Source organism: Schistocerca serialis, chromosome 3 (genome assembly GCF_023864345.2).
Source record: "Schistocerca serialis cubense isolate TAMUIC-IGC-003099 chromosome 3, iqSchSeri2.2, whole genome shotgun sequence".
In the NCBI taxonomy this organism is placed as follows: domain Eukaryota; kingdom Metazoa; phylum Arthropoda; class Insecta; order Orthoptera; family Acrididae; genus Schistocerca; species Schistocerca serialis.
Window position 1 is genome coordinate 15,775,638 of NC_064640.1, and position 144,179 is coordinate 15,919,816.

Sequence of the window (144,179 nt, forward strand, 5' to 3'; positions counted from 1 at the left end):
TTAAACCTAACGAACCTAAGGACATCACACACATCCATCTCCGAAGCAGGATTCGCAAATGCGACCGTAGCAGTCGCGCGGTTCCGGACTGAAGCGCCTAGAACCGCTCGGCTACAGCGGCCGGCTTCACATGTATCCTCAATTTACAATATTTTGTAACACTGAACATACCAAATATGCGGTTAGACAAATAAGAAATAGGCAGTTGAAACATATGACCTATCATAGGACAGAAAAACTACAAAAACGATATCAATTTCGAGATGATTAAAATGACACCACAGTACAATAACACATCTACTTGTCATTTATACAACATGTAACATGAGCGCTCAGATGTCGCACATTAGCAACCAGTGACAGAAATAATGTCCATGACCGCATGAACTTCACAACAGAATACGCTGTCCTCAGAGCAACAGATGCTCAAAGCGACATTCCTACACGTCCAAACACTGCACAACCCGCTGGATCATACAGCTCTGGACCATTCGCAGCAAAGCTGCGTCCACAGTAACAAGAGCAGCATGAACATGTGCTACCAATTCTTCCGCATTCGTCGGCAGAGGAGAGTACACATGCCTCTTCATGTGTCCCCACAAGGAGAAATCCAGGGGATTTAGGTCATGTGAACGTGCTGGCCATACAACTGGGCCTCCACATCCGAGCCATTTCTCTGAAAATGTTCTGTCCAAATACTGTCACACATCAATTTCAAAGTGTGGAGGTGCACCATCATGTTGGAACCATACGCTCTGCCAAACATGTAGCGGAACATCTTCCAGTGCATCAGGCAAATAGTTTGCGAGGAATGCGTGATACGTTCATGCAGTCAGCCAGTCAGGCAACATGTAGGGGCCCAAATACCTGTCGCCCAGTATTCCTGCCAAGACATTGATACCAAACCGAACTTGATGTCCGCGGGTCGCGGATGAATTGCAGGTTAACCTCACACCAAGGGTGGGCATTGTGCATATTGAAGACACCCTCACGAGTGAATGCTGCTTCATCTGAGCATATTATTGTGTTCACGAAGACATCGTTGGCTTCCCGTTGTTGCATGGAATTGCATCCGCTTATGGCGGTCTGCAGAATGTAGGTGTTGAGAGAAAGCGTAATAATAGGGGGGCAGCCCACGTTCGTGCAGCACCTTAACGACCGTGCGTTGCGAGACACGCAGCTGCCTTGCTACGCTATGTGTACTTCACTGAGGTTTTTGGTGTATGACCTCCAGAATAGCTTTCTCAGTCACGTGATCGTGGAAGGAGAGAACCCGACTCCCAGAGGCGCAGCTTGAGACAAAGAAACACATTTTTATGTGGGTGGCGTCGGCGAGGATATCTAGCAGCACATTCACGAGCGGCAACACCAGCCCGTTTGTCAGATGCACCAGGGACCAGACACGTATCCACATCGCTTGTGTATACCATATATCCGCCACACTGGTGTAGAGGTTCACAATGAGAAAATTCGATGTGTGTACGCATGTACATTGGAGTCAGTCACGGGCGCGTTAGCCTGCTCGTGACTGGTCCCTGTCTGGTGGACAGCACATGCAGTGTAAACATGCTGTGCTGTTCCACCTAACGCAAATTACCCCTCTGTCGGATATTGTTCTGCATGACTCATCCCGACACTGATAATTGTGAAATATTTGGTTTCGAATTACACTGTTTTCCTAAAGGTAATAGACGTGATGTTTCCTAGTCCCGTCAATCTAATAATAACAATAATAATAATAATACCCGTGGAGGCCCGGGAAAAGAATAGGCCTCCGGCATGTTCTGCCAGTCGTAAAAGGCGACGAAAAGAACAAACCACTAATAGGGCTAACCCCCCTTTTAGTGTGATTAGTTGGTTCAGGACAGAATTAATGAAGCCTCGGACAAGCGCTGTCATGGTCGGGGACGACGCTTGAACCCTATGCCCGTCCACAATGGTAACGACACTGCTAGCCACACGGAAAATGATTTAGATCGAAATAGAGGTGTTTTGCAGGATATGCTTCCTGCAACCACTCTAGAAGGAAAACAGACAGAGGATGAGATGGTCAGATGAAGTTAATCGACACCTCATGTTCTGTTATTACCGAGCAACAAACTTAGGAACCAACACAACTGGATACAGATCACAAGTATACACAACATTTATTACCAGATACCCAGAATTAAAATTTTTAACATAACGACGACTAGCTGATCAGATCCGTGTAATAATCAAAAATAACAGGATAACCCAGTCAGAATTAGAAAACATCAAACAAGTACAACAAATACTGGAACAAAATAATGTGCAATCAGAAGAAGAAGAAAAGACAGTAATGGATTCAAACATCCCAGAGCAAACAAACAAAGAACAACACGCATCAGTTAAACAATCAGAGGTAAACGAAATCTTAAGACAGCCACCAGAACAAGCACAAATAGAACACGGAAGTGACACATGTTAGATATAGAAGAAAAATTTCGGCTGACATATATAGAATACAAAGACACAAATACAGACATTAGACCATTCTTGCATAGACCACCAAATAATCCACAAGTCGAAAAAACAACAACAACAATCAACACAATCATATACAACAAAATAAATGAAAATACAACTATGGAAGAGTTACAACTACTGGTTTATATAGGAGCATTCACTACACTAAATACACACACTAGGCAGAGATCAGAACCAACCAACATACAGAAGAAACCCACAAAACCAGCATGGCAACACAGGCTACAGATCAGAATAGAAAAACTGAGAAAAGACATCGGACAGCTAACACAATTTATAAGAAACGAAATATCAGACAAAAAACGGAAAAGGTTAGGTAAAATCTCACAACAAGAAGCGATAGAGCAATTAGATGAAAAGAAGCAGAAATTACAAGCATTGGCCAAACGTCTTAGAAGACACAAAAAAAAAGTGAAAATAAAAGGAAACAAAACCAAACATTCAACACAAACCAAAAGATATTTTACCAGACAATACATAACCCACACATTAAAATAGACACTGCACCAAACATAACAGACATGGAACACTTCTGGAGCAACATATGGTCAAACCTGGTACAACATAACAGACATTCACGGTGGATACAAGCAGAAACAGACACATACAAGATGATACAACAAATGCCTGAAATGATAATTTTGCAACATGAAGTCACCCGAGCAATTAATTCTACGCACAATTGGAAAGCCCCTCGAAAAGATAAAATAGCAAGTTTCTGGCTAAAGAAGTTCACCTCAATACATTCACATCTAACTAAATTATTTAACAGTTACATTGCAGACCCATACACAGTGCCTGATGCACTTACACAAGGAATAACTTATCTGAAACCTAAAGATCAAGCAGACACAGCAAACCCAGCAAAATATCGCCCCACAAAATGCCTACCAACAATATACAAAATATTAACTTCAGTCATTACACAGAATTTAATGACACACACAACAGAGAACAAAATTATAAATGAAGAACAAAAAGGCTGCTTGCAAAGGAGCACGATGATGTAAACAGCAACTGATAATAGATGCAGAGGTGACATATCAAGCTAAAACCAAACAAAGGTCGCTACACTACGCATACATTGATTACCAAAAAGCTTTTGATAGTGTACCCCACTCATAGTTACTACAAATATTGGAAATATACAAAGTAGATCCTAAATTGATAAAGTTCCTAAACATAGTAATGAAAAATTGAAATACCACACTTAATATCCAAACAAATTCAAATAATATCACATCACAGCCAATACAGATTAAGCGTGGAATATACCAAGGAGACTCATTAAGTCCTTTCTGGTTCTACCTTGCTCTGAACCCACTATCCAACATGCTAAATAATACAAATTATGGATATAATATTACTGGAACATACCAACACAAAATCACACATTTGTTATACATGGGCGATCTAAAACTAGTGGCAGCAACAAATCAACAACTCAACCAATTACTAAAGGTAACAGAAGTATTCAGCAATGATATAAATATGGCTTCTGGACCAGACAAATGTAAGAAAAATAGCATAGTCAAGGGAAAACACACTAAACAAGAAGATTACATATTGGATAACCACAGCGACTGCATAGAAGCGATGGAAAAAACAGATGCCTATAAATATCTAGGATACAGACAAAAAAAAATAGATAATACAAGTATTAAAGAAAAACTAAAAGAAAAATATAGACATAGACTAACAAAAATACCGAAAACAGAATTGACAGCAAGAAACAAGACAAAAGCTATAAATACTTATGCTATACCAATATTGACCTTCTCATTTGGAATAGTGGAATGGAGTAACACAGAGCTAGAAGCACTCAATACACTTACACGATCACAATGCCACAAATATAGAATACATCACATACATTCAGCAAGAGAAAGATTCACATTAAGCAGAAAGGAAGGAGGAAGGGGATTTATCGACATAAAAAACCTACATTATGGACAGGTAGACAATTTAAGAAAATTCTTTATAGAACGAGCAGAAACTAGCAAAATACACAAAGCAATCACTCGTATAAATACATCGGCTACACTATTGCAATTTCATAACCACTTCTACAATAACAGATCACATAACATCAACAGATACGAAGAAAGTAAATTGGAAAAAGAAAACGCTACATGGCAAGCACCTGTATCATCTAACACAGCCGCACATTGATCAAGACGCATCCAACACATGGCTAAGAAAAGGCAATATATACAGTGAGACAGAAGGATTCAGGGGTGCAATACAGGATCAAACAATAAACACCAGGTATTACAGCAAACATATTATTAAAGATCCCAATACCACAACAGATAAATGCTGACTTTGCAAACAACAAATAGAAACAGTAGATCACATCACAAGTGGATGTACAATACTAGCAAATACAGAATAGACCAGAATACATGACAATGTAGCAAAAATAATACATCAACAACTTCCCATATAACATAAACTAATAAAACAACACTTTACCACATACAAGTATGCACCACAAAATGTACTGGAGAATGATGAATACAAATTATACTGGAACAGAACCATTATAACAGATAAAACAACACCACGTAACATACCTGACATCACACTCACCAATAAAAAGAAGAAATTAACACAACTAATCGAAACATCCATACCCAATACAACAAATATACAGAAGAAAACAGGAGAAAAAATTGAAAAATACATCCAACTGGCTGAGGAAGTCAAGGACATGTGGCATCACGATAAAGTTGACATTATACCAATTATACTATCAACTACAGGAGTCATAGCACACAATATCCACCAGTACATCAACGCAATACAGCTACATCCAAACGTATAAATGCAACTACAGAAATCTGTAATTATTGATACATGTTCAATTACCCGAAAGTTCCTAAATGCAATGTAACATATACCGTACAGTCAAAAGGAAGTCACGCTTGATCAAGGTCCGCGTCATTTTCCGTTTTTAACCAGACATAACGTCTGAAAATGGAAAGAAATAATAATAATGCATTGAGATACGAACTAAACAGCATGCTGTTAGCAGGTTCAATGCTGAAAGGCATAATTAGTGGGACTATGGTGATAACACATACAAATAGTAACCGAGTTTGGACATTGTTCACAAAGCACGTTCTTACTCCTACTAGTAACGTAAGGCCCTAAAGAAATGTAATGGATTTGAACGAGGCAAGAATAATAGTTGGTACTAATCTATGTGACCATTAGAGGAGGGTACAAAGAAAACCGGTTTCGCGTCTAGTAGATGTCACTCCCACGATATGGAAAGGGCTCCTTTCCAAGCTGACCAATCTTCCATTTCTATGACTGTAGTATGTAAGTGTAAATGGTTTCTAGAGGACCTGCTGCAATCACTGTTGATGATTAAGATACCAGATACTGTACCACCTGGACTACACTTATCAAATAAAATACATACACCTCAACCGATTATCAAAACATCAACCTCCTGCCTGCTAAGCCAAATCTCTATCCACTGCACCAACTGTACAGGACGACTTATACGTCCTCACAGAGGTAGTTACCGTACATGTGGTTACAGTGTTGCCAGATTGCCACTCTTCAACGTCTTTTTCTGCCGGATGTACTCGCCGGACGAAATTTTGTGATTTACATTTTTTTATCGGCTTGTGAGGACTCGCGCTGAGAAGCTCGAGTGCGCGAATTTCACTTCATCCTGAATATTCTGTCTTTACAGAATATATAAGGAACTAAGTTCCTTATACATTCTATAGTTACAGTGATAATTCCTTCTTTTAATTGGTTTGTGTATCACTCTCCATGTTGTATACCTCCTGAAGTAGCCTTGTCAGATACTAATTTTATTGTTTTTGTTTATTAATGTCAACTATTATGTAGGCTTGCTGTTCCTGTTTTGTGTTAAAATTATTCCTGTTTACTGCGTTTTTATTTACTTACTGTTCAAGTTTTTACTTTTTACATCGCATTACCACCACATTGTCAAAGATGTTATTTACTGTAAGTTTCTGCTTCAATCTAGATGTGCAGCTTCTCATCCAATGTTGTTTACAAACATTTTAACTTCTTCGGTGACTATACTCAGTAAATGTCTGAAGATGGCCTTGTATGCCGAAAACCGGTTAACATAATAGAAGTAATACTGCAGAACAAAAGCAGACAAGAACCGACGGAAGTTACAGTTAACGTGTTGTATGCTTATTTAAAATCAATATAAAACTGATAAGGCAGCCGGTTATATTCATAAAATTGCTCTAACACTTGCCTGAATAAAAATATCTTGTCTACTATGGACCTATTTCTTGTAAATCCAGCCCGATAATCGCCCAATATCTTTATGACGCAAAATTCTAACCGAGAAGCTAAACTGTAACAAACTCCTTACAGATTGTATCCAAGAGAATAGAAGCCTGCGGCATTTGCTGCACTCTGACTTATCGCCTTTCTTATGCAGTGGGCAGGTCATTCCTACACTCCAGTCCTTAGACATTTCTTCCCTTTATTATTTTTTAAGTGTATTTTAATTGCATTCTTCACTTGCTCTGAATGTGATGGCTCGGCTTAGTGCTTCTCCACTTCTAATTTAGCTCCAAATCCTGTCCTCCTCTCCCTCATTGAAAGCTTCCTCACTGTTACCTGTGCCCCCTTTTCATCGAGTAGCTCAGTAAAATACTCTTGCCTTCGTTCCAAAGGTTTGCTTTTGTCTCCAGTTCAGTTTTTGTCTTTATCCTTATAGAAGACTGTTCTCGTTGGAATCCTCTTTTCAGTTCTTTAGATCTTTCTTAGAACTTTCGTATCTCATTATCGTCTCTCGTTTCGCCCACCTGCTCTATCGTCCTCCTTTTAAACAACCTTTTCTTGACGCTCTATAACTAATTCGCTTTTTGTCTCTTCTGTCTGTAGTCTTCGATCGTTAGTCTTATTTTCGTTTGCTGAATTCTTTGCCTCGCTTCATTTTACTCTTGGATTGCCTCTGAACCCTCCTTGTCAAATAATTTGACTGTTCTTTTCTGTTCTACCCTCCTCAGTACTTCCTCCACAGCTACACTGAAGGTTAATTTCAGTGGTTCCAATTTAGTTTCCACATCCCCTTCTTTCCCTATGCTCTTGTTTGTCTCAGAAATCTCATCTAATTTCTTATTGTATTCTTCCTGCTTTCATTTAATTTGGGGACATTCTATATCGTATTTCCCTGTCCCCCACTCATTTGTTTCCTGTCAGATTTGTCTTCTGTTTATATCTGATCCACACTAAGTAATGATCTGTGTCTGCTTCCGCCCCTCCATAGCTACTAAGTTCCATACTGTTTTATGCGTGCTGTTCAACTATAATTACATGGTCTATTTGGTTTTCTGAAACGCCATCTGGCGATGCCCGAGAGCAATTCTTAATAACTACCCTCCATCTTTTCCTTCCTAGCCATTACGGTTCTAACTATCGATTCCGTATGCATGAATTAACGAAATGAGTAATTTTTTAAATCTGAATCACAAATGAAATATACCACTTAATAACCTTTAGTGAAAGGAACACATACATTTGAGAATAGTGTGGTTGGAGTCTTTGCAGCGAGTAAACACAAAAGTGAAACTCGCAGCACCTGAAGAAGACAGGTGGGTCCGTCATTGGAATATTGTGCACAAAAAAAAAAAAAAAAAAAAAAAAAACTCGGCAGAACACCGGAAATCAATCACGCCGATAAAACCTGAGAAATCACAGACACCAATATTTACTTAGAAGGCACAAAAGTGGCATTGCTATATCACCAATGACACAGAGCAGCGGTTCTCAATCATTTTAGTTCTGCGGACCGGCTATTTTGTAAAAAATGCTTAGAGGCCCTGTAACTAAATATACAAGTAAAAAATATAAACACACAGAAATAGATACACTCACATATACACACAAACACGGATACTGGATATCTCTTCTAAGAAGCATCAGGCGCATTTTCTCTGGTGTTTCAGCAGATACGAAATTTGTGCGAAAAGACAATGAAGCAGACAACATTGCGAGCGACCTGGCAACGCTGTGTTGTTATACACTCCTGGAAATTGAAATAAGAACACCGTGAATTCATTGTCCCAGGAAGGGGAAACTTTATTGACACATTCCTGGGGTCAGATACATCACATGATCACACTGACAGAACCACAGGCACATAGACACAGGCAACAGAGCATGCACAATGTCGGCACTAGTACAGTGTATATCCACCTTTCGTAGCAATGCAGGCTGCTATTCTCCCATGGAGACGATCGTAGAGATGCTGGATGTAGTCCTGTGGAACGGCTTGCCATGCCATTTCCACCTGGCGCCTCAGTTGGACCAGCGTTCGTGCTGGACGTGCAGACCGCGGGAGACGACGCTTCATCCAGTCCCAAACATGCTCAATGGGGGACAGATCCGGAGATCTTGCTGGCCAGGGTAGTTGACTTACACCTTCTAGAGCACGTTGGGTGGCACGGGATACATGCGGACGTGCATTGTCCTGTTGGAACAGCAAGTTCCCTTGCCGGTCTAGGAATGGTAGAACGATGGGTTCGATGACGGTTTGGATGTACCGTGCACTATTCAGTGTCTCCTCGACGATCACCAGTGGTGTACGGCCAGTGTAGGAGATCGCTCCCCACACCATGATGCCGGGTGTTGGCCCTGTGTGCCTCGGTCTTATGCAGTACTGATTGTGGCGCTCACCTGCACGGCGCCAAACACGCATACGACCATCATTGGCACCAAGGCAGAAGCGACTCTCATCGCTGAAGACGACACGTCTCCATTCGTCCCTCCATTCACGCCTGTCGCGACACCACTGGAGGCGGGCTGCACGATGTTGGGGCGTGAGCGGAAGACGGCCTAACGGTGTGCGGGACCGTAGCCCAGCTTCATGGAGACGGTTGCGAATGGTCCTCGCCGATACCCCAGGAGCAACAGTGTCCCTAATTTGCTGGGAAGTGGCGGTGCGGTCACCTACGGCACTGCGTAGGATCCTACGGTCTTGGCGTGCATCCGTGCGTCGCTGCGGTCCGGAACCAGGTCGACGGGCACGTGCACCTTCCGCCGACCACTGGCGACAACATCGATGTACTGTGGAGACCTCACGCCCCACGTGTTGAGCAATTCGGCGGTACGCCCACCCGGCCTCCCGCATGCCCACTATACGCCCTCGCTCAAAGTCCGTCAACTGCACATACGGTTCACGTCCACGCTGTCGCGGCATGCTACCAGTGTTAAAGACTGCGATGGAGCTCCGTATGCCACGGCAAACTGGCTGACACTGACGGCGGCGGTGCACAAATGCTGCGCAGCTAGCGCCATTCGACGGCCAACACCGCGGTTCCTGGTGTGTCCGCTGTGCCGTGCGTGTGATCATTGCTTGTACAGCCCTCTCGCAGTGTCCGGAGCGAGTATGGTGGGTCTGACACACCGGTGTCAATGTGTTCTTTTTTCCATTTCCAGGAGTGTACTTCCGTAAACTGGTGTCTTCATTCCTTCCAGATGCTCAGTCTGTGACTGTACCTAAGGGTCACTGCCACTGTAGTTGCTCTTCTTAAACAGCATCCCATATGAGCAAAGTAGTTACATTCTTAGCTGGCCGGAGTGGCCGAGCGGTTCTAGGCGCTACAGTCTGGAACCGCGTGACCGCTACGGTCGCAGGTTCGAATCCTGCCTCGGGCATGGATGTGTGTGATGTCCTTAGGTTAGTTAGGTTTAAGTAGTTCTAAGTTCTAGGGGACTGATGACCTCAGCAGTTAAGTCCCATAGTGCTCAGAGCCATTTGAACCATTTTACATTCTTACTTACGCTTTAGGTGCTTGGGCTGTGCTTGGATCTATTTAAAAAGAATAGCTCGATGTAGTCATAGGGACGGGCTCAGCACATCTGTTTCATGCCCCGCAGCAAATAACAACCCGTAGCTGTGATTCTGCAGTCAAATGGTCTATGGATTGGCCAGAACTGAAAATTAATAAAATCCACTGAAATACAAAATAATACTGAAATGAATAATTTAACAAGAAGCGTTCTATTCTAACATCTGTAACTGATGTATATGGCAGAGAACTATATTGAATAGTGTTTATTCAGAAAAGGTCATCTCAAATAAACGGGAAGTGGCCCTATGGTAGTCAATCAAAGTATAAACATAAAATATCCTTATGAATGTAGTAAAGTTACATTGAGAGCGTTACAACACTGCCACCAAAATCCCCAAACTAAATGGAAATCAAAGACTCGCGAAAACTAAGTCCATTTCATGATCATGATACACGAAATATTCAACAGCTAAAAACAGCTCAGAGTGAAAGATGGTGATTCACAAATTAACATGTGCAATACAAAGAATAGTCACTCATTCTCTACTGATTCTCAGTTCCGTAAATCATGTGGAAATACTCTCCTGGAAATGGAAAAAAGAACACATTGACACCGGTGTGTCAGACCCACCATACTTGCTCCGGACACTGCGAGAGGGCTGTACAAGCAATGATCACACGCACGGCACAGCGGACACACCAGGAACCGCGGTGTTGGCCGTCGAATGGCGCTAGCTGCGCAGCATTTGTGCACCGCCGCCGTCAGTGTCAGCCAGTTTGCCGTGGCATACGGAGCTCCATCGCAGTCTTTAACACTGGTAGCATGCCGCGACAGCGTGGACGTGAACCGTATGTGCAGTTGACGGACTTTGAGCGAGGGCGTATAGTGGGCATGCGGGAGGCCGGGTGGGCGTACCGCCGAATTGCTCAACACGTGGGGCGTGAGGTCTCCACAGTACATCGATGTTGTCGCCAGTGGTCGGCGGAAAGTGCACGTGCCCGTCGACCTGGGACCGGACCGCAGCGACGCACGGATGCACGCCAAGACCGTAGGATCCTACGCAGTGCCGTAGGTGACCGCACCGCCACTTCCCAGCAAATTAGGGACACTGTTGCTCCTGGGGTATCGGCGAGGACCATTCGCAACCGTCTCCATGAAGCTGGGCTACGGTCCCGCACACCGTTAGGCCGTCTTCCGCTCACGCCCCAACATCGTGCAGCCCGCCTCCAGTGGTGTCGCGACAGGCGTGAATGGAGGGACGAATGGAGACGTGTCGTCTTCAGCGATGAGAGTCGCTTCTGCCTTGGTGCCAATGATGGTCGTATGCGTGTTTGGCGCCGTGCAGGTGAGCGCCACAATCAGTACTGCATAAGACCGAGGCACACAGGGCCAACACCCGGCATCATGGTGTGGGGAGCGATCTCCTACACTGGCCGTACACCACTGGTGATCGTCGAGGAGACACTGAATAGTGCACGGTACATCCAAACCGTCATCGAACCCATCGTTCTACCATTCCTAGACCGGCAAGGGAACTTGCTGTTCCAACAGGACAATGCACGTCCGCATGTATCCCGTGCCACCCAACGTGCTCTAGAAGGTGTAAGTCAACTACCCTGGCCAGCAAGATCTCCGGATCTGTCCCCCATTGAGCATGTTTGGGACTGGATGAAGCGTCGTCTCCCGCGGTCTGCACGTCCAGCACGAACGCTGGTCCAACTGAGGCGCCAGGTGGAAATGGCATGGCAAGCCGTTCCACAGGACTACATCCAGCATCTCTACGATCGTCTCCATGGGAGAATAGCAGCCTGCATTGCTGCGAAAGGTGGATATACACTGTACTAGTGCCGACATTGTGCATGCTCTGTTGCCTGTGTCTATGTGCCTGTGGTTCTGTCAGTGTGATCATGTGATGTATCTGACCCCAGGAATGTGTCAATAAAGTTTCCCCTTCCTGGGACAATGAATTCACGGTGTTCTTATTTCAATTTCCAGGAGTGTAGTTAGAGTCCTACATTGGAGCACATTCAGACCTCTCGTGAGTCAGAGTCCCTTCAAAAGTTCGAGAATTGTAACGGCCGCTCACCGTCCAGAATCAGTCACTTATACGACTGAACCACACACTTTACCATAGGCATGTCTGTCTTCTTCCAGCACTCGACTCCCGTAGTGTTCGCTACTGTCTGCTTTTCCATTGGCTGAAGGCCATCCCAACCCAAAATACATAGTTCTTACACGCTACAAACATGATTTGACTCGTCTTGGCCGCTTCCCACACTAAACCAATATATTACAACAATATCTAAATACAAAATATTATAAACATTAAGTCACACTCAAACCATTCACAATAAACATCAATAAAGGTTTGTCCATTAATGAATAAGCCAGTATTCTTGCGTAAGTGACAACAGATTGCCAATAAATATTGTTTAAACAATTATTTATGCCTTCTTAGCAGAAGCGTCTTTCCGTTCTCTTTTCAAATGTTGTGTTTGACTAACACATGCGACTGACCACATTTAAATTAGCACTGTTGTTTAATAGCACTTGCAGTCAACATTTGAATAAAGTTACTGGAAAAGTAGTAAACTGTTCATTAAATAAAAACACACGTATGACAAATTATAAGGCAATTGTGTTTTTGTTACGAGATGGGAACAGCAGAATTTAGAGCTACGTTATACCATCAAGTTGCAGCGGCGCGGGTTAGAAAATGTGTTGCGTTGCGTATATGTCTGTTCACTTATCCTCGGAGTACTGTGCATTACAAAAGTTCCACCTACCTCAGTACGGCGTCTGATCACCAGCCCACTTCTCTGCAAACGTAGATACTGTTCAGACAGCGTTAAAAGCAGCGTTGATGAAAAACACCGTCAATACTTAACGTTTGCAAAGTCCGCTTAAACTCTAGTAGCGAGCTATCCTGTAATATCTAATAACAATTTTCGGGCGGAGGGCGGTTGCTTCATCTCTTTAGAAAAATGGCGAAATTCAGCAACGAGTTCTGTTATTGCCTCAGGCTCAAAATAAACACTTACCATCAGCCCGTATTTAACTAACGAATAATATGACTGTCCTCAGCTCACAGTTCAGACAACTCGATATACACGCAAGGCAGCCAGAGATGTACTTAAGTCCGACCCGAATTATTACGCGATTTACAGTCATAACTCTGCTACAATATACGAGTTTCACATTCGGTCCTTTTCTGTAGATTTCTAATAAATAAACGGCTCGCCAAATATTCCATAGACGAATATGAAACATGCCACACGGAATTTCACAAAGGCCGAAAGTTCACTCACGTTTATCTGTCCAACAGATCACTTCACAAAGCTCAGATCTTCACACTCTATCCGTAAATGGAACTGCTTGCACGGCAATACAATCCGGACGCGAGAAACCAATAACGTCTTCATTTTACTCATACTGTAGACAGACACGTCCAACATGACCTGCACCTCCGATAGCTAGCCAGTGACTCCTGTTTAATCTGCTTCTCTCCCAATGTAACTACTTAGCAGTGCGCGCGAACTGCTTAACTCTGACTGGTTGATCAAAATGACCAGCCAAACAGAACTATCCTTCGAGATTATCCTCGCACCAAAACTGTCCTATGCCAATCACTATTCCCAGTTGCATTTACGTCATTTCAATATGCAAATATTAATATAATGTTTAACAAAACCAAACGAAAGGAAGACTAAACTTGAAATAAATTTAGAAACTTGTTATCCTGCAAACGGCTATTCTAGCTGCCTTCGTACAAAAGCTAATACGCTCGGACATACATCATCAGCAAGGTGGGGAAAACACATTTTTCATTGCAACTTGCATGCTTAACACTTTCCCATGACATAGCTACGTAATGTTTAACATAAAATAATATTGAATTTCTTCGTATGTCCCACATACACACTCTCACTCACTCTCATTTACTCACGGAACAGCATATTAACTAAATAATAATCTTTTCTGAATTTTATATTACGAAAAATGAAAAGTAGTTAACGTTTTTTAATTACGAAAATCTAAATAAATTGTTCTGCCATTTTGTGAAATTCAGTCATGATTCCAAATGATACTAAAAGACAAACTGTGATGAATCCTCACCGACTTTAATCTTACAAGTGTCGGTTTGGGGTGTTTTAGGTAATTTTCCATAACTCTGAAAGTATGCCAGCTAGAAAGCTGAGACTTTTACACAATCTTCTTTTTAATAACAAAGGACAGTATATTGACTTTTAACTAAAGTGCATAATATTTAATATAGTTTATTTAAATTTTTAGGGGCTTGAATATTCTGTCGCTCGAATTGACACGGGTAACGCTTCCCACGGCTAGGCTAGCGATAGTTGCGATTGAGTCACGCTAAGGTACAAGCTGCTGTTTCTATCACCTCCAACGGCTACAAAGCTATGAGCCGTACTGCAATGTAGTGCAATAAATGCTATTGCGTATTGACTCGCGACGTTACAAAGTCTTACATTAAACTTGAAGAATCCGTGAGTGTGACCTTTGAAGCTGTTGAAACAGGCCTTTGGTGAACATTTCTTATCAAGAGCACTCGCTTTTCGCTGACAAGAATCATTCTTGGCCGGCCGAGAACACGTTGAAGATGAACCTCACTCAGGGAGACCTTTATCTTCAAAACTCGACGAAAACGTCGAAAGCGCGCGTCCTCTTGTTATATCAGACCGACGTTTAACAATAAGGATGCTGGGTGATCTGTTAAACTTCCAACAAATTTTGACTGAAAATTTGCATGTGCAAAAGGTTTGTGCCAAACTTGTGCTGGAAAACCTCACATCTGAGCAGAAGGAGAATCGAAGAAACGCATGCGTTGATCTTCTTGAGAAGACTACCAGTGACCTAGAATTGTTCAGTTATGTGATCACATGTGACAAATCCTGGATTTTTGAGAACGATCCTGACAAAAATCAGCAAAGCGAGGATTGGCACACTGAGAATCTCCTCGACTGAAAAAAGCTGGGATGAGCAAATCAAACATCAAAACGATGCTGATTTGGTTTTTTGACAGTAGGGGTATAATGCATAAGAAATTTTATCCTACAGGACAGATTGTGAACCAAATGTTTTACGAGGGTGTCCCTGAAACGCCCAGGAAAAGAGTGAATCGAATGAAACTGGATATTGCAGACAAGTGGACGCTGCACCATGGAAACACCCCATGTCACACGGCCATATTCATCATCTTTCGACCTCAAAAGGCATTCCTGTTTTGCGCAGCCTCCCCGCCCCCACTACTCGCCGTATCTGAGTCCTTGTGACTTTTTTCTTTCCCCAAAATTGAAAGAGCCTTAAAAGAACGTCATTTTTGGATCCTGGAGGACATTCAAAAGAATGTGACCGACATACTAAAGGCCATACCAACTGAAGGCTTTCAACACTGATATCAAGACTGAGAACAACGATTCCACCGGTGTATAGCTGCTGAAGGGAACTGCTTCGAAGGGGATAATGTTGTCGTTTGAAAAAAATAAAAATGAATAAAAGCTTTGGTAGATAAAAGTCAATCTCATTTCTTTTCTCACGCATCTCGCATTTTCAGTTTCGTTTTGGAATGTGTTGCTAGAGTCGGCGCACAAAAATACTACTCATACAATTTTTTATGCCACATCCACTGCTGGGTGCATCACCCTCGGTTAAAAGTTAAACGTGGTAAAGTCGACATTTGACCCTGTTCAACGCAAAATTCTGGTGTATCAACCTCGATCAAAGTTTAACGAGAGAATTGACTGTAATTATATTTGATTGTGACTCACACCCTGTTTTCGAGAGATAAACAAGGATACGGTATTAAGATGACGGCGCGTTTCGATGTATTGAGACAGACTCAAGGTATATTATACTGTACGCTACACGTAAGATGAAGCCAGAAAGTTTATTAATTTATGAATCATTCTAGGAGATGAACTAAATTGTGCCTCCACATGTGACCACACTGTTACTTTCTCTTTAACAAGATTTTTGTAGTTTTTCTTATTTATTGTACTTGAAGTTCAAAACCCAAATAGCCGACCGCTGTGACCGAGCGATTCTAGGCGCTTCAGTCTGGTCGCAGGTTCGAATCCTGCCTCGGGCATGGATGTGTGTGATGTCCTTAGGTTAGTTAGGTTTAAGTAGTTCTAAGTCTAGGGGACTGATGACCTTAGATGTAAGTCCCATAGTGCTTAGAGCCATTTGAACCATCAAAACCCAAATATACCTCTCACAAAGCAGTTCAACGCAATTCTCAAAATTTCTCGAGAAAATCGACTTCTAAATTTTACGGCCATGTTTAATATGCCAAGTAAGAAAACGTTTCCGATGAGCAGCGTGGCTCTATAGTAGTGTGCTTGCTCGCTGTGTGGGGCGCCTGGCTTCGATTCCAGGTGGTTCAAAGGTATACCCAAAGGTGCATGTCCTATAAGCACTCACGTGAAGCGTCAAATACAAAAAGATAGAAAAAATTTAATCTGTAGCTTTCTTAACTATATAATCTTGATTAACATTCTTTTATAAAAGATCGATAACTAACAATTTTTGTTTGCAATGAAAATTCAGCTTTCGTATGTAATATAGAGTTAGAAATAAGAAGACGTGCGTTTTTCAGGAAAATGACAAATAGATGTGTTAATATGTATATATTTGATTAATTTTATATATAAATGGCGTTAAGTATTCGAGCGCGACGGAAAGAAACGAAAACATTATTACCGAAATGAGAGTATAAATTTCGTCTTTCATACTGCAGCACACAGTTCATTTATTTTCAAGAACTGATGCATTCTCTCCGAATAGTTCGTAAAGCACATCCATCTCGTACTTCGAAATTGGTGTTCTTTTGTTTTCCATTTCGCCAAACGTAAACGGAGTATCGCGGTATAAACTCACTTCTGCTTGTTGTCGACAGTGAGAGCATGGGACAGTGACGTCACTCATCGGTGAAAGTATAGAAAACTTACGTATATAGGTGGACATACACAAATTCACATCTCTATTAGCAAATTTGCATCTCCAGGGCGCTTCCCATTGCAGTACACGGAGTTAACTGTTGTCAAATGCACTGTTGGCTGACGACGGTTTGCTGACCGTCAAATAATACTTGGTGCGCTGCAGAGGCTTTTTAAACGCGGTTTACTTTTATCCGTGATCATGAGACCTTGGTTACCTGGTTTCTTTACCTGGATTGGTGCACTCCGCCAAGCAGTGTCGCCGGAAAGCCTCCGTTGGTTTCCTATCACAAACAAAAGTATTATTAAAGCGGAATTTCACGTGCTCAGCAGACAGAGCGGTCCTATATTAGTCTAGTGTGACATTCGTTTCATCGATATGTATTAAAAGGGACAATAAAACAAGAAGAAAAACCAGTATCCCAGCAGCAATTAATGAGCAGCGCTTTTGCTTGGCCATAGCAGTCAGCAGTCGATGCTTTTACTCTTCGTGTTTTAATGTCCCTGTTAATGGATATCGATAAAACGAATATCGCACTTGAATAATTTGGGACCGCTCCATCAATCTGGCACGTAAAAACCCTATTTAAAAATCAGTTTATTTGTGAAAGGAAGCAAACCCACGCTTTCCGTCGACTCTGAGCGCCACATGAAAGACATGATGAGCAATTTTTGTTTGGGCTGGCTCCAGCTACACATTGCAAAAACGAATTTGTGAATATCCGCCGAAACATAAAAGAAAATGCTCCTGATGGCTCTTAGGAGAGACACCCCATATGCACTGACGGAAAAGAAATCGCAACATCAAGAAGGAGTTGTACGACATAAACGAAAGTCGGTAGGCTGGTTTTTACATCTGAAAAATGATGACTATCCATACTTTGCCCCGTCGCATAAGAGTGGCGGCAGTAGCGCAGCCGTGAGGGTGTGAATCAAGTATACTTTAAATACACTACTGGCCATTAAAATTGCTACACCACGAAGACGACGTGCTACAGACGCGAAATTTAACCGACAGGAAGAAGGTGCTGTGATATGCAAATGATTAGCTTTTCAGAGCATTCACACAAGGTTGGCGCCGGTGGCGACACCTACAACGTACTGGCATGAGGAAAGTTTCCAACCGATTTCTCATATACAAACAGCAGCTGTCCTGCGTTGCCTGGTGATACATTGTTGTGATGCCTCGTGTAAGGAGGAGAAATGCGTACCATCACGTTTCCAACTTTAATAAAGGTCGGATTGTAGCCTATCGAGATTGCGGTTTATCGTATCGCGACATTGCTGCTCGCGTTGGTCGAGATCCAATGACTGTTAGCAGAATATGGAATCGATGGATTCAGGAGGGTAATACGGAACGCCGTGCTGGATCCCAACGGCCTCGTATCACTAGCAGTCGAGATGAAAGGCATCTTAGCCGCATGGCTGTAACGGATCGTGCAGCCATGCCTCGATCCATGAGACAGCAGAAGGGGATGTTTGCAAGACAACAAACATTTGCACGAACAGTTCGACAACGTTTGCAGCAGCATGGACTATTAGCTCGGAGACAATGGCTGTGGTTACCCTTGACGCTGCATCACAGACGGGAGCGCCTGCGATGGTGTACTCAACGACGAACCTGGCTGCACGAATGGCAAAACCTCATTTCTTCGGATGAATCCTGGTTCTGTTTACAGCATCAAGGTGGTCGCATCCGTGTTTGGAGACATCGCGGTGAACTCACATTGGAAGCGTGTATTCGTCATCGCCATACTGGCGTATCACCTGGCGTGATGGTATGGGGTGCCATTGGTTACACGTCTCGGTCATCTCATGTTCGCATTGACGGCACTTTGAACAGTGGACATTACATTTCAGATGTGTTACGACCCGTGGCTGTACCCTTCATTCGATCCCTGCGAAACCCTACATTTCAGCAGGATAATGCGCGACCGCATGTTGCAGGTCCTGTACGGACCTTTCTGGATACAGAAAATGTTCGACTGCTGCCCTGGCCAGCACAATCTCCAGATCTCTCACCATCTGAAAACGTCTGGTCAATGGTGGCCGAGCAACTGGCTCGTCACAATACGCCAGTCACTGCTCTTGATGAACTGTGGCATCGTGTTGAAGCTGCATGGGCAGCTCTACCTGTACACGCCATCCAAGCTCTGTCTAACTCAATGCCCAGGCGTATCAAGGCCGTTATTACGGCCGGAGGTGGTTGTTCCGGGTACTGATTTCTCAGGATCTATCCACCCAAATTGCGTGAAATGTAATCACGTGTCAGTTCTAGTATAATATATTTGTCCAATGAATACCCGTTTATCATGCGCATTTCTTCTTGGTGTAGCAATTTTAATGGCCAGTAGTGTATCTTTAGTTACCTTTGAGACTGGGCCATTTGAGTTGATGTTAATCAAGGATACCTTTAATGCGACAAAGGCGCCGTTATCACCACCTCACTGAGTTTGATCGGGGTCGTGTAATAGGGCTACGATAAGTTGGATGTCCCTTCTGCGGAAAGACTTGGAAGATATGTAACCACTCTACATGACTGCCGTCAGCGGTGGTCACGACAAAGTACGGTCACGTGACGACTGGGCTCCGAACGGCCACGTGGCATTGCCGCAAGCAAAGACCATCGTCTTTGGCGTACTGCATCTGCAGCTGCAGTTCGAGCAACAGTTGGCACCACAGTGTCACAATGAACTCTTAGAAACCAGTTACTGCAATGACAGCTCCGATCCAGACGGCCTGTAGCGAGCATTCCACTGCCGTTTGCGACTTCAGTGGCGTCAAGCGAGAACTTATTGGAGGGCAGGTTGAAGTTGTGTTGTGTTTTCTGATGAAAGTTGGTTCTGCCTCGGTGCCACTGATGGCTGTATGTTGGTTAGGAGGAAGCCAGCTGAAGGCCTGCAACCAACCTGTGTGCGTGCTAGACACACCTGACCTACATCTGGAGTTATGGTCCGGGGTGCGATTTCGTATGACAGCAGAAACACTCTCGTGGTTATCCCTCTCACTCTGATTGCAAATTTGTGTGTCAAACTGGTGATTCGACCTGTTGTGCTGCCATTCATGAACAGCAATCCCGGTGGTGTTTTCCATTAGGTTAACGCTCTCCCACATACCGCTGTTGCAACCAAACATGTTCTACAGAGTGTCGTGATATTAACTTGGCCTGCTCTGATCAAACACATATGAGACATTCTCGGACGACTACTCCCTCGTCATCCACAACCAGCATTACCCATCCCTGTACTGACCAACCAAGTATAACAGCCATGGAACTCCATCCCACAAACTGACGTCCGTCGCCTAAATAGCCCAATGCATGCACGTCTGCATGTTTTCATTCCCGGTTATTAATGTACCAGCATTTCACATTTACAATGGCTTACCTCGCGCTTTAATTAACCTGTGATCTTGCAGTGTTAATCACTTAAATATGTTACCTAGACAAATGTATTCGCAGAATTTCATTAGCCTTTATTAATTACTTTTTGGTGCAGCGATTTTTTTATATATTCGCTAAACTGCCACATCTACATAAAAACTTAAAATCGAGTGGTCAGTGCTAAAGAGAACTCAATGGGATCTTTGACACTGTTTGTCATCCACGAGAGAATCAACATTTGGATTACAAGTCGTTAATTTTAGCCTCAAATCACCATTTATTTTCAATCTATTCCTGTACTTATTTTTCAAAAAAAAAAAAAAATAAAGTTGAAAAGGCATGATCACATACACAGTTTGTCGAAAAGCTCATCAGATGTCTCTGTGAATACCAGTTCACCAATGTATCCACGAGAACTGAACGAAGTGGTGTAGTGGCTAACGACCTCAACTCGCATTCGAGAGATCCCGGTTCAGTTCTCGGGTTGGCCATCCAAATATCGATTTTCTGTGGTCATCCAGGCCACTCCATGAAAATGCTGGAATGGTTCTTTAAAAGGACCATGATCGCTTCCTTCCCCCTAGTACAACGGAAACCGAGCAAAGATCTCATATTCTTGTACGTATTATTTTGAGCTGTGGGCAACTGCAGAAAAATGTCCACATTTTTATGAGAATGCAAGCGCTCTGGCTGTAGAAAGCTTTTTATTAAAATTACGACCGGTTCTAACGCCAATTTAGACGAATCCTCATATGATCTAAATAGGGATTAGAAGCGAAGTATTTTACAATTTTTTCTTTGTACGCCGGCAAAGTAAATATTGTTATACGGAGCAAAATAGCCCTGTATATTAGTTACTTACATAAATTTGGGAACAGCTGAGAGTATTGGCGTTACAGACTGACATAAATGTTGCCACTATAAAAATATTGCCAACGTATGACCTGATGCAACACGCTTTGAACACATTGTTCGGTACTGACTGTCAATCACTGTCTCCGTCAGCAGAGACAACACTTTAACATCCTGCAAGCTCCGAATTATCACGGACCTGAGACTGTACAGATAACGAAAACAAGGATAATCTACAATACATACACATGCCTTACCGGAAGCTACTATTCGCTGCATTTACAAAACCTACTACATGTCAAATTTGAAAGCCCACAGCATGACTTATGCTCCCCTCATCAGAAATTGACAACTCATTTACAGAATTACGTTTTAAACACACTGTATTTCGTATCACTTGTTTTCAGGTCACTTTCGGAAACAATTTTCAATATTTTTCCGTACCCTATTTTAGTCACCTCTTTTCCTGACGACGATTCTTCTTTTCCTCGGAGTCAAAATATCGATAGAGTCAACAGAATTTTGCCTTTTATCCTCTAATAATAGATCAACGCATTTCAATGCCTCGGTGAGTGTGTGTGTGTGTGTGTGTGTGTGTGTGTGTGTGTGTGTGTGTGAGAGAGAGAGAGAGAGAGAGAGAGAGAGAGAGAAGCACAGGAAAAAGAAGAAGGTGTGCATGATAACAGGTTCCTCGATCGCCTCGTCTTCACTCCCTTCTTCTACCTACCACACGTGTTTCACTATATCAGCGTCACTTAGCTATTCAAATTACAGTTCATTAGCATTGCTATTTAACCACTTGCGGATGTTCTTGTAATCTACGGCTTCACAATCAGACATTTGTATTCTAAATGAAAATATTAGTTCTTATTATAACAGACTACTTCAGGCTTCATTCTTTTTTTTCCGAACTCGCTAAACTGTGCACGGATAGACAATACCCGGAGAATCGCGAATTAGCTGTACTAGCATGTCGCGTCACTGACACAGCGACAGCCGAGCCACGCGTCAAGAAGAAGTGTGCAAGTGATTACAGTCTGCAGGGAATCGCTGAGAATTTATGCAGAATTTCCTGAAATGGAAGACTGTCCTTGCTTCAGGTTAAGAGTGTTACTTGGCTGGAAGACTGCATCCACAGTTCGGTCCCAGCCCACGTTGCTGGGCTAAGCATAGTATCCACGCCAAAGATAGCTGACGCACGAACGCTTAGCGACCTCCGCCTACAGTTGCTTATCATTGGGAGTGTGGGACGAAATCACTTCAGACCTCGTTAGACGTGAGAAAAGTGGCGATTCCAGAAAGGACGTTCCAGTTACTGCCTTCCGGTCTGGCAACGTTCTCCTTCCTACACTCTCGCTAATTCGGCCGTGTGACCCTTAGACTGTGATGTCTTTTCTGGGTGCGCTCCATGTATTGCCGGCATCGTATCTCAGCGTGTTCGGTCAGAGGGTTAACGGCCCTCTGCAATTAAAAAAACAACTGAGCGAATGGATCAACGATGAACTTAAACGCGTGTCATGGGACGTCCGCCCCGAACAAATGCAACTAACAACAACGAACAAAATGATATCGGAAAAAAGTAGTTAACGTTAAAAAAATGTATTCCGAATCATGAAATAAAAGGGCCAACGTGTTTAACTAATTTATCTGTTCTTCCTTAAAAATTACCTACCCTGGTGCCCACTCCTAAATGCTCCCCACGCCCGCCTGAACATACGTTGTCTCTTAATTCCATTTATATCATACATAATTTTATATGAAGGCCAATTTTCTGCACGGTTCAGTGCATAATAACAGAAATGGGAGTTCCGCACTGATCGCTCGTTCTACATGTATTCCGATTACGGTTGTAATATCTTTGATTGAACCGCATAGATATAGGAACTGAAGTGCTAAAACCATCTTCTTCTTCTTCTTCTTCTTCGTCACTTCATGTATTAGGCAAATTGTCTGTTAAGGTACTCGATATCATTTTGGTGTTTCTACATTTCTCCTTCCAGTGGGTTTGTAATTAGGAGCCCTTACCGGGTGTCCTTCTCCACCCATACTGCCTGCATATTCCTTCCTTTTTCTCCTATTTTCTGTATTTTTTCTTTCAGTTTATATATTCCCAAGGCTTTTTTATATCCTCATTTCTTTCGTGATCTTCCCTTGTACATTCTTCGACTTTACGACACAAATTGCCAAAATAAAAATTCCGTTAAGTATCATTCTTATATACATCAAAAGATAGCACTTCATTACGGGAGAACGAATATGGGATCAGATTTTATCAACACATGCATTTAGAAAGTAATCAGATTATTATCGTTGATGATTTAATTAATATTAATTCAAATACCGCTTTTTGTAAGAAACTAGGGGCTCTGAAGCGACCTATTTTGACCTACTGCTTCGACTGGAAAAGCTCACTTATTTAAAGAAACTGTATTCAAAAAGCGTCAAAAACAAGTTATCCTTTCTGGTGTCACCGCCAGACACCACACTTGCTAGGTGGTAGCCTTTAAATCGGCCGCGGTCAGTTAGTATACGTCGGACCCGCGTGTCGCCACTGTCAGTGATTGCAGACCGAGCGCCGCCACACGGCAGGTCTAGAGAGAAGTCCTAGCACTCGCCCCAGTTGTACAGCCGACTTTGCTAGCGATGGTTCACTGACAAATTACGCTCTCATTTGCCGAGACGATAGTTAGCATAGCCTTCAGCTACGTCATTTGCTACGACCTAGCAAGGCGCCATTATCAATTGCTATTTATCTTGTGACGCATCTACCGTCAGACCGATGTTCACCAATTATGGATAAAAGTTAAGTATTCCAGAAGCTACGTACTATTTTTGCTACTATAAGACCTTGTCCTGTTCCAGACCTCACGCCATCCTGCGTGAGCTTAAACGCGTGCCTTTCGGCCTCCCGTCCTCTTGGATTGGCTGTCTTGCCAGTCCACAAATCCTTCACAAAACTTCTTATCACACTGCGAATGAAACCTAATCTCAACTTTCAATAAATCTTAGTTAAATTTGGCGTACCTTATAACAAGGAGACCAAAAGGAGTACCGGAGTCACACAATTACTACCGATGGAATAAACGTAAGTAAAATAATTAGTATGAAAAAGGCGGATAATATCGAGTAATTTTATTTTATAGCCAGACGTATGTGTTATGTTGTTATATCAGAACCAACTTTTAATATGTGAAACTGTAAGTTAAAGGCGCAAAGGATTTTCATTCGGACGCAATCGATTACATGTCTATCGATCTTCGGCTGTGTATGCAACAGAATGGGGTCACAGCTGGCTCGCTGTGCTGCGCATCTCCTGGCTGCTGCAACTTGTCGATCCCAAAGGGCGTGCAATCTACAGTCACTATCACCTGTACTTCGTATGCTAGCTTCCCTCGCTTGTTTATCAAAACCCTTTACAGCGTGACAAAGTCTTTTTCATCACGTCGGAGCACTGTGAGCGAACAGTGCACGTCATTACAGCATAGGGCTATGTTCAGTCGGGGTCGTCGTAGGCGGGAAAACATTCACCTCCGATCTTCACGGGCGAGAGAGCACAGCGTCAGTACACAAACCAGCCTTTCTAGCACTCTGCAGCGACCGTAAGTGTTCTTTCAAACTAGAGCTAACATGTGGAATAGCTATTACTTCCTACTAAATGATGACATTGTACTCCAAAGAACCACTAGTAAAAACTTTTTGACGGTTTAAGACTCTGTGCCGGACCGGGACTCGAAACCGAGACTCTGCCTTGCGTGGACAATGCTGTTACCAGATGAGTTAGCCAGACATGAACTACGGGCAGCCGGCCGCGGTGGCCGTGCGGTTCTAGGCGCTTTAGTCCGGAACCGCGGGACTGCTACGGTCGCAGGTTCGAATGCTGCTTAGGGCATGGATGTGTGTGATGTCCTTAGTTAGGTTTAAGTAGTTCTAAGTTCTAGGGGACTGATGACCTAAGATGTTAAGTCCTATAGTGCTCAGGGCCATTTGAACCATTTTGAACTACGGGCAACAGGAGAGCTCTTACGAAATTTGTAAAACAACGCAGGGTCACGTAAAACTGAAGCTGTGAAAACAAAATATATAGATGGTAACATTTATAAAAGCGACAAACTGCAGCAATGGGTTCGTGACTGGAAATGGAGAGAAAATGCTGTTATGAACATGTGTCCGGAAATGCATTGTAGCCATGGTAGCTGGCACTGACGAATGAAAGGTCCTCTGACCACGTGCCGTGTGTTCCCTTTGTGTTGCAGGCTGTGTTATTGACGCAGCAGAACGGTCCGGTATTGATGTCGGGAACAAGGCGAGATGGTGTTTGTGTACAGCCAAGCAGCTGGAAACGGTCGAGAGGCACACCCTGATCCTCCAAATCTGATGTACGTTCGTCCGTGTGAAAGGACCCGTGACCACGCAAAAGTCCAAACAGGCCTTGAAATCTTGTGTGATGTGGTTGGTGTCTGTGAAGATAATTGTTTCAGTATAGCTGTACTGCCTTCGACCGTTTTCACCTGCTTGGCCATACACAAACACCACCTCGGACAATTCTGCTGCTTACGGTACGCTGCGTCAATCACACAGCCAGCAACACGGAAGGAACACACGGCAGGTGGTTCGAGGAACTTTAATTCGTCAGAGCCTTCTGCCGCGGAAACGACGCGTTTCCGGACGTATGTTCATAGGATATTTCTTCCTCCGTTTCCAGTAAGGAATCCGTCGTATTTATTAATTTTCACCTTATACAGGAACACGGCAGGAACAATCATTCGAAGAAAAATGTCTAGTCACCACTAGTGCAGTGTGTGACGGAGGGAATATCGTACCAATATTATCGATATTTCTTCCTATCCCTATCACGTGTCGAGCGAGGGAAAACTTGCTATCTATATTCCTCGTTCCAGTCTCCTACTACATTCGCGTTTTGAGTGAGGGATAAACGACTGCCGGCTGCGGGGGCCGAGCGGTTCTAGACGCTTCAGTCCGAAACCGCGTGACTGCTGTGGTCGCAGGTTCGAATCCTGCCTCGGGCATGGATATGTGTGATGTCCTTAGGTTAGTTAGGTTTAAGTAGTTCTAAGTTCTAGGGGACTGATGGCCTCAGATGTTATGTCCCGTAGTACTCAGAGCCATTTGAACCATGTGATAAATGACTGTCTGTATGCCTATGTGCATGGCCTAATCTCTCTTACCTTATTGTAATGATTCCTTCACGAGTTATACGATCATGACAGCAAATTATCGCACAGTCTGCTTCGACTGCCCGTTCTCTGAATGTACCCAGTGGGGATACGCGAGAACTGCGTTGTCTTTTTTCCTTGGATTCCCATTAAAATTGTTCGATTTTATCCTACATTTTAGTATCGGGTATGCCGACCTTTTAAGAACCAGGAGCGCATCTCTAAATTCTTTCGATGCCTGTTGTCATGCCGGCCGGGGTGGCCTGAGGTTCTAGGCGCTACAGTCTGGAACCGCGTGACCGCTACGGTCGCAGGCTCGAATCCTGCCTCGGGCATGGATGTGTGTGATGTCCTTAGGTTAGTTAGGTTTAAGTGGTTCTTAGTTCCAGGGGACTGATGACCTTAGAAATTAAGTCCCATACTGCTCAGAGCCATTTGAACCAACCCGTTGTCATGAAACCTTGATAAGGACTCGCACTAGTATCTTGTATGCGACTTCCTTCACTGATGTATTGCGTTGTCGATGAACCCTTCCACAAATCTGGCTCTTCCATTCATCTTTCCTTATACTGATTTTATATGAAGGGCGATCAAAAAGTTTCTGTTTGAGTGCGTTGCTGCAGCGTCCGTGCGGGCGTCGAAAGCTGGTGACGCCACTGGGAACCCGAATCGAAAGCGCCGGCGACGCATTGCTGTCGTCCATCGTCCCCTCGTCCAAAGACGCTCAGGGGCCAGCCATCCGCGGAAAGGTGATGCTCGCCCCGTTCTTTGACTAGCGGGAGCCTCTGCTTATTAATTTCAATGAAACTGGTGTCTTCATCCCTGGAGAATGGTACTGCGCAACGCTGGAGAAATTACGGGGTACAATTAAGGCGAAACGTCCGGGAAAGCCGTGACAAGTGTGCTGCTGCTTCATGATAACGCACGTCCCTGTATCGCAAATGTCGTAACGTAGAAGTTACGCCAACTCAAGTGGAACACATTTGAGCAACTGCCGTATTATCATGTGGTGTATGTTGTAGTGTCGTTAAATTATATTGGGTTGTCATCAATTACATTTTGTTGGAATTCAGAGAATATATTATTGGTACACATGTGAATTGTTGTGATTGCAGAAAATAAGTTGTTACAGAATGAGATTTTCACTCTGCAGCGGAGTGTGGGCTGATATGAAACTTCCTGGCAGGTTAAATCTGTGTCCCGGATCGAGACTCGAACTCGGGACCTTTGCCTTTCGCGGGCAAGTGCTCTACCATCTGAGTTACCCAAGCACGACGCATGCCCCGTCCTCACAGCTTTACTTCTGCCAGTACCTCGTCTCCTACCTTCCAAATTTTACAGAAATTCTCCTGCGAAACTGCAGAACTAGCACTCCTGAAAGAAAGGATATTGCGGAGACATGGCTTAGCCACAGCCTGGGGGATGTTCCCAGAGTGAGATTTTCACTCTGCAGCGGAGTGTGCTCTGATATGAAACTTCCTGGCAGATTAAAACTGTGTGCCGGATCGAGACTCGAACTCGGGACCTTTGCCTTTCGCGGGCAAGTGCTCTACCATCCTTCTTACGTTGTTACAACTTGCAAGTTTGTTCAGCTGTCAGATAGCGTCTCCTGTGTTGCGTAAGAGAGCGAAATGTTGCAGCAGATAGTTACGAGTGTGTGCAGCAATATACAAATGTTGTAGAAGTTTACTTTACACCAGCTTTGTGTTTAATAATCGACAGTCATTTTAACGAAAGGTAATGGTCATTTGTAACAAGAAACAATAACGTAAAGAGAAGTTCATAGGAGAAGAGAGTACTTAGGTTATTGCTATATGTTTTTCTTTTTCAGATGGAATTTCGAAACCTACATCTAGAAAAAGGAGCGGAAAAATTGACAGCATACTTGTTTCACAGTTTCAGATATAAGTACTGCTTCGGATGAAACCTATGAAGTTGTTCTTCAGGCAGCGGCATGCGACTGTTAGGATGAAGAACAAAGAAGTGGTGGTAGTGATGATGATGACGATGATATAGGTAATAATGCCTCTGGACAAATAAGCAGTGAAATGGAGAACAGATATGTTGCTCCAAATGGTCTGCTATGAAGTAAAAGCCCCCTAGTTCAAAATAAAACGCCTGCACACAATTTGGTGAAATTTATATCAGGATGAGCAAGGGATATATTCAATTAGTTTTTCGCCACAGAAAAACAAATGTGTATTCCACCTGAGTACCATGCATCATAATAACTCTGTAGATGAACAACATCCGTAACGGATGTTATGTCCCCGGTACAAACTAGCAAATGGAAAGTCGGAAATAACTACAACTTAGAAGATTTATTCCGGAATCAAGGTGAAGCATAACTCAGCTTAATCACTCGTGTCCAGGTCCGTAGTCAAATCTGATCTCCCGTAAGCACTGTCACAGTAATAGGGTCGCGACTGAGAGGAGGCCGGCTCCGTACCCTGATTGGCTCCGTCAGCTCCTGCATCCTTTGTGGCGCCCCCACTGTGAGCCGCGCGTTGGCACAGGGTGCTCGAGAAGGCGCTGTATGAAAGCACGACACAACAACGGAAACCTGAGATTGTGAAATTTTCTAACCGAACGAGGGCGACGTGGATATTAGGGATCATGTAGTGCACAGGACGACCTAAACGCTGGCCTATGGCTCTCTGGTGTAACACAGTGTACGTATGAATTCTAAATGCCTTTCTTTTTTTACAACGCATAATCCTACATATCACGAAGAGCTTTTGCACAGGAGGAGACTTCTCATCAAGAAACTTTCAATAGAGCTGATACAACCATTTATGACCAGAAGATCTACTAATCCCTTTCTACAGATATCCATGTACCTGGTGTGCAGAAGTTCATTACTATTCCTCAAACATAACAGCAACAGGGCGGTGGGAGGTGTTCGTTGTGCTCTGCTTCAGAGGACAGAAAGCAAAGACGATGTGCTGTAAGTTCACAAAACATTTGTGCCAGGGCCATAGCAGTGTGCCGTGCAGCAACTGCAAAATGTAATGTGATGGTTGTTTGTTTAATGGTTTGTTCTTTGTCAATACCATAATCACGAGTTCTTAAATAGTTTGTGATGAACAATAGTGGTGGCTTATGTTTCAGTTTTCGTAATGTAATTTATTCAAAGAAAATTATTCAGGATTACAAATATCCTCTTTTTAACTTAAAAGATATTAAAAGTGGTCTCAGCTGTCTTATTTTATACTGATAAGCCTTAAAACAAAATGGTATTAGACATAACGGGTCCAATGGACCCAGGGAATGTAAATCCGCAAACAGTATAGGTCATAGACAGAAGGATTAAAAAGGCCTTGAAGGGTCGATGATTCCTGGCGGATGAGGTTGTGCAGCTGGCAGTTGCGGGCTTCTTCACGCAGTAGGACACAGAGGACACAGTATTTTGCCCAATGGGTATCTTCAACCAGTGCATCGGTGGGATGATTGGTTCAACGCTCACGGCCATTTTTCCTGATTGATATACCGATTCTGGATTGTATGGCCTACGAACGAAGACGTGTTGACCGCCGCTTATATGATCGTCCCATTTTATATAACTTCTTAATACTACATCTAAATATTTATTTACACGATGTGATGAGCTCAACATATTCAACTCTAATCTTGTAATCAGATAACGTCAGGTTCTTTAGCTTTCTTATAGACATTATGCTAAAAAAAATTATAGGACCAGTTACGATTTCTTAGAACACACCTGAAGTTACTTTCTTCTGCGGACTTTTACCGTCCAGAGTACGTACTAGTTTCTGTTGGTCAAATATACGTTGAGTCAATCGCATATCTCAAAGATACTCTTTATTATCGTATCTTATTAAGTAGGCAACGATGTGATACACTGTCGAATACCTTTCGGAAGTCTCTATAACCAAAGTTCCACAGAGTGAAATATTCACTCCGGTAATGATATCCGTTTTACACTGCCTGAAAAAAAAGTGAAGCGCCCAAAAAGGGGTGGGGAAACGAAATGAAACTTTGCGGGTGGAGAGGGTTTGTAATGTTATTGCAACATCAATATGACTTTTCACTCCCTCCGGCCTGGACGCATAGAGTGGCTCGGTTGTAAATGGTGCCATAAAGCCGTGGTATCCTTTTCTGTGTCAAGCTAGCCCACAACAGTTGTGACTAGTTCTTGATATCCTGGATAGTAGCATTGGGACGGAATTGACATCAGAACTGTTGCCACACATGTTCTATCAGGAACCGAGCTGCGGATATTCCTGGCCACGAGAGTACGTCAGTATTATAGAGACATATGCCATGCCAAATAATTCTCGCACGTATGCTATTGATTGTCGTGCAGTGTGTGATGTCGCTCCGTCCTGTTGAAACCAGGCTTGTTGAACGTTTGAAAGGTTGTTCAATGCAGGTGTCACGAAAGTTCGTAACGTCTCACCGTAACGATCGGCAGTGACAGTTATTGTGTTTCCCTGTTCATTTGCGAAAAAATACGGTCCGATAATCCCATGTGATGAAACACCACACTATACTGTTACTTTACTAGCGTGTAAAGGTCGCTCGCGAACCTCATTAGGATTTGTGTTTGCCTAGTAACGGCAGTTCTGTTTATTCAGATAATTTGTGAGATGAAAATGTGCCTCGTCCGACATCCACAACTTGTTTAGAAATTCATTGTCATTGTTTATTTTTGTTACCATTTGTTGACAGAATCCTAATCGTAACCGATATTCGTACCAATATTCGCTGGAGAACGCACACTTCTTGGTCAGCCTGCTGGTTCTTCTTGACGGTGTATCCAGCCTCTTCAAAGTTATCAATGCACGTCCATCTCTGTTCGTCTTTTGGGCCTGGCTAGTACATGAAGTAAAGCTGAATGATGAGGAATTTTTCACTGTTCAAATGGATAATGTCACAAAAAAGTGCACTTGTAAAGTGTACCAATGCCGAAGTTTGCGAAGGAATCGTACAAAATAGGAACGATGCCGGTAAACGTGAGCACGATAGCTGTTCAGTCAGCACAGTTACAGTTACTTATGCTGATTAAGGTTTACGATTTATAAGAATTTACAATTTGCTCTCTGAAGTTCAATCTGATAAAATACGAGATAGTCCGAAGATTTATGGCACTTTCTACGGTGTCAGGGAGAATACGCGATCGGAGGAATGTTGCTTTGGTAAACGAAATGGAATCGCAATGGACAGAGTGGTTCTGCAAAAGCATATCCCGTCTTATCTGTTTATTTGTGGCTACCTAACGTATGTAACATACGAAAGTCGGCCCAGTACTTGATCGGTATGTAACTCAACGGAGCATTTGAGGGATTCTTGTGGTCGAAGAAGGGCTTATAGCTTCCTAGTGATAAGGGCGACCAGCAGATAAGTACGTACGCAACTATTTTGTTCAGGCGAAATGAAATCATTGCTTTGCAGTCTAGTCGTGAGAATCAAGTGGAGCGTGTAGAAGAAACGAATAATGCAGTGAAAACATATGGAATGGAAATAGCGAGCACATCAGAGCCAGCTTTACCACAAAATGACGAACTTAATATCGTCCAACAGTGTCAAGAAAATTCGAATAAGCAGACGGAAAGAAGTGGCATGGGACAAATTGAAGAAATTCGAAAATGAACCCAGGAACGGGACGTGAAAAATGGTTCAAATAGTTCTGAGCACTATGGGACTAAACTCAGAACTACTTAAACCTAACTAACCTAAGGACATCACACACATCCATGCCCGAGGCAGGATTCGAACCTGCGACCGTAGCGGTCTCGCGGTTCTAGACTGTAGTGCCTAGAACCGCTCGGCCACTCCGGCCGGCGGGACATGACAGCTGCCCTTGATGAAGAAGTAAGGGAGTCGTCGATAACTGTGGAAAAGGAGGAGGAAATCGCGAAAAGTACGAGGGAGGAACAAATGATTAGGAGACGAATAAGTTACTGAGAAATTGGAGGAAACGCAGGTGGGGCTGTAAATCAGTCTGCGGGCTGTGAAATGAAGGAGCTTCCTGTGAGTAGCGGCGCAGAAAACAACGTCCTGATACAGCCTAGAAGGTCGACGTTACTGGTCGCTACCAGGAGAAGAGCCAGCAGGCAACAAACAGCGTCATCACAAAAACAAGGAAAGACTGTGAGAAACGATAATGACACTCCAGATGTTAGTAAAAAGAAACATAAGGCCGAAAAAAAGATCGAGTGGACGTATGAGGCAAACTACTGTACTATATTACAGTGGTTGTGTTTTTACGATATACTCTGCAATGTTCTTCAGACACACATGCATGTCTGAAGGAAGAGGCACTGCTGCGATCGACAGCTGTATGAAATACAAGAAATGGACTCGCGATTGCGCATATCATCAGAATCTAGCTGCACAATGCATTGGCGACAATGAAAATCTGTATTAGATCGGGTTTAACTGCTTCAGCGATCCGAGTACGGCTCGTGGACCGAGCCGAACTTCCACACGTCACAGTGTGTCAACGGCGTGCCGGCCGCTGTGGCCGAGCGGTTGTAGGCGCTTCAGTCCGGAACCGCGCTGCTGCTACGGTCGCAGGTTCGAACCCTGCCTCGGGCATGGATATGTTTGATGTCCTTAGGTTAGTTAGGCTTAAGTAGCTGCTGTGATTCCCGCACAAGGAAACACTTATGATTATTGTCGCGGCGTTGTCTCGGCATGCAATAATACACTGAAACGCCAAAGAAACTGGTATAGGCATGCGTATTAAAATACAGAGATATGTAAACAGTTAGAATACGGCGCCGTGGTTGGCAACGCCTGTGTAAGACAACAAGTGTCTGGCGGCGTTGTTTGATGGGCTACTGCTGCTAAAAAGTCAAGTTATCAAGTGTGAGTTTGAACGTGGTGTTATAGTCGGCGCACGAGCGATGGAACACATCATCTCCGAGGTAGTGATGAAGTGGGGATTTTCCCGTACGGCCATTTCAAAAGTGTACCGTGAATATCAGGAATCCGGTAAAACATCAAATCTCAGACATCGTTGCAACCCGAAGAAGATCCTACAACAACGGGACCAACAACGAAAGAAGAGGATCGTTCAAAGTGACAGTGCAACCCTTCCTCAAATTGCTGCAGATTTCAATGCTGGGCCATCAACAAGTGCATGCGTGTGAAACATTCAACGAAACATCATCGATATTGGCTTTCGGAGCCGAAGGCCCACTCGCGTACCCTCGATGACCGCACGACGCAAAGCTTAGCGCCTCTCCCGGGCTCGTCAACACCGACATTGGACTGTTGTTGACTGGAAACATATTGTCTGGTCGGACGAGTTTCGTTTCAAATTGTATAGAGCGGATGGACGTGTACGGGTATGGAGACAACCTCATGAATCCATGGACCCTGCATGTCAGCAGGAGACTCTTCAAGTTGTTGGGGGCTCTGTAAAGGCGTGGGGCTTATGCAGTTGGAGTGATATGGGACCCCTGATACGTCTATATATGACTGACAGGTGACACGTACATAAGCATCCTGTCGGATCACCTGCATTCATTTATGTCTATTGTGCATTCCGACAGACTTGGGCATTTTAAGCAGGACAATGCAACACCCCACAGGTCCAGAATTGCTACAGAGTGGCTCCAGGAACACCATTTTGAGTTTAAACACTTCCACCGACCACCAAACTCCCCAGACATGAACTTTATCGAGTATACCTTCAACGTGCTGTTCAGAAGAGATCTCTACCCCCTCGCACTCTTACGGATTTATGGACAGCCCTGCAGGATTCATGGTGTCAGTTCTCTCCAGCACTACTTCAGTTATTAGTCGAGTCCATGCCACGTCGTGTTGCGGCAGTTCTGTGTGCTCCCGGGGGCCCTACACTATATTAGGCAGTTGTACCAGTTCCTTTGGCTTTTCAGTGTACATTGCAGTGTTTGTGTTTTTACGATGTACTCTGCAATGTCCTTCAAACTTCATTCATGCTTAAGTCTGTCCCTGGGCTGGATCACGGCAACTGTGCAAGCACAGGACGTAGACATGCGGTGACATATGGATGTTTAGGTCGGGCCTGGAGGCGTGCACAGATGGCGGAGGCGTTTAGGGCGATCGCTCGCGTAAAGCTGGAAACCCTGGTCCATGTACCGGTCCGGTACAGATTTTCATTGTCACTAATACGTAGTGCTGCTGGAGACTGATCATATTCGCAACTACGAATACATCTACTATATAAGTGAAAGTTGCCTACGCACACGAGTATGAGGACATGGGACAAATAAGTGGAATTCAGAAAGACGGGTCTTGGGTAGACGAACCTCCCGTCTCAATGGGAGATTTCTAATCCTTCTTTTTCCTATGTATCCCAAACATTCAAGGATTTAATGGAACATACCTATATCATTACCACAATAAGTGTGAATTAACTAACGAGTAAATTTAAAATATCATTACCTGCTGTTAATCTTTACTGTTGTGTTGTGGATACTGCACTCTTGCAAGTAATTTGTACGCAGGAAATCCACGTGATAGGCTACGAATGTGGTTGACTGTCGCCAGGACTGGCTTTCCCCCAACACGTATATTAGTGAGAGAAGAAATTACGTTTCCGGAAATAGATTGATTGGATTCAGGCTATGGATTAACTGGACATCTCTTTGACTTCTTTTTGATACATCTTCTGGGTTAGGTAACAAAACAGAGACAGTAAAATTTTTCAGACGGTTGGTTGGATGGTTTGTGGGAGGGGACCAGTCAGCGAGGTCATCGGTCCCATCGGGTTAGTGAAGGAAGGGGAAGATAATCGGCCGTGCCCCCTTTAAGACCGTAGTAGAATACTTGTTGTGTAAGAATCCGCAGAAAATTGTCTCAGACGGTGATATCAACTGCGTATTAAATGTTATTCATCAACATCCAAACTTCAAAATTTCTGCGGAACTAAACATGCTCGCTGAAAATCTTGGATTCCATGAATCGTGGAATCTACAAAATGCTTCTGTACTGACTTACACCTGGCTGGATAGATCATACACAGATGGAATAAGAATCGCAGCACCAAGAAGGAATTTTGCGAGATAAATGGAAGTTGGTAAGCATGTCTCTACATTTAAAATATGACGTCTATTGAAATTTGGCGCCAGTCAAGAGTGACGATAGTGGCGCCACTATGAGGAGGCTGCAGACTGACTTTAAATACGTGGTGTAGCGGTCAAGTGCGTAGTCAAGAATCCCTGTAAGTCAGCGACGACGCCATTATCAACAGCTGACTGAGTTTGAACGAGATCGTGTAATAAGGCTAAGAGAAACTGGACGTTCCTTCTGCGATATTACAGAAAGCCTTGGCACGAATGTAGGTACTGTGCATAACTGGTGGCAGCCGTGGTCACCGGAAGGTACGATAGCAAGATGACAGGGATCCGGGCGGCCACGTAACGCTATCGTGTTCGGAGTATGGCTGTGCATCGTACTGCGACTGCAGTAGTTGGCACCACAGTGACAAAGAACTGCTACAAATCGGTTACTCCAAGGACTTGGAGCCAGACGCCCTGTAGGACGTCCACTGACCCCAAACCACCGCCGTTTGCGTCGTCAGTGGTGTCATGTGAGAGCTCATCGGAGAGAGGGGTGGACGTCGTCTTTTTTCTGATGAAGGCCGGTTCTGCCTAGTTGTCATCGATGGCCGTGTTTTGGTTAGGAAGAGGCCAGGTGAGCACCTGCAATCGACCTCTCTGCGGCCCAGATACACTGGATGTACACCTGGGGTTATGGTCAGGGGTGCGATTTTGTAACTCTCGTTGTTATCCCACGCACCCCGCCTGCAAATTTGTACGTCAGTCTGGTCATTCAACCTCTTTTTCTGCCATTCATGAACAGCTTTGCAGGGGATGTTTTCCCACAGGATAACGCTAGCCCACATGCCGCTATTCTAACCTAAGATGCTCTACAGCGTGTCGTCATGTTTCCCCAACCTGCTCGATCACCAGATCTGCGTCCAATCGAACACGTATGCGACACCATCGATTGATAACTCCAGCGTCATCCACAATCAGCATTAACAGTCTTTGTACTGACCGACCAAGTGCAACAGGCATGGTACTTCCCAAAAACTGACAACCGTCACACATACAACAGAATGCATGCAAATTTGTATGCTTGAATCCAACATTTTCGCAATTACACTCGTTATTAACATACCAGTGAGACGCCCAGCTTAATCCGCAGGACAGGACAGGTAGTTTAAATGGTGGAAAGGGCCCAAAATAAGGGGTTGTCAGTTACACTCGAACATACAACTTTATTATTTGATCAAACATTACAAGAGCCCCCCCAATTTTTTTTTAAACACACAGTTTTAATCTTTGTGACTTAATTACCGGCTGAAAGCCACTTTAATTTAAAAACAGCTTGAGGCCAATAACTTAAAACGAAAGCATAATCAGAATTTTAAAAGGCAAGCCTTATCTTACAATAGTTTTTTTTTTTTTTTTAGAATGAAGGCCCAAGGAATCTGAGATTTTCAGACCAAACAGTTTGCATTCAAAATCGGCTGAAAGCCCAACACCTAAGGCTAAACATGATTAACTTTTTTTTAAAAGGAAGACCTTACGTAAAACAGTTCTTAATTAGGCAAAACTCAACCAAAACAGAAATTTAAGAGGCAAAGTCGTACCTTAAAACAGTTCTTTAGTTAGGCTGAAGGCTCAAAGAATCACACACTTCAAGAGCAGACAAGTTAAATTCAAATTGGCTGAAGACCTAACGCGCAAAACTCCATAATATTAATTTTTTTAAATACCAAAGGCTTTACGCGAAACAGTTCTTTAATTTAGGCTGAAAGCCATACGACCAAAACAACTCAAACTCAAAATCGGCTGAAGGCCCAACACTTAAAATTCAACAACATTAACAGCTGTAAAATGCGAAAGGTCTTACGTGAAACAGTTTTTTAAATTAGGCTGAAGGCCTAAAGAATATTACGCCGTAAAGGCAAAACAACTTTAATTTAAAAAATCGGCTAGAAGCCTTACAAGTAGAAACAACAAAAACAAATTAAATAAAGGCAGTACACCCAAGGGCACTCAGATGTTCGAGGGTCGGCCTGGAATTCAAACACTAACGTTCGCTTAGGTGAGACAGGCAGTCAGGCCAACCATTTACGATCCGGCGACAACCCAACTGACACAGTCAACGGACCCACCGTCAAAATAACTTCCACTTCACCTGACCAGGGCACAACAGGGAGTTCAACGGAACAACGTAGAAGATACTGGCGCCCACAACCGGTCATACATGGAGCTGTCAAACTACACACCGTGCTGGACAGCAACAACACGATGAGGAAACTACACTGACTGACATTTATGTCAACGGCCAGGGCAGGTAACCGGAACGTCAACGGCCACAAGGCAGTAGATGCCATTGATGCACTTCAATTCAAATAACCAAATACAGTGAAACTCCACCGGAGGGTGGCTAGAATTTTCCAACTTGAAAACCACGTTGTTGCTCGCAGGAATATCCCACAGCTGACAACGAACTCCAAACGACACAATGTTAACAGTCTTGACTTGCTGGTAGATTAAATCAAAACTTAACTTTCGTTACAGGATCGGTGAGCCACGGACCTCGTAGCAATGGGAACAGCCCCACACACACACTCCGACACTGCATAGAGACAGCCAGCGGCCCCGGGCAATCTACGTCCCGCGGAGAATTCCTCACTTTTCCACACCAACTGCCCGACTGGTCGCACATCGGCCAGCCGGAAACTATAAGCGCCTGGTCAAAGATAGTCCAAGGTGCGAATATCGATACACACTGCTGCTGCCACCCGTGGAAGGAGAGGATAACAGCATAATCGCGATAACTGCGGGAGATTGAACACAGAATCGCAACGAAGGTTTAATCCAGCGCATAGCATGAGCCAGCCACGGCTCAACCAGCATTTCATATTTGCAATGGCTAATCTCGTGCTTACATAAACCTGTGATGTTAGAAAGTTTGTCACTTACATAGGTCACCTAGATAAATTTATTCGCTAAATTTCATTACTCTACATTATTTGTTTGTTGACGTTTCGAGTTTTTTCCCGGCAGCGTATGTGACAGGGCCATTAAAAAGAAAAGTAGAAGATTCTGGAGCAGCATCTCTCGCCTTATGTGATCATTGCTGTTATATGACGTATATCACGATGCAACCACAACAAATTAAACGTGAGAAGGTATTTGTAAGCTGAATGTCAATATCCTCTTGGACAGAGGATTAGGACACGAATTTCATGGCGTATGGCGGATTTGTACAGAGCATGTGCAAAAATATCCTAATGCTCTGGACTGGTGACTGGTGGCTGAAACTGGCAAAATCAAGTATTAGGAAGTTTTTAATACCCTTTTCAAGCTGCAAAAGGAGAGAATAAGGAGACATCTTAAACTTCTGCGATTAATGGCTGTGTGCCTTGTCTAGCAGACGTACAGACATAGTGTGTGATAGACGAAGTATTAATAATGGTAAAATTAAAATTGTATGTATCAAATCATAACAGCTGGCTACTGTGAAAGTAAGAGGCAAGGTCATCAACGGCGTCAATCAAGGTCAAACATCTTTTAAGACGCAACAAAAGGAAGAATCAACATATCGTAAAAGAAATGCAGACGGAGGAAGGCAGTATGGTAACAGATAAGAAAGATAATCTACAAGTTCATAAATACTTTCAAAAGTTCTATGGATAGTATGTTACTGGTGATAAAGAGCCTTATGATATTTGGAGATATGTAACAAACAAGTATGATGGAGAATATAATCGGTCGCTATACTGCCCCTTCACGGAGGAAGACATTCTTTAACAAATAAGACAAGCAGCAAAAGGGAAGTCACGAGGCTCAGATGGAATACCCGTTGAGTTTTATACGAAATTTTGGGAGAAGCGAAAACAGAATTTGTCTGATGTTGTGAACTGTATTTGGACACACGACAGTATTCCGAGATTTTAAAGACGGACTAGACGTGAATCATTCCAAAAGAGGCGAAGGATAACATGTATCAATGTTCGGGCTCCTCTCCCTTTTGAACATTGACTATAAGATTTTAAATAGAGCATTGAAGACTAGATCGAAACATCCGATGAAGAAAATCACGTCAGACAATCAGACAATCGCTGTTCCAGGCAGATATTTAGTGCAGGCCGAAACCGATTATAAAAACGTGATAGTGGCAACGTCAGCAACAAAAGCGACTATAGTCAAATTATCAACTGACTTCTCAAAAGCGTTTGACAGAATGTCACAAGCTCCTTTACAGTGCAATGTTCGCAAAAGGATTTAGTCAAGAATTGGTAAACATCATTTAAAGACTATACAGTTCTTCAAGTTTGAGAATTGTGATAAATGGTCAGTTGACCGAATTTTATACACATTAATCGACACATAAAGCAAGCATGTCCCTTATCCATGATAATGTTCGCAAGAGAATGTAGAACACCTAGTTTCACCATTATATGTCTTCCGCGTAAATTTTACATGTAAAGCTTATGCTGACGATATCGGAATAGCAGTAAAGTATGAAGAAGACCTGACGAAAGCTATGAAAGTACTCGATACTTACAGCACAGCATCACGTGCTAAAGTTAGTATCCACAAGGCCGAAGAGTCTTTTGTTAGAAAAGGGTATAAATGTAAATGGCGTGTGACGAGGGCCTCCCGTCAGGTAGACCGCTCGTCTGGTGCAAGTCTTTCGATTTGACGCCACTTCGGCGACTTCCGCGTCGATGGGGATGAAATGATGATGATTAGGACAACACAACACCCAGTTCCTGAGCGAAGAAAATCTCCGACTCAGCCGGGAATCGAACCCGGGCCCTTAGGATTGACAGTCGATCGCGCTGACCACGCAGCTACTGTGGGCACACAAAAAAGGGTATAAGATCAGCCAACAAGCAAGGATTTCGAGAGAGACAGGGCCCTTCAAATACTAGATACAGACATGTACACCAACCATCAAACAATGATTGCAAGTAATTGGAGAAAGATGTTTGGAGTTGTTAGAGGGAAACTGAAAGAAGATGCCCGCAGAGACCTTCCAATGCTCCAAAAAATAAAGGTTGATAGTATACGAAATTTTGGGTGAAGATAAATGTGGTATGTAGCACAGATAATACCAATAGTGAAACTAATCTCAAACTGGCTGAAATTTAGAATAGGATAGTTCCTTTGGTGGTATGAAATCTTAAGGGTTAAAAATCTCAACTTTAGCTTTACCGCAGAGTGAAGGAGGATTGGGACTGTGAGATATGCAAAGGCGATGTGATACATTGCTTTTGTATAGATAGGGGAAGGAAGCAAAAGCATTAACGAATGGTTTAATAACTGAGATTTTGAAACAGAAGCGACCACCAAGAGTGAGGCCACCAGTGAATGTATCTCACATCACTCACATCTTGTTCTGGTTTAGGTTATCTTAGACAGAATACAGTTACTGTGGTGTCCTGTCCTCTCGTCTAATATAGGTTGCCTAGGAAGCTGTTTGTCTCGGATAGCTAGACAACATACAAGCAAATCTTATTAATGGAATTTATTACAGTAAATTGAATTGAGAATACTTAACTTTGATACTGATATCAGATAGATTATACGTATAATGGTAAGACAGAGATTTAGGAACCACGTTTTAAATAGTAAGACATTTCCAGGGGCAGATATGGACTCTGACCACAATCTACTGGTTATGAACTGTAGATTAAAACTGAAGAAACTGCAAAAAGGTGGGAATTTAAGGAGATGGGACCTGGATAAACTGAAAGAACCGGAGGTTGTAGAGAGTTTCAGGAAGAGCATAAAGGAACAATTGACAAGAATGGGGGAAAGAAATACAGTAGAAGAAGAATGGGTAGCTTTGAGGGATGAAGTGGTGAAGGCAGCAGAGGATGAAGTAGGTAAAAAGACGAGGGCTAGTAGAAATTCTTGGGTGGCAGAAGAAATACTGAATTTAATTGATGAAAGGAGAAAATATAAAAATGCAGTAAATGAAGCAGGCAAAAAGGAATACAAACGTCTCATAAATGAGATCGACAGAAAGTGCAAAATGGCTAAGCAGGCATGGCTAGAGGGCAAATGTAAGGATGTAGAGGCTTACCTCACTAGGGGTAAGATAGATACTGCTTACAGGAAAATTAAAGAGACCTTTAGAGAAAAGAGAACCACTTGTATGAATATCAAGGACTCAGATGGAAACCCAGTTCTAAGCAAAGAAGGGAAAGCAGAAAGGTGGAAGGAGTATATAGAGGGACTATACATGGGCGATGTTCTTGAGGACAATATTATGGAAATGGAAGAGGATGTAGATGAAGATGAAATGGGAGATATGATACTGCGTGAAGAATTTGATAGAGCACTGAAAGACCTAAGTCGAAACAAGGCCCTGGGAGTAGACAACATTCCATTAGAACTACTGACAGTCTTGGGAGAGCCAGTCCTGACAAAACTCTACCATCTGGTGAGCATGATGTATGAGACAGGCGAAATATCCTCACACTTGAAGAAGAATATAATAATTCCAATCCCAAAGGCGTTGACAGATGTGAAAATTACCGAACTGTTAGTTTAATAAGTCACGGCTGCAAAATACTAACGCGAATTCTGTACAGACGAATGGAAAAACTGGTAGAAGCCGACCTTGGGGAAGATCAGTTTGGATTCCGTAGAAATGTGGGAACACGTGAGGCAATACTGACCCTACGATTTATCTTAGAAGCTAGATTAAGAAAAGGCAAACCTACGTTTCTAGCATTTGTAGACTTGGAGAAAGCTTTTGACAATGTTGACTGGAATAATCTCTTTCAAATTATGCAGGTGGCAGGGGTAAAATACAGAGAGCGAAAGGCTATTTACAATTTGTACAGAAACCAGATAGCAGTTATAAGAGTCGGGGGACATGAAAGAGAAGCAGTGGTTGGGAAGGGAGTGAGACAGGGTTGTAGCCTCTCCCCGATGTTATTCCATCTGTATATTGAGCAAGCAGTAAAGGAAACAAAAGAAAAATTCGGAGTAGGTATTAAAATCCATGGAGAAGAAATAAAAACTTTAACGTTCGCCGATGACATTGTAATTCTGTCAGAGACAGCAAAGGACTTGGAAGAGCAGTTGAACGGAATGGACAGTGTCTTGAAGGGAGGATATAAGATGAACATCAACAAAAGCAAAACGAGGATAATGGAATGTAGTCGAATTAAGTCAGGCGATGCTGAGGGAATTAGGTTAGCAAATGAGACACTTAAAGTAGTAAATGAGTTTTGCTATTTGGGGAGCAAAGCAACTGATGATGGTCGAAGTAGAGAGGATATAAAATGTAGACTGGCAATGGCAAGGAAAGCGTTTCTGAAGAAGAGAAATTTGTTAACATCGAGTATAGATTTAAATGTCAGGAAGTTGTTTCTGAAAATATTTGTATGGAGTGTAGCCATGTATGGAAGTGAAACATGGACAATAAATAGTTTGGACAAGAAGAGAATAGAAGCCTTTGAAATGTGGTGCTACAGAAGAATGCTGAAGATTAGATGGGTAGATCACGTAACATATGAGGAAGTATTGAATAGGATTGGAGAGAAGAAGGGATCGGTTGGTAGGACATGTTCTGAGGCATTAAGGGATCAGCAACTTAGTATTGGAGGGCAACGTGGAGGGTAAAAATCGTAGAGGGAGACCAAGAGATGAATACACTAAACATATTCAGAAGGATGTAGGCTGCAGTATGTATTGGGAGATGAAGAAGCTTACACAGGATAGAGTAGCATGGAGAGCTGCATCAAACCAGTCTCAGGACTGAAGACCACAACAACAACAACAACTTTGCCTCTCTACAAATAGGTGTCGTAAGCAATTGGCGACATGTAAATAATCAATATCCTTTGATATATACAATTTCCATGCAAGCAATTAGAGTAGATTACAAGTCATGGCTCTTCTTCTAGTGTGGCTCTTCTAGTGCGGCTGAAGCAAATTTTTTTTTTTCCTTTATTGATTTTCAATTCCCCCCCAAGGGGGTGGGCTGCAGCAGCTTAGTACGCTGCTCTACAGCCTACAGACTTTCATTTTAAAAAACGGAAGAAGAAAAGAAACAAGAAAAACAGGCGATAAAATGGTGACGTCAAGTGTAAAATGGCGGAAAAATGCGGAAAGTTAAAACAGAAAGCAAAAGTGGTTGGCAACGTTAATAAAAGACACAGGAATCAGACAAGTAACATAGTACACACACAATTAAAAAAAAAAAAAAACACGGCGACAGTCTGGTTTCTGTTTGCAAGAAATAAAAGGCACACCCAGCGACAGTATGATGGCCGTTCGCAACACATCCCAAAAAACACAACACTGAACACTCACTGTAGAACACTCACTGTAGAACACCGCACGAAAGTGGCGGCACAAAGATGACACTCCCGAGCCAAAGGCAGATGGGGGGGGGGCCTGGAGGAGGGGGAAGAACAAGGAGGGAGGAAGGAAAAAAACGGAAAAGGGGGGGGGGAACCAAGGAGGGAGAGGACTAATAAAGGGGGAGAAGGGCAGACGCGAGAGGGAATGAGAGGAGGCAGAGGAGGGAAATGTAAAAGGACTCGGGGGAGAGAAGGGGGCAAAGAGAGGGGAGGTGGGGAAGAAGGAGGATGGAAGGGGGGAAACTGAAGCTAACTGGAACGGCGCTTATATTCTCTTGGCATAGGTGCCGCTGCTGTCGTGGTGTCGTCCCAGCGAGCGTTCTGATGGCTGACGTCGTCTCACAGCCTTCTCTGCAGTTACCTTCCAGGCCGACGTGTCGGCGCTTCATGTTACGCCGGAAAAGTAACATACTGGTTCCGATAAGGCACAAAACCTGGATAAAATCTGCGGAAGTGTGCAAGGCAATGTTCCATAAATCCGAAGTGAACAAGACGAAAAGAAAACTTACTGACGGCAATATGGGCAAACATATGCAACAAACATTTAATGCTTCAAGTGCAGTGAACGTGGTGTCGAGTAGTGAGTGAAACAATGTCAACATATGAAAACATTAACTCAGTTAAACTATGTTGAATTGACAAGTGCTCGTACTGTTCATAACAATCTAAAGCATGGATTTCAGTACATCAAATACGAGCAGGTACACCTATGGACAGATTCTGAACATCCTTCAACGAGTAGAGCAGACCAAAGCATATACAAATAACGGAAGTTTTGAAACCAGAGAAAAAGCGCATTAGCCAACAAGACAAACTGTTATACTATGGCTGATGGAATACTTTGTTCACGTCATTCTAAGCGAAAGAGATGGAGAACTGAAGAGTTTTCTTAATTTTCTAAGAATAATGGGGCAGAGAATAACAGGATTTAAGAATTACAAAGCCACATATCAAAGGTACATGCAAGCTATTTTACAATAAATACCTTACTAAATAAAACTGAAAAGATCATTCTTTTCCCTTTCCACGTATTCTTTTTGTTTGTCCATCTATTTATTTCTTTAATCAAGGAGAAGCAATTTACTTTCTTTATGTGAGCAATATTTATATATACGCACAATTTTAAATGATAATATTACGGCAATAAAAGAAACCGACATCCGTAAGGACAAAAAGGAACTTAGTTATGGGGCTGATGTAAGAAGAAAAAAATAATTGTCATGGCAGAATAAGCCACAACGAAGAAAGCGAAATTGGTGGGCGTAAGGAGGGGCTCTAGGGAAGGATGAAAGTCCCTAAAAAAATAAAGAATGGTTAGCGCCGCTTCCTTGTAATTATCACGGCAGAATAAGCCACACAGAAGAAAGCGAAGTTGGTGGGCGTAAGGGGGGGCTCTAGGGGAGGATGAAGGTCCCTAAAAAAATAAAGAATGGTTAGCGCCGCTTCCTTAGGGGCGGAAGGATCTGGGTTCGTTTCCTGGTACCTCCAGCAGGTCTGATACGAGGTCTACATAGCTCTTTTATGGCAAAATGAGGAGGTGCTTGAATAAAGAAGCAGCTGCATCATCAGGATTCATCTACTGACAATAACGGGTGGAGGACTGGCGACATGCTAATCACATGTCTCATGATCATAGACAGCTCTCATACTGCCTTGCAGGCAGCATTAGGCAAGTCGGCACAGGCGTAAGGCCTAATGCGTAAGCGGTGTTTACAATTTACAGTGTTATTTACGTGTTGGAAGTCACATTGTCATACGACAGAGACCTTTTAGTGCTCAATATTCTTTTTTTTGTCACGCAATTTATCTAACCAAAATTACAAACAAATTCACTCTCCTAAGATACAATGGCTGTGTTCCTTACGGTGACGAAACATCTTTCCTATTCGCACTAATATTATTTAAGTCATTTATGTGGTAAAGGTCCGACGGTTTGAAGAGGAACATGACAATACCTAACACCCTAGAGCATTTTATCTGCAGCTGCCGACGAATTCATTATTAATTGACCAATGTTTTATACTTAAAAGCGCTCGAAAATCTTCAAATGCGATTTTTCGACTGATTTTGAGAATAGCATCGTTCTAGGAAATTGATGTTCACGCACTGAGCTTTATATCCTCTAGTTATGAATAAAATTGGAGATGTCCAATCCGCAAGATCTCCTCGTTAGACTGCGTCTAGTGAGTGTTTGGGATAAAATTATATTCCTTGCTACGTAGATGGACGTAGTTTAGCCCTAGAACACTAAAGAGGGGAAAACTTTACATTGCTACTAAACAGTCATAAATTGTACTACTCCAAATTCATTCAAAGGACGTCATAATTCGCCTTGTCGCAGTGGTAACACCGGTTCCTGTCAGATCACCAAAGTTTAGCGGTGTCTGGCTGGGTTAGCACGTGGATGGGTGCTCATCCGGTCCGCCGAGCGCTTGGCAAGCGGGGTGCACTCAGTCCTTGCGGGACAAACTCAGGAGCTGAAAGTTGCGCCTCCAGTCTCGTAAACCGTCATGCGGCCGGGAGAGAGGTGTGCTGACCACATGCCCCTCTGTCTCTGCAGCCAGTGACGCCTGCGGGCTGAGGATGAATCGGCGGCCGGTCTGTATCGTTGGGCCTTCATGACATTTTCGGGTGGAGCTAGAGACGTCATAATTTATAGGTTATGCTTTAGTCAGCTGCCATTATTAGATATCCAGTGGTGTGTTACGTACCAGATTAAGTACAAAATGTCCTGTTATATAATCTACTACAGTCCTAAATCTTACGAGGGTTTAGTAATCTAGGGTTAATGATGGATAGAGAGTGTGCATGTTGTGTACGGACTCGAGGGGAATTGGACACTGTCCTAACACAGGTGAAAGGTGCATTGGCCGTTGTTGACAGGCTTCAGACAGCTACACTGTGGTGCGGTGGTGTTGATGCTCTTGGGACGACATCTGTGTCACTTCTGGTACACGTAACGCCGCCTGGCATCCCTGATGTAGCAGTCTCTGCTGGATAAGCTGGTTCTGCGCAGCCACATTCACTTAAGAAGTTAGATCTCTTTGAAAATTTTCAACAATCGATTTTTATGGCTTAAAATGTTCTCATGGATGTTTACTATATCGTAGTGTTCATCCCAAGTTCGCCAGAAACTCCATTATCGATTTGTCATAAAACGTCTCTAAAAACCACTGACGGGCGGAAAAAATAGTCGACGGGTAATTTCAGCGGCGGCTTAACAGGAATTATGGAAATTAATAACGTGCTCGAACTTGAGATAGGACCTGTCTCTTACAGTGTCTGCACAAAAACGGACGGAAAACGTACCCAGCGGACAAAGCAGTGAATGTCAGAAGCTACCAAAGAGGCCCGCAGGACCACCACAGCCTCCTCCATCGTCTGATGGAGGAGGACCTCGTAATGGATTTGGAAGGATTGCTGTTTCGGTCAGGTCCTTCTGTCTAGCGGTATGTCTAACTTAACTAAAAAATAGAACCCAAAATTTACACTCGTTTTTCTCGAAACCGTATTTTTCAAATTGGTGGGAAACATAGCTTGAGAATTGTACATCGGATAGTGATCGGAATTTGATCCCGGCATTTTAAATTGAAGGCTCTGTCTGCGTACATAACCGTTTTGTGATATCTCCGAAAGTCTATTTTCAGTGCACGCTGTTGTCACAATTTTGTGGACGAAGAAAATGGCATGTATTTCAACACGTCACCATTTTATTAGAACTTAATATTTTTCAGTTATCATATATATGCTGATACAAAATTGATTGCAAATGACTTGTACAAAATTGTTTTGTTACAGGTCCAGTCGGAAGGCTTCAAGAATTCCCGCCGGTGGCCAATGTTCCAGCAGCAGGGGGTCCTTTAACCTGGTGCAGCGGTTACAGGGAGTCTCCAATATAGACACAAAAATGGTTTCTTTAAATCAAAGGTGCAAGTGCTAAAACTATGGCATTGGCATTACTTCTTATTTTACTGTCATTTTCAGTGTGAGTAATGTACAGTGAAAGAGTCGAGAACTTCTGCGTGAAACGCTGAAGTGGATACTGGTAGCACAGCTGTGTGCATTAAAAGCAGGTTTCACGATTTAACCATTGCTGAAAGACCACGAACCAGCACGTGATGTCTCGTCTGTTCAGACTTTTCAAAAGTAGCGGGTAACAGCACGGTGTGTTTGCTCTCACTGTGAGCTCCAACTTTAGGTGTTCGGTGGAACTTCTGAAGGAAATAACAGGCCGTCGACAAAAAAGGGCAGCGTGCACTCAGAATTCTTGCAGGTCTAGTCCGAGATCAGGAGGCTCTGCCGGAGAACACTGGGTCCACCTGGCTGCAAATCTGAAGCCATTCTGCAGTCCTACAGGCGGGTGGCTGCATTGTCGAAGACAGTTATCGCGCTTTGTGGAAACTGAGCTAGAGTTTTGCGTCATCGTTCCCGCAACCGAGGGCGGCCCTCCCGTCGACTCTTAATCCAGAGACGATCTTGGATGCTGATTTCACGATCGCCGCTATCGGGTGGAAAATTGTAGGGTCCCTCTCCATATTTCAAGGGTGCACTACACACAGGAAGCGGCTACTAGGGTAGTAGAGTGAGTGTGACATACGCATTTACGTTTTTAAGAATAGTGAATTCTCGCAACAGGCCTCATAAATTACGTTCTGGTGTCAGAGAAGGTGGACTATCAGACCCATTACACAAATTACACTCCTGGAAATGGAAAAAAGAACACATTGACACCGGTGTGTCAGACCCACCATACTTGCTCCGGACACTGCGAGAGGGCTGTACAAGCAATGATCACACGCACGGCACAGCGGACACACAAGGAACCGCGGTGTTGGCCGTCGAATGGCGCTAGCTGCGCAGCATTTGTGCACGGCCGCCGTCAGCGTCAGCCAGTTTGCCGTGACATACGGAGCTCCATCGCAGTCTTTAACACTGGTAGCATGCCGCGACAGCGTGGACGTGAACCGTATGTGCAGTTGACGGACTTTGAGCGAGGGCGTATAGTGGGCATGCGGGAGGCCGGGTGGACGTACCGCCGAATTGCTCAACACGTGGGGCGTGAGGTCTCCACAGTACATCGATGTTGTCGCCAGTGGTCGGCGGAAGGTGCACGTGCCCGTCGACCTGGGACCGGACCGCAGCGACGCACGGATGCACGCCAAGACCGTAGGATCCTACGCAGTGCCGTAGGGGACCGCACCGCCACTTCCCAGCAAATTAGGGACACTGTTGCTCCTGGGGTATCGGCGAGGACCATTCGCAACCGTCTCCATGAAGCTGGGCTACGGTCCCGCACACCGTTAGGCCGTCTTCCGCTCACGCCCCAACATCGTGCAGCCCGCCTCCAGTGGTGTCGCGACAGGCGTGAATGGAGGGACGAATGGAGACGTGTCGTCTTCAGCGATGAGAGTCGCTTCTGCCTTGGTGCCAATGATGGTCGTATGCGTGTTTGGCGCCGTGCAGGTGAGCGCCACAATCAGGACTGCATACGACCGAGGCACACAGGGCCAACACCCGGCATCATGGTGTGGGGAGCGATCTCCTACACTGGCCGTACACCACTGGTGATCGTCGAGGGGACACTGAATAGTGCACGGTACATCCAAACCGTCATCGAACCCATCGTTCTACCATTCCTAGACCGGCAAGGGAACTTGCTGTTCCAACAGGACAATGCACGTCCGCATGTATCCCGTGCCACCCAACGTGCTCTAGAAGGTGTAAGTCAACTACCCTGGCCAGCAAGATCTCCGGATCTGTCCTCCATTGAGCATGTTTGGGACTGGATGAAGCGTCGTCTCACGCGGTCTGCACGTCCAGCACGAACGCTGGTCCAACTGAGGCGCCAGGTGGAAATGGCATGGCAAGCCGTTCCACAGGACTACATCCAGCATCTCTACGATCGTCTCCATGGGAGAATAGCAGCCTGCATTGCTGCGAAAGGTGGATATACACTGTACTACTGCCGACATTGTGCATGCTCTGTTGCCTGTGTCTATGTGCCTGTGGTTCTGTCAGTGTGATCATGTGATGTATCTGACCCCAGGAATGTGTCAATAAAGTTTCCCCTTCCTGGGACAATGAATTCACGGTGTTCTTATTTCAATTTCCAGGAGTGTATATTGATCATGGCAGACTGAAGAAAGGATATGTTATTAGGTTACTGCTGGAGCACCAACGACCTTGGCGCAGTGGTAACACCGGTTCCCGTCAGATTACCGAAGTTAAGCGGTGGCTAGACCTCGGATGGGTCGCCATCTGGGTCTGCCGCGTGCTGTTGGCAAGCGGGATGCACTCAACCACTGTGAGGCCAACTGAGGAGCTACTAGACTGAGAAGTAGCGGCACCGATTACGAAAACTGACAACGGCCGGGAGAGCGGTGTGCTGATCACATGCCCCTCCGTATCTACATCTGATGAGGCGTCAGGGCTGAGGACGACACGGCGACAGGCCAGTATCGTTGGGCCTTCTAGGCCTGTTCGTAAGGTGTTTGTTTGTTTTTTAACTGCGGGAGCGTCCATCGGCAGGTAATAATTTTCCACATAGTAGGAAGTTGGATGAAATCAGATATTAACAGCAATTAAATGGTTCAAATGGCTCTGAGCACTATGGGACTTAACATCTGAGGTCATCAGTCCCCTAGAACTTAGAATTACTTAAACCTAACTAACTTAAGGACATCGCACACATCCATGCCCGAGGCAGTATTCGAACCTGATACCGCAGCGGTCGCGCGGTTCCAGACTGAAGCGCCTAGAACCGCTCGGCCACTCCGGCCAGCTAATAGCAATTAAATTCTAAATTCCGGATGATATGTATATCATAAAGATAGCCTGGACGCTGGTGTAGAAGCGTGTTTATAGGCGTTAGTAATACGATAACATTTTGTGATTCGAGACGTACTCAGCTCTCTTCTCACACACTGCCTCTTTGTCTAAACGTGCTAAACTGAGTGCTGCCTGAATTTTAAAATTTATTGGTTTTATATGTGTCTAGGGGATGGCAACACCTATCGCCTTTCCCTGTTATTTTTCTGCTAACTTCCTATAAGTTGATTAAATTGCAGGCAGGATTATAGCTGGCGAAATGAATAAATGTCCTTAACAAAAACTAGGTTCTGTTCAGTTATTAAAAAGTTTTAATGAACCCTTGCTTTTACTAGAGTGCAAAGACAGACTGATTCGCGAGCTCGATCGAGAATGCACTAATTCTTGCTCACAATACTGCAAACAAAAAATCAGTTATGAATAACTTTTCAAAGTTGACAAACCTATGCTGAAAATTGACAAGCCTTTAAGCATGGAGCAACGCCCGTTGTTCAAAAGTCTCCATAAATAAATTAGCCACAGCAGGACTGAGAGGACTGCCCATAGCCACCCCGTCAATCTGTTCATCTCCACTTGGTTCTTAGTAATACTATGCAGTGTGGTGATTGGAATAAGATTGATGGTATAACATTCAAATCTATGGAAGTTAGTGCAGAAATATCAGCAAATAGGCAGAAGAAGAAGTTCAATAACTTACAGAACAACATTTCGGGAGGTTCAGTTGAGGACAATTCTCGAACTGTTATTAACCTGTCTGATAAAGATTTGTCAAAAGTTGAAATTTCTGTACTAGCGAAAGGAGGCAATTTTGCTGTGTCGCCCCAAAACGTACCCACAGAGGATATTGTAGCAAATATTGAGGCTGGTGTCCGTCAGCTTCCACAGCATTCCGCTGACGTAATTAGGATGGAAACGGCTAGGATTTTACGTACATGTAAGCCACCTAAAAGTAATTTGTCGCAGGCTCAAAGGAAGGCGCTGAGGGATATAAATGCAGATAAAAACATTATTATTCTTAATGCAGATAATGGTAATGCCACCGTCATATTGAACAGTAAGGACTATCATGGAAAAATTAATGATATTTTGGTTCCCTCCAACTACAAAAAACTCCAGAAAGATCCGACTATGAAGATTTTAAGAACGACAAATCGACTGGTGAAAGCGTCTTCATTTGGCTCCGACGATAAGAAGCTGCTTTGTAAAACAGAAGCGTACCCACCTAGACTTTATGGCTTACCCAAAGTTCATAAACCTGGGATTCCGTTGAGGCCCATTGTCAGCGCTATAGGTGGACCAACACACGAGTTAGCTAGACACCTTGCCTCAATGCTGCAGCCTTATGTTGGTAGGACGGACAGTCATATTAAAAATTCAGCTCATTTCATTGACAAGTTAAAGGAAACGAGCGTGGGCCCGGATGATATCCTCGTCAGTTTTGACGTTGTGTCGTTATTTAACATGATTCCGGTAAACGAAGCTATCTTATCCATAGCGTATATTTTTCCTACCGATATTGTGGCATTATTCCGACACTGCCTCACCACAACCTACTTTCAATACAATAATGACTTTTATGAACAGATTGACGGGGTGACTATGGGTAGTCCTCTCAGTCCTGCTATGGATAATTTATTTATGGAGCCTTTTGAACAACGGGCGTTGCAGACTGCCAGTAAGAGACCAGCCAGATGGTATCACTATGTCGATGACACGTTAGTAGTATGGACACACGGAGCAAAGGAGTTGGATGCCTTCCTGACACATTTAAATAGCATTAATCCGAAAATCGAATTCACTATGGAGACGGAAAGGAATGGGCAAATGAATTTCCTGGATGTGTCTGTGATTAAACGACGGGACGGAACGTTGGGCCATAAGGTGTATAGAAAGCCCACACATACTGATCGTTACCTGCATAAAGATTCAAACCACCACCCTAGACAAAAAAGAGGTGTAATGAAAACTTTGATAGACAGGGCGTACAAACTTTGTGAACCTGTTTATTTAAAAGATGAGATTGAACATCTACGGTCAACTTTCGTGAAGAATGGCTATTCGAGCAAGGATATAGATCGAAAACTTCGCTCTAGGCAGAGAATCAGGAGCAACGACGAACAACAGTCGCTCAAGGGCAAAGCTTTTCTTCCGTTCATTAGTAAGGTCACAGATCGCATTGGGAAAGTTTTAGGCAAGTATGGGGTGGAAACTACTTTCAGACCCACTAGGAAAATAAAAGAATTTTTAAGGTCGGCTAAAGATGCACGACACCCTTTGGCTACACCGGGGGTATATAAAATTTCTTGAAGTTGTGGACAGGTTTACATCGGTACCACGAAGAGAAGTGTGAACACCCGTCTTGTTGAACATAAGAGGAATTGCCGCCTGGGTCAAACGGATAAATCGGCCGTAGCGGAACATGTTTACCAGGAAGGTGATCATGAAATAAAATTCAGCGGGACAAGCGTCATATCAAGAACCTCGCATTATTATGCACGCTTGTATAGAGAGGCTATCGAGATTGATAAACATCGTAATAATTTTAACACGAAAGACGAAGGTGTTGAACTGGATAAAATTTGGATGTCAGCGTTGCACCGGAAGCGTGACGATCGATTACTTTCAATCGAGAATGTTGGCATCACCAGAGACAATCTCATAGCCGACGCCACGTGATCGACAGTGGCGCCCTCTGTACTGCTTATATAATCAGCGATTCCTCGAGTTCTTCTCGCAGTTCGCCGTTTTACCTCCGAGGATGTCTCCCGCAGTCGGAGACGAAACGTCAGGAAAGAGTTTTATACTTCGACCACGGGCTATCAGCCCGGAAGTTTTAATTGAAGACAATTCCGGCCGTGAAAGCTTACATTGTATGATTACACAGTATTGTACATCCATATACTTTTTACGTATGTACGGGGGGCGTTCAATATGTAATGCAACGCAATTATTTTTTGAAACGGAGTTGATTTTATTCAGTATTCCAGTCACGATATTATTTCCCACTCCTTGGGCTAAAAAACTCTTTTTTTCAACATAATCTCCGTACAATGCGTCAGGCTTACGCCATCTTACTGGAAGTTGAAACGTCCAGTTAGTAAAATTATACATGACTGTGCTTAAACTGACACACAATATTTTTAGCGCAACGCAATCTGATTTTCAATAATCCCTACAAGAAATGGCCCTGACTAACATTAACCTCTACCTTTCACAAATCACTTACCTCACAAAGATCTTCGTTACTCGAACTACTGCAATACAGCAAGCGCCACTACTGCCAGCTAAATAAAAGATTCAAACTACTGAAGGCACTAACTACTGATAGGCATAGTTAGCAAATGAAAGATTTTGATAGAGAACAAACCTTAATAGTGCTCAAAAGTCTTAATATCTATATCAGTCCATGATATCTAGTATTACAAATTTACTTTCTCTGTCCAGATCATCCGTTCTCAAAACTCCGCCATCTCACTCCCCACATCCACCACTGCTGGCGGCTCACCTCCAACTGCGCAACGCTACGCGCTGTTAACATCCAAGTGCCCAACGCTACAATGGCGAGTATTACAACAATGTTAACCAGCCACAGACTGCACACAGCACAGCCAGTGATTTTCATACAGAGCGTTACGTGGCGGCGGCGTTACCAATATAAGAACCTAAACAGCCTACTTACATAGCCCCAATGCTCCCCACAAAAAAATTTACAAATTGTTTTGGGCACTGGCCAATACATATTTGTTAAAATTTTTTCACAATTACAATAATAAAGAAATCAAATGCACACACTTATTGATACAATGTTGGTCAAAATCTAAAATTTTCTCACAGTCCATAAAGACAGTCCTGATCATTCATCACAGTAAAATTGCAGTGTTTTTTTTTCTCAAAGTCTGAGCAGTAAAAGCAAATGCACATGGAAGTAGTGGATTTCCATGCAGTCTTGAAGAAGTAGCGTTGTCCTTCCAACGGAAAGACAGTGCTGACTCTTGACATGCAGACAGGTAATGGGCCACAACAGAGCAAACCCACAGCAGAGTCATTCGAAGTTTTGAAGAATATTGGTAGGTAGGTCATCACAGAGCAGACCCACTATAGTCTTGGTAGAGATTACGGTATTGGTGGGCCACCAGAGGTGCAGACCCACTGCAGTCCATGTAGAGATAATGGTATTGGTGGGCCATCAAACGTGCAGACCTGCTGTAGTCCTTGTAGAAATAATGGTATTGGTGGATCATCAAAGGTGCAGACCCACTTCAGTCCTTGTAGAGACGGCCAGCAGCCATCTGTTGCGACTGTGCAGGTGGACAATCACCATCGACGAGTCTTGCAGACAATATAGCAAGTCCATAAACCACCACTTGTGAACTCACAAAGTTTTTGGAATTGTCCTTAGAACACGCAATGCTGTTAACCAGTACCTTGCTGAATTATCAACACACGTGCAAGCACTAACAGTCCCAACATCTCACATACTGTGCATGTATTACGACCAACAGAAACGTGAGCAGTGAAATGATACTTAATTTGAAGAACTGGTGTCTATACAATTATAGATTTACAACATAAGAATACAATTACAAAGGTACAAAATACATCATTAAGGAACATAACAGTACAGATAACATTTGTAGTAACACAGGCTTTACAAAAGAATAGAAATAAACATATACATCACTGTTACAGGAATTATGACATAAGTACATACATAAAAAATCAGAATAACTTTTGAAACATCAACTTAACACATGAGCATTAAAACAAAACAGAATAAATAATGTCTAAACATCTTTACAAAGTAAATAACATATTATCAGAAAAATTCTGCAACGTAAATCTTACTAGCTAAACACATAAAGACAGGAAAACCACAAATTCACATAGCGTAATAACACAAAAATACAGGACAGGGTTTGTTTTCAGTGTGACATTTGGTACTGCAGTCCAACCCAAAACTTCATTCCGTAGATCTTTCCTCTTATTTCAAGATCTGTTTCCACCAAAAAAAATCCTATCCAAGCATGCTTTCTGTATTCTGTTCACATCCTCTTTCAAAAATAGTTTTTCTTCACTGTACACTACTTTTTTGGCTAAACCATTTTCTTATAGCTTCTCAATGCATTTCTTCCAATTCATCACAGCTCGTTCTCTTATATAGTCTACCCCATCTTAAGCTAACTTAAATCTACTGAGCTCAGATGCTAAACTAAGTGACGAGGCAATGCAGCAGCACAAAACAATTAACACAAACTGAAATGACAAAAAATGCAAATCGGCAAAGCAAGCAGCAGTATATCTAGCAACATTACAACTAATATGAGCCAATGTGCAGTAACAAGAAAAATAAATCAGTAGTAAAACTAGCTTAACAAAGTAATACAAAGTGAAATTCAGTAGCACTATGATTTGCAAACAGCAGCAGCAAATGCAGTAATTTATATCTAAACATGACAAAGCTCAACCAGAAAAAATAGTACACTAAAGACAACAATGCAGGTAAGGGAAATGTCTGTTCACATCTTAATGTCTATGAAATTAAAGTGGTGCACCACAAGAAGTTATTCTACCAAAAAAATTACCAAGTAGTTGAAAAGAAAATTCCGTATGCAATTCCTGTGAAGGGAAATGTCTTTGTGTGGTCCTTCGTTTTTTTTAAGTAGGTCATAAAGTTATTATTTACTGGATCTGTAGGCATAAAATATTTATATTAGTACATCTATAGAATTTTATTTTAACCAATGCCACAGTGGAGCTAGATACTAGATATTAAACAAAATGAGTACACTCTCAACTAGAAAGACAATAGATGTAAAATGTTTCTCATCATTTCATTAGGCATTTTAGTAAATATCATAAATTAAGAGCTCCACGGTATAATCATATGTTTTCAAGTTTGAGCGTGTCGTATTTGCGATGCTTTCTACAAAGAAATGTCAATAGCGAGGATAATGGCCTCATTTTTTTCTCCACCTGTGCCTCTGAAAGGCACACACTAATGACTTTTTTCCAGGTGAATGTCGCTCACCTGGGTGCCCACGATGCATTACGTGACGGTCACTTAACTTTCTTACCGAAATATTTATGACACCAATTTGCACTACAGTGACAGTCTCACATAAATAATTTCACAGGTCGAGAATTTGCGTTGCAAGTATGTAGAAACAAAATCCTATAAATATAACAGTGTCCAAAAAATTTTCGCCGGAATTGTGATACAATCACGCATTTACACACATTTCATAACTCTTTGAAGTATGATTCTTGGTTTCCAACATCCTTTTTCACAAATCAGAGTCCCTAACCACTACTCATTATTCCTTACCTTATTACATATATAAATATTCGTCGACACTTCTTCAGTATTTCATCATAATAAATATGTAGCATAATCAAATTCCTCACATAGCATGAGCTTATTGATCATAAACATACCTCAACAGCATATACACATTGTCATCGTAATAATATCATAAAAACTCAGCCAAATCTCAAAATTGTCGTAGCTTCCTCCAATAATTTCAAAACCTAAAAAAATTCTTTGCTCATTTAAATAGTGTCATCTGCCTCAAACGTACTTTAAAAATCATAATCCCATACCAAATACGTCATCCAAAGCTCTCATAGTATCACAATGGAATGGTTCCAAAAAAATATGAACAGTTCACAAAGTACAGACAAAATACAATTTCATAAGTGTGAAGTTATCCAACGGTGTAATTACGTAAACATCTGTCACTGATGTAGTAAAATAAATGTTTGTCTCTCTCAGTTAAAGATAGCTGTGTAATTCTGTGTTAGAGAAACATGGTACCGATGTGTAAAGTTGTATAAGCAAATACCATATTAGCTAGGGCTCCTTGTGCTTGCCAAACACACGATACACAAAGTAAGCGTGTACCCCCCTGAGGATTAATGTAATTATAGCCTCAGGTGTTACAGATTACAGCGATGGAATGAAATGTATCACGGAAAACCTTTGTATCTTTGTAATTCAAAAATCTTTAAAAATAAATGTTTTAAGTACAAAATTAATCACTCAAATGCGTGTCCTGTAGCGCTAAATTGTGCATCTTGTTGTAGCATAATCTCTGTCATTACTTAAGGGTAAAAAATGTGCCAAGTGTCGTAATTATCGTCGTCTGTAAGCAAAGTTCTGTGGAAGTCAATGTACTCACCTCGTAATAAACAAAAGCGAAATGCTATGCGTATAGATATCGTAGTTATTACGTACAGTACCGTGATCAGGAAAGTACTACACTGTAATGTATTGTTGTGCTACAAAAAAGGCTGTCTTTTTGTAGCTATACCACAAAAGTTACTACTAAAACATGTTTTACAAAAACTGTGCAGATACAAAGCAGATACAACACAAAAGCAACAGTGTAAATTGTGTCACACATTAGTAGCGTCGTAATACAATTGTGTAGCTGTCAAAGAAACCAAATGCTAAGTCATCTTTAATCCCACAGAAAGTACTTCAAATAAAGAATGTCTTTTCAAGTAAACCAAAATGTTGCATGAAAATCTCATTAGCAGTGCCGGTATATGTTCTAAGTATGTAAGCCTTATAGTCGTTGCGTAATCGTGCAATTAACAAGCAAGAACGTACACACACAGTAACACTGTGTCCTCTGTTCACTATAACAATGCATTCGTAATTTCTGTTTAAATAAGTTCTCTTGGTTCTTGACTGGATATTTAACTTCAAAGCATTGTTGCATGTTAACAGTTTCTCAGTGTGACAAATTGTACTAGTAGCGTGAAGTGAAAAATTTTATGGCAAAGACTAAGTTAAAAAGCAGATTATCTCTCAATAAACGGTTTTACATGTGAAATGTGGTGCAATCTTTTACCCTTTCTAGTGCGCAGAGTTTCAACTTCAAAGCAATTATCATGTTGTATACGTCGGTAAGGAATGCTAAATTTTTCTCAAGGTTAGTTTCTATGTTATTTCTCTCTGAGCCAGCCGGCGCACGTGGCTGACTGTGGTGCGAGTCATTGTCTGTCTCTTTGTTGGCGAGCGTCATTATTAGGATTAGGAGACCTAACTTCTACAGATTCACCTTGTCGAGAGGGCCCTGCCCTGTTTGAATCCCTCCAGTTCTGATGCAATTCATGTCTGTCATTACGATTATATCGTCTGTCGTCATGTCGGTAGTTTACATAGTTTCTTTTTTATCAGTCATGTGGTGGAGAATTTCTCCCGGAATCGTAACTTCGCGGAGGACAGTTGTGTCTGAAGTTATTCTGTCTCCCTTGATAATAACTGTTTTGGTTCCCATATTGTCTGTTTCTACGGATGTCTCTGTCACTTTCTCTGTAACTATTAATACTCTGCCAGTGGTTGTCATGTGGGTGGTGTCTGTTTTGATCACGATTTGTGTTGTGAGAATAGCCTTGTCGTGTCCAGTTATTATTTCTTTCATCGCGGAATTGTGACGGACGTGACCTGCAATTGTTGTGTTTCTGTTTTCGCGTTCCGCGATTGTCAGTGTCAATTTCTAATTCTTGTAAGAGTCCCTGAAAAGCTTCAATATCGTCTTTGCAACGTCCTGCCAAAATAATACGTCGTAAATGTTCAGGCAATTTGATTAAGCAAATGCGGATGACTTCTGAGGGGCTGTAAGGGTTTGACAGGTACTGATTCTTGTGCAACATGTCTTCAAAATATTTCACAAGACTGGAAAATTCAGATTGTTCGAAATGTTTCATTATTATGATGCTATGTATTACCCGGTCTTGTGTAGCTTGAGACCAATATGCTGAGAGGAAGGCATGATAAAATTCTCCTTCACTGTGACAATCGTGAATGACCGATCGCGTTCTTTCAGCTGGTTCATTCCCTAAGTAGCCACACATAAATTCTAATCTGTGCTCTAATGACCAATTGGGAGGAAAACAATGAGAGAATTGATGAAGCCACGCTTGTGGATGAATGTCGTTGCCGGAATTCTTAAATCTTTTGAATTTACGTGTAGTAATAAACAGCTTATAGTCAAAATCATCGTGTCGGCGAGTCGCGTATCGGTCATTATTACGTCGTGTCGGTGGTTCCATCTCAAAATTCGGTGTACCTTGCCAATTTCTTTCATAATTTCCGAAATGCCCTGTGTTATTATTTTGCGGCTTTTTCGTATTTCTAAGTCCCTCTTCCCCCGTTGGAGCGCGAGTGTCCTCTGAAATTTGTAATTTTTGTATTACTTGTGCCAACTGATCTTGTACTTCCCGGATTTCTCTTTTGTGTTGCGTATTAATTTGATTCTGATTTTGTTTGAATTTCTTAATTTGTTCATACTCTTCAGTGTCAGTGATGGCTACACGTCTTGTGTCATTCAGATCATCATCTACCTTTGTAGATAAGTTAGTGAACTGATCCGAAGGTTCGGCTACTTTCTCCGATAGTGTACTTATTTCTTCAGTGTGTTTTTCTGAACCAAGTTTCAGAGTGTCCATTTGTGTTGAAATCGTATCTACTGTGTCCTTTAAGTTTTCCTGAGTTTTTGCAAGTTGCGTAACCGAATCGGTAGATGCAACTGAGTCAATTTTTGCTTCCAAGGGCTCATGGTTTTCATGAACAATAGTTTGCAGTTCTCTTATGGCTGCTTCGTGATTCTGTAATGTATTTTCATGCCGCGAAAAAATAGGTTGGAAATGCTCACAAACTTGTGTTTTTACGTCATTACATACTTCTTGACATTTCGATTCGATTTTATGTAATTCAGTAGTTAAATCTTCATGTGTTTGTTCAAGCGTGGTGTGAAGATTTTGTTCCATTGCGTCTAACTTTTGAAGATCTTGTCCCATTTGTTTCTGATTTTGTTCAAGTGTTGTGTCTAAATTTTGTAGCCTTTGTCCCATTTTTTGCATTAACTGTAATAACAATGCACTGGTGTCTGAAACATGTTCCTCAGTGCTATTCGGCAGTGCATCTGAACCGGCAATATTCGCATTTTGAAAAGCAGAAAATGAGTCTTGACTTATTTGAGAAAACGATGAGGACGCAAAACCTGAATCTACAGTATTTGCAAGATTGTGTCCTGTCATTTCGGATTCCTGAGGCGAGCTGTTGCCGACCGATCGATCGATAATGCTTCCCTGTTCACTAATTGTTCCACTGCCTAGATCATTATTTGCAGCCCGCTCCATTTCTCTATGCACAGTTACCAAATTACTACTTTGAACATTAGTTAATTCATTACACGGTGGCGCTAACACACTGCTTTCGTCTTCACTGTCATTTCTCAGTTTACTTTGGAGCCTAGTATTACGTTTTTCACACGCCATTATTGTCACAATATTTCACATGACAACACAGAAAAGCACAATTTGAAGAGCAAAAATAAGAGAACACATTAACATAGCACTGAAAATAATATCTAGTTAATTGCAAGCGCAGCTGCGAAATACTTGCTGCAAATCTACATGCGTGCCACAATTGTTTTACTGTACAACAATGAAGGACTGCAACTACAAAGGAGATTCTCTCTACAATTACGCGCTAGCAATAAACAAAAGCTACACTAATTACACAAAGTACAAGAAAGAATCAGAAGATTCCAGTGAGGTATCCTCGGCTAAGGGTCGACATATGAAACGTTCCAAATGGTTCAAATGGCTCTGAGCACTGTGGGACTCAACTGCTGTGGTCATCAGTCCCCTAGAACTTAGAACTACTTAAACCTAACTAACCTAAGGACAGCACACACATCCATGCCCGAGGCAGCATTCGAACCTGCGACCGTAGCGGACGCGCAGTTCGAGACTGTAGCGCCTAGAACCGCTCGGCCACTCCGGCCGGCCGAAACGTTCCCTTAGAAAAATTATACATGACTGTGCTTAAACTGACACACAATATTTTTAGCGCAACGCAAATTGACTTTCAATAATCGCTACAAAAAATGGTCCTGACTAACATTAACCTCTACCTTTCACAAATCACTTACCTCACAAAAATCTTCGTTACTCGAACTACTGCAATACAGCGAGCGCCACTACCGCCAGCTAAATAAAAGATTCAAACTACTGAAGGCACTAACTACTGATAGGCATAGTTAGCAAATGAAAGATTTTGATAGAGAACAAACAATGTATTTACCTTAATAGTGTTCAAAAGTCATAATATCTATATCAGTCCATGATATCCAGTATTACAAATTTACTGTCTCTGTCCAGATCATCCGTTCTCAAAACTCCGCCATCTCACTCCCCACATCCACCACTGCTGGCGGCTCACCTCCAACTGCACAACGCTACGCGCTGTTAACAGCCAACTGCCCAACGCTACAATGGCGAGTATTACAACAGTGCCAACCAGCCATAGACTGCACACAGCACAGCCAGTGATTTTCATACAGAGCGCTACGTGGCGGCGGCGTTACCAATATAAGAACCTAAACAGTCTACTTACAAAGTGCCCGCATGCTACCACTCTGCTGGTCAACGTCGGAGCCGGCGTCTGGCTGCATCCATAACCTCCCCATCATCCACGTACTGCTTCCTGCGAAGCCCATCCTTCATTGGGCCCAACAGATGGAAGTCGGAAGGTCCGAGATGAGAAAGAATAGTCCAGTGAAGATCTGTAAGCTCCTCTCGGGTGCGCACACTTATGTGAGGCCTTGCGTTGTCATGGAGAAGAAGAAGTTCTTCAGCACTTTTGGAACGACGAACAGGCTGAAGTCCAACGCTGTAGGAGTCACAACGGCCGGCCTGCACGTGCGAGATCGCACAGGTTTGCGCGACCTTGTTGCGACGATGACATACGCCTCTCCAACGACTCGCCGTGCTTTTGTTCACAGCCAGGTGTCTCTGCAAGCGCCTGTAAATATCTGCCACGCTCTGGTTTCTCATCAGAGGAACTCAGGGACAGCTGTCCGCTTGGAACGCACCTCCGTTACAGACGCCACTTCCAATGCTATGCATAGCGCCGCCACCTATTAAACTTCATGGAACTCTAGGGGCTGAAGTTGGAATATTCCACAAGAAATGCCGAAGTTTTTCAACCGAAATTGTCTGATAAAGAATGTGCTGCATTACTTTTTGATCGCCCCTCGTATGTATGGTGATGGAGCCCTTTAGGGAAATAGCGGAACAGTCGGGTAAGAAGGCCTGTGTTCACTCTGTCTGCTTGCCGGGAGATCTCATCCGAGATGTGGAGGAGGCCCTGCCGGCGGCGATAGAGAGCACTGGGTGCACCCGACTGCAAATTGTTGCTCATGTCGGCACCAATGACTCCTGCCGTCTGGGTTCAGAGGTCATCCTCAGTTCGTACAGACGGTTGGCGGAGTTGGTGAAGGTAGAAAGCCTCGCTCGCGGGTTGGAATCTGAGCTAACTATTTGTAGTATCGTTCCCAGAACCGATCGCGGTCCTGTGGTGGTGGTGGTGGTTAGTGTTTAACGTCCCGTCGACAACGAGGTCATTAGAGACGGAGCGCAATCTCGGGTTAGGGAAGGATTGGGAAGGAAATCGGCAGTGCCCTTTCAAAGTAACCATCTCGGCATTCGCCTGAAACGATTTAGGGAAATCACGGAAAACCTAAATCAGGATGGCCGGAGACGGGATTGAACCGTCGTCCTCCCGAATGCGAGTCCAGTGTGCTAACCACTGCGCCACCTCGCTCGGTGCGGTCCTGTGGTTTGGAGCCGAGTGGAAGGCTTAAACCAGAGCCTCAGACGATTCTGCGGAGATCTGGGGGTGCAAATTTCTCGACCTCCGCTATCGGGTGGAGAAATGTAGGGTCCCCCTGAAAAGGTCAGGCGTGCACTACACGCAAGAAGCGGCTACAAGGGTAGCGGAGTACGTGTGGAGTGCACATGTGGGTTTTTTAGGTTAGGGAATTCCCTCCCTAGGCCCGACAAGACGCCTCCTGAGACGCGGCAAGTTAGGAGTAGGCAAAATGCAACAGGAAAAAACAATATTAATGTGCTAATAGTAAACTGCAGGAGCGTCTATAGAAAGATCCCAGAACTGCTCTTATTAATAAACGGTCACAATGCCCACATAGTACTAGGGACAGAAAGTTGGCTGAAACCAGTTGTAAACAGTAATGAAATTCTAAACTCAGATACCGCAGAGACAGGCTGGACAGTGAAGGGGGAGGCGTGTTTATAGCGATAAGAAGTGCAATAGTATCGAAGGAAATTGACGGAGATCCGAAATGTGAAATAATTTGGGTGAAGGTCACGGTTGAAGCAGGCTCAGACACGGTAACTGGATGTCTCTACAGGCCCCCTGGCTCAGCAGCTGTTGTGGCTGAGCACCTGAAGGATAATTTGGAAAATATTTCGAGTAGATTTCCCCACCATGTTATAGTTCTGGGTGGAGATTTTATTTTGCCGGATATAGACTGGGAGACTGAAACGTTTATAACGGGTGGCAGGGACAAAGAATCCAGTGAAATTTTTTGAAGTGCTTTATCTGAAAACTACCTTGAGCTGTTAAACAGAGAACCGACTCGTGGCGATAACATATTAGACCTTCTGGTGACAAGCAGACCCGAACTATTTGAAACAGTTAACGCAGAACAGGGAATCAGCGATCATAAAGCGGTTATTGCACCGATGATTTCAGCCGTAAATAGAAACATTAAAAAAGGTAGGAAGGTTTTTCTGTTTAGCAAAAGTGACAAAAAGCAAATTCAGAGTCCTGACGGTTCAACACAAAAGTTTTGTCTCAAGTACAGATAGTGATGAGGATCAGTGGACAAAGTTCAAAACCATCGTACAATATGCGTTAGGTGAGTATGCGCCAAGCAAGATCGCAAGAGATGGAAAAGAGCCACCGTGGTACAACAACCGAGTTAGAAAACTGCTGCGGAAGCAAAGGGAACTTCACAGCAAACATAAACATACTCAAAGCCTTGCAGACAAACAAAAATTACGCGAAGCGAAATGTAGTGTGAGGAGGGCTATGTGAGAGGCGTTCAATGAATTCGAAAGTAAAGTTCTATGTACTGACCTGGCAGAAAGTCCTAAGAAATTTTGGTCGTATGTCAAGGCGGTAGGTTGATCAAAACAAAACGTCCAGACACTCTGTGACGAAAATGGTACTGAAACAGAGGATGACAGACTAAAGGCTGAAATACTAAATGTCTTTTTCCAAAGCTGTTTCACAGAGAAATACTGCACTGTAGTTCCTTCTCTAGATTGTCGCACAGATGACAAAATGGTAGATATCGAAATAGACGACAGAGGGATAGAGGAACAATTAAAATCGCTGAAAACAGGAAAGGCCGCTGGACCTGATGGGATACCAGTTCGATTTTACACAGAGTACGCGAAGGAACTTGCCCCCCTTCTTGCAGCGGTTTACCGTAGGTCTCTAGAAGAGCGTAGCGTTCCAAAGGATTGGAAAAGAGCACAGGTCATCCCCGTTTTCAAGAAGGGACGTCGAACAGATGTGCAGAACTATAGACCTATATCTCTAACGTCCATCAGTTGTAGAATTTTGGAACACGTATTATGTTAGAGTATAATGACTTTTCTGGAGAGTAGAAATATAGTCTGTAGGAATCAGCATGGGTTTCGAAAAACACGATCGTGTGAAACCTAGCTCGCTCTATTCGTCCACGAGACTCAGAGGGCCATAGACACGGGTTCCCGGATAGATGCCGTGTTTCTTGACTTCCGCAAGGCGATCGATACAGTTCCCCACAGTCGTTTAATGAACAAAGTAAGAGCATATAGACTATCAGAACAATTGTGCGCTTGGATTGAAGAGTTCCTAGATAACAGAACGCAGCATGTCATTCTCAATGGAGAGAAGTCTTCCGAAGTAAGAGTGATTTCAGGTGTGCCGCAGGGGAGTGTCGTAGGACCGTTTCTATTCACAATATATATAAATGACCTTGTGGATGACATCGGAAGTTCACTGAGGCTTTTTGCTGCTGATGCTGTGGTATATCGAGAGGTTGTAACAATGGAAAATTGTACTGAAATGCAGGAGGATCTGCAGCGAATTGTCGCATGGTTCAGGGAATGGCAGTTGAATCTCAATGTAGACAAGTGTAATGTGCTGCGAATACATAGAAAGAAAGATCCCTTATCATTTAGCTTCACTATAGAAGGTCAGCAACTGGAAACAGTTAATTCCAAAAATTATCTGGGAGTACGCATAATGTGTGATTTAAAATGGAATGATCATATAAAGTTGATCGTCGGGAAAGAAGATGCCAGACTGAGATTCACTGGAAGAATCCTAAGGAAATGCAATCCGAAAACAAAGGAAGTAGGCTACAGTACGCTTGTTCGCTCACTGCTTGAATACTGCTCAGCAGTGTGGGATCCGTACCAGATAGGGTTGATAGAAGAGATAGAGAAGATCCAACGGAGGGCAGCGCGCTACGTTACAGGATCATTTAGTAATCGCGAAAGCGTTACGGAGATGATAGATAAACTCCAGTGGAAGACTCTGCAGGAGAGACGCTCAGTAGCTCGGTACGGGCTTTTGTTGAAGTTTCGAGAACATACCTTCACCGAGGGGTCAAGCAGTATATTGCTCCCTCCTACGTATATCTCGCGAAGAGACCATGAGGATAAAATCAGAGAGATTAGAGCCCACACAGAGGCATACCGACAATCCTTCTTTCCACGAACAATACGAGACTGGAATAGAAGGGAGAACCGATAGAGGTATTCAAGGTATCGTCGGCCACACACCGTCAGGTGGCTTGCGGAGTACGGATGTAGATGTAGGTGTAGATATGGTCCACATATCCTCCTAAACCACTGGTCCGATTTCAGCCAAACTTGATACACATGGTCTCGAATAAATCGCATTGGGGCAACAACCACATGCCTATCAAAGGGACGGGGTTGGAAGTGATAAAGCAGTGTAGCTCACGACGAGCGAGTACCCATACTTTTTCATCCAGCTTTTTAGAATGAGTGCACTTAGTGACTTGCAACAAACCTTGCACATAATTTCAAACCTTTGCGAAACTTTTTTTGGCTGACAACTGTCACAAAGTTATGAAAGGAAAAAAAGGTGTTACTTACTGCATTGTCGTTGTTTGTGAATTACACTGCGTATGAAGCATGACGTAATTTATTTCTTCTTTATACTGACTATTCGCAACACAGATTGCAGATTGTCTACATATACCACTATAAGTACCTTCAGAAGTATATCATTGTGCTACGCATAGTTAAGGAGATCTGATTTCATAACCACTGAGATGTTCGATGAAGTACCTCATCCCACATAGAGTTTCAGTTTATTACTTCTTTACTACGAACTGTATTCGCAATACGTTTCGCAGACAGTATCTACATGTGCCACAGGATGTACTTGCAAAATTATGTCACCGTACGACACGTAGATCAGGAGATATAACGTCATAAATGTTGAGCTGTAAGAAAATGAAACTGCAGGGTGAAATTCGCTCAAGATACGGGAGAAATATGTGTACAAATACGTGTGAAATGTGTTAACTATTTGTGAAATATATACATGCGAAGCAATGGGTAGAAAGCTCCTCCTAAACCCCAGGATCGATTTCAGCCAGATTTGGTATACACATTATTTAATATGTGGAAAGAAATAGTGTGTAAGTAAAAAACCAGCAACCTCCTACTGGGATGAGGTTAATAATGTGGAGAGAGAAGCGGTAAGGAGGAGATGGACAGACAGAAAGGGGAAAGATGGACACAGAAAGGGGGGAGGAGGAGGTCGACAGAATTAGAGGAGAGGGAAATGGGCGTAGACAGAGAAGGGGAGAAAATGGACAGAGGGAGGGGAGAGGATGACATGGGCAGAGAAAGGAAGGAGGGTGATATGGACAGAGAGAGGGGAGAAGAAGAGATAAGAGGGTATGGACAGAGAGAGGAGGGAGGAGGAGATGAATAACGAGGGGGAGGAGGAGGAGATGGATGGAGAGGAGGAGGAGGAGTAGTTGGGTGGGGAGAATAGGCAGGAGGAGATGGACTAATCAACTAATGGAAGACTGGAGTCAATACATACCTGGCCAATGCTGGGCACTCGGCTAGTATTACTATAAAAATTACAAGTTTAAACGCTTTTACATGTCCTGTGCTTGCACAATAATCCTCTTGAGTAATTAAGAAGTACGTTATTTTTCTTTTCATCAGAAAATGTAGCCTATCTTTTGCTGCGAACACATGAACTTTACAAAGAATAAAAATTACATCAAACTCATCGCCAAGTATTGTACATGAATTAGGGTAGAATTTTACCAGTTTTGCGGTGCTGAATTTAGTTTTTTGCTGAGGTTTTCGGTTTTGGTTTATTTGCAGCTTATTTAGTGAAGTATTATTTACTGTTACCTATTTGAACTTAAACGGCCAACGGCCTTGCTGCAGTAGTAACACAGGTTGCCGTCAGATCACCGGAGTTAAGTGCTGTCGGGATGAGCTAGCACTTGGATGGGTGACCATCCGGTCTGCCGAGCGGTGTTGGCAAGCGGGGTGCTCTCAGCCCTTGTGAGGCCAACTGAGGAGCTACTTGATTGAGAAGTAGCGGCTCCGGTCTTATAAACTGACATACTGCCGGGAGAGCGGTGTGCTGACCACGTGCCCCTCCATATCCGCATCCAGTGACGCCTGTGGGCTTAGGATGACACGGCGGCCGGTCGGTGAAGTTGGGCTTTCATGGCCTGCTCGGGAGGAGTTTCGTTTAGTTTAGTTTAGTTTAACCTAAGGTGAATAAAACTTCTACAGATAGTTATTGTAGTCTATTTTCTAATACCATTGCTTCACTTGAAGTTAAGCAATTTACGTTTTAACCATTTTTCTAACCATTAGAATAAACGTTTCGGCTCATAACTTAAACTGCATTGCATTAATAGAAATTATGAAGCTGTTTTCCAACAGTGATTGTCAAGTAATATCATTTGACATTCTGCCCATTAAAAGCACTTAAGACAATTAGATATTATTAATTTTTAAAGGTAATGTGTACATTCATATTGTAACTTTCAAAGGATTTTCACAAGTACTACTATGTCTACAGGGTAGGCGTTTCACGTGGTGCCACTGCCTAACCTGTAATTTTACTGGTATAGATTTTACTTATGCGGCGACAGTGAAATAATTTGCAGCGTCTGAGTTTTTCCATCGGCGGTACCCTCACAGCACGCACACGTGAGCAACGACTACTCGCCCAAGGAAAGCCACTCGCAGTAACCCTGCTGCCCAACTCACAGCCAACTTATTTCGTGGCCCGTATTCCTCGCCAGTAGCAGAGGATTGGGTGTCGTTTGCTGGTGAGACAGAGAGCTCCACATACTTGCTCCACGTGTGTTGTGCTCACCTGTGTCGAGTCTTCGGCCGCACTGTGGAGCCAGCACATGTCTAGCTGCCCCGTCGTCTCTCTGTCATCTCAGAAAGGCTAAGTACACTTTCCGAATGGTAACAAGTTGAGTGAAGATAAGTGTCAAAGGTAGATCAAGCACTGTAATAAGATACTTTTATATACCTACAGCGTCAGGAGCAGCACTGACGGAACATTACGGTGAAAACTTGGGTAAGATTGCGCGGACATTATATTGTCATGTTACAGTATTAGGGGAAGATTTCACCTTACCACACGTAAGGGATTATCTTGTGTAGTAGGGATAGCAAATCATGTGAAATTGCTCTAAATGACTTATCCGAAAACAGCCTTGAACAGTTAACCAGGGGATCGATTCGTGGGTGTAACATCTTAGATCTCCCGGCCTATAGACCCAAACTTTCCGACTCAGTTAACGCTGAGCACAGAATCAGTGATTCATAAGGCTATTATAGAATACTAACTACATCAGCCAATAGGAATGTGTAAGGAGATAGGTAGATATTTCTATTTAGTGTGTGAGACAAAAGAGAAGATTTCAGAGTACCAGAGCAGTCACACCTGAGACTGAAAATATTCAGTATAAATGGGCAAAGTTCGAGAGTATTTGGAGTGGTATGTGACAAGCGAAGTTGTAAGGGATGGGAAAGGACAGCTGAAGCTAAAATTAGCGCGAGAGAGAGTTTCTCGAGTTCCAAAGTCAGATTTTGTTTAGCGATCTGAAAGAAAATCCTAAGAAATTTTGGTCGTATATTAAATCAGTAAACAGAACAAAACAATTTGTCCAAACATTGTCACGCTGTAAATGTCATGTGATTAGTGCCTCCCGTCAGGTAGACCGTTCGCCGGGTGGAAGTCTTTCCATTTGACGCAACTTCGGCGACTTGCGCGTCGATGGGGATGAAATGATGATGATTGGGACAACATAATACTCAGCCCCTGAGCGAAGAAAATCTCCAACCCAGCCGGGAATCCAACCCGGGCCCTTAGGATTGACATTCTGTCGCGCTGACCACTCAGCTACCGGGGGCGGACATTGTCACCCTAAGGACACCGAACAGGAAGTTGACAGACAGAAAGCCGAAATACTAAAAACCTTTGTTCTGAAATTGTTTCACTAAGAAAAGTCATACTGCAGTTCTTCCTCTCGATCGTCGCACGAACGCAGAAATGGTGATGGAAACAGAAATAAATGACCACGGTATAAAACAACAATAACATTGGTCAAGGAAGAAAAGGAGGCTTAACATCACAACTGTTGAGTGGTACTTAAGATAGGTAAATAAATCAGTGAAATCAATGTGAAGTGAAGTAGAAATTAGAAAATAAATGAAAAACTTAGTTTAGTTTAGAAGAGTTACACACTGGCAAACAGCAGGCGGAGCAGCAGTGGCAACGTCCAGCGCTTGCAAGTCAGCACGTTCAGGAGAAGCCATCGCCCTCCCCACATAAGCGGAAACTGTCGATTCAGCCGTCAGGGCATCGCCCGACCGGCTCACATGTTTCTCAATTGTCACATGTGATCAAAGGCCATCGCCTACATTCTGAGAGCCAATGACCAACGTTAAGAAGATTCTTCGAGAAGCTTTTAAACGTGACAGAAGAGGTAATGACCGGGAAGTCGTTCACCTCCAGTGAACTGAAGTTAATAAATACGCGAGAGTCAGTGGGCCCGACAGCAGTTTTCAGTTCAGTTTCGGTTCGAGTCCAGTTCCAGTACAGTTCAGTCGGTGCTGAAGACCGTCATGCAGGAAGAGACTACATCGTACACAAAAGCACCAAATCCGCCGCTGTAATGGAATAGCAAGCAGCAGCCTCGCTGCTGGAAGACAGAAGTTATAAGGAATTTGAAGACTGATTTTTACGTACCTGGGTGACTCGTGAGGACGGGAAGGAGACGGCCTCACATCAGCAGTCACGTGTGAGCTGGTGATGAAGATCTGACAGCTGAAGACTGGCAAGCTGGAGTCCGTTGTTCGAGTCCAGGACACTGGTCTTCCCCCGCCGCGGTGCTCCGCTGGCCGACGCACAACACTGACACATGTGGCCGCATAGAGAAGAGAAACACTGGGATGCCACATCCAAGGTATCACCATCCGATTCACGACTTCGTTCTCAATAATTAAACGAGCCACCTCACGATGCGCGTCTCCAGTCAACTGGGTGAAACAGCGATACGAGATACACACCGCCAGGCGTAATCAGACGCCGCCGCCCACGGAGCAGAAGGCTTTGCAAACGACACAGCTGCCGCTCTCCCAGCCAGAACAATCCAGTAAGGAAACAGTTGTACAGATCTTTCAATAAAAGTCATCTTATGTAAAAATGCTGTTTCATTCTACCTGATACCCGAGCCAAGGAAGAACCCACCCTGCCCACATGTTGTTAAGAGAGAAAAAGTAATTTATTTAGTGTTTTTCACCCTGACATAATGATTTAAAATGAAATGCCCTTTGCAGTAATGCTCATCCTGACAATTGACTAGCATCAAAAGAGGTTACCCAGTTACACAACAGACCTATACCATTCTACGCAGAGCATAGGAAAGAACTCTCTAAAATCAGTCTACAGTAGATCGTTGGAGGAACGAAACTTCCCAAGTGATAGGAAACATCTACAATTCATTCTCGTGTTCAAGAAGGGTCGTCAAACAGACACACACAACTACAGACCTACACCGCCGACATCAGTCTGTTGCAGTATTTAGAACACGTTTAATGCTCGCTTATTATTATCTTTCTAGGACCGAAAATCTCCTCTGTAAAGATAAGCATTGACTCCGCAAATAGCGACCTTGTGAAATCATGCTCGTTCTGTTAGCTCCTGAGACCCATAAGGCAGTAATACTAGAGCTAAACTTGATGTTGTTTTCCTTAACTTCTGGAAGGCGTTGGGCGCGCTTTCGCATTGACGCCTAACGAGCAAAACACGGCTGCGCAGAATATCTGACTAGATGTTTAATTGGGCTGAGTAGTTCCTAGCTTATAGCACGTCAGAAGTCATTCTTAATGGAAAGAAATCTTCATATGTAAAGGTAACTACAGGCATACCCAAGGAAGTGTTATAGGACGATTGCTGTTCGCAATATATGCTGCCTGCCTGGATGCTGGCACTCGGATATAGTTGACGTCCGAGCTGGTCCCAGACATGATATATCGGGGACAGATCTGGGGATGTTGATGGCGTTCCTCAGCATCGTACAGATGGATCATAGAGACACGTTCCATGTGTGAAAGAGTATTGTCCTGTTGAAAAATGGCACCTCGATACTGTCGCATGAGACGTAACACATGAGGACGCAGGGTGTCCGCGACGTACCACTGTGCACTCAGAATTCCCTAAATCAGTACCAGACGTTACCTGATATGGTACTCAATGGATCCCCACATCATGACGCAAAACATTGGAAACGTCCCTCTCCTTCGTCCCGCACCCCCCTCCTCCCCACGACATTTTGTTGCCATACTCGTAGGTGATGATCATCTAGGATATTGCAGAACCGTGAATCATCGCTGAACTCAATGCGACGATATTCATCAACCATCCACGCTTCTGTCAGAATATCCGACCGAACAGGCACCACATGTCTATATAAATATGAGCTCGGGCGGCTCTAGGCACTTTCGGTGCGGATGCATCATATCTGCCGAACCGTTGTGGGACCTACCGAATGCAACGAGCAGTGAGCTAATGGATGGGGGCGATTGCGCGTGACCGGCTGAGAATTTGGAATGGCTGGGAAGCATATCCAGATGGTTGAGGCTGCCGGCACGATAGCTCATCGTGTCCAGTTAGAGGGCTGGTTGCCCTGTATAATAAAAGCAAAACAGAGTAAAAATATCAATGATGAAATTGAAGGGGTGTCATATCACGTCCACCTCAACGAAACACAACGATCGATAACGGAGAAAAAAGAAAGGTTGAGACGACCGTTCTAAAGAAGCGGAGCGTGCAGGTTCGAGTCCCGGTCCGGCATAAATTTTCAGCTTCCAGCACTGATTTATTTCAGTGATGAAGTCCTGATTTCTCACAATATAGTCTGTGTTACGGTGTTAACGGCAGCCTACGCCTGAGGCGGTAATTCCGTAATCATTTTCTGCTAGCCAATATGTTATAATCTATGAAGAGGCCCTAATGCCGTAAACTTGAGTCCAGTGACTTACACAGTCCGCCATATGTTTGAGATAAAAATTTTGTGTGTAGTGTGTGTGTATTGTACCGTTGAACTTCGAAATACGAACGTAAATTTCTGTAAAAATGGTTACCTGTGTAACTTATGGATCCACAAACAGAGGGGGAAAGTCTGCTATTACTTTCTACAAGTAAATTATTGTGTTAAAATAATACGTTTGTTATCATTAAGGACTATTCGTTTTGATGTTTTCACTCACCGACTTTTGTCTTTAGAACATGTAGGTTCACGAAAAACAGCGTGGGGAACAGCTTGTGTATCAAGGCGCTGTGACGAAATACACTGATCAGCCAGAACAGTGTGAACACCGACCTACCATCGATAGAAACACGTCCAGGCGACAGCAACATCACCTGGCGAGGAATGACAGCTAGTCAGACACACGCACGGTGCGATCAGTATCAGTGAGCATGCTGTCCTTGTGTTGAATGGGGAAGGCGCACGATCTATCTGAGTTTGACCGAGGGCAGATTGTGATGGCCCGGAGGTTCGGCACGAGTATTTCAGAAAATGCACGACTTGTCGGGAGTTCTATGAGTGTTGTGGAGTGTGTCTTCAGCACGTGGCGAAACCAAGGTCCAGACGTCCTGGGGTTGGGCGGCCACCCCTCATTACAGATGTCGGATATCGTAGGCTGGGCAGACTGATAAAACAGGACAGGCTTCGGACTGTGGCGAAACTAACAGCAGATTAAAATGCTGGTAAGAGTACAAGTGTATCTGAACACACAGCGCATCGAACACTCTTAACGATGCGCCTCCACAGCCGATGACCCGTTCCTTCGGGACGGAAACAAGTTGACGGCATCTCCATTATGCTCTGGAGTACATTCAAGTTGGGCGTACATGGGTCCAGCGGAGCTCGTACAACGCACCATGAGCGTCAAGGAGTATCTTACACTGGTTGCAGACCGCCTACGCCTCTTCATGAAGATAATGGCCGTGGAGTATTGTACACCAGTTGCAGACCACGTATGTCACTTCATGACTATCATGTTTCCCGATGGCTGTAACTTTTTTCAGCAAGTAATGCGCCACGTCACAATACCAGGAAGGTGATTGAGTAGTTCGAGGAACATAGTGGCGAGTTTCAATTGATGTGCCGACCCCTCCCCCCCCCCCCCCCCTACTAACCACATTTGAACCCGATCGAACACATCTGGGATGTGATTAAACGTGGCGTCAGAGCTCATCGTCAACCCCCCCCCCCCCCCCCCCATCCTCCCGGAATTGGTGGGAGTTGGGTGACTTGTGTGTGCGGATGTGGTGCCAGCTCCCTCCCTCCCTCCAGCGTCCTACCAAGACATCATTGGTTCCATGTCACGACGCGTCGCCGCTGTTATCTGCGCAAAAGGTGGACGTATCGGCTATTAGGTCGGTGGTCATTAAGTTTTGGCTAATCAGTGTATAGCACACCAATTACATACAGCATAATATGTTCAGAGCGTCTCCGTGAAGCGTAGTTTGATCGATTTTGAACGTCGTGAGTTCCAGTCAACGCTTTGATTTTTTTAATCGTTTCTCATATATATGTTGAGTGTAAGTTGCACTAAATTTTTCGTGGTGTTGTGAACCACTGAGGGCTACGGCGGGACGAAGCCTCTCCGTCGTTTATAGTTCCTCAGTTTAATACCAGGTGATCAAAAAGTCAGTATAAGTTTGAAAACTTAATAAACCACGGAATAATGTAGATAGAGAGGTAAAAATTGATACACATGCTTGGAATGACATTGGGTTTTATTAGAACAAAAAAAGAACACCCCATATTGCTAGACGCGTGAAAGATCTCTTGCGCGCGTCGTTTGGTGATGGTCGTGTGCTCAGCCGCCACTTTCATCATGCTTGTCCTCCCAGGTCCCCAGACCTCAGTCCGTGCGTTTATTGGCTTTGTGGTTACCTGAAGTTCCAAGTGTATCGTGATCGACCGACATCTCTAGGGATGCTGAAAGACAACATCCGACGCCAATGCCACACCATAACTCAGGACATGCTTTACAGTGCTGTTCACAACATTATTCCTCGACTACAGCTATTGTTGACGAATGATGGCGGACATATTGAGCATTTCCTGTAAAGAAAATCATCTTTGCTTTGTCTTACTTTGTTATGCTAATTATTGCTATTCTGATCAGATGAAGCGCCATCTGTCGGACATTTTTTGAACGTTTGTATTTTTTTGGTTCTAACAAAACCCCATGTCATTCCAAGCATGTGTATCAATTTGCACCTCTCTATCTACATTATTCCCTGATTTATTCAGTTTTCAAATTTGTACTGACTTTTTGATCACCCGGTACATACATGCAGACAAGCGACAGAACAAAAAAATTATTTTTGATGTCTGCAAATAGATAGGATTGAGAATTATTCTTTCGAAAACGAAACTAATTTTGTTGTTTCATAGATGCACATTCGTATTTCTACTTTCAGTCTTCGCCTTTCGTACGACTGAACTGAGAAACTTTAATTTTTACTGTTGAAGAGTTGTTTCAGGAATAGTCTTTTATTTGTTGAGTACAAATCTATCTATCAAATATCTAAAGTTTATTTTACTTTCTTACTTTTTCGTACTAGTGTGTCATTTTGCCTCGATGTCGACCTAAAAGGTCATATTACGCACTTTTTACAAGAACGTCAAAAAGGTATGGTTTATATTAATTTAAAAACATGGCACCAGGATAACGAAACTTAGAAGTGAATGAGGTACGGTCATGATAAAAATTTTATTTAACATCATGGCTTATGAAACAATGTTGTTATTGTGGTCTTCAGTCCTGAGACTGGTTTGATGCAGCTCTCCATGCTACTCTATCCTGTGCAAGCTTCTTCATCTCCCAGTAACTACTGCAACCTACATCCTTCTGAATCTGCTTAGTGTATTCATCTCTTGGTCTCCCTCTACGATTTTACCCTCCATGCTGCCCTCCAATACTAAATTGGTGATCCCTTGATGCCTCAGAACATGTCTTACCAACCGATCCCTTCTTCTAGTCAAGTTGTGCCACAAACTTCTCTTCTCTCCAATCCTATTCAATACCTCCTCATTAGTTATGTGATCTACCCATCTAATCTACAGCATTCTTCTGTAGCACCACATTTCAAAAGCTTCTATTCTCTTCTTGTCCAAACTATTTATCGTCATACAGTAAAGCTGCATGCCCTCGGGAAAAATTACGGCTGTAGTTTCCCCATGTTTTCAGCCGTTCGCAGTACCAGCACAGCAAGACCGTTTTGGTTAGTGTTACAAGGTCATATCAGTCAATCATCCATACTGTTGCCCCTGCAACTACTGAAAAGGCTGCTGCCTCTCTTCAGGAACCACACGTTTGTCTGGCCTCTCAACAGATACCCCTCCGTTGTGGTTGCACCTACGGTACGGCTATCTGTATCGCTGAGGCACGCAAGCCTCCCCACCAACGGCAAGGTCCATGGTTCATGGGGGGGGGGGGGGGTTATGAAAAAACAACGACCTAAAAATAAAGTGCTATGTCATTTTAGCCGGACTTCCTCTACAGCTTAAATTTATCCCTCTGTTGAACTTTTTCTATCAATTTAATTTACGAATATATAAGAAATTTAGTCAATCACAATAAGAAACGCTTGGCGAAATGACGCTATCCGAAACCAGCGCTGAGATAACTGTGGTATGGGCCGTAGACGACAGGGGTGAAAGACTGCTGCGGAGATGCGTGCGGTCGTATAGACGTGCAACTGCTGAAACATCCCCCAGGTTGTGGCTAAGCCATGTCTCCGCAGTATCCTTTCTTTCAGGAGTGCTAGTTCTGCAAGTTTCGAAGGAGAGCTTCTGTAAAGTTTGGAAGGTAGGAGACGAGATACTGGCAGAAGTAAAGCTGTGAGGACCGGGCGTGAGTCGTGCTTCGGTAGCTGAGATGGTAGAGCACTTGCCCGCGAAAGGCAAAGGTCCCAAGTTCGAGTCTCGGTCGGGCACACAGTTTTAATCTGCCAGGAAGTTTCATGATGACTGCTGTTCACTGGCGACGGAGGCTGGAATTTGCAGGACAATACTTAAACTGGACGTCCACTGCTGGCCTTTTCGGATGAATCACGCTTTATACTTCATCGGACAGATGGCCTTTGAGATGTATGTTCCTTCAATAACTGTCGGAAGGGTCCGGGCCGGAGGAGGAAGCATTATGATCTGGGGAATGTACCGTGGCATTGCATTTTGGAAGGCACAGTGGGTTGACACAAGTATGCATATATCCTTGGGGACCATGTGCACTCCTATACGAGACGAAGGCATCTACCAACAACACGATGCATCGCGTCACACAGCTCGCAGTGTACGTGCGTGGTTCGGGGAGCACCAGGATGAGTTTACCGTACTCCCCTGGCCAACAAACCCCCCCCCCCCCCCCCATTTAAACCCAATGGGACCACCTCGATCGGGCTATTCGCACCATGGTTCATCGACCGAGAAACTTAGCTCCGCTGGCCAGGACAGTGGAGTCAGCATGGCTTCACACCCCTGTCGGTACCTTCCAGAGCTTCATTGATCTCTTCCTGCACGTCTCGCAGCGGTCCGAGCTGCAAAAGGTGGTTATTCAGGCTTTTAAGAGCTGGTCTCATTAATGTGACTGTACACTGTATTTGTAACGACTCGAACACTTTACAGACAAAAATTTCGATTTGTAGAGCCCTAGTAAAAGGTTCTGGTTTTGTACCATTTTTATCTGAACTTCTGAAACTGCAAAAAATAAGAGAATTTCAAGCTTATCGTTTCCAACAAAAACAAATTTTATGGTATTTTAGAAAACTGAGCAAAATGTGATATATATATAATTGAGGGACTAGAAATTATCGAACATCAAGATGAAACTAATAACGTAATTGTGGATTCAGGTGTTAGGTATCAGAAAGACAGACTGAGGAATCCCGAGTGTTTACGGAGCCGAATTATGTAGAAAAATACAGGGTGTTTCAAAAATGACCGATATATTTGAAACGGCAATAAAAACTAAACGAGCAGCGATAGAAATACACTGTTTGTTGCAATATGCTTGGGACAACAGTGCATTTTCAGGCGGACAAACTTTCGAAATTACAGTAGTTACAATTTTCAACAACAGATGGCGCTGCAAGTGATGTGAAAGATATAGAAGACAACGCAGTCTGTGGGTGCGCCATTCTGTACGTCGTCTTTCTGCTGTAAGCGTGTGCTGTTCACAACGTGCAAGTGTGCTGTAGACAACATAGTTTATTCCTTAGAACAGAGGATTTTTCTGGTGTTGGAATTCCACCGCCTAGAACACAGTGTTGTTGCAACAAGACGAAGTTTTCAACGGAGGTTTAATGTAACCAAAGGACCGAAAAGCGATACAATAAAGGATCTGTTTGAAAAATTTCAACGGACTGGGAACGGGACGGATGAACGTGCTGGAAAGGTAGGGCGACCGCGTACGGCAACCACAGAGGGCAACGCGCAGCTAGTGCAGCATGTGATCCAACAGCGGCCTCGGGTTTCCGTTCGCCGTGTTGCAGCTGCGGTCCAAATGACGCCAACGTCCACGTATCGTCTCATGCGCCAGAATTTACACCTCTATCCATTCAAAACTCAAACGCGGCAACCCCTCAGCGCCGCTACCATTGCTGCACCAGAGACATTCGCTAACGATATAGTGCACAGGATTGATGACGGCGATATGCATGTGGGCAGCATTTGGTTTACTGACGAAGCTTATTTTTACCTGGACGGCTTCGTCAATAAACAGAACTGGTGCATATGGGGAACCGAAAAGCCCCATGTTGCAGTCCCATAGTCCCTGCATCCTCAAAAAGTACTGGTCTGGGCCGCCATTTCTTCCAAAGGAATCATTGGCCCATTTTTCAGATCCGAAACGATTACTGCATCACGCTATCTGGACATTCTTCGTGAATTTGTGGCGGTACAAACTGCCTTAGACGACACTGCGAACACCTCGTGGTTTATGCAAGATGGTGCCCGGCCACATCGCACGGCCGACGTCTTTAATTTCCTGAATGAATATTTCGATGATCGTGTGATTGCTTTGGGCTATCCGAAACATACAGGAGGCGGCGTGGATTGGCCTCCCTATTCGCCAGACATGAACCCCTGTGACTTCTTTCTGTGGGGACACTTGAAAGACCAGGTGTACCGCCAGAATCCAGAAACAATTGAACAGCTGGATCAGTACATCTCATCTGCATGTGAAGCCATTCCGCCAGACACGTTGTCAAAGGTTTCGGGTAATTTCATTCAGAGACTACGCCATATTATTGCTACGCATGGTGGATATGTGGAAAATATCGTACTATAGAGTTTCCCAGACCGCAGCGCCATCTGTTGTTGAAAATTGTAACTACTGTAATTTCGAAAGTTTGTCTGCCTGAAAATGTACTGTTGTCCCAAGCATATTGCAACAAACGGTGTATTTCTATCGCTGCTCGTTTAGTTTGTATTGCCGTTTCAAATATACCGGTCATTTTTGAAACACCCTGTATATAATAAACGGAGGCCGTTTCTTGGAATGTTCTACATCTGCATCTGTACCTTACAGTTTGTGGCGGTGGGTACGTCTACTGCCTTTATCACTTCTCCCTTTCGTCTTCCATTTGTATGGGGAGAGCGGTTGTCGATAAATCACCGTATGAGCTCTAATTCTCTAATTATCTCGTCGCACTCATTTAGCGAGACACATGTAGGAGGAAGTAACGTCGCTCGACTCTTTTCGGAACATACGCTCTCAGAATTTTTGCAGTAACCTCTCCGGGACGCAAAAGCCTCTCTTGCTGCGTCTTCCAATGGGGTTTAATGAGGATCTCTGTTACGCTCTCGTGCTTACTAATCAAACCCATAACGAAAACAACAAGACTTCTTTGGATCTACTCCACCTATTTTATTAATCCATCCTAATAAGAATACCACACTAATGACCAGGGTGTTTTGTAAGCCACTTCTTTCCTGGATGAATTACATTTTCCTAAGATTCTTGCAATGAATCTTAGCCTGGCATCTGCTTTTCCTACTATTTACATTGTGTGGTCATTTCACTTTAGGTTGCTCAAATGGTTACTCGTAGGCGTTTTGCGGTTGTCGCTGTTTCATGTAACACAATTAAATAATGATAGAACTCTTCTCCTGCTTGTGTGCAACACGTTAAATTTGTTCATATTCAGAGTCAACTGCCATTGCCTGCACCAATCATCGATACTCAGCGGGACTACATTAGCCTGCAATCTTCTGCCGTTGCAAGCTAGATGTAGACAGCAGTAAAGCTTTTAGATCTGTGGATCCCCCTTTAAGGTTTTATCTGCAGTTGCTAAAAGACAGTGCGCAGGTGTATCGATGCCTTTCGCAAGTTATGGAACACGGCATGCGTCTGAGCGCTGTTGTCTATGCCGCTCTCGGTCTCATGTATGGATAGAAGAAGCTGAGTTTCGCAAGATCTGTGTGTGAAATTCACTATAATTTTTGTAGAGGCGATATTTGTTCTCAAAAAAGGTTATAACGCGGCATCATAAAACCTTTTTTAATGTTCTGAACAGGTCGACATCAGCGTTGTAGGTTTATAAGTAGGGAAAACAGGAGCATATTTACGCAGATTTTCTTTCGGAATTTAAAAAAAATTTGTAGTTAGATTTATCGTGTTTAATATGGTTTAGTCTTATAACACGGTTATCAACGTATAGCATGGTACATATACTTTGAACTTAACATTACATTTAAGAGTGCAAAATAAATTTATATAGGCTCAAGTCGAGTGTGTAAACGTGCCCCGAGTGTGGGGCAGGTTTACACACTTATGGGGGCACATTCATGCTTGTCACAGAACGCAAAGATGAGGAAACAAAACTCACTACTAAAATTTTCAAAATGTTTTATTGGCGGTAAACAAAATTACAGGCCTGTTTACATCAATTAACATGATAATACACAACAATTTTATTGACGGTAAACAAACTTTTTCTCGAACTTCCACTTGTTAGCACAATTATGGACTACATAGAAGTTTGAATGTTGAGTAAAGGTCTGTTCAGCATCAATGTCAGAGCTGCAATTTATGCACACAAAAAATTATGTGTTTCTGTAGCACAGTTGTCACGTGCCCACCTTTTACATCTAAGGCACTGCACGCATTCCTGATTTCTTTTTGACTGCTGGTGCCGTTTCAAGCAGTAAATACAAAGGCGATTTTCATCCTTTTCAGTCGACTGCTGAAAATTGTAAGAGAAAGGAAGAAGAACCGGATGGGACATTCGTTGAAACAGGAGTGCTTACTAACAGACGCTTTGGAAGAACTAAATTGTAGCAGAAGATTGAGAGGGAGGAGGAGATACAAGATGACAGATGTAACGTTACGCGTAACCAGGCCAGCTAATCGGCCACCAAGAGTTGGTATGAGTAGAGATGAATGTGCTTTCTGTGCTGGGTGTGAGTCGGAGGGAGGAGGACGTCATATAGCCGCCCAAGTACAGAGACAGGGAACGTGTGGCCGGAAATGGGCTAAATCTCAAAGCTGGAAATTTGGACGGCTGTTGATCGCATGGCCTTTGTGCAGGGGACACTGCTCCAAAAACGACGTGGTGTCAGAGAAGCTGAAAGTTGGCTAAATTACAACTATTTGACCATTGACAATATCTTACATCGGATATTAATCCAAATCTGAATACATTTACAATCTCAGAAAAGTGAGGGGCGACCAATGGCACAACAGTATCTCTATGTCTTTAAAACTACAGAAGTTAATATCTCACAGAGAATAAACATTTTCACAATGACCCTCTGAATTAATAATTTTTAATTGCTCCTTGCGTTTCCAACAAACGTTATCTCAGGTGACAGCATTACACTACAGATATCATTTCTGAAAGGTAAGTGTATGTATTTATTTTATTAATTGATTTATGATGTATTTTATATCTGTTTCATTATGCAAATGTGTGTCAGAAAATAACATCTGCCACAATTACACAGCATATGAATACAGCATGAATACCTTATATTTTATCATACTTGTGTGTTTATTTACTGAACAGTTTACTATTTTTCCAGTAATTTTATTTCAACCTTCTTTGCCATTGCTATTAAAAACTGTGCTAATTTAAAACTGGTCAGACGCATGTGTTAGCTGACATCACAGTTGAACGGAAAACCAAAAGACACATCTGTCCAGTAGCCATATTATATTTGCTTAAACAATAATAAGGACAATCCGTTGTCATGTATTGCGAGCGCACTTGTAGAAGAATACTGGCTTACCTATTTATAGCCACAGCTTTGTTTATAATTATTGTAAATTATCTGAGTGTGACAGAACGTTTATAACATTTCTTAATTTAAATATTGTTGTAACATTTAAGTGTGGTTCAGAAAGTGATCAGGTGAGTTAAATCATGTCTTTAGAACGAAAGAACGATTTATTTTTAGTGCGGATGGCCTTCAGCCAATGGAAAAAGAGACAGTAGCAGAACACTACGGGAGTCAAGCGCAGAGTGAGACTTTTCGAGTGAAGAGCTAATGCAGTCAGACCTGCCTATGGTATCGTGAAAGATTTAGTCATATAAGTGATTGATTCTGGGCAATGAACGGCCAGTACAATACTCTAACTTTTGTGTGGAGTTCATATTTCGAGAGGTCTGACTGTGGTTCAGTGTAGGACTTTAACTCTTTGCACCTGTATTAGGGAACTGAGGGTAAACAGAGTATGAGTTAACTTTTTTTGCATCATGTGTATCAATTTGTGAATCATCATGCTGGACTCTGAATTGTTTTGAGCTAGTGAATATTTTGTGTGTTGTGTTTACGAAATGCATTTAGCTTTCACGTATCTTGGATAACAATTGAATTTGGGGACTTTGCTAACATTCTCTTAACGCTCTCAACGTAACTTTACAGCATTTTTAAAGGCATTTTCTGTCTATATTTTAACTAAATATCGTAAGACCGCTTCTCGTTTGTTACAGATGTCCTTTCTTGAATAAACATTATTCACCATAGTTCTCTGCCGTCTAAATCTATTACAGACGTTGGAATAGAACTCTTGTTATTACATTATTCATTTAAACTTTAATTTATATTTCTGTGTATTTTATTGATTCGATATTCTAGCCAATGCATAGACCATTACTGCAGTATCACAGGTACAGATTACCATTTGCAGTGCCTTAGTCGTGGGCCGTGAAAGCAGACGTGCACAGCTCCACCCTATGACTACATCGAGCTATTCTTTTTAAACAGAGCCGTACATAGCCCAGGTACCTAAAGTACGAGTAACCACAGGTAAAGACGCAACTGGTTTGCTCGTATGGAATGCTGTTAGGAAGAGCAATTACTCAGCAGGAACCGTTAGGTGCCGTGGCATAGAGGTCACAAAGGGAAGCGCAAATTACGTGGACCTGAAGAGGATGGCAAAAGACAGGACAACATGAAGAATTACCATGTGAAAACCTGCCATCTGGCAGAACACTGATAACGTCATCAGAAGTAGGCCTATCCACATTTTTTCTTGTTCTTGTCAGGCATTGCTCTCACAGAATTAATTCTTTCTCTTTGAAATTGATTAGGTTCTGTCGTATCGGCCGCCGCGCAGCAGCCGTCAACTCGGGGCGGCGTGCTACAACACGCGCGGCACACAGCGAGTACCGCTGGCGCCGCACACGATGTCAACAACTGGCGCCAGTGAACGCGTCGTCGCGACAGCGTACACACCAGTATCGATACGGATTACCCTGGCGGCGCTGCCCTTGCCATCAGAGTGAGCAATCGTATAAGGGCGCCATCTACCAACACTCTGATTGGCCACACCTGCGGATTTAAGCGAGATCCCTGAGCCCGTTTAACCAGTTCAATCTTCGCAGACGACTGTGTTACTACCCGGCTGCTGGATTCGCGACGACCGAACCGTACTGTGGCCTCCCTGGCTGGAAACTTGCGACGCGTCAGTATCGACTGGTTGGCAGTGGTTTGGATTTGTAGTCTCTACTAGTGACTCTGATTTCTCCTTGGCGCTACAGCCAGCGAAGTGTTGTGTCGAACTTAAGTTTTGTTTTGAGTGACAGAAGGTCAAATAAATTTGGTTATCACGGAATATTCGTAGTGTTATAGTGCGAACATAACAGGTTCAAATAGTTTTTTCATCAATTTCTACCTTTCATTCTCATATACTTTAATTTTTTAGATTTCATTTCCTTGACAGGGGTATCAGTTAGAATGTCAGTGCAAAATAGTGTGTAAACATGCCCCATTCCCATCTTTGAATTAGTTTCCAAACAGTAGTAGTAACTTTCGGTTTTCAAGTAATACAAATGTACCTTGCAAAGAAGAATAATCCCCTGTAAACGAAAAAATATTTGTCTATTCTCACTTGCAGAAGGTATGCTCCGTAGGAGCTTCAATAATCGAGTAGACGTTCACTCTGCTGGTGAAGAAGTTTTTGAGAGCCTGCAGCAGATGGCAGTACTAATCTTCAATTGTCGCTAGTGCTCTAGCAAGAATGTTCTCGAGAAAAGTGCTCTGCGTAGGCGTGCCCGATGCGTAAATGTGCACCTGTCTCCCCTACGTGCAACTGTCCGATGACCCTTTTTGAAAATGGCAATGACATGCACTTTTTTCCAATCACTTAGTGCACTTCGTTGACCTGACGACCTAAGACAAACTGTACTAGAAGAGCAGCTAGTTCTTTCGCATGACCAGCGAAGAATCTCACAGGTATTTCATCCTTCCCCGACGACTTTACACTTTTGGGGGATTTTAGTTGATTTTGTGCTCTGTGTTCATGTCTCTTAATATCTGCCACTTCGGTGTTCGTGCTATGATTGGAATGAGCAGCCGTAATACCATCTTCTGCAGTGAAACAATATCCAAAGAAGAACATAGTAATTCAATCATTGTTCTGTCATCTTCTGTTTCGTTTCCAGTATGGTCACTAAGGGACTGAATAAATGTAGTCAATACGCTTACGGATTCTATACAAGACCACGGTTTCTTAAGAATTTTGAACAGCTCGGTTGGCAATATCTTACTATTGAATTTATTGAAAGCTTTTCCAATTCCTCTTATTACGCTCAGTTTGGCTTCGTTTGGATTAAGTTCATCAAAAAAGCATTTCTTCGCTTAAATTTCTGATGAAGCTCTCCTTGCTATTTTCCACCCCTCCCAACCTTGCTTGGCACATACAGGTCAAAGGCGTATTGTACAATGCTTTTGAATTCGTTTCTCTACCTTAATTAATTGAAACGTTCGGATTTGCCGTAGTCTCTTTCACGAACTATTGCAGATTGCACAGGTCGAGACATGAAGAGATACTGCAGTGTTGCTAGTTCCAAGCTACAGCAGCGGTATGTCCATACACATGCTTTGGTTTGAAGAAAGCGATATCCTACAATTTATTTATCTCGCTTGCTTATGTAGTGTAGTGGCATCTGCTGCTACCGAATGTATCAGGACGACCAAATGTGGCGGGAAGAGGTAGAAGGCACTGTATTGAGACTCGTCTGAGATTTCCATGTGATTTATTGTTTCCAACTACAGTGCCCTCGTACACCTCAGTCTGCATCACAGGGCCCCGCAATGCTGAGGAAGCGCCCCAGCTGCCCGTGCAGTGCAATGCTGTGTCGAGCCGGCCTTGGCCAACTGCGGAGTTCCAATGGTGTCAGGAAGCTCCGGCTGCTGACTCAGATGTCCCCATCCTCGTTGCCTCTGCGCCGCTTCAAGGAGCCACCTAGCAGCCCACTGACAACTGCAAGATAGTCCCTGTGGTGTTCCCTCAGCAGCATGGCTTAGGACTCGGCGACAACAAGCGCCCGCGAACCACAGCCGAATCTGTGACCCTCACCCCGGATGTCACTAGTGCATGTTGGAGCCTGGAAGACTGGCTGTGGTAATGATCTGAAGAGTGGCCCGCCATCCAGGAATGCTGCCACACTTGAATGCATCTCATTAGAAACCTGCACCTATTTATATGTGGCTGTGCACCTGTTTTGCCATACGCAGAAGAGCTTCTGTAAAGTTTGGAAGGTAGGAGACGAGGTACTGGCAGAAGTAAAGCTGTGAGGACGGGGCGTGAATCGACCCTTAACTTGTTTGGGTTGGCACCTATGACATATTTCCTTACTATCAGAAAACTTAAATGTGGTCTAGTGCCCCTTAAAACACATGACAGGAAACAAAACGTAAAAATTCCTTACTAGACGACCACTGCTCAATTAACCCCTTACCTACTCGACTCATGCCCTCGGTAGCCAATCCACTGGGATTTGGACTAGCCTTGGTTCCCTCTTGGAATTAACTCTCTGCCTGATCAGAAAGAAAACAACACGTAACGAAGTTAAGGCTGCGATGACACTTGGCACAGAGGTGCTCAAAATGATTGTTCTTTGCCATTGCCTTTCCCTGTACTGAGCGACATATTAAACAAGCTGCTCAGCTGAGATGCTCCCCTCTTGCTCTATAATGAACTGGTTGACGGATCCCAACAGACCTGGGTCCAGAGTTTGATTTAACAAGGTCAGATTCTGCCTTGGCAAAACTCTAAATTAGTACAGCTGTGGCTGCGTAACATTCAATTGCGTGACTTCTGAAATTGACGCTGGCAGGTGGAAGGTTGGTCCTTGTATGTTACACGCAGTTCCATTGATTAAAATTCCACTCCCCTCGAGCTCTATACGTTTCGCTTCTGCAAATACTCCTCGCTGAAAACAACTTGCTACTACAACCAAATTATTGTAAGTGGAGAAGATCCAATGCATCCTGACCCATTGCAAGCTCAATTTGGGCTCCACGATGTCCCTTGGACAGTCTATTCCTTTTCCTCTGGCTAAAACTAACTGCACCGTGCACGTGTCCCATATTTGTACCTTCACAGATTTTCCTCCAACATTCACTACTTTTGATTCATACTCAACACGGATTGTGCGACTACTTTCAACCTTAAATTGCATTATATGAACTGGTGCAATAAACACGACTTTCCTGACCCAGCACTGTCGATAGCCAAAATTTAAACAGGAAATCGTACGACTCAGACATCGCTCAACACATATCTATTACGCCTTTGCCGCAAAATGTACTCTGACGCATTTATTTCTCCATAACTGCATTTGACTTCGCCTCCAACAACACTCCACATACGTCAGACGCTACACTTCCCTTGTCAGTGACCTAAGGACAGGGATCACCATCACCCTTCCTTCCCCTTCAAAAAGACTGCTGTCCCTAGGAGGCTCACCATACTCGAAAATACATATACGCAAATACAATTCCAATTTAATCTACGCAAATCAATGATACATAACAAAAAAAACTACAAATACTCTACCACTTTCTGGATTGCAAACCATAAGGTACTCCATGCTGCACTCTATCTTCCTGGTTTTCTCTCTGCTTAGCACCTGTCTTCACTCTCTTTCTTCCTCTTTCCTTCCTGTGACATGCCTGGAATCATATCCGGGCAACCCTTTAATGGCCGTAACCACCTAACGTGTACTATCGTTGTTCTAGTTAGCAGCTGAAACTTAACATTAACGGGGTATGTGGTTTCAAGAACTTGGTATGGCCCTTGATACCTCGTGAGGATCTTCTTCGTTTTCCCTGTTTGCGTATAGGGGCTGGACAGCATTGCCCATCGCCCCACTCTATACTGCGGTAAACTTTCTTTCCGCCTCACTGCATCTTCCTGCGTTTCGAAAGCCTTCATATTCGCTTTTGCACCCGTTTCCAAACACCCTGAATTGTCCTTGTGAACTGACGTACAGATTTACTGGTCCTTCCTTTCTGTAGCCTCACCAAATCAAACGGTGACGGCATTTTTCGCCCATACACTACCTCATATGGAGACAAATCGGTATTTGTATGGACTTCTTCATTGTATGCACTTACAATATGCTTTAAATACTCGTCCCACTGATGGTGATGAGAATCCACATAAAAACTCAACAGCTTCCCGATAATTCTATGTACCCGTTCTGTCCTTCTGTTGGCCTGTGGATGCAACACGCTCGTCCACAACTTCTTTACATTCAACAATTTACACAGTTCCTTCATTAAATCCGACATGAAGTTGGTCCGTTGGTCAGTAATTATTGTCTTCGGTACACCAAACTTCAAAATCCAGTTGTTTACTAACACTTGCGCGACCATTGCTGCGTGCTGATTTGGCACAGCCACCATCTCCACATACCTCGAAAAATGGTCTATTATTGTTAGAACGAATCTGTTCCCTGATGGTGTTCGCCTAAAAGGTCCTAAGACATCAATCACCAGCAAAGAGAATGGGCAAGTCGCTTCTGGTAATCTTTGTAGCTGTATCTGTTTCCGACTCAAATCTGCTCTCTGCGCACATGGTATACAATTCTTGACATACTGATCCACATCTCCTTTCCTACCTCTCCACCAATACCTCTCCGCCACTCTCCTATTCGTCGCTCTACATCCTCAATGACTGGATAACACGTGATCATGTGCTTCCTTTAAAACCTCATCCCTCACCTTCGCTGGCACTACTACCCTTGGGCCTAACTTCGTTTCCCTGCACAGAAGACCGTCGTACATATTAAACTGTGGCTGTGTCCGATAAAATTTACAATCGTTGTCAGCGTCCTATAAATCTTGCCATATTGGTAGGTCATCAGCTATGACTTCTTTTGTGGCGGCGTTCGTAGCGACAAACAATTCGCTGTAGAAACGGCTTACGAAGTCACCGCCACACTTTTAATAGCGGGCCGACCGGTCCGCTGGAACAGTGAACAGAAAGATGAAAACCCAAACACTCTGATTAAATAAAAGTCGGTACTTATCTTTATTAACGAAGATACAGAAACACAGTAGTGAACTCCGTGTCTACAGAACTCTGTCTAGTTCGAGTCGGAGCGGCTAGGTCAGCGTCGGCTGACGACAAACAACAACTCTGCTGCGATGAACACACAACTGACTAGCAAGTACACAATTCGGTGGCGAGTATACAACTGAGCGGCGAATACAGAACTGTCCTAGCGCTAGCGACTCCAGCGCTTAAGAAGCCAGAAGCCAGCGGTGTCGCGCGCAGACTTGCGGCGATTTCCTGTCTCGCTGGCGCTGCTTATGCGGACGGCGTCCGGACTTTGATGCTGCCAACCTTTTGGCAGCGGGCTCGGGTGGCATTACTGGCTAGGATATAACAACTTCTAATTTTGCCACCTTCCTACTTAGTGCATCCGCATTACCGTGCTTCTTCCCAGGCTTGTGCACCACCTCTTAGTCGAATTCCCTAAGCCTTACAGCCCATCTAGCGAGTCTAGTGGACGGATCCTTCAACCCCAACAACCACTTCAACGCACCATGATCTGTCACTACCCGAAATCTTCTCCAATATAAATAACATTAAAAATATGTGATTCCATAGATTACGCTACGCATCTCCCTCTCTGTTGTTAATTCCTCTCCGCTGCATTCAACTGCCTAGACGCATAGGCTACAGGATGTTCTTTCCCATCAATTTCCTGACTAAGAACACATACTAACGCTTGATTCGATGCATGACATGCTAGTATAGACTCCTTTTCAAAATCTGGAAACACTAGTGTGGTGTCACCGCCAGACACCACACTTGCTAGGTGGTAGCTTTAAATCGGCCGCGGTCCATTAGTACATGTCGGACCCGCGTGTCGCCACTGTCAGGGATCGCAGACGGAGCGCCACCACAAGGCAGGTCTGGAGATACGGACTAGCACTCGCCCCAGTTGTACGGACGACTTTGCTAGCGACTACACGGACGAAGCGTTGCTCATTAGCCGAGCCAATAGTTAGAATAGCTTCAGCTAAGTCCATGGCTACGACCTAGCAAGGCGCCATTAGTAACATTGCATGTATCTATGGAGTCTCACTTATATCGTCAATAGCGATGTACCAAGGATGGATTAAAGTTAAGTATTAGAGAAGCTACGTACTTTTCTTTATAGCATTCATTACGTATCCTGTTACAGACCTCTCTCTTGCCTGCTAAGCGTGTGCCTTTCGGCTTCCTCTCATTGTGTTTTGGCTGTCTTGTCTAGACACAACAACAAGAATCGGACTTGATGTTAACACTTCTTTCTGACACTTTTCTGTTCACTTAAATTTCACACCCTTCCATAACAATTGCGTCAACGGTTGTGCTAAATCCCTCACGAACTTTCGATAGAAATTGCAAATTCCGATGTATGACTGCACTTTCTTAACTGTTTTCGGTTCCTGAAAATCCCTCACAGCCTCCACTAACCTCGGATCTGTTCGCACTCCGTCCTTACTGATAATATGGACCCAAATATTTTACTTTTTCTAATGCGAAATGACACTTCTCCAGGACCAACGTCAAACGAGCTGCTCTTAACCTCATAAGGACTTCCCTTAACCGCTCTCTATGTTGCTCCAAACTACATGAAAACACTATAATGTCATCCAAATAGACAAGACACTGCCGTGGTTTCAAACCCCTCAACACACTGTCTAGCAACCTCTGAACGTTGCCGCAGCGTTTTTCAAACCGAATGGCATTCTAATGTACTGGTAATGGCCTCCAGGTGTAGAGAGAGCAATTTTTGGACGATCCTCTGGAGCCACCTCTGACGGATGATAACCACTTGTCAAATCCTTCGTAGAAAAGTTCTGGCACTGTCCTAAGTGATCCAAAGTCTCCGATATGTTTGGAATGGGGTATGCGTCCGTTACTGTCTTATTATTGAGGTATCGGTAGTCACAACAGAACCTGTATTTCTTAGTTCCAGCCGCAGATTTTTAGGCACAACGACAATGCCTGCTCCCCAGCAACTATTACTGTGCTCTATAATACCGTCCGCAAGCTGCTGATCAATGAAATCCTCCACAACCGGTGGGAAATACCTCGGTATTCTGTATGGTTTACGGTAAACAGGTGCTTCATTCCCCGTTGTTATCCTATGTTGAACTAATGGAGTTGCTGGTAACGGCCCTTGTGGAAAAACAAATCCTTAAATTCCCACAATAATTCTTCCATATGCTCTCTTTCTCCTCCTTTCAGATGCTTAATTTTGTCACGTAATGTAATTCTATAGGCAGTTAGTGGTTGATCGCTTCACCTACCTCTAGAACACCAGTCTTCGTCATCTGGCACATCCAAATTTGCTACTAAAACTCCTTTCCTCAAATTCGCGTCTACAGCGTTAAAATTATCCACGTTCACGGGAAATACTCGCCCGTCGTTTCCCTCCTGTACGTGTACAATACTACGTTTCACAAAACAGCCCAATGGACCCAAAACTTCATTACCCTCCAATGGTTCAATAACACATACTGTACCCACAGGTAGATTTGACTTCACACTTACCCAAAGAGACTTCCTGATGCCACTACACACACACTCATGCGAATTAAGCCTTAATGCTAATGTACGTGGTTCAATTGGTTTGCTCATTACGTTGAACGCCCCTCGCGACAGCTCTGCATTGACAGTGACTACCATCTGTTCCTGCACTTGAAGAAACACCTGGGCGGTCAGCGTCTTCAAGACGATGACGAAATAAAAACGGTGGTCTGCAGAATGTCCGAGGGCACTGTGGTTGGAAACAATAAATCACTTGGAAAGCTCGGACAAGTCTTAATACAGTGCCTTCTACCTCTTTTCACCACATTGGGTCATCCTGATACATTTGGTGTCAGAATAGCGAACGTCGTCTGTACAGTATGATGTTCGAGCCCACTGCCTGCATTACGGTTACAGGCAGGTTACAAAATGTGATGAGTTTTGACCAATTTTCTGTTGAGTGTTGGATGTTTTCATTCTTGTTTGTGTTTTGAGTATGGCCAAGGCCAGCTTGACACAGCGTATACCTCGCGAAAAGACGATGACTGTTAAATAAGGCATTCGAGCTCACATGAAGGTTTAGTAACAATCTTTCCTCTTTTTCTTTTCTTGTCCTTCTTATTTATGTGGCTCATTCTCTAAGGACAGTGACGAGCAGTAGCAAGATCTGTTGTTTGTTCTTGGTATTTTAAACAGTGATTCCTTGCTCAATCTAAACCACTGAGTCAAGAAAATCTTCTACGTCCTGGGCCAGTTCTTCCATCAATCTTTTCTCGATTTGTTATTTGCAACAGGGTTTATTTATTGTCACACATTACATGGCGAAAGTATTCCAGATTTTTTGTCTTGATGGAATCGAGAATTTATAAATCTTTGTTAATACGCCTCAGTACTGCCACATTCGTGACATTACTGTTCATGAAATCCTTAATACCCACAATTCAAATGCCTCCAATTTCTTAACTAATACTGTGGTTACTGTCCATAAGAACTTCATAGAATAGGATACTGAACTCGTAGCATCAAAGTAATCGAATGCGAAGCGTAATACTTACGCCATAGCTAGTCAGACCTTACATCATTCTGTGGAAAGAACTTCTGGTCTGTTGAATTCTGCAGCGAATATCTTGAGTTTGTAGGGAAGCAGGCTACTCACGCCGTAATAAATTCACATCAGTCTTTCCATTGTGTGCCAGCCAGTCCGCTGTAACTAGCTCTGATGTCATAAATGTTCAAATGGCTCTGAGCACTATGGGACTCAACTGCTGAGGTCATTAGTCCCCTAGAACTTAGAACTAGTTAAACCTAACTAACCTAAGGACATCACAAACATCCATGCCCGAGGCAGGATTCGAACCTGCGACCGTAGCGGTCTTGCGGTTCCAGACTGCAGCGCCTTTAACCGCACGGCCACTTCGGCCGGCTCATAAATGTTGCGCAATACTTTAAAAATCAAGTAAATAACCTGAGACGTTTCTAGCATGTCAGGAGTAATACTAAATCAATATGCGTTGAATGTCAGTTCAATAACTTTAACCATTTTCGAAATTTGGACGTTTTTGTGTAAAAATCATTGACGCAACAGAAAAGAGCTAGAAACTTAAAAATTTGTATTTAGATTCCTTTTTCATAATTTAGTAGAAACAGTATTTTGGATCTCAGAAATTAAAATTTTAGTTGAAATTCATAATTTTCTGGTTTTTGTCTTAAAAATTAAGGAAGCAAGATAGATTAAGTAGGCGAATAAATAATGCTAGGATGTTTAAATTTAAGTAGAAGGGAGATCAGCTATAATCATAAAGATGTGAGAAGTTTCAATTGAATAACTATAGTACTATAGCGGTAGCGTATCTCCAAAGGGCAAGTTCAGAGCTCGTCTACTGCGTGTAGTGTAATTAAATTAATTCTCTCGCCCAAAATATTTTACTTAGCCACGTCAGACTGTTATTATGATTACTTACCTGTGTGCTGATTGCACCTTTAAATTGAGAGCCTCATCGGCCATCAGCAAAGAAAGCGATGATTTATTCAATAACTTAAAGTGGTGCATTACTATCCCAACGGCTAGTTGGGAGAGCCGATGTGATCAGGCGTTCCCTTAGCCGTCCGCACCGCGGCTTTATATGTAAGAACGCTGCGCGAGAAAAAAAGGCCCCAGTTCTTTCCAGACGCTGAATAGCACGCCACCTGTGCCGGGAGTCGCGTCGCGTCGGTATCATTCCTATAAATAGCCTCGGATGCCGTATTAAGTTACTCGGGATACGCGTAACCATGAAATCAATTTCGAGTGAAGTTTTAATTCTGGGATGACTTTAATGATCTATCTTCAGTTTGCGTATGTCTTATTTTCACGTGCCGCAGCGGGACAGACATTCTACCATTATTTAGCGTGGCGTTTGATGAACATTATCATCAAATTATGGCGAGCATTCACTTAAACATTTAATTTGAACAGTTATAGTTGCATCAGCGCATTAGACTCTGAACTGCTCTGGTAGTTGGATTGTGTGGATTCTTTTTTTTGATCTGTGACTTTCAGAATATAGCGAACGTTTTTACAGGATCGTTTTTGATTATGAATCCCAGACAATCTCCTAATTCCTCAGAGCTATAAGCTGTAGCTATAAGTGTATTTCTCAGATGAAGTGGGCACTAGGAATTCTAATTACAGGCTTCACGTTTTTCTAATCGCTTTCTGGTTGCCAATATTGTAGTTAAGAGAGCCAATGTTGAGAACGGCAAAAGATAGCATAAATAATAGGAACATTTACATAACAATTAATTCCACCCGCCGCCCCACAAATGGTTAATCGGCCGGGAATTGCATCTTTTCTACATCTACATTCTACATTTTTATATAAACAATTAATTTCTACCAGCTGCCCCCACAAGTTAACTCCAAGTTATCGTTGATTTGGCACCCAAAATATTATGATGAAACCTTTCGATCTTAATATTATCGAGTGCAAGATTGCACTTTCATCTCGTTTCTGCTGACAACCATCCCTTTGACTTCTCGATGTTTAAACACGAACCCATAGCATTTCTGTCTTGAGTAACAGTATTTAGTACTTCTTTCTGGTTTTCCAGCGTGATTGCAAATTTGAAAATAAGACAATGTATCAGTTTACCGACTGGTTCGTCTGTTTAAAGACAGTGAATGTTTGCTCGTTGACTGGCGTGCTCGTTGTATTATTGTATGCCATGCGCCATGGCTTAGAACTCCACTTTAATTATGTGAGTGAACTGGCCCGAGAATTTATTTGATGTATAGGTCTGTGTAGCCCCTTCACAGAATTGCTATAGAAAGTAATTAGTAACGCAACGGATAACTCTAGAATGGCGAGCTACAGTGGGACAATACGTATAGCATGGGGAGCTTGTAACACTTTCTTGAAATTGCTATACATTTGTTTTCTTAGAATTCTTCCTTTGATTATTTAATCAGCTTAACACTTTCAATTATTATGGCAATAATGGTGATTACGAGATCAAATTATTACCTTTGGGTTTAGCTGAGGGGGAGTAGCAATGAAAATGTTTACTTTTACTCAGATTGACATTTAATTTATCCTAATGCAGCAAAACACTAAAGTAAAAATTTACCTCGCCATTCAAGCTCACATAGTAGTGATGCTTTCAACAACTTTTAAATTTGGTCTCTATAGGAGTGTGGCTAAAGTCTCATATGATTTATCTACGGGGGAAGGGGTGGAATATGAAGACTACACTCTTCAACACTACAAGCATACCACTTTAGGTCTACGCGCATGCAATTAGTGCAATGTAGGGAATGTACCAACAGCTACGTAATCTAATGAGTAACTTAAAGCAGGGTTACGATGTCAGCTGGACTATACACGGCCAGTAAACACATCTTACATAACCCTTTGTCTGATCACAACATTTTATGAAACCACTTGAGGAACGACGTTCAACTGGTTGAATGTCTTTCGTCAGTTTACGTTAATCCGCATAGTGTTCTTTCAGTAAATTCAATAACAGTGTGAAGGTGCACAATGAAATCCGACCACATGGACACGAATTTGATACTGTCATACGAAGACAAGGTGGGTGGGGTCTGAGCATAAGAAGAAAAATAAAGACTTATCAAGGAAAATCCAATGCACTTAAGCTTTGGCTTTACGTGAATTTAGAGTCAATGATTGGGGATTCATGATTTTAGGTGATCAGTACTAAAGGTCGCTGAATTCACAATGAAACCGCATCAAAATTACCAAACTTCCTACACAAAGCGGGTCAGCGACAGTGATTAACACTCAAATAAACTCGGATGATACTCAAAATTATTAAATTAGATAAATAGGGGTACCTTAATCTTGTACATGGTAAATAACATGTACACATGAATGGATACTAATCACAAAGAAAACACTCAAAAGGCAACGCTATTTCTCCACAAAATTTGTATCAGTGCACAAATATCTCTCTTCGTCAGTTTTTAATGCAATTAGATGGTGACAAAATGTAGTCTAGGGAGAGTTAATCTAACGTGCCACTGCAGCATGACCATGTGGTCAGGCACCATTCACAAAGAAATACAGTAAAATGAAATAAAATACTTACACAAAAGGTATCTGACTCTACACATACTCTAATTAACTTCGCATAGTGCGAAATCACAAGGAAACAGAAATCAGACACGTTTAGTCTAACAGGTGGCCACTGGCGAGCCCACGTGGTTGGGTACCACTCACAAAGAAAACGGCACAAATCAAATAAAATGTCCACACAAGACGGCTATTGCCTCAAACATATTGAACTGAATAAGCTTCTACTGAAAGAAATTACTTACAAACTGTAAGTAGGCTGTTTAGGTTTTTATGTTGGTAACGCCATGTAGCGCTCTATATGAAATTCACTGACTGTGCTGTGTGAAGGCTGTGGCTGGTTTGCATTGTTGGAGTAATATTCGCCATTGTAGTGTTGGGCAGTTGGCTGTTAACAGCGCGTAGCGTTGCGCAGTTGGAGGTGAGCCGCCAGCAGTGGTGGATGTGGGCAGAGAGATGGCGGAATTTTAAGAGCGGACGATCTGGATGTGTGTCCATCAGAGACAGTAAATTTGTGATATTGGATATCGTGGACTGATATATATGTTATGACTTTTGAACACTATTAAGGTAAATACATTGTTTGTTCTCTATCAAAATCTTTCATTTGCTAACTATGCCTATCAGTAGTTAGTGCCTTCAGTAGTTAGAATCTTTTATTTAGCTGGCAGTATTGGCGCTCGCTGTATTGCAGTAGTTCGAGTAATGAAGATTTTTGTGAAGTAAGTAATTCATGGAAAATATGCGTTATTGTTAGTCAGGGCCATTCTTTTGTAGAGATTATTGAAAGTCAGATTGTGTTGCGCTAAAAATATTGTGTGTTAGTTTAGTGATGATCAGAATAAGTAAAGAGAGAAATGTATGAGTACGTTCAGTTCTGCTCAGCTGTTTGAAAATCAAATAATGTAAGAGGTTTACCAGCACAGTCATTTATAATTTTTCTAAGGGGACGTTTCAAAACGTCATCTGAGCCAAGTTAGGATAGCACAAGACAAATAGCGCGAACATGTGATCGAATCGAGAACTGCTGCCAACGTGACTAACGTAGAAGTAAATATCCTCGGAGTAGTGAAGCGCCGGCCGCTGTGGCCGAGCGGTTCTAGGCACTTCAGATTGGAACCGCGCGACCGCTACGGTCGCAGGTTCGAATCCTGCCTCGGGCATGGATGTGTGTGATGTCCTTAGGTTAGTTAGGTTTAAGTAGTTCTAAGTTCTAGGGGACTGATGACCTCAGATGTCAAGTCCCATAGTGCTCAGAGCCATTTGAACCATTCGAAGTAATGAAGCAACTTATATCACTTCATAAAAGCAAGTCTTCTGGTCCAGACTGTATACCAGTTATGTTTCTTTCGGACTAAGCTGATGCATTAGCTCCATACTTAACAATCATATACAACCGTTCGCTCGACGAGAGATCTGTGCCCAAAGGCTGGAAAGTTGCACAGGTCACACCAATATTCAAGAAAGGTAGTAGGAGTAATCCACTAAATTACAGGCCCATATCGTTAACGTCGATATTCAGTAGGATTTTGGAACATATATTGTGTTCAAACATTATGGCTCAAATGGTTCAAATGGCTCTGAGCATTATGGGACTCAACTGCTGTGGTCATAAGTCCCCTAGAACTTCGAACTACTTAAACCTAACTAACCTAAGGACAGCACACAACACCCAGCCATCACGAGGCAGAGAAAATCCCTGACCCCGCCGGGAATCGAACCCGGGAACCCGGGCGTGGGAAGCGAGAACGCTACCGCACGACCACGAGATTGTGGCTTCAAACATTATGAATTACCTCGAAGAAAACTGTGTATTGACACACAGTCAACATGGGTTTAGAATACATCGTTCGCGTGAAACACAATTAGCTCTTTATTCACATGAAGTGCTGAGTGCTATTGACAATGGATTTCAGATCGATTCTGTATTTCTGGATTTCCGGAAGGCTTTTGACACAATACTACACAAGCGGCTTGTAATGAAATTGCGTGCTTATGGAATATCGTCTCAGTTATGTGACTCGATTTGTCGTTTCATGTCAGAGAGATCACAGCTAGTTGTAATTGACGGAACGTCATCGAGTAAAACAGAAGTGATTTCAGGCGTTCCCTAAGGTAGTGTTATAGGCCCTTTGCTGTTCCTTATTTCTATAAACGATTTGGGAGACAATCTGAGCAGCCGTCTTAGGTTGTTTGTAGATGACGCTGTCGTTTATCGACTAATAAACTCATTAGAAGATCAAAACAAATTGCAAAACGATTTAGAAAAGATATCTGAATGGTGTGAAAATTGGCAGTTGACCCTAAATAACGAAAAGTGTCAGGTCATCCACATGAGTGCTAAAAGGAATCCCTAAATTTCGGTTACACGATAAGTCAGTATAATGTAAAAGCAATAAATTCAACCAAATACCTGGGTATTACAATTACGAACAGTTTAAATTGGAAGGAACACATAGGAAATGTTGTTGAGAAGGCTAACCAAAGGCTGCGTTTTATCGGCAGGACTCTTAGAAAATGTAACAGATCTACTAAGGAGACTACCTACACTACGCTTGTCCGACCTCTTTTAGAATACTGCTCCGCGGTGTGGGATCCTTACCATATAGGACTGACGGAGTACATCGAAAAAGTTCAAAGAAGGGCATCACGTTTTGTACTATCGCGAAATATGTGAGAGAGTGTCACAAAAATGATACAGGATTTTGGCTGTACATCATTAAGGGAAAGGCGTTTTTCGTTGCGACAGAATCTTCTCACGAAATTCCAATCACCAACTTTCTCTTCCGAATGCGAAAATATTTTATTGACACCGATCTACATAAGGAGAAACGATCACCACGATAAAATAAGGGAAATCAGAGCTCGTACGGAAAGATATAGGTGTTCGTTTTTTCCGCGCCCTATACGAGATTGGAATAATAGAGAATTGTGAAGGTGGTTCCATGAACCCTGTTCCAGGCACTTAAATGTGATTTGCAGAGTATCCATGTAGATGTAGATAAACACAGGTCACAAAAGAAATGCCAAAAATTCGATAAAATTCTCCCACAAACATAGTATGGTTCAATCATATTCAGTCAATTAACTTTAGACACAATCGGATGCACGGTAGATTGAAATATGAGCACAATTAAGCAAGTTCACGACAAAAGGCGCCAACATGTGGCCAAGCATTGCATACAAAGAAAGCCTGAAATTGTCAAAGTTATATATCAAAAGTATACCGTTCTAGCAACAGAACGAGATTTTACACCAAACGAAACATTGAGAAAACGCCTTGCAGTCGAGATAAGAGCATGCACTGATGGTCCACACTATACATAAACTCGCGACTAAGTCCCCTTCTTTGGTGCTGGCTTCCGTTTGCTGAATTTCCGCACAGGGTTAAGTTCCTACAAACTCTACACTACGTCCACTATCTCTGGTCAGCCCTGATCTCACTTCAGCCACTCTAACACACCAGGGTGGAAGTGGAGGGAAGGGAAAACGGCGTGTTACATGTAAATCAAACACAAAAGAGTCCACCTTTTCAGTCACAAAGTTCAGTACGTCTGTGAAAAGGAGTATGATTATTGACATCCAAACTAACTATACTAAATTACCGTTTAATGAAAATAACAAATGGAGTGGGACAACAGTGCCATAAGGATATCTGATACTATTGATGATAAGTCCATTTATCACCACTACTCGATTCTTTCCATCACGGGCATATCGGAAAATCTTTCAAGACTAGATGTTGAAAGTCCAGGCGAACTCGTTTCATTATCGATACGTCTTCTCACAGTTGGACATTGGGACAGACTTCAAATAAATCGGTTGACACTGCCTTCTGACAGCTGAACATCGATACACACACCAGCACATTGGTACAGATTTCGGATCAATCGGATGCCACGGCCATACAGCTCCAGTTCACCAAAGATATGTGTCAGTCAGGCAACAGCAGCGGGCCGATACACAAGCAGAAAGAGGGAAGTAACCGACATTGTGATTTTTACGAGTTCAACAGCATGTAACACGCAGCCTCAGTTGCAAATAGAAATCAAACTTTACCCAGGTTTCAGCCAAAATAATTTGGCCTTCTTCAGAAGCGAGTGACACTAAGCTACTGCATGCCAAAGTTTGGCCATGTCAAGTATGAAACTGTAGCACCGTAGTAACCAGTCATAATCTACATTACTTGGGATCAAGAGAAACAGCAGGCCCCACTGCGCGGACGAGGTGGTAGGTTGCGAGAGCTGCGCCGGAACTAAACGCGGCGAGCAGCTGTGTACCGAGAACTGCTGGTAGTCATGCGCATGGTTGGTTGGTTGGTTGGTTGTTTTGGGGAAGGAGACCAGACAGCGAGGTCATCGGTCTCATCGGATTAGGGAATGACGGGGAAGGAAGTCGGCCGTGCCCTTTGAAAGGAACCATCCCGGCATTTGCCTGGAGCTATTTAGGGAAATTACGGAAAACCTAAATCAGGATGGCCGGACGCAGTCATGCGCATTCACACATGGAAATATAGATGCCTAACAGTAGCTAACTTTACATCAGGAATTGGATTGATATAACCATTCAAACCTTTAATGGTTAATGTGTAAAAGAAATTACTTCTGAGGAGACCGATACCCCCGTAACAGATTAGGAGCCCGTGAGAAAGAATAGCTATTACTCGGCAAAATTATTTCTCAATTTTGAATACATAGCTCAAACTTTATCTGGTTAATTAATAAACGTATGTGTGGCTATTTACAGGAATAATCTGTAATATCGTGGAGAGTACCTCAGTATGATTAAGCATAAATAAAGGCAACAGCGCCTAAAAACTTAAAAGTAGATGAATCTGAATTAACATATCATTAGTAGCAGCAATGAAGATAGCATTAACAAAAATTGTGTAGGGTAGTTAAAAACTGCGTAGGCCTGGCAGAACATCTACATTTATACTCCGCAAGCCACCCAACGGTGTGTGGCGGAGGGCACTTTACGTGCCACTGTCATTACCTCCCTTTCCCGTTCCAGTCGCGTATGGTTCGCAGGAAGCCTCCGTGCGCGCTCGAATCTCTCTAATTTTACATTCGTGATCTCCTCGCGAGTTATAAGTAGGGGGAAGCAATATATTCGATACCTCATCCAGAAACGCACCCACTCGAAACCTGGAAAGCAAGCTACACCTCGATGCAGAGCGCCTCTCTTGCAGAGTCTGCCACTTGAGTTTGCTAAACATCTGCGTAACGCTATTACGCTTACCAAATAACCCTGTGACGAAACGCGCCGCTCTTCTTTGGATCTTTTCTATCTCCTCTGTCAACCCGATCTGGTACTGATCCCACACTGATGAGCAATACTCAAGTATAGGTCGAACGAGTGTTTTGTAAGCCACCTCCTTTGTTGATGGACTACATTTTCTAAGGACTCTCCCAATGAATCTCAACCTGGTACCAGCCTTACCAACAATTAATTTTATATGATCATTCCACTTCTACATCAGGTAGTAACATAACATGATGTAACACGTGACTGGTATTACAAAAGTCAGGCTAAGTGTTAGGTTTCCGAGGACCTATGTCGTGCGATCGTGTAGGCTGCAGATTCCTCAAATGGCTCTGAGCACTATGGGACTCAACTGCTGTGGTCATTAGTCCCCTAGAACTTAGAACTACTTAAACCTAACTAACCTAAGGACATCACACACATCCATGCCCGAGGCACGATTCGAACCTGCGACCGTAGTAATCGCACGGTTCCGGACTGCGCGCCTAGAACCGCGAGACCACCGCGGCCGGCGCAGATTCCTCGATTTGCGCCAAAGGGTGGTTAGGTTTCGGGTCCTGCTAAATAGGTCAGGTGTCCACTATACGCAGGAGGCGGCTACACGGGTAGCTGGGGCTGTGTCGCGTTGGCGGGGCGATTTTCTAGCTTGGAGTGTCTCACAAGAAGGGCTTCAGTCACAAAGACTGCAGGCCAAACACAGGAAGAACGTTAACAGAGGAACCATCGGTATAACAGTTGTAAATTGTCGTAGCTCTGTTGGGAAAGTACCAGAGCTCCAAGCGCTAATAGAAAGCACTGATACTCAAATCGTTATAGGAACTGAAAGCTGGATGAAGCCGGATATAATCTCAGCCGAAATTTTTGCGGAGAACCTAACAATGTTCCGAAAGGATAGGCTGAACACGGTTGGCGGTGACATATTTGTTGCTGTTAGAAGTATTTTATCTTGTAGCGAAACTGAAATAGATAGTTCCCGTGAGTTAGGATGGACAGAGGTCATTTTTGGCAACTGGAATAAAACAATAATTGGATCCGTTTACCGACTTCCCAATTCAGATGATACAGTTATTGAAACGTTCAAAGAAAATTTGAGTTTTATTTTAAACACGTACGTGATTCATACGATTATAGTTGGTGGTGACTTTAATTTATCTTCGATATGTTGGCAAAAATACATGTTTAATTTCGGAGGTACGCATAAAACATCATCCGAAATTGTGCTAAACGCATTCTCTGAAAATTATTTCTAGCCAATAGTAAACGGTTGTGAGAGCACAATCTACATCTAAATTCTACATTGATACTCCGCAAGCCACCCAACGGTGTGTGGCGGAGGGCACTTTACGTGCCACTGTCATTACCTCCCTTTCCTGTTCCAGTCGCGTATGGTTCGCGGGAAGAACGACTGTCTGAAAGCCTCCGTGCGCGCTCTAATCTCTCTAATTTTACATTCGTGATCTCCTCGGGAAGTATAAGTAGGGGGAAGCAATATATTCGATACCTCATCCAGAAACGCACCCTCTCGAAACCTGGCGAGCAAGCTACACCGCGATGCAGAGCGCCTCTCTTGCAGAGTCTGCCACTTGAGTTTATTAAACATCTCCGTAACGCTATCACGGTTACCAAATAACCCGGTGACGAAACGCGCCGCTCTTCTTTGGATCTTCTCTATCTCCTCCGTCAACCCGACCTGGTACGGATCCCACACTGATGAGCAATACTCAAGTATAGGTCGAACGAGTGTTTTGTAAGCCACCTCCTTTGTTGATGGACTACATTTTCTAAGCACTCTCCCAATGAATCTCAACCTGGTACCCGCCTTACCAACAATTAGTTTTATATGATCATTCCACTTCAAATCGTTCCGTACGCATACTCCCAGATATTTTACAGAAGTAACTGCTACCAGTGTTTGTTCCGCTATCATATAATCATACAATAAAGGATCCTTCTTTCTATGTATTCGCAATACATTACATTTGTCTATGTTAAGGGTCAGTTGCCACTCCCTGCACCAAGTGCCTATCCGCTGCAGATCTTCCTGTATTTCGCTACAATTTTCTAATGCAGCAACTTCTCTGTATACTACAGCATCATCCGCGAAAAGCCGCATGGAACTTCCGACACTATCTACTAAGTCATTTATATATATTGTGAAAAGCAATGGTCCCATAACACTCCCCTGTGGCACGCCAGAGGTTACTTTAACGTATGTAGACGTCTCTCCATTGATAACAACATGCTGTGTTCTGTTTGCTAAAAACTCTTCAATCCAGCCACACAGCTGGTCTGATATTCCGTAGGCTCTTACTTTGTTTATCAGGCGACAGTGCGGAACTGTATCGAACGCCTTCCGGAAGTCAAGAAAAATAGCATCTACCTGGGAGCCTGTATCTAATATTTTCTGGGTCTCATGAACAAATAAGGCGAGTTGGGTCTCACACGATCGCTGTTTCCGGAATCCATGTTGATTCCTACATAGTAGATTCTGGGTTTTCAGAAATGACATGATACGCGAGCAAAAAACATGTTCTAAAATTCTACAAGAGATCGACGTAAGAGATATAGGTCTATAGTTTTGCGCATCTGCTCGACGACCCTTCTTGAAGACTGGGACTATCTGTGCTCTTTTCCAATCATTTGGAACCCTCCGTTCCTCTAGAGACTTGCGGTACACGGCTGTTAGAAGGGGGGCAAGTTCTTTCGCGTACTCTGTGTAGAATCGAATTGGTATCCCGTCAGGTCCAGTGGACTTTCCTCTATTGAGTGATTCCAGTTGCTTTTCTATTCCTTGGACACTTATTTCGATGTCAGCCATTTTTTCGTTTGTGCGAGGATTTAGAGAAGGAACTGCAGTGCGGTCTTCCTCTGTGAAACAGCTTTGGAAAAAGGTGTTTAGTATTTCAGCTTTACGCGTGTCATCCTCTGTTTCAATGCCATCATCATCCCGTAGTGTCTGGATATGCTGTTTCGAGCCACTTACTGATTTAACGTAAGACCAGAACTTCCTAGGATTTTCTGTCAAGTCGGTACATAGAATTTTACTTTCGAATTCAATGAACGCTTCACGCATAGCCCTCCTTACGCTAACTTTGACATCGTTTAGCTTCAGTTTGTCTGAGAGGTTTTGGCTGCGTTTAAACTTGGAGTGGAGCTCTCTTTGCTTTCGTAGTAGTTTCCTAACTTTGTTGTTGTACCACGGTGGGTTTTTCCCGTCCCTCACAGTTTTACTCGGCACGTACCTGTCTAAAACGCATTTTACGATTGCCTTGAACTTTTTCCATAAACACTCAACATTGTCAGTGTCGGAACAGAAATTTTCGTTTTGATCTGTTAGGTAGTCTGAAATCTGCCTTCTATTACTCTTGCTAAACAGATAAACCTTCCTCCCTTTTTTTATATTCCTATTAACTTCCATATTCAGGGATGCTGCAACGGCCTTATGATCACTGATTCCCTGTTCTGTACATACAGATTCGAAAAGTTCGGGTCTGTTTGTTATCAGTAGGTCCAAGATGTTATCTCCACGAGTCGGTTCTCTGTTTAATTGCTCGAGGTAATTTTCGGATAGTGCACTCAGTATAATGTCACTCGATGCTCTGTCCCTACCATCCGTCCTAAACATCTGAGTGTCCCAGTCTATATCTGGTAAATTGAAATCTCCACCTAAGACTATAACATGCTGAGAAAATTTATGTGAAATGTATTCCAAATTTTCTCTCAGTTGTTCTGCCACTAATGCTGCTGAGTCGGGAGGTCGGTAAAAGGAGCCAATTATTAACCTAGTTCGGTTGTTTAGTGTAACCTCCACCCATAATAATTCACAGGAACTATCCACTTCTACTTCACTACAGGATAAACTACTACTAACAGCGATGAACACTCCACCACCGGTTGCATGCAATCTATCCTTTCTAAACACCGTGTGTACCTTTGTAAAAATTTCGGCAGAATTTATCTCTGGCTTAAGCCAGCTTTCTGTACCTATAACGATTTCAGCTTCGGTGCTTTCTATCAGCGCTTGAAGTTCCGGTACTTTACCAACGCAGCTTCGACAGTTGACAATTACAATACCGATTGCTGCTTGGTCCCCGCATGTCCTGACTTTGCCCCGCACCCGTTGAGGCTGTTGCCCTTTCTGTACTTGCCCAAGGCCATCTAACCTAAAAAACCGCCCAGCCCACGCCACACAACCCCTGCTACCCGTGTAGCCGCTTGTTGCGTGTAGTGGACTCCTGACCCATCCAATCAATTGACCTGTTCGCTACAAATAATCCTGAGTTAATAACGAGCATCAAAACGGACGCAGGGATTTGTGATCACAGGGTTGTCATAGCGAGACTGAATATTGTAACCCCCAAATCCTCCAAAAATAAACTAAAAAAATACCAATTCAAAAAAGGAGATAAAAATTCGCTCGACGCCTTCCTGAGAAACTATCTCCACTCCTCCAAATTAATAATATACGTGTAGACCAGATGTGGCTTGAATTCAAAGAAATAGTATCGGCAGCAACTGAGAGATTTATATCAAAGAAATCAACAAACGACGGAGCTGATCCTCCTTGTGCACAACACGGGTCAGGACACTGTTGCAGAAACAACGAAACAAACATGCCAACTTTAAACAGACGCAAGGTCTCAAAGATTGACGATCCTTTATAGATGTTCGAAACTTATTGCGAACTTCAATGCGAGATGCTTATAATAGTTTCCACAACGAAACTTTGTCTCTAAATCTGGCTGAAAATCCAAAGAGATTCTGGTCGTATGTGAAGTATGTTAGTGGCAAGAAACAATCAATGCTTCTCTGCGCGATAGCAAGACTTGCTTGTATTAAGTGATGTGAGTTGCTTCACTACTCCGAGGATATTTACTTCAACGTTACTCATGTTGGCAGCTGTTCTCGATTCGAATTTTGGAATATTTAGTTCGTCTTCTTTTGTGAAGGCATTTCGGTAGGCTGTGTTTAGTAACTCTGCTTTGGTGATATGATCTCCTCTTCCTAGCTTAGATGGGCCAGCCGATGACCTCGATCATTGCCAGTCCTTAAAAACAAAATTACCTATTATATTAACGCGCCGACCGTGGCCTATCTTGGCACTGCAATCCCCCATCGCTATAGTAATCTCATTTGGTTTGGTGAAATACAGGAGTGTCATCACTTGAGTGTAAAACGTTTCGATATCATCATCTGATGCATTACAAATTGGGACCTACACCTGGATAATATTCAACCGGAGGAGTTTGAGATTGAAGTGTACGAAAATGACGCTATTGGACACAGGAAAAAATTTCTTGACAGTTGATAACTGAGTTTACCATGAACTCTAATTCATTGAAATGATTTGGATCATTGTTGCCTGCATTACATATCGATAACCATTAAAGTTACATTTTCCTGAATCGTGCCAATGCATCTCACTGAATAGAAGGATATCAACTTTGAGTCCTTCCATCTCTCCGATAGCATTGTGAGTCTTTCCACTTCGAAATAAGCAGCCAAATCGCTGTTCTTCTCACGAATGGCCCTGGGAATCTTCGGACCCCTTGCCCACTGACTGGCTGCCGGGGATTGAAGGCCTTAGCTTTGTTTGCCAGCCACGCTTGAGACTTTTATGGTAGTAAGTAAGAGGTAGTTTCCCGTTGTATTCCTCGCGCAGTTTTGCCGAGAGCCAACCACGTCTTGAAAGGGAAAGGAGGGGAGTTGGGGTGGAAACGACTCGTTCGCAAAGTACCCTCCGCCACACGCCATACCCCATAATGTGGCTTGAGGGCTATAGATGTATATAAATAAAATGCTATTTACTATATTATACGAGGGCGTTCTTAAATGCCTCAGGATTTTTTTTATGTGACAAATCTTAAAGTTTTTAAACTAAAAAAAGTTATTAACATTCTACGTCTTTATTCTTCGTGTCTATATATTTATTCCTGAACATAACCATGCTAGTGACGAACACGTTTCTCCCAAATAGGGGCCAGTTTTCTGGTACTGTCACTCTAGGATGATTGCGTTTGTTGAGGGAGCCACAACTTCACCTCTGCGTGAATCGCTTCATCACTATCAAAGTGAAGCCGTCGAAGGCGATCTGTAAGTTTTGGGAAGAGATGGAAATCGGATGGACCAAGTCGGGACTCTATGGAGGATGATCAATGACAGAGAACCTAAGGTGCCGGATTGTTACAGATGTCGCAGCGCTCGTGAGTGGTCTGGTATTGTCACACTGAAGGAGGGGGTGCTCCATGTGTGGGCGAACTGTTCCAACTCGAAACTCGATTACAGAACGCTGTTTCTCATTCACCGACGTAGTTACGTTACACACCGTCATGTTATACGCTTCAGTTCGGAGTCCGTTGCGGCAGAGTGATGCAGCATGTATATATGAAGAATAAAGACGCAGAAAGTTAATAACGTTTGTTTTATTTCAGAAACTTTAAAAGTTTTCACATAAAAAAATCGGAGGCATTAATTTGCAGAAGGCCCTCATATGTTGTCATTTAACAAATACTATATATGTAAGTTCTGCATCGTTAATTTAAAAAAGATTTCAGCAACAATGGCGTCTATTGTGAATTAATTTTCACAAAAATTAATCTTTCTGCTTGGGATAGTGGGTGTTAGAGTATCACACTGCGACGTTGTGTTTTCACTTTCAGTGAACACGGACTAGACTGCCAAGACTGGTACGATTCCTTTCCTGACCTTCTTCATCTGATGTACTTTTGCAGCCCCGTATCAATAATTACTTCGATGTTAAACTGTAATTGTCACTTACTCTTTTTAGACTATAGCTGCTACAAGAATATGAGAATTTTGTTTATGATTTCTAAACTGTAAGTACTTAGATTATTGTGGTCTATTATGAAGAGGCTCAACTAACATTACTACATGTACTCGTTAGTGGTAGCTGCTTTTAAACGCTTCCTGAAGCACCTGCTTGCAACACATATAGTCTCTAAACTGAAAAAATTATTAAATTTCATTTGTTTTTAGCCACTTACATTCAACCTAATATTTAGTAGATGAGAGAAGCCATACTATCCAGTTTTCAAATTATATATAAAGATTCATGTGCTGTTGTTACGGCAGTTTGAATGACGTGCCTCGAAGTTTAAGCCGAGCTTCTGGACACCAACGCCGCCGAGGCAAACGATATGTATTGTGACAGCGACGCATGAAGTAAACGTCACTTCGACAGCAAGACGTCACCCTGACCTGCCTGCAATGGGACACTGTCCATCAATTCATGATTTCACACCCCTGCAGGAGAACTCTCATTTTAACTGAGTTCATTTTTTATTTTGACGAGAAGACAGAAGCAACCTTAAGTGGACCCTGCCATCTATTTTAGCTAACGACAACACAAGTGTAGCAAAACTATTCAAATGTTCTGTAGTGTCTGCACTCAAACCTTAGCTTTTAAGTTGTAGGTTTCATTGTGTTGCAGAGTAGTGGGCCCATGTATTTAAGACAATGAACAGGCCACATTTCGTGTTGCATTAATTTGGATATTTAAAGATGCACTGATCTTTTTATAGGAAATTTTGGAACCAATAATAAATGTGATATCTCCGTGCACGTGTGTGCCCGTATGAACATATCGTTGTTCTCCTCCTCTTCCTTCTCCACATCATCATCATCATATTCATTTTAATCATCAAGTTGAATCTAAATGGTATTAGAGTTTGTGTTCCTGTGGTTCTTCCATACAGCTACTGATGCAGTTAGGCCGTTTGCTGGACAGAGTTATTCTAAGTGGAACAACTCGCTGGCTGGCTGGCTTCGGCGCCTCACTTTCCCTGCTGGCTACGCTCGAAGCCTGAATACCTTCGTGTCCACTAGTAGTTTCTCTTCATGTTGTACCAGCTGCGCATCCATTCTCTGCCGTCTACTCCTCACTATATAACGAAAGAATGTCTGAGGCTAGATCAAGTTCCCTGTTAGAATTTTAAAGAATTCTTATTTCTTATGCTTCTCTTTCTCCTTTTCATATTTAGTATTGGAAAATGTAACATCCCGTCGAGAGCGGAGCCATAAAGTAAGCATAACTTCATTTCGCCAGACCCGTTTCGTGGGCGAAGCCTATATTTAGCGGTTTACGGGGTTCATTTCACATTTGTAGCAACTTCGAAACTTGTATGTAAATAAAACGTGGTCGTACTGCTCGAGTAAATGCTTGATATTCAGTGCGCATTGAGAGAAGGAATTCATCTCATCCATGTTTCTTAGAGGTGTGTCATTCGTCATGCAAGTATAACACTTCAAACTTATCAGGCATAGAAATATAAAATAAACAGTGTGAGCCATCGAAGATAAAAGGTTGATTAGTGACTGTTGTCTTCTATAACTACATTACCTATACCAGGATTATTAATGAAATTCTACCTTCTACTTGATCAAATCAGTGCTTCCACACACGCATTCAGAATGACTGCGGTCAGACAAGTTACGTGATTATCATACACTATATTTACTTCTTTGGCTCCATAGTAAGCACGCGGCCCAATACGCGTATGAAGTATCTCTAATCGCACGATAATCACAGCAAAAGGTTTCAGTTATCTAACATAATAACTGTGACCATTCATAAAATAAAAACATTCGCAAACTATTCCTCCATTGCTGCGGTTTGCCGCAGAAGCAAGCTGCCCTGCATTCTGCCCACAATTCAGTATCTCGTTCCATTTAAGAAAAAGCTGAGGCACTTTCTTTTGTGAGTATCATAACTTTTCCCTACAAAATTAACATATGCGACCGTTTCCCTATGTAAGACTGTGAAGCAAATACTCATTTTTTTCTGCCATTTACGTTTGTTTATGTTTTCGTTTCTAAGTGAGTCGTACCACACTTATTTTTCCTCTCTGCTTTGCTTGTATTCTATCACGTTCCTATTTCCCATCCTCTTCCTTCTCCTATCTCAGGGCTATTGCTTCCACGATCCACAGTCTATTTCACTATAGTTAGTTAATTAGTTTCCTGTTCCATGGATCATTTTGCTCAGTAAATCGCAATGATGCAGATCAAGTCATTTTACAATCACATCGCAAATTAATATTTATATAATTTATCTATGTTCCACTATTCTCTCTCTCTCTCTCTCACACACACACACACACACACACACACACACACACACACACACACACACACACACACACCAATGATTACTTTCCCCTTAAGTGTTAAAGGAATGCTAGTATTACGATTTTCTTCTACTTGCATCACATGCATACATATTACTGCTATTCCTATTAACCCTCTAACGGTAAGGTAAAGTTTCCTGACATAAACGGTAAGGTGGGGTTGGATCAGACCCCACCCGCCAAATATCGATTTTTCGGGGTAAAATAAAAAAAAATGAATAAAATGAAAAAGTTTTATCAATTAAACACATATAATATTTGTTACGGCAACAATTTTTTTTATTTTTATAGTCAATAAGTAAGAATATAAAGTACTTTGGAAAAAATAGGAACTTGATTACAAAAAAATACATTAATAGAAATATTCTCTATAAAATTATTGAAAACATAGTAAAAATCAATAGATTCAGTCATCAGCTAGGAACGTGAGTGCTTTAGAAATTCTAAAGATAGGAACTAAATGAGAAACATCTCTTACTAATTGTAGAAAATAATTATAGTGTCAGCAGTTTCGAAATATAAAGTTCTCAATAATAATTGTCTTTGTACACATAATGTAATAGGATCAAATAATAAATGTATAATGTTATCCTGGAAACGATCACACACAGCCCTGAAAATACATATTTGGCACTATTTATCACATCTCAGATCCTTTACAGTCAGGGCATGCAATAACTTTATGCTCCCCACATATAGAACGATTACACTTACTACAAAAAGCATTCCCCTTCCTATCTTTTGATCTGTCACAAAAATCACATCTTCTTTTCTTTAGTGGCTGTGCTTGGGTAGGCTTATCTAATTCGAGTGGTTATTTTTCTAAAAGTTTTCCAGGAGAGGAACTGAGCTCACGGGGAAGATGTGTGTTATTCAACCTCTTTTCCATAAGAGGCTTTGTCAAAGAGAGCCCAAGATTTTTGAGAAATGATATTCTCGCGTCATTTGAAAAGCTGTCCATTTTGCTATTGCTTTTGTAAATGATAAAACTATTTATAGCAGCGATGTCTAAAATAGCATAAAAGTACTGCATGGGCCATCTTCTCGATTTTCTTCTTGTGGTCCTGCTGTGGCAAAGCATATCTAATACATCGACCCCTCCTTAAGTTAGATTGTAGAACTCCACAATTTCAGGCTTATTTGATTTTTCATTTATCTCTCCAGAGAAGTGCATAGACGATATCAGTAAAACTTTTTTTATTTTTCTTTGGGGTAAATGACACCAACGTTTTGTCGTCCTGATTCATAAATGTTGAAGAGCCTACTGGAGCGGAAAGCAGCATTGCTGGTGGTATTTGCGGTTTGTTCCTCCTCAGTGTACCTACAAATGTGAGTTTCCTTTGGAGGAGGGCGTCAGTCACCTCCAGTGAGGAGAACCAGTTGTCTGCTGGAATGTGTTCTATTAGAACCCCGATAGATTCCGTCAGGCGCAAAACATACTGGGCAGGTAAAGGCATATCTCCAGGTCTCCTCCTTATTCTGTTGGCCTTGCCAGTGTATGGAATGCCACGCAAAAAACAGAATGTCCTTGCGTCGCATAGTGACATTATTTCAACTCAAATTTGTCGGGTTTCGATGGGATATACGTTTTGAATGGACAGGCACCCCGAAAACTCAGTAGAGTCTCATCTACTGTGACATATTCAGATGGACTATAATTTTTTTCACTGTTAGATTCAAACATGTCCCACACTTCTCTGAAAGCTGAAAATTTGTCGTTGATTTTTCTGGCCTCACTAGTGGCTTTATCACCGAAGCGGAGGCTTTCTAGAAGAAATGCAAACCTTTTCTTGCACATAGTGCAACGGAATACCCGAGGTCCATAGGTTGCTGAGAACATCTCATCTACACTGAGCATGGAATTGTTTAGGGCACCACTCACGAAGAGAAGGCCCATCAACCCTTTTATTTCAACGCTCTCTGTTGGTGAATGAAACCACTGGACCGTATTGTACTTTTGCCTAGATTTCTCGATTTCAAGATTTGTGTACAAAACAATTTTTTCTATAATTTTCGAATCTATAAATAATAAAAATATTTCCAATTCACTAGTGACCCCCCTTGCTTCCCCACGTGGACCAGGGAGATGAGTAATAATATTTGACGCTGGTGTCCTAGAAAATTTTGAATGGATGGGTTTGTTGGTCCACATTGTCTCTAAGTCTTTACCAAGCTCAAAATTTCTCTCATCATCTACATCTGACTGAGAATTATCAAACTCGACTGCTCCTGCCGCACAATGAAATACATCATTCTCGTCATCAGTTAAAAAAATGGCTCTGAGCACTATGCGACTCAACTGCTGAGGTCATCAGTCGCCTAGAACTAATTAAACCTAACTAACCTAAGGACAGCACACAACACCCAGCCATCACAAGGCAGAGAAAATCCCTGACCCCGCCGGGAATCGAACCCGGGAACCCGGGCGTGGGAAGCGAGAACGCTATCGCACGACCACGAGATGCGGGCTCGTCATCAGTATTAGATAATACATCATCCTCGGTTTCTGAACACTTTTCTGCATCGATATTGTCGCCATCCTCTGACTCAGCCTCCTGTCGGAGAAACTCGTTGTATATCTCCTCAGGAGTTCTAAGGAGTTGATGCGCCATTTTAGTAAGATACTAGAAGAGAAAACAAAACAGATGTAATATAAACATCAATATGGGGTTGAATCCTCCCCACAAAAGGAACTAATAAGTGTGATGTAAACAGTAAGGTGGGGTCGGATCCAACCCGAGCGCGGGTAATGTAGGTTTCAGATAGAGAGGGTAGCTGCAGGTCACTCACCAGACTGACGTGGCCTCCTCGGCGTTCTCGGGACGACTGGCTGGTAGGGAAGCTGGAACCACAGCGCCCTCAGAAAAGGGAGTGGGGAGTTATAAACAAAACAGACTCGCTGGGGTCGGATCCAACCCCAACCTTACCACTAGAGGGTTAATGTTTTCGCTGTTTGTCATAACTACTTCTGAATACTGGAGTTCATATCACGTTTATATCACGTGAATCATAATGACTAAAGGGAAAACATTAACGTGACCACTCTTCAAAAACCATCTTTTGCTTGCGGACCGCTGCGAGACGTGCAGGAAGAGTGTCATTGAGTTTATGGAATGTACCGACGACGATATGGGGCCATGCCGTGCCCAGTGGCCGCTAGGTTTCACGGTTGAGGATCTATGGCGCGAAAAGCGCGATCGAGGTAGTTTTGCAGATACTCAATTTAGATCAAATCCGGTGAGTTTGATGGAAAGGGAGGTACTATAAACTCATCCTAGTGCTCTTCGATGAGTTGCATTGTTCTGCTGGTGGGTGTGACTGTTCGGAGGAAAAACGCACTGCATGTAGGGGTGGACATGGGGCCCGAGGATAGATCCGTACTTTTGTTCATCCACTGTGCTTCCAGAAAGACGAGATCATCCAGGGAATACCTCGAAGTAATTCAGAGACCATAACACTCCCATCTCCGTCCTGAACCCTCCCGATTATTGTTGCAGGATGTTTTCCATCTGTCCGATGGAGCAGAAAAAGTGATTTGTCTGAAAAGGCCACTTGTCACTGGCACGCGAATTCCGTCCTTCGTCACCAGTGAACAGCTTACAGCATGGGTGCACGAACCAGGTGCCTGCCATGGAGGCCCATACGTAGCCACGTTCGCTGAACGGTCGTACAGGAGGCGCTGTTGGTAGTCCTTTGGTTCATTAGGTTGGTCAACTGCTCAACAGTTGTACGTCTATTCGCCTATACACATCTCCGCAGCCGTCGTTCTCCACTGTCGTCTATGGCCTGTGTTGGTTTCCGATAACGCCATTTTGCCGTGCACAGCGACTGCGCTGTTGTCTGCTGCCCGTCCCCCAGCACGCTTCAGATACCCTCCACGGATAGTGCTGCCTCCTGTTGTCTGCGAGTGGTTATCGCACGTTGATGTCGAACATAGGCGGTGGTCACATTAATGTGACGGGACAGTGTACAACGCCCGGTTAAATTAAGAGAGGCACTTTTCGGACCAATATTGCCGCGTTAATAAATTAAAATATCCGTTACAGATGAAGAAACTTCATATTTGAAAAATGTTTCCAGGAGAGCTAAAACGTAAAAATGTGCTATACTTTTTGATGAATACGAATTCTAATGAATGCGATTTATGCGAATATCCATAGTGTTTATTTCTTTATGGATAAAAACCTGTGCTTATGTGAATATTCTCTGGCGGATCACCAAATGGCCTCAGTAATGATTACTTTGTGGTTAAGTTTTAAAGAGAAGTGTGAATATTATGACTTTTACCTATATTACCTGATCCAAAATAGTGAAGCACCCAGAAGAAATGATCGGATATCAATGTAGCTTTGTACACGCACACATCATCGCCAGATAAGTAAAATGATTAGGGTTGTACTTCTCTCTGAAAGGTAGATCAGTCGGTAAACAACTATTGTAAACAGCGATGTTTCAGTAACGGCTCTCGGAGCTGTTACAGTCAACATCTCTGGAACCCACGTCCCAGTTAGGAAGCGGCCCCTTCTCCGGTCCTACGAATGTCCTAGTCCTCCGCCGCCCTGGGGTTGGCACCCGATCCCAACAATCTGGTGTCACAAGTCACTCTCAGCTCCACATTTCGGTGACGAAGGAACGTCGCCGGCTGCCATCCTGCAGAAGATGGCTCGACTACTACAGGGTTGCAGTTTCGTTAACACGCAGTGGGGTGAGTGCAGTGTTCTTTTGTGTTTTTTTTTTCCTTTTTTTCTTTTTTTACTGCAAGGGTTATGGAGAGTGAATGGAATTTTTGCCAGGTGCTTGATTCTGTTTTATAGACATTCTAACAAAAGTCTATAAAATAGAATCAAGACATTTTATAGACATTATAACAAACGTGTGGGTCATGGTGTGGGTTCCTGTAGTCATGTCCTAGTTCATGAACCACGAGCAACGTATGAGTGGCCAAGTAAGTGGTTCCGACAGTCGGGATACCAGCTACTTTGGAATAAGGCTGGGCATCTCGGACATATTCTGAGTCGTGGTCATCTTTGTGCTCATACGGCAAAAACTACCAAATCCACCGGTTAGTCCCTCAACCCTTAGGGGTAAAACTCAATGGGACTCGGGCAAGCAAGGCTTGCTCCTGCTTCCCTGGTACTTTAAATATGATGCTGGCAACAATCAGAGCAAAATGCCTCGGACCTTTGGAGGTGACGGAGTCCCACCTCTAACTGACAAACCAGGGACTCCTAAGATACGACTTGGCAAGCAAATGGTAATGAGATGGGGAGCCATTAATATCAATGGGGGCTACTCTGGGAAGAAGGTAGAGCTGGCAGAGGCTACAAGTAAGATGGGGCTGGACGTTTTAGCTGTTAGTGACATTCGGGTAAGGGGTGAGAAAGAAGAGGAAGTGGGAGAATACAAGGTCTACCTGTCAGGAGTCAAAGCAGGAATAGCACAATGGGGTGTAGGGCTTTACATCAGGAAAGAAATGGAACCCAGCGTAGTTGCAGTAAGGTATGTAAACTAACGACTGATGTGGATAGATTTGACAGTGTCTAGCAAGAAAATTAGGATTGTGTCAGTATATTCGCATTGTGAAGGGACAGATCAAGATAAGATGGATAGTTTTTATGAGGCACTCAGTGATGTAGTTGTTAGAGTAAAGGAGAAGGACAGTGTTCTGCTCATGGGGGATTTTAATGCCAGGATTGGGAATCGAACAGAAGGATATGAAAAGGTTATGGGTAAATTTGGAGAGGATATGGAGGCCAACAGGAACGGGAAACAACTCTTGGATTTCTGTGCCAGTTTGGGCTTAGTAATCACAAACTCCTTTTTTAAACATAAGAACATTCACCGGTATACTTGGGAAGGCAGGGGAACCAGATCTGTCATTGACTATATAATAACAGATCAGGAATTCAGGAAGGCTGTGAGGGATACACGTGTATTCAGGGGATTCTTTGATGACACTGATCATTATTTAATCTGCAGTGAAATTGGGATTGAGGCCGAAAGTGCAGGAGGTCAGGTCCATATGTAGGAGAATAAGAGTGGAGAAACTTCAGGATAAGGAAATCAGGCACAAGTACATAACAGCGATCTCAGAAAGGTACCAGTTAGTTGAATGTAGTCAATTACAGTCATTGGAAAAGGAATGGACAAGGTACAGGGACACAGTACTAGAAGTGGCTAAAGAATGTCTTGGAACGGTAGTGTGTAAAAGTAGGATGAAGCAAACAGCTTGGTGGAATGACACAGTCGAGGCAGCCTGTAAAAGGAAAAAGAAGGCGTATCAAAAATGGCTACATACTAGAACTCAGGTAGACAGAGAAAGTTATGTTGAAGAAAGAAACAAAGCCAAACAGGTAATTGCAGCATCCAAGACGAAATCTTGGGAAGACTTTGGAAACAGGTTGGAGACTATGGGTCAGGCTGCTGGAAAACCATTCGGGAGTGTAATTAGCAGTCATCGAAAGGGAGGTAAGAAGGAAATGACAAGTATTTTGGACAGGTCAGGAAAACTGCTGGTGAATCCTGTGGATGCCTTGGGCAGATGGAGAGAATATTTTGAAGAGTTGCTCAATGTAGGTGAAAATACGATCAGCAATGTTTCAGATTTCGAGGTAGAATGGGATAGGAATGATGATGGAAATAGGATCACATTTGAGGAAGTGGAGAAAATGGTCAATAGATTGCAGTGCAATAACGCAGCTGGGGTGGATGAAATTAAGTCGGAACTCATAAAAAACAGTGGAATGTCAGGTCTTAAATGGCTACACAGGATAATTGAAATGGCCTGGGAGTCGGGACAGGTTCCATCAGACTGGACAAAAGCAGTAATCACACCAATCTTTAAACATGGAAATAGAAAAGATTGTAACAACTACAGAGGTATCTCTTTAATCAGCGTTGTGGGTAAAATCTTCTCAGGTATTGTTGAAAGGAAAGTGCGAGTATTAGTTGAGGACCAATTGGATGAAAATCAGTGTGGGTTTAGGCCTCTTAGAGGTTGTCAGGACCAGATCTTTAGCTTACGGCAAATAATGGAGAAGTGTTATGAGTGGAACAGGGAATTGTATCTATGCTTTATAGATCTAGAAAAGGCATATGAACGGGTTCCTAGGAGGAAGTTATTGTCTGTTCTACGAGATTATGGAATAGGAGGCAAACTTTTGCAAGCAATTAAAGGTCTTTACATAGATAGTCAGGCAGCAGTTAGAGTTGACGTTAAATTGAGTTTATGGTTCAGAGTAGTTTCAGGGATAAGACAGGGCTGCAACCTGTCTCCACTGTTGTTCATATTATTTATGGATCATATGTTGAAAACAATAGACTGGCTGGGTGAGATCAAGATATGTGAACACAAAATAAGCAGTCTTGCATATGCGGGTGACTTAGTTGTGATGGCAGATTCGATTGAAAGTTTGCAAAGTAATTTCAGAGGTAGATCAGAAATGTAAGGACTATGGCATGAAGATAAGCATCTCCAAAACGAAAGTAATGTCAGTGGGAAAGAAATATAAACGGATTGAGTGCCAAATAGGAGGAAAAAAGTTAGAACAGGTGGACGGTTTCAAGTACTTAGGATGCATATTCTCACAGAATGGCAACATAATGAGAGAACTGGAAGCGAGGTGTAGCAAAGCTAATGCAGTGAGCGCTCAGCTACGATCTACTCTCTTCTGCAAGAAGGAAATCAGTACCAAGACTAAGTTATCTGTGCACCGTTCAATCTTCCGACCAACTTTGTTGTATGGGAGCGAAAGCTAGGTGGATTCAGGTTACCTTATCAACAAGGTTGAGGTTACGGATATGAAAGTAGCTAGGTTGATTGCAGGTACTAGTAGATGGGAACAATGGCAGGAGGGTGTCCACAATGAGTAAATCAAAGAAAAACTGGGAATGAACTCTATAGATGTAGCAGTCAGGGCGAACAGGCTTAGATGGTGGGGTCATGTTACACGCATGGGAGAAGCAAGGTTACCCAAGAGACTCATGGGTTCAGCAGTAGAGGGTAGGAGGAGTCGGGGCAGACCAAGGAGAAGGTACCTGGATTCGGTTAAGATTGATTTTGAAGTAATAGGTTTAACATCACAAGAGGCACCTATGTTAGCACTGAATAGGGGATCATGGAGGAATTTTATAAGGGGGATATACTCCAGACTGAACGCTGAAAGGCATAATCACTCTTAAATGATGATGATGATGATGATGATGATGATGATGATATAACAAAAGTAAACTCAGACGGTATCCTGGGAATTGTGGAAAGTGTGTGTTAGATTGTGCCGCATGGAACAGGCAATGTGTTTTGTGGTGAGCAAGGAGTGTCGCTCGTTGTTTTAAGTGTGTAAATTTATAATCACGACTAGCCATTCAGACGGGAAGATTATGTTGTAGTAAGAGGTTTTATGTTAGTTTAAGTGTCCTCATCATCGTTCTATGTTTTTCTCTTGACGTTTCTTGGGTTGTGCGTAATCAATAGATGGTCAACCATGTCGTGTTCGATACCGCAGGGGATACACTGAACGGAACACTGCAGATTTTAGCTGCTGAAGTGTGTCGGTTGCAAGAAAGCACTGCGAATATATTAGTAAGTAAATGGTGTGCAAGCGCACCAGGCAGTCATAGAAGAGAAATTAGACGTTTAGAGGGAAAGGTAGCAATATTGGTGTGATCCAATTACTCCAGTAGGGGCCGAGGAGAAGGAGTGCGAATGGGACAATTGGCGGGCTAAAAACGTCGAGTACGCTTATCCAGCGGTAAAGAGTATGGTGACTTTGAGGGAGCGTGAGAGGTTAAGAAACAAGAGTACTTGCGCAGAAGTAGAAAGCAAGAAGCTTATGGTGAGAATTTGATGGACGAAGTGTAGAAGATAAGGAGAGTAGCACACAATTAACAGGTCCAATATTTTTCGAAAATGCGGAGTCTGAAGTGGCTTCGGAGCTAAGTGTGTACCGTACTGAAGTAAATGACTGTGTGAGTGGCGTCATGGGTGACGTTGATTTAGGTGCATAAGTATTTACCCCATCGGCTGATAATGGGTATTGTTTTGTGCCACTGATTTTTGTGCCGTGCAGAGTGGAACTACTAACGGTAATTTTGTTTTAGCTACTCGAAGGATGCAGAGGAAGCTATTGATGATGTTAGTTATGTTGCACATGTTGTGGATAACGAAGGACGCAATATACCGAGCGAGGTGGCGCAGTGGTTAGCACACCAGACTCGCATTCGGGAGGACAACGGATCAATCCCGCGTCCGGCCATCCTGATTTAGGTTTTCCGTGATGTCCCTAAATCTCTTCAGGCAAACGCCGGGATGATTCCTTTGACAGAGCACGGCCGACTTCCTTCCCCATCCTTCCTTAATCCGGTGAGACCGATGACCTCGCAGTTTGGTCTCTTCCCCTAAATCAACCCAACTCAAGGACGCAATATCTACCACACGTGTTGGCGAAGCATCCTCAGAAGGGGGAGGCAGGACGTGAAGAAAGAGGAAAAATGCTTGTAAGGCTAACGATCAGCCAACAAGACTGAATACTTGCAGGAATGTGTACCTGAGGATAAGAAGTTTCTCGAAGTTGATGATACTTGCAATGTTATAGATATTGACAATAAGAAGAAACGTCGTGTAACTGTTCTTTGGCAGCGCACTGTCGAACTTGGGAGGACATTGTTTCAGCACGAAGGAGATCGCTGCAAATGATGCCCCATCGCAAGATTTTACTGTCATGAGGGTAGGATCAAGATTCAGTTCACACGATAAAGTGGCGAAGGTCACAAGAAAGTTGGTTTTGCTAAGCAAAGGTACAAGAAAGCATGGCATTGCAATACGTAGTCAATCTTCAATTAGCTTTAAAGTAAAGCAAATAAGTGGAACAAGCAACCACTATATTGTGTGGTATAACGCAATATGTAGTTATTGTATCAACTTAGTTTTAAGGATGTGTTTTTTAAAAGAAAAGTAAGGATAGCTTTTGTTTCAAAGACCAAGTTCCGGATAATGTACCAAAATATCAAGTTAAGAAACCACCTGATGAACAAGGAAAATTTCCAGGCGTATGAAACAAGTGACTGTAGCTATTTGCTGTCGAATTTTTTTTTAAGGAATTTTCTAAGGCGGAGGGGTTTTAGTCATTTTATTTTACTAATCTGTTAAGTGGCCATTCAATAGTGTAGTGGCTATGTGTGGAAATGAGAGAGGTTCACAGGACTAATCATAAAAAATGAGGAGCAGCCAATGAACCACGTCGTTTATGCTAAGAATTATAGGAAGAATAGGATGAAAACTTTGTACTCTGATACCAGTTTGTAAAACACGTGGTAAGATCTTTGTGTCCAGAAATGTACAGAGGTTCGAATCTGGAGGCCGGATACCTTAAAGACAGGAGGAGTGGTTCACGAGGACTCTCGGGAGCGAACAAGAACGCGTCTTCAGAACACGCGATGGCTTATGCAGGAAGCTTATGAAGCGAAGAAGGTAGCCAGAGCCTTGGAAGGCTGCAGTTGGGCAATACTACAGCTCTAGGTAGGTTTTTTCAAGAGATGACTGAACAAAAAAAGCAGAAAAATTGAAGTTATCTCTGCCCAGTGGCAAAACACAGCTGCTACAGCTTCTTGTCTCTTCCACAGTAGGAGTTCTGCTGAGAAGTACTGGCCAGCAGACTCTCTTAAATACATTCTCCAACTCCCCAAATCAGAACCTTATTCTCAGATGTTTGCAGACAGTCTGTACAGGACCGTATCTAGGTGTGTACACGATGCCAGACACAACTGTCTGCATCAGCTGCTGACTCCAAGGTGGAGACTACTGTAGTGACAGATGAAGTATCCATTCATCTACCAAGGACTTCATCTCCAGTAGCAGCTTGCAAGAACCGGAGCTGGGGACTGTATGCAGACTCCAAAACCACTGAATCTCCCCCTGGACTACTATATCATGCTGATAGGCACCTCTGTAGCGTCACACATGGTGGCACCCAGGCTGGGGGCGACCTGGTCTCTCTGCTGCTCTACGCCAATTCCTCAAGGCTTCGATCATTGCTGACCACCACCCAGTGCAGGCATACGCTTTCAACTTCGGCTGTGCTGGATGTATGGTTTGAACACTGCCCACTCCGATGTCCTCGGTGATCACAAGCAAGAATGGGTGTTACAAGAAGTGTCTGAGGTACTTAGTGGGGAACTTCACATAAACCACTGCCCGTCGTCACTGATGAATGCCGTGCTGGCTCCTACACCAGCAGCAGCATTCAGGTGTCAGCAGCTGCCAATGTCGTCGAGGGGCAACAACCCACCATGTGCTGCAATTTTATCCCTGCACTAAGACAAATAAAGGGCTACTCTCAACAGGGGTGTTTCATTAGTGACTCGTCAAGTGGTTCCAGCCACCACCAACTCAGCAAGCCACATGCTGGTGAGGAAACAGCACCTTCTCCTGACCTACGAACGGTCAGGTCCTAGGCGACCCTGGGTTCAAATCCCAGCCAGAACAACCCCAACTTTATTTTCTTAAACCGCATTTTGTGAGTCTGCTAAAATTATGAGTTTGACGGAACGTCGAACGTAATTTGTTCCACTTTACAACCCCCGAGAGCAGTGGAGCCGGTAAGGTTTCAGGATGAAGGGTCCATTGTTCTTCTCATATAAACAAACTGACCACTTGCCCTAGTGGCCTTATGTAAACAATACCTGTAATTTGACCCAAATGTAAACAAACTGCACACTTGTGTTCTTACTTTGTTTACGCAAGTGTTATTTAATGAGCAAATGCTTTTAGCCTAAAGTCCGTAATTGTCTTCTTAATTACCAGAACTTATGATCCAAGATGGGCACCACCCTCCCAAGAAATGTTTATGCAAGTCTAATCTTAATTACCATATTTTATGATCCAAAATGCCGCCTCCCCTCCCTCATTCCGTTAGTGTATTTCTATTGGTGCCCTAACACCAGCTCCCGATCCACCAACATGATTCATGCTCTATACACTAGTCGATCAACACCGTGAAGTGTCAGCATCATATTCAAGAGATATTTACAGTTTGTCCTTGTATTCCAAAGACACATGTAAATGTTTAAGATCTATCATCTCAGTGCAACTCAGTAGCTTAAGAGTTAGCACAGTGCAAAAAATACGATCTTGCTACTTCTGCATTATCCCTGTGTTAAAAAACATTGCCTGTCTTGGAAGAGTGTGACACTTTAAGATTACAGTAAATAACCGTGGGACTGTTCCTAAAATGGGTTAGGAGAGTTCTGCACTTTATTTAAAACAAATATCTTCCATGTTCTGCACCAGAACTGCACTTGGCTGGAGGGGGGTGGGGGAGCCCCTCTCTCTACTCCATCTGCATTGTTACTGGTTGAAATGCAGCAACAGGCCTGGGAGCCGTGCACACGCCCAACTGCAGTGTCTTGCAACTTCGATAAAGAGATACCCACAACGTCTGGTGTCTCTGCCACTGCCACTGCCTCCTGTACAATTATATTATACGCAGTAGGTAAAAATGCGCTGTTACTGTAGTTCAGTCAGTAAGGTACTTGCACTAACAAATAGTGGCCCCCTTAATAACAGTGTGAGCTATAATTGCCGCACATTTTTACTTGAAAGAAAAAAGTGTTATTGCACTTTGTTCACAAGGTTTATCGAATTTATTTCACACGGAAAATTAAACTACGGTAATAAACAAGTTTTTGCGAGAGTAGAAGTGTTCCTGGGCGGACGCCAAGCGGCCGGTGCCCATGGTCAGTGGCCACTGCACGGCGAGGAAGTTCTCGAGCACGAGTTGTTCTGACCTTAGAAGATTTTGCTTTTGCAAGCGGGTTGGAAAGCGAAGCAATTTATCTTTAAGGTTCCATCTAATTCATACTTTTAACTTTTAACGTTGCGTCCACATTGCATGATGTTTACCACTACACCAGATAATGCACTACAAGCGCTCAAACGAAAGAAACAACTTCCTCCAGAAGATTCTGCATCCTGAAGTGCTGCCATGTCGTTCAGATGACCGGCGTTTTGAAAGGCAGTCAGTTTTATTATCATCTCAAGTGAACGACTCGACCTCTTATGTCAAAGGCTGTGCACGAAGCACCCAATATATTTACGTTCCCTTAAAGTAACACATGCTCTTTCATATGGTGATAGAGAGCGCTTTCCGGATGTATCAGAATGTTATATGCACGTATGGACCAGTTACTGATATTATTTCGCTAACGCACTCTTCCCTCATTTTACGCTCTTTGACAAAAATATGAAACACCAAAAAGACTTGATAGGATCTCAGTGTGCCTGCATACACGTACACATCGGCGGTTATTTTACTGATTAGAGATGGAAATCTCTGACAGGTACAACAGCCACCAGGGAGCATCTCGTAGGCGTTGACACAAAGTAATACAAACCGGTTATCATTTTACGTAATTATTTTTAATGCATGTTAACAATTCCTTTGCTATTTGAATAAGTGCTGGATATCGTGCATAGTCTATGTTTAATTTCTCTAAAGTACGATGTACATTTTGGTATAAGTGACACTATTACTTGTTCTTCCTCATGATGGTTTCTCGATGATTGATGTATACTACTTGTTCACACCTTATATTTACACGGTATTTTAATTATTAAGTAACGGCAGTTTCGTACTGTGATTTTTTTATATATTTGACTCCTTGGTATTAACGTGTGTTACATAATTTACGAACGTTGTACTTTTGACTTCCCACGCCAGATGGTGGGTCTTATGTTTTTTAAGAAAGACCTGTGTTGCGCCTCTTTTTATGTTGTTCATTTATTATTCTTTGGCATTATCTTTTGCTTTTTATATGTTCTGCACTCTAACAACTTATCATCGATCTATTTTATGTTTTATAGTTAAAAAACAATACGCCAATGTTATTCAGATATTCTCCTGCGTCTGCTATGTGTTGTACGTACATTTTAAATTTGAATTACTACACCATTCATAAAAGTACAAGAGTTATTTAGTGTTAATAATTCATAATACTATGTCTTCACGTGACACATGTCACATAGAGGGCGTGTCAAGCCCCGTCACACCGAGGTCTGCTGAACAAGTGCAGGTAAACAGCGACCTCAGTCTATGTGAATGCCGTAAACAACAGTGCATCCCAATTTAAGTTATACAATATAGGTTTGTTTCTAACAAGTGTTATGTTCATATGCAGATGTAATTGTGATTTTCTATGTTGTACTCTCTGATCGTAATGTGAAAAAAAAATTTTAACTTCTAACACTGAAGATGGTCACTCAGTGACAGAAAATCGATTTTGAAATAGTAAAAATATACGACCAATGCTGTCTCTTTTTTCAAGTATACCTGTTATCTGGTCGTAGTGCACAAGACAACATGGAGTCGCCAATCAATACCTTGAGCAGTTAAACAGAGAACCGACTTGTGGCGATAACATATTAGACCGGCCGGAGTGGCCGAGCGGTTAAAGGCGCTACAGTCTGGAACCGCACGACCGCTACGGTCGCAGGTTCGAATCCTGCCTCGGGCATGGATGTGTGTGATGTCCTTAGGTTAGTTAGGTTTAATTAGTTCTAAGTTCTAGGGGACTTATGACCTCAGCAGTTGAGTCCCATAGTGCTCAGAGCCATTTGAACCTTATGGTGTCAAACAGACCCGAACTATTTCAAACAGTTAAAGCAGAACAGGGAAACAGCTATCATAAAGCGGTTACAGCATCGGTTATTTCAGCCGTAAATAGAAATATTAAAAAAGGTAGGAAAATTTTTCTGTTTAGCAAAAGTGACAAAAAGCAGGTTTCAGCGTAATTGACTGCTCAACACAAAAGTTTTATCTCTAGTACAGATAGTGCTGAAGATCAGTGGACAAAGTTCAAAACCATCGTACAATATGCATTAGATAAGTATGATCCAAGCAAGATCGTAAGAGATGGAAAAGAGCCACCGTGGTACAACAACAGAGACAGAAAACTGCTACGGTAGCAAGGGGAACTTCACAGCAAACATAAACATAGCCAGAGCCTTGCAGACAAACAAAAATTACACGAAGCGAAATGTAGTGTGAGGAAGGCTATGCGAGAGGCGTTCAACGAATTCGAAAGTGCAGTTTTATGTACTGACTTGGCAGAAAATCCTAAGAAATTTTGCTCTTATGTCAAATCGGTAGGTGGATCAAAACAAAATGTCCAGTCACTCTGTGACCAAAATGACACTGAAACAGTGGATGACTGACTAAAGGCCGAAATAGTAAATGTCTTTTTCCAAAGCTGTTTCACAGAGCAAGACTGCACTGTAGTTCCTTCTCTAGATTGTCGCACAGATGACAAAATGGTAGCTATCGAAATAGGTGACAGAGCGATAGAAAAACAGTTGAAATCGCTCAAAAGAGGAAAGGCCGCTGGACCCGATGGGATACTGGTTCGATTTTACACAGAGTACGCGAAGGAACTAGAGGTCTCTAGAAGAACGTAGCGTTCCAAAAGATTGGAAAAGGGCACAGGTAATCCACGTTTTCAAGAAGGGACGTCGAACAGATGTGCAGAACTATCGACCTGTACCTCTAACGTCAATCAGTTGTAGAATTTTGGAACACGTATTACGTTCAAGTATAATGACTTTCTGGAGACTAGAAATCTACTTTGTAGGAATCAGCATGCGTTTCGAAAAAGACGATCATGTGAAACCTAGCTTCCGCTATTCGTCCACGAGGCCCAGAGGGCCATAGACGCGGGTTCCCAGGTAGATGGCGTGTTTCCTGACTTCCGCAAGGCGTTCGATACAGTTCCCCACAGTCGTTTAATGATAAAAGTAAGAGCATACGGACTATCGGACCAATTGTGTGATTCGATTGAGGAGTTCCTAGTAACAGAACGCAGCATGTCATTCTCAATGGAGAGAAGTCTTGCGAAGTAAGAGTGATTTCAGGTGTGCCGCAGGGGAGTGTTGTGAGACCGTTGCTATTCACAATTTATATAAATGACCGTGTGAATAACATCAGAAGTTGACTGAGGCTTTTTGCGGATGATGCTGTGGTATATCGAGAGGCTGTAACAATGGAAAATTGTACTGAAATGCAGGAGGATCTGCAACGAATTAGTCCATGGTGCACGGAATGGCAATTGAATCTCAATGTAAACAAGTGTAATGTGCTGCAAATACATAGAAAGAAAGATTCTTTATCATTTACCTACAAAATAGCAGGTCAGCAACTGGAAGCAGTTAATTCCATAAATTATCTGGGAGTAGGCATTAGGAGTGATTTAAAATGGAATGACCATATAAAATTAATCGTCGGTGAAGCAGATGCTAGACTGAGATTCATTGGAAGAATCCTAAGTAAAGGCAGTCCGAAAACAAAGGAAGTAGGTTACAGTACGCTTGTTCACCCACAGCTTGTTTAGTGCTCACCGGTGTCGTATCTGTACCAGATAGGGTTGATAGAAGAGATAGAGAAGATCCAACAGAGAGCAGCGCGCTTCGTTACAGGATCACTTAGGAATCGCGAAAGCGTTACGGAGATAATAGATAAACTCCAGTGGAAGACTCTGCAAGAGAGACGCTCAGTAGCTCGGTACGGGCTTTTGTTGAAGTTTCGAGAACATACCGTCGCCGAGGACTCTAGCAATATATTGCTTCCTCCTACGTATATCTCACGAAGAGGCCATGAGGATAAAATCGGAGAGATTAGAGCCCACACAGAGGCATACCGACAAGCTTTCTTCCATGAACAATACGAGACTGGAAAAGAAGGGAGAACCGACAGAGGTACTCAAGGTATTCTCCGCCACACACCTTCAGGTGGCTTGCGGAGTATGGATGTAGATGTAGATGTGGATGTAGATGTTCTATATACAGTAAAGCGCAGGCGAGTGATTCTCTGTTAATAATTTGGTAGGATATAGTGTGACTAGTACGTACACACGTGGACGCCTGTTAGTAAATCTCTTTGGCACCTTGTTCACGGTGTGCATACCATGAAGACTCTCACGGCTGGTATTTGCGTATTTATTGGTTTTTGTTTTGTGGCATCAGAGGTTATAAAGACTCAAACAGGAGTTTGAGGCTGAAAAGAGTTCAATAACTGTGTGTATATGAACTGGCGCAACGTCTGACCTCATTAGGACGCTGCCTAAGATGGCGGAGTCGCAACTATGTCTGTTACGGCGGAGTTGTGGGGGGAAGCGTCGACTCGACGATGCCCGTAACATTTAGGACGAAAACCCATAGGCTAAGTTGTCTAATTTAAATTTTTGTCCTTATCTGTTAAAGTTGTTTTACTGAATTTTTGAATTTCTGTGACGTCTCTACACATCCTAGCATAGTAATGATTCGAGCCGGCCGAGGTGGCCGAGCAGTTCTAGGCGCTACAGTTTGGAAGCGCGAGCCCGCTACGGTCGCAGGTTCGAATCCTGCCTCGGGTATGGATGTGTGTGATGTCCTTAGGTTAGTTAGGTTTAAGTAGTTCTAAGTTCTAGGGGACTGATGACCTCAGAAGTTAAGTCCCATAGTGCCTAGAGCCATTTGAACCAATTTAATGATTCGAACTTCATAAAACCAAGGTATGGGAGAAACTAATTTGGTGTTTACCCGGTACCAGCGCAAGATATGTTACTACTGATCTATCAGTGTTGCCCAAACGACAGTTACTCTTGTATTCCTTAAACGTGGTGGTAATGCTTCTGTTTGTAGATCTTATGTACATTTAAGCGCATGTGCAAGGGATCTTCGATACTCCTGCTTTTGTAAGCGGTGGGCGTAGTTCCTTTACTGTGTTCAAACATTGACGCACCTTTCTTGTCGGTTTAAACGCTTTGTCGATACTGTCTTCTTAGCACTGCGCTACTGTGAGCTGTGACGGTTTTTACGAACGGGAGGAAAACTTTCACTTTAGCTGTTTCATTTTCGCTAGAAGCTCAAAATTTTTTAGAATGTAGCGTCCTATTTATCTTAACGTCAGAGAAAAAGAACTCTCAAATTTTCTAAATTTTCTCAATTTTATTATTTTTAACGTGAAGCTACTATAGAAAAAGAAAGTCAAATTTCATTTTTAGATGTAGAATTACTCAAAAAATGGGGCGGAATTTTTGGACACAAAGTCTGCAGGAGTCCCGTTCTCACGGAAAAATACCTTCTGAAGTAGGAAAGAGAAGTGATTAAGATATTGGTAGACCAGATTAAGAGTACATGCGAACCACAGTACTTCAAGGATGGCTCGGTCATCCTAGAATTACTAAATGGCTACTCTGACAAAGGGATGAATAGGGCACTACATCCTTAGGAGCTTCAGCGAAGGAAAAAAAAAGAGCAAAAGGAAAGTTTTCCTCCTATTCCTAAAAACAGTCTGAGATAGCATCAGCGGAGTGCTAAGAGGACACGGTAGTGACACAATGCTTAAACCAACAAGAAAAGGTAGCAATTATTTGAACACTGAAAAGGACCTATGGCCATTGCTTACCACTGCAGTCGTATAAAAAATTCCTTTCACATGCGGTTAAGTGTTTATGGGGACTGCAAAGAGAAGTCTCTCCACCGGGATTTAACCTCGCAAGAGCAACTGTCGTCTGGGCAACATGAAAAATCAACAGCAGCAGTGAATTGCGAAATTCATTTCTCCTATACTAAGGTTTTATGAAGGTCCAGTCGTTAATATGATGTTATGTCTATAGATACCATAGAAATACAAAATCACAAAATAAGAAGGAATTAAATTAATCAGGTTACGGGCCTTAGTGCTAAATGAGGCAGAAAGCACCACACACATCGGTGGGTCGCCGCTATGTTATTCGGTGATCTGATGACGTCACCGCCCGCTCGTTGGACGGATAAGTATGAACAGTTCGCCCTGATGAGCTTGTTTAAATTTGAAATTGCTATGAGAGTCTTTATAGCTTCTGACGATGTCGCGACGTGGGCACGTAAACATGTCTTGAACAGCTACCTAAATACTCATAAAACAAATATCATTTAGGAATATGCGCGCTTATCCAGCTAAACAGTTTTCAAGCTGGAGTCGAGATGTTTATCGACTTCAGTTCGATAGTTTAGTCGATTCATTATTTGTCATCTAATGGACGAGATATTGCTTGTTTCGGCTGTGCAATGTGTGCCTTGTGCTTTGGTGGTTTCATGTAATTTTGTTTCCTGTGTGCAATAGACAAACTCAGTAAAGGTATTTGTTGTCTTTTTTACACTGTTTTCTTGAAATATACAGATTTGTGTACATATTTACTGATAAAATACTTTTCGTATAGAGATTTTTCCGTACGGCTAGTGTGTGTAGTGAACTTGTACTTGTGCCTTTTGTTGATATTTGTGTCTAAATTTTTACATTTATGTTTGGTATTCGGTGCAGTAATCTTATTTTATTTCTCTCGATTTCATGTGAAACCGAAAGCGCCACAAACTCGTGGTTTGTTTTTTCTGATGAGTGCTTTCCTTCCGCTTTTCTTTACGTTTCTCCCAGTTGAATGCTGCCCTACAAAAGCGAGGTGAAAATTAAGTTGGTCACATTTTCCCCCATTAATACAGTTCCAAATGATGAAACTGTTTTGTGTTGCAACGTCCAAAAGATAGTAGGAAAGACGATGGCAACATTTGATTTACCTACTACAGTCGAACTCCATCTTCAGTTACAGCTCTGTACTCTCCTATGGATGCACGGCACAATATAGCTGAGGTTATACCATCTCTATTTTTTTCTTGTGACGAATCTTACATCTTTTGGTGGTGAGCGGTTGACAAAACTGTAACTGAATTATTTTTTCGGTATTTGTTTGACATAATAATGGTACTTATTTTCTTTTTTACAGCTCTTAATCCCTAGAAAAAATTTATTCTACATGAGGCGTATTTCCCTCGCTGTATGCGAGGAGGACTAAATTTCAGGGAACGATTTATTCTTCCTCGAGTCCATCAGGACACATACACCATCCCTAAAATAATTATAAAGCTAAAAGCAACAATCAAAATCTGAAACATGGCCGTACTCGGTAACCATTCTAAAAGCATAAAACGAATTTTTACAGTAATGTGCGGGATTTTAATTAATTAGCTCACGAAAGGGTTAATGAGTGGTGGAACAGGAAAGGGGAGAATCGAAATATGGTATCAGAAGTACGGACGCTCTGGAAGCATAGCAACACACGTGCTGGAAATATAAAAGCGGAAAAGAAAGTTGGATGTTGACGCCAGCGGAGCAGCGAGAGCGACTGCATACGCGAAGCTGGCAGGCGCGCCGGGCCGCCGTTACTCGCCAGTACGTGCAGTAACGCCACTTCCCTTCTGGCTGCGGCTTGCGGCTGCTCGCTTATTTCCAGTACTCCGTTGCCTGAGATCGAACGATAGCGTGCTTATTAGCAGGCTACGCTATAACATTTTAGTTACCAATACTGCGAAATCAATTACTTCGTATGCTGCAAATCTTGTCTAGTGAATCAGCATGCTCGTCGACTGGGGATAGTGATAAACGACGTCGCACACCACGCTTGTGTCAGATTCCTGTAGAGGTGTTTAACCGTAGCCTTCCACCTACCGGATAATTATAATTTAAGTGCAGCTGCTCGTAGAGGTCCAGTATGGGCTGCAATTATCGTACTTGGAGATACGCTAATGTGTTGATACGGAACCGATATACTCTCCAAAAAAATTACTTCCAATTTTGGCCACCGGGTATAAATCGGACGCTGTTCAGCATTTCGTCAAACATGGTGTTTCACATTTAAAACCTGTTCCTATTACGTGGGGGACAACATTTGTTTAACACAGATCGAACGTTTATATAAGGACTAATAAAAGACAAGCGAGTTAAGCTGTAAAAAGGTTAGTAAATTGTGTTATTTGAAAAATAAGAGTCATAAATGTATTTATCTCACCGTGAGACAAGGTGGTCAGTGCCTTCATGGGAAAATGTTTGCAGTTACCTACGGTACCATGATTGTACCTGGGTGTGCACCTTTTCACCAAAATAAATCAACGGCCACAAATATCTTTCTTCAGGGCTCCAGAAATGTGGAAATCACGTGGGGAGAGATCAGGACAATGTGGAGGATGTGTAAGGGTTTCCCAGTGAAAGTTCTGAAACAAGTGACGTGACCTATTTGAACTAGAATTATTTAAAATTAAAATACAAAATACAGATTTGTATTTTGTATTTGAAGTACACTTTCAGCGAAGGTACTTTGTATTTTGTGTAAAATATTTTTTGAAATGTATTTCGTATTTCTAAAATGAGTTTGCAAATACAAAATACTTTACAATATTTTCCTCACTCCGCTGTCAAAGCTTCTATTGTGTACCAAGTACTGTTGGTGTACATTATGCTACATGCGATCGTAGACGTCTCTCTAATATGGCCTCAAGTAACTCCTGTGTTAGTAAATCTGTGCCTTCAGTGTTGAAACCAACTCAAAACAAATTTCAATAAGCCCCACCAGCTGAAATTGCCTCTCCTTGTTGTTAGTGCCTTTTTTTAGGACAAATGTCAAAGCATTGCTTTTATTTGCTCCTTATGGTTTGCATCTGGTGTAAAAATATTGATTTTTTAGCCGTTTTCAAAATACAACATTTTATCGTCGTGCTGACTCAGTAAATTTCGTTTTGATTATCGTCTCTTAAATAGTGAGCCATACTCTTATGACCAGAATCAGCTTTCGATTAAGTACTGTGAGTATGATACTGGGTACGTAAACCAAAAGATCATTATTATTACGGCTTTCAGCAAATTTCCGTTATATGCTCAATGCTATTTTTGCCTTGAAAAATTAGTTACGTTACAAGTATTCGAATTGTGGTGTCACCGCCAGACACCACACTTGCTAGGTGGTAGCCTTTAAATCGGCCGCGGTCCGTTATAGTTCAATTCTTTTATCTTGGCGGCTCGCGCATGCCCGCCCAGACGCTGGAGACTGCTGCTTTGCCAGTTGCACACGACGCACGCGCCAATAGAAGCAGCGCCATAGTATAGCGTAGTTCGCAAGCTTACGTGTAGGGGGGAGCGCGCAGTTCATGAAGTATAGCCACCACGGCCGCATTAACCCTTTCGCTGCTACAAAGATGTGCTCCCTGCATTCCGCGCTGTGGGCGGTTTTGTCACTGCAATGCTCGCCTGTACAGACACATTGTGTTCCGACTGCTTTGACACTCTTTATCATTCGATTCCACAAACACTATTTGGCTCAAAAATTAGATTTTTTCCTATCTTCTTGACTGATACCTTCCCCCCATAAATGACTTAATTTTGTTTCGATGTTCAACGCAGTTATTATGCAGCATTAAATCTAGTAAACCATTGCACGAAATTTTGAAGAGTTTGCAGAGGTAAAGTCCATAGAGTATACTTTCCGGATGGTCGATTTTAGTTGCCACAATGTTGAGAATGAAATGTGGACAAGATACCTGTATATTTCATTTCATTTAAGTACCACATAAGTGTCGTATGTAATATTGAGAAATATTCCACCTTTCGCGACTGTAACAAAAGTTTTACTTACACTGGGCATGTTTGGCTTTATTTTAAAGCACTTCAATCAATCAAAAGGAAGTAGACAAAATACATTAAACAAAACTGTGAACTTACAAAAACATTAGGACTTGAATATACCGTCTGTCAGTGAAGTGCTCAGAGCTATGTCAAATATAATTTTGTGTGTGGCACACACAAACAGCATTTATTTGCTGAAACACTGATGAGCCAACACAAACGTTGAATATTGTGCTACCGCAGCACAAAACTACGAAAGTTGACTTGGCAATGGAGGACACAAAATACAGTCCTCTTATGATGCTTCAAAAGAGAGAAACGCGTCTGGTCTAAATAAGTCGCTTATTACAGTTGCAGAAGAGGAATATATTTCAATACCATTGGTAAAACTGCGACTGTGGAACAAAAACAAGAAATAGAACATGAATACCATTGTGTATGTGCCATACCTTTCACCGATGGAAGTGCTTTAAAATAAAGCCAAACGCGCCCTGTGTAAATAAAACTTTTATTACAGTCGCGAAAGACGGAATATTTCTCAATATTACATACGACACCTATGTGGTACTTAAATTAAATGAGATATTGTTATACAGTAAATATTATATGAAATTTAGGTATCTTGTCTACATTTCATTCTCAACATTGTGGCAACTAAAATCGACCATACGGAAAGTATACGCTATGGACTTTTACCTCTGCAAACTCTTCAAAATTTCGTGCAATGGTTTACTACATTTAATGCTGCACATCAAAACAAAATTAAGTCATTTATGGGGGGAAGGTATCAGTCAAGAAGACGTGTAAAAATCAAATTTTTTGGCCAAATAGTTCTTGTGAAATCGAATGATAATTGTGTCAAAGCAGTGGGAACACCATGTGTCTGCACAGGCGAGAAGTGCAGTGATGACAAAATCGCCCACAGCGCGGAATGCGGGTAGCACGTGTCTGCAGCAGCGAAAAAGTTAATGAAGAGGCAAAGCACTAGAAATTACATTCAAACAAATAAAATCCGTGAAGTAAGGCACTCCAATATTGTTTTTAAATCAAGAAAATTGTTTTTTTTACTAATGAACCGCTGCAGGAGCAGGACGACGGGTAGGGCAGGGGTCGACACCCGAAGCCTGGCCATCCCGCCGCCACGCCCAAGCAACGTGTTCGAGTTCGAGGATCGAAGGATCAGGAAGTGGATGGAATGGGTTTGTTGATGTTGTTATTTTTATTTATTTATTTCTTTAATTTTTATAACATTTTTTTTGTATTATAGATTTATTTTTGTTTCATTACAAAGAAAGATCCTACAACTGCCGTAGCCGAGCGTCCGAGTCGTCTTCTCGTCTGTTGGGAGGGGTTCCCCCCTATTCGGTCCGTAGAGGATCAATATGCTTCAGGATTCTTCTTCATTTTCAGCGTCTCATACCCGGAACGCCCCAGTGAGCAGGAGGATCCGCAAATAATGAACCTAAATAATTTGCGAAACGAGTTCTGTACTTCGGGTGGCGGCTGAAAGCTGCATGTGTCGTCATCAATAGGGACCAAAAGTCGAGTGTGCCTTTGGGAGCATCGCAAAATATGTAGTAAACGGCAATGCCTTTTAGCCAGTTAACGGCGTTCGTTCTGGTTGATGGAAAGTATTCGACGTCAGGGCGCAATACGTCATCAGGGGAGATAGACTCCGGCAATCGCCGCGGGAGTAACGCCAGCATGCGCTGCGTCAGTAGCCAGCACTCGCTGGTCGCGGCACACGTCAGACGGTGTGCATCCGAGTCAGCGACTGAGCATGTCGTACACAAGGGGTCGTCCGTCAGATGTATGGAATGTAACCTCTGACGAGTAGCGAACTTCCCATTCACAACCACGTACCACAATGAACGCACCGTCGTAGGTAGAAAAGGCGTGTGTACCGCTCGCCACACCGTGTTCCAGGCAACTTCAGGATGTCTGTGGGTGACCGTATTTACAGGTTGCCGCTGCTGATAGAGGCGATAATAGTCTTTTGTGCTAGGCTTCCGTGTCGTCGGAAGTTCTGACCGTAAGTAGCTGAAGTCAATAAAGAAGTCTCTGATGTGGGTGAGTGCCGGTGAAATGTGTCCTACAGAAACCGGGGGATGCAGAGAGTGTGGTGCTACTTCCGCTATCAGGGTGCCCGTCAGAGTGGCGTGGGCAGAGGTCCACGTGCGACGCATAGTGTTGAGATAAAGCGATCGCGCACTGTTGTATACGTGAATTAAACCGATAACGCCCGCCCGCTGCGGCAGTGTCAGGGTGGCGTATCGGACTTTAAAAACCAGACCGGTGCTTACGAAATGTCCATATGCTGCTTGAAATCTGTCGGCCATCGTAGCTGTCAAGGGAAGGATATGCGCAAAATAGTTCAGTTTTGAGACAAGATAGGTGTTGACATAACGTGTTCTGATGAGCATATCCAAGCGACGCAGTTTGTTGTCCTGCAGCAGAGCACGTGTCTGGTGTAGGAGCCGGCGGTACGTAGCCGCCGCCGTGCGGCGGACATTGCTATAGAATTGCACTCCTAAACACTTGAGTACGGGCACCTTGTCAAAGGGCACCGCCGTTGTGTGGGAAATCCCACCTCCGACATCCATGTATTTTGTCTTCTTCACGTTGATGACGCTCCCAGCGACCGCCCCGTACTGGCGTAGCCACTGTAGCGCCATATGCATTTCATCCTCTGATCTGGCCAGGAACACCACGTCATCGGCGAATGCACCACAACAAAAGGTCACGTCCCGCAAGGAGATACCAGTTAATCGCTGCCGTAGACCATGTAAAGCCGGTTCAAGCGCTGCAGCAAATAATATGCCCGACAGGGGGCACCGTTGTCGCACTGACCGTCCAACAACAATGTGACCAGACTGATAACCGTTGACCATCATGCGGGAGCGCGCTCCGTGGACCAGTCGAAGGACCACCTGTGCAGACTCCGGAGAGAGGCCCATGTGTTGCAAAACTGCGCGTAAGAAGCCGTGATCGACGCGATCGAATGCGTGGTCAAAATCTACGGCGACAAGGGCGCCTCGTATTTTGCAGGCCGCCGTCAAAGCAATTACGTCGCGGTATGCTCCTAACGCCGTATGAATGTTGCTGACACCACCTAAACATGTCTGATCGGTGTGGATGGCTTTCCCGATAGCGGTGTGGAGACGCGCGCGGAGGATACGGGCGAAGATCTTGTAGTCGTTGTTGAGGAGTGTGAGTGGGCGAAAATCCTGCCACCTACAACCACCATTCGGTTTCGGAACTGGGATCAAGATGCCTTCTGTGAATTCTGTGGGGACAGTGAAATCAGGGCGGATCAGGTCTTGAAACATTTGGAGCCACTTGTCACCCATAAGGTGGTAAAAAGCGCGGTAGAATTCCAGGGGTAAACCGTCCGGTCCAGGCGACTTGTTCGGTGCTCCACGTGCCAAGGCCGATGTCAGCTCGTCGGGTGTAATGGGCAACAGCAGACTATCATCGGGTGCCACGTCCCGAGGGGCGGGAAAATCGTGCAACAGCTCGTCATAATCACGTACATTTCGCGGATCTTCCATGTACAAGGTCCCATAGTGTCTGGCGAACGTGTGCGCGATGTCCGCTTGTGTCACTGCGCGCCCGCCGTCCTCCGTGTTTACCGCCGTAATGAGCTGACGTTTGCGGTGGCGCCCCTCGCGCACAATGTGATACACTGACGCTGTTTCGTTGGGGAGACAGTCTTGCACTCGCGCACGGATGCGGACACCGTCTAGCTGCTCTGTCCTGATGCGAAGTAGACGAGCTTTGATGCGTTGTACGGACATCTGACGTTCGGGAGACGGCGGTTGCGTCGCCAGCTCACGTAACGCTGTATAGTAAAATTCCGATGTTGCCCTTTGCCAGTTCGATCTGTCACGCCCGTAGGCCATCAAGGTCTTTCGGAGGGCAGGTTTGACACATCCCAGCCACCACAGCAACGTGGAAGCATACATAGGCAGGCGCCTGATACATCGACGCCGCGTGTCAGTGACTGCTCGCCGACACGCTTCCTCGCGAAGGAGGGAGACGTTCAGCGTCCACGGGCCCCTGCTGCGTCTTGTGAGTTGTCGGGGCAAGGTGACAGTGCAGATGTACGCGAGATGGTCCGTGAAGGCCGTCGGCCAGAGTTTTGCATCACGGGTTGCTGTGCGAAGGGCACGCGAGACGTATATCCGGTCCAGACGACTGGCAGAATGGCTGGTAAAGTGCGTATATCCACTCTGGGTCCCATGATGTAAGAGCCATGTGTCGTGGAGCGCGAGGTCACGTATCAATGCTTGTAGAGCCGGGCATGGGACGTAATGCGGTATCTGGTCCTCGGGCCGCAGAACACTGTTAAAATCGCCGCCCACTATGTAATGGTCCATATTTCCTTGCAAAAGTGGGGCCAACTCCTCCGAATAGAAGACATGCCTGTCACTACGGTGCGAATTACCGGAGGGAGCGTAGACGTTAATGAGGCGCAGTGCGCCAAGTGTGAGTGCGATGCCTCGCCCGTTCGGCAAGTACGTCGCGTCCGTCGCGTCTATGCCATCTCGGAGAAGGATGGCCGTTCCTCCTGCGCCATCACACACCACACACCACACAGCCATCCATCTGCATGCTGTGCATTACTGTCCCGTAGGAGTCCCTGACTGGCAGAGCCCTCCGGGCTCAATGTCAGCCATGGGCTCTGGTGGAGATATCGATGTTTGCTGTGCATCATCTGCCTCCAAATCGTCTGCCCAATCACCAAGAGACGATTGTGATGTCATTGGGGGCTGGACGCTTTCACAGGAGCCCACATTTTGGGAGTCGACGCAGAGTGCCTCGTTTTCTGGGCCACCAGATTTAGAAGAGTGTTTCTTGTCTTCAGACACCTTCTGGTGAATGATGCCACTAGAGTCCGTTGCAATTGTGGGCGAGTCAACGAAGTCGATGTCTTCCGCCGGCTTCACATTTCTGTCCTGTTCGTCAGCTGACAATCGCCTCTTCTTGTGTCGCTTGGGTGATTTTTGCTTTCGGGTCCGAGATTCGACATCCACTGGAGGGCGGGGCTCGACACAGTCTCGGTCGCTAGGAACCCCTGTGTCTGATCCCGACAGTGACGGTGGCTGGGTGCCCACGACGCTGCGGTGGGCGGAGGCTGTAGGAACCTCTGCACCGCTGGGCTGCGGCGTCGTCGACGGCGCTGACTCTCCAACGGAGCTGGCAGCGGCTTGAGGAGGTAACAGGTTTTGACCATCCATCACATCATGTCGTGCCGCCTCCACGTAAGTTAGCGGGAGAGAGGTCATAGTGGACCGTTGGGGAAGTTCATTGCGGGGCACCTGAACGAGGCGGCGCTGCAGACACTCAGTTCTAACATGGCCCTCCTGGCCGCAGCCCGAACAGGTCCTCGGTTGTCCATCATATATAACAATTGCGCGGCAGCCACCAACGAAAACATACGATGGAACGTGCTTCTTAAGTTCTATGCGCACTTGTCGTACCCCGTTAAGGACAGAGTACGTTTCGAATGTGTTCCATTTCTCCTCTGTGTGGCTCAGAACTGTGCCGTATGGCCGCAGCGCATCAACGACTAGTTTGGCAGGAACTTCGAATGGTAGTTCAAAGATGCGCACGGTACGCACCCCCAGACCAGCATGGTCAACTCCTACCACGCTCAAGTTACCGTCTGTGTGACAGAAGCGAAAGCCGTTTGCAGATCGTTGGAGTAATCTGTCGCAGGCCTCTTCATCAATCAGTTTGAGGTACACTGTGCTGGTTACAATAGACAGATGAATTCCTATCAGTTCTTGTGGTTCGATGTGCATGATGTCTCGTAGAAACCGTTCAATTTCATGGGCCTTCGGTCTCGTGTACGATGCGTTGAACGTTAGTTTGATTGTAGCTTTTCGATATGAGAACGCCATGTCGGGTCGGTACAGGTACTATACGGCAAGACAACGACGCGACCGCGCGCTAGCGGGTAAACAACACCTGCGGAGCACTGCACGGCGCGCCGAGCCCGTCCGCACGGTAACACTTGGCAGCCCAACACCTTAACCGTTCCGCTACCTCAGCTCACCCAACAATGTAACTACTTAAGGAGTCTAACACATCACGCAACTACTTATAAACACTGTTGGTATGACTATGAATTACTCACGCTTCGTCGAAGTACAATAGGAAATAAACAATTACCGCTGTTCTTTATTGCGAAAAAGCAGTTCGTGAGATTGATACAAACACCTTTCCTTGCTATCGCCTGAATTAGGAGTTTTATTGCTTGTTTGGTTTAATTAACTAATAGAATATGAAGAAATTGGTATAAAGAATGCTTTTTCCAAACTTTCTATAAAAGAAAGTCTGCTATCAAGACAGTGCTTTTGTTCTATTACTTTATTTATGACTGAACGTTTCTAAAACTGAAGACACTCGTCCGTGCTCTGCACTGCAGTCGAGATCTGGCAACATCGTTCTCTGTTCATTGGCTGACTGTTTTGTGACGTCAGATGCGCAGAACGAACCTAAACTCGGCCGCCAAGATATATGACGCGCACTTTAGTATACGTCGGACCCGCGTGTCGCCACTATCAGTGATTGCAGACCGAGCGCCGCCACACGCCAGGTCTAGTGTAGAGGAGACTCCCCAGCATTCGCCCCAGTTGTACAGCCGACTTTGCTAGCGACGGTTCACTGTCTACATACGCTCTCATTTGCAGAGACGACGGTTTAGCATAGCCTTCAGCTACGTCATTTGCTACGACCTAGCAAGGCGCCACATTCAGTAATTAGAATGAGTTCTGAACAGACAATATTGTGAATCATGTACCATCAAGAGCGACGTTCATCATTAATGGATTAAAGTTAAGTATCAAACTAATTACGTCCGCTTTCTGAATTCTAATTCCTTGTCATGTTCCAGACCTCACGTCAGTATAGTTCTTCCCTCTTCACGCCAGCCTGCGTGAGCTAAAGCGCGTGCATTTCGGCCTCCTTTAGTAACACGGTGTTGGCTCTTCTGCCAATACAACACGAATAACTCGTATGTTTAACGTTAGTAAATAATCAACTTCCAATGTCCGATTTGCACAACGTGGCAATAAGTGAGACCGAGGAGTGAAGAACGAAATTTCATCTCACAAGCATTTTACGAGATGCTCGGGGTTTTCCCTGTACGAGGAACTGTTCTTCCGGCGACCTGTTGCCTTGATCAGCTGCAACTCCAAAATCTCGGAAGTCCCTCGTGCAGTCTCTACTGTTCTTAAAATGTGTTAATATTCTGCTGCTTTCCCACTCACTTCATACGGCTGAAAACAGTGAAACTTCATTATATAAATAGAAAAAGTATTCTTTATTGCGCGTATAAATGACTGTGGAATGCAAATTCCTTTAACTGACAACTGACAAGTGAAAGTAAATTTTTAAATGACTTCAATTATAAACATAGACTTTCCTTTCTTGAAGAAATAAACAAAATTGTACAGTCTGTAAAAGTCTTAGTTGCCTTACCTGCGCTAGTTCCGCTTGACAGTTGTTGTTAGGCATCTTGCCGCGGGACTGCTACGGTCGCAGGTTCGAATCCTGCCTCGGGCATGGATGTGTGTGATGTCCTTAGATTAGTTAGGTTTAAGTAGTTCTAAGTTCTAGGGGACTGATGACCTAAGATGTTCAGTCCCATAGTGCTCAGAGTCATTTGAATAATTTTTTTTGTTACACATCGTGACACTTCTCACTACTGTCAATGTTTGCGATCTAACACTAACTGCAAGTGTTCATTAGGCTAAATTTAATATCATGTGCACCACTAAAAATAGTATGAAATTTAAACATTGGCGTCGTCATAAAGCAGTTTTACGATGTGGTGTTACTTTTGTGTGACATTTCTTCAAAACATATGTTCGTAACGAAATGTAGTAGGCTATCAGCACTCAGTATTGCCCCGAAGTGCGGCCACTGAGACTTAGCATGTAAATTATGTATCTTTACAGGAATTCGTCACCTCTGGATTTGTATTACTATTTAATTCATATTATGTAATTAATCTGTAGTGTGAACTGATTATAGTATCGAAATCGTAGCTGTTAAAACAGTTGCACAAGGGATTTGTGTCGACTGTCTTTTATTAACGACTACTGGAAACCTCAAACTATAGCAAACATCACGGCCGTGTTCTGCTAAATACATATCGGTAGAAGTCGATAGTCTTCGCGACTCGCATTCGGGAGGACGACGGTTCAATCCCGTCTCCGGCCATCCTGATTTAGGTTTTCCGTGATTTCCCTAAATCGTTTCAGGCAAATGCCGGGATGGTTCCTTTGAAAGGGCACGGCCGATTTCCTTCCCAATCCTTCCCGAACCCGAGCTTGCGCTCCGGCTCTAATGACCTCGTTGTCGACGGGACGTTAAACACTAACCACTACCACCACCACCTCTTCGCGACTATGACGTTTTGTTTGCCAACTACAAAAAAGGGTTCAAATGGCTCTGAGCACTATGGGACTTAACATCTGCGGTCATCAGTCCCCTAGAACTTAGAACTACTTAAAACTAACTAACCTGAGGACAACACACACATCCATGACCGAGGCAGGATTCGAACCTGCGACCGGAGCGGTCGCGCGGTTCCAGACTGTAGCGCCTAGAACCGCTCGGCCACCTCAGCCGGCTGCCAACTACAGTTCAAAATATGTGTGAAATCTTATGGGACTTAATTGCTAAGGTCATCAGTCCCTAAGCTTACACACTACTTAACCTAAATTATCCTAAAGACAAGCCGGCCGGAGTGGCCGAGCGGTTCTAGGCGCTACAGTCTGGTACCGCGCGACTGCTACGGTCGCAGGTTCGAATCCTGTCTCGGGCATGGATGTGTGTGATGTCCTTAGATTAGTTAGGTTTAAGTAGTTCTAAGTTCTAGGGGACTGATGACCTCAGAAATCAAGTCCCATAGTGCTCAGAGCCATTTGAACCATTTTGAACCTAAAGACAAGCACACACACCCATGCCCTAGGGAGGACTCGAACATCTGCCGGGACCAACTACAGTGATCTAACAGTTATTTTAAGCATTAAAATAGCGCTTATTGAATTTTTTTGTATGGTACCAAATCGAATATGATCGTCTTTGCCTCTATAAAGGTCTTTCACGGTAATGCATAAATTCAGCGTGTCATTTTTACTACAGTAACTGACTGACTGCTGGCAGCTATGCTGATGCATCATGAGAGTGTAAAGCAGGGGCGGGCAAATGTTGCACGCGGCTCACGAGCGCACAGCACTGCGCGTGTGCTGCTCGCGGGCAGTCGTCGACCGGGGCAGTGGACGTTGATGCGAAGCAATCCCTATAGCGAACCTTGTATTTCTGTGAACTCAAGGTTCCTATTTAATAAGAAATTGTTTTTTACCATTATTTATTAAACAATTGTTTTTCTCTTTATGTAGGTTATTACTGTTCTGAATTACAGACTCAACAGTTTTATATTGCGACACTTGGTTACAAAGGTATACCTATATCGAAATTTACATTTATACAGCATATTGCACGTGGAGGATCCACTTGTTTTTGGAGTTAATGCCCTGGCAATGACAGTAAATCTTCAAATTAGGGAAGAATCGCGACGAAAACGAAAAGTCAGACGTTGTTGGGTTCGACCTTGGCTGAAAAGAAGGGACGAAGGCAGGGGAATATATTCACTGTTAATGAAAGAACTGAGGCCCGAAGATTCGCAAGAATTTTGGAACTTCGTTTGGATGGACATGGCCTGTTTCGAGAAGCTGCTGTCTATGGTAGAAGACGGGATCAGAAAGTGTGACACAGTCATGAGGGAGGCTATCTCACCTTCTCGAAGGTAAGAATTATATGTTTATACGTTTTGTGATCATACCAGCCAAGATCACTGATAAAATACCGGTAAACGCCCTGTTATGTTGCAGGCTGGTTGTAACATTACGCCGGCCGCGGTGGCCGTGCGATTCTAGGCGCTGCAGTCCGGAACCGCGGGACTGCTACTGTCTCAGGTTCGAATCCTGCCTCGGGCATGGATGTGTGTGATGTCCTTAGGTTAGTTAGGTTTAAGTAGTTCTAAGTTCTAGGGGACTGATGACCTAAGATGTAAGGTCCCATAGTGCTCAGAGCCATTTGAACCATTTTGTAACATTACGTTTCCTGCCGAATGGGAAATCTTTTAAGAGTCTGGCTTTTAGCCAAAGAATAGCACAGCTCACCATTTCAAAAGTTGTTGTGGATGTATGCACTGCAATTTGCAGCACTTGAAAGGACCAATACTTAAAGGTGTACTTGTGTCTTTTTTCCAAGTTTGGATATACGGTATATAAGTGCTCCTCAGAGTTTTTCAGTCTTCTTCTATCGCAATGGGCCAAACTGTACGTACTTTGTCGACAATCACTGCCAGTTTCTCTTTTCTGGCATGCTGAATAAACAAGAGATGCAATCGAAACAAACATGAACTTTCGTAAGCTAAGGCATTACGATACAAATCGAAAATCACCGTGTGGCGTTATATGCATATTGGTTCAAATGGATCTGAGCACTATGGGACTTAACATCTGTGGTCATCAGTCCCCTTGAAAGTAGAACTACTTAAACCTAACCAACCTAAGGACATCACACAATTCCATGCCCGAGGCAGGATTCGAACCTGCGACTGTAGCGGTCACGCGGTTCCAGACTGTAGCGCCTAGAACTGCACGGCCACACCGGCCTGCTATATACATATTGTTCAGAAAGTAACAATTGCCGACGTATCTTTTATGATACAGCGAATCACATGTACACCTTTTCTCGCTGTATGCCTGAATTAATACGCTTAACACCTCGTTGCTCCATTTCATTTCTACAATACGAAGTAATCAATAGAAATTATGCTTTCACAAACAGCTAGTATAACAGAAAGTCTACTGGCAAAAAAGTTTTTTCTCCGCATTTATGAAAACCTACTTACTGAAAAAAAAACGCGGAAAATTCCCAACATGAAAATCTGAAATGAGCTACAAGCCACCAAGCAGTAAGCAAATAACAAGCAGAAAACACTGTAATCGCCCCTTCTGCGCATGCGCGAGTTATCGCTGCCTAGTGCGCATGCGCCGATTGAGGCAGTTTAGAACTGGTCTCTATTCCAGCGCGCG